At 42.1% G+C, this 144,179-nt stretch overlaps 1 protein-coding gene and 1 long non-coding RNA gene across 2 annotated transcripts; one reads left to right on the top strand and one right to left on the bottom strand.

Annotated features, from left to right (window-relative positions):
• Positions 1-6,318: 6,318 nt before the first annotated feature.
• SERINC5 (serine incorporator 5) lies at positions 6,319-109,969 on the bottom strand. Its single transcript, XM_011284262.4, has 12 exons — positions 109,762-109,969; positions 67,771-67,938; positions 40,500-40,678; positions 39,497-39,579; positions 37,716-37,809; positions 31,133-31,344; positions 28,811-28,906; positions 25,144-25,270; positions 17,918-17,984; positions 14,917-14,956; positions 14,160-14,304; positions 6,319-10,891 (listed from the first exon to the last, which is right to left on the bottom strand). The coding sequence occupies exons 1-12, from the start codon at positions 109,786-109,788 to the stop codon at positions 10,744-10,746; spliced, it is 1,386 nt and encodes a 461-aa protein (XP_011282564.1). The 5' UTR covers positions 109,789-109,969; the 3' UTR covers positions 6,319-10,743.
• LOC109502029 lies at positions 77,481-78,451 on the top strand. The gene is made up of 3 exons (XR_002160345.3): positions 77,481-77,734; positions 77,821-77,907; positions 78,315-78,451. It is a non-coding gene; the product is annotated as an uncharacterized LOC109502029 (long non-coding RNA).
• Positions 109,970-144,179: the final 34,210 nt, after the last annotated feature.

The following is a 144,179-nucleotide window of genomic DNA, read 5'->3' on the forward strand; positions in this document are numbered from 1 at the left end:
AGAAAATGAGTAACTCCCTGACATGGCTTAGAATTCAGGCTTAACTACAATCTCAATAGGAAAAGGGATGAGGCAGTGGAATGGGATGTAGGCCTCATAGGGAGAGTAAAGGATTTTTAGGAAAGATGAATGGGCCCTTAGGAGAATGGATGGGAGGTATGATAGTTTGGGATGGTTCATCTGGGTGTGGTGTCAACTTCTAGTCTCTCCTGTGATGAAAGTCAATCCTCCCTGGTTGATGAAAATCCCAGGGAGGGATTTATAATAACTGAGTTCCTTTTGGAGGATCTATCTTTACACAGACAAGGAGATTTGAGAAAAAATTTCTCCCTGCATTTGCTGTTTTTAAAGTTCATACAGCTCAAAATAATCAATATGTCCAAGTGGCATGTTTGCTACCCATCATTCTATACCCCATGTAAACATGAGAGATACCCACGATAAAATAAGTAACTCTCAGAAATGGCTTACAACTCAGGCTTAAATAACATCTTCAGCTAAGACAAAAGAGAAAAGTGGAGGGGAGGTCATTTATGGACAGGTAACCAGAAAGAGCATGGCAAACCAGAGTAAGGTTTAAAATTTAAGTCAGTGTCTCCTCCATTGTTGACTCCTGGGATTAACATTTCTCCTTCCTGGTACAGAGAGGTTGGGGGATAACTTTGTAATTTTATGCCCTGCTTTTAGGTAAATAGGGACAGAGCAGAGCTTTTCTTCTATCTGTTTCTTCTCACTTACCTTCAGCTCACAATAATCCTCATGCCAAAGTGGCCTATTCTGGTGTGACATTCAAGGTGTGACACATTCTGTCACCCTTCATCAGAGAATGAAGCTATTCCCAAATAGAAGCTGTTATATCAACCTGGCTCCCAGAGTGAAGAGAACTGAGCAGATGGCCCGCAGTTGACAAGTAACATGAGTAAGAACAGAATTTTGGTCACTGTGAATCACTGAGACTTCTGGAGTTGCTCCTTACCACAGCATAACTAAGCCTATGCTGACTGATACACCCACTGTCAACAGTTTTTATGTCTGAAGAGAGCTTTCGTGCACTGCAATAAATAAGTTGAGTTTCAACTTACATTTTATATATTTAAGTAATGTATTTTAAAACTTAATTTCTAAGCCTTTAAACTCAGGTAATTTTATTTTCAAATTGATGAATTTTGTGTTAATACTTAATTGTCCAATTTCATTTGTTTTTGACTAATAAATTTATAAGCCTAATTAGATAATTAGGCTTATAAATTTGATAAAGTACACCCCAATATTTATCAGCTTTTTAAAATTTTTACAAAGTTCAAATTACAATCTAATAAATTTGATCTTGTCAAATTTCTTCAAATTAAAAAAAAAAGTAGATTCACATTCCTATAGACTAAATCTTTCTAAATATTTAAAACACACTAAATTGGGGCACCTGGGAGGCTCAGTTAGTTAAGCACTCAACTTCGGCTCAGGTCATGATCTTGCAGTTTGTGAGTTCGAGCCCCTCATTGGGATTTCTGCTGTCAGCACAGAGCCTGTTTCGAATCCTCTGTCCACCTCACCCCCCGCTCCCACCCCCCGCCTGCCTCTCCCCTGCTCGTTCTCCCTCTCTCTTTCAAAAATAAATAACCCTAAAAAAAAACACACACTAAATGTAAAAAGTTTAACCATATAAATTTAATACATTAAAACTTAAACATTTAAACACTGACTTCAAACTTAATTACCTATATCTTCTTATGAATTATTGATAATTCTAAAATCAGTCTCTTTACTCACCTTCTCACCCTAAAAAGCAGAAAAACACTACATATTATAATGATTACAAAACTTATTTCTAGGTAAAATTCATTACTAGACATAACTTAGCTTGTCATCAGAGTCTTTGAAAGTATTCTTATTTACTGACAATAACGGAATATTCCAGACCCTTAGATTTCCTGCCCTCAAATGTGCAATGTTCTCCTCACCAGGGAGCCCTGAGCCCTGCCTTGGTCTTTTGCCTGGAACGTACAGAAGATGGATTTGCAAAGTAGCCCCTGAGGGCCACAAAGGAAAAGTCAGAAACTCACAGTAACCTTTTGCCTGACATCCCTGAGATGCTAAACCAAAATCTCCGGTGTTTAAGACCCTGAGGTCCAGTAGGTCACACAAATGCAATTTCTCACCAATATAATTGTTATACAAATAGAGAAACCAAGAGAAAGCTATACGCGCGTAAAATGGAAAAACTGATCTAAAGGGGTGATGGGGTGGGAGGCAGAGAGAGTAAAGAGGGGAAAAGGGGTGGGAGAGGGGAGATTTGGCCACCTCTGTAAAAACAAATGCATTTCGTAAGAATCTTAAGAAAATTTGCCCTTTTTCCTCATGTGTAAATGAGGGTTAGAACACTAAGGCCCATAGGATCTTTGTGAGAATTATGCCAGGCACAACATCAAGGACTCCGTAAACCTGAATTTACCGTTATGGTTTTAAAATGGAATTCCAGGGGCGCCTGGGTGGCGCAGTCGGTTAAGCGTCCGACTTCAGCCAGGTCACGATCTCACGGTCTGGGAGTTCGAGCCCCGCGTCAGGCTCTAGGCTGATGGCTCAGAGCCTGGAGCCTGTTTCCGATTCTGTGTCTCCCTCTCTCTCTGCCCCTCCCCCGTTCATGCTCTGTCTCTCTCTGTCCCAAAAATAAATAAACGTTGAAAATAAATAAATAAATAAATAAATAAATAAATAAATAAATAAAATGGAATCCCAGAGGGGCGCCTGGGTGGCTCAGTCGGTTGAGTGTCTGACTTCAGCTCAGGCCATGATCTCATGCTTTGTGAGTTCGATCACGTCAGGCTCTGTGCTGACAGCTCGGATCCTGGAGCCTGCTTCAGATTCTGAGTCTTCCTCTCTCTCTCTGCCCCTAACCCGCTCACATCCTGTCTCTGTCTCTCTCAAAAATAAATAAACATTTTTAAAAAATGAAAAAAATAAATAAAATGGAATTCCAGAATGGATTAGAGCTGGGGGGACTGGATGCCATAGGACATACAGAAGCCCGTCCTCACTCCCTCCGCCTCCCCTTTCTCTTTCACAACTATTTCTCTGCATGTCTGCTTCAATCCTGTAGCTTTCCTGTAATTTGGCTTCTTCCCTAAGTCACTAACAACATCGTTTAGTTTCCCACCTCTTTGGTTCAAGACGGCAGCCACTCTAAAGCTCTAATTTCAGTCCTAAGCCCAAATTTCCAGAGGGGTGCTGCCATGAAGACAAGAGATGAACATGTGGGTACTTTTTCTGGATGTGCATGCTTGTGCGTGTGTTCTGATAAAGACCCTCTCTTCTCGACCAAGCTGTAGTCAGGCTCCTCTGGGCCCTCTTCTTGACTAGGCCTGGGCCTTCTGTGTCCATCCTCCCGTTGCTGGGCCTGCACAGCCCCATCTTAGCAAGAATCCCCCACCCTTGATATCCGCTCATGTTCTTCATTCCTCACCTTCGATGTATAAATCCTTGGCCTGGCTTTAGTAAGTCTTGGTTATGTCAGTTGAACAAGAATCCCCCTACACTTGATGTCACCTCTCACAATCTCCATCCACTTATCCTCTCCCTCTGCTCTTGGCTACACATCCCCACTTATCCTTGTTGCGTTCAGAGTTGAGCATATTAAAAGATAAACTGAGACATATTTAAAAATTTAAGAGTTTGAGTAAAATTGGATTAAAACTGGGCAGCATCCAATCTAGCAGACAGAAAGGAGCTCTATGAGCAGCACGAAATGGAAGACAAAGACAGAAGGGAGTAGGAATGAGGTTATACCGGCAAAAAAATGGACTGGTTATTACAACCAGTAAACACAAACCAGTATTTGTGTTGTCAGCACAAAGCTGGATGTGGGGCTCGAACCCACAACTGTCAGATCATGACCAGTGCCAAAGTCTAATGCTCAACCTCAACCAATTGAACTACCCAGGTGTCCCTGTCGTCTTGTTTTTAACTGCCTGATCTCCGCCCTATTGCAAAACTCCAACTGCAATAGTCCCAAATAAAATCTTCCTTACAGTTGTAACAAGCATCAGAGTAACTTCCTTCTTTAACAGTTCACACACACACACACACACACACACACGATGTGGACTGCCCTGCAATACAGTTTTCCAAATTATTTTTCATTTACTAACACACCCGAACACATTCAATGAAATACTTCCATTTTTTAAAAATTTTTTTTAACGTTTTATTTATTTTTGAGACAGGGAGAGACAGAGCATGAACAGGGGAGGGTCAGAGAGAGGGAGACACAGAATCTGAAACAGGCTCCAGGCTCTGAGCTGTCAGCACAGAGCCCGACGCGGGGCTTGAACTCACGGACCGCAAGATCGTGACCTGAGCCTAAGTCGGCCGCTTAACCGACTGAGCCACCCAGGCGCCCCTCAATGAAATACTTTCAACAGCATTGATTTATTAGTTACTTATCATTTCTAAGATGCCACAAGCAAAATGTGGCCTCAGGGTCAAGACAAAAGCCCTCTCTGCTAAGACCTCAGAAAGACTTAAAGGAGTGATTTCCAGATCCTCAAGGCTAGACAAAAGGGCGCCTGCAAGATTAAGGGTATTGTCACACAGCACTCTGACCTGCAGTCCGAAGTAGCGGATGTGTATCTGGAAAAGATTGGCAGAGATGGTTTCTATCTGACCTAGTGAATCCCTTAAGATTCACAGAGATCACAATGTTTTTAAGAGAACTGAACAAAAGCACCACCAGCTTAAGCTACAAGACAAGAACCATTCAACCTAAAGCCACCGACTCCCAAATCATTATGGGCAGGACTCAGGATGAGCAAACTAGTTGGCTAGAAATCAGGCCTTATGGAAAAGAGAGGATGATCCAGAAGATGGTTTCTTGGCTGTGATTCTGTGAGTTGGAGACTGGGAGCTAAGAAAAGTTATCTGTCTCTTCTGATCTTACGTACGATGTCAACAGGAACAAGATAACTATAATAGACAATCCCTTTCAAACCGTGGAGATGAGTATTTGGATATGTGAAATCTCAATAAGGTAATTTAGTTAATACCGTCAAGTGCATCTGATAGGCCACGTAAGATAAGGACATTGGAGTCAGCCACACAGAGGTTACCAATGACCCGAAAAAGCAGTTTCAGGGAAAAGGTGTGTGTAAAGCCTTGTTGCAAAGGGTTCAATTCAAGTGAAAGGAAGAAACAATGGCAACAGTAGAAGCAGAGATTTTGGATATTCCTGAATTCCCACATAAAAAGAGGAATTAGCGCAACCAAAAACACACGGACAACATTTGCAACACGAGGCAGTGAACCCCAAAGTGCAAATGGGCCAGAAGACCTGAACGGTATCAGCTTCTATGTGGGAAGAAGCAGATGTGGGGAGGAAATGAAGCAAATGACAAATTCACAGAGACAGTAGAATAGTGCTGTCCAGCGGCTGGTGGGAAATTGCTGTTTCATGGGTGTAGAGCTTCACTTTGCAGGATGAGAAGAGTTCTGGAGATTTGCTGCACAACAGTACAGATGTCCTCAACACTACTGACTGTATACTTTGGAATGGTTAAGATGGTCAATTTTATATTATGTGATATGCACAATTTTAAAACTCAGGAAACTAACCTCACATTTAAAAAAGGAGTAGAGGGGCGTCTGGGTGGCTCAGTCGGTTGAGAGTCCGACTTCGGCTCAGGTCATGATCTCAAGGTTCATGAGTTTGAGCCCCATGTCAGGCTCTGTACTGACAGCTCAGGGCCTGGAGCCTGCTTTGGGTTCTGTGTCTCCCTCTCTCTCTGCTCCTCCCCTGCTCACACTCTCTCTCAAAAATAAATGAAGATTTAAAAAAAAATTTTTTTTAAAAGACTAGAAGAACCAACTTTGGCTCAGGTCACAATCCCACACTTGGTGGGTTCGAGCCCCACATTGGGCTCTCTGCTGTCAGCGCAGAGCCTGCTTCAGATCCTCTGTCTCTTTCTCTCTCTGCCCACCCCCACCCATACTCTCTCTCAAAAATAAACACTTAAAAAAAAAGGAAAAAATTTAAAAACTTACATAAGTGAAACACTATCCTAGATCAGAAGACTTACTCTAATTCTCATATTTAAGAAAGTATAACACCAGCCCAAGAATGAGAAAAAGAAAGCAAGACCACAGAAGTTTTCAGGGGTGAAGGAAACAAAAAACTTGGGTTTTTGTGTTTATTTTCGTTCTCAAGAATTGGAACAGACTCTACGAAGCTTGAGAGAAAGCTGATTAACACTTCAACACTTTGGAAAACACCACCTAGAAGACTTCAGTTACACACACACACACACACACACACACAAAACAACAACATAGTTCTGCATTTTAAGTTTTATTAAAGTACAGAGTTAACAAGTTTTGAGTTTTCTACCTAGGAAAAGACTGGTCAACTTCAGATGCTTCATAGAAAAATTAGCATTCAAAAAACAAATACAAACCCACAGTTGCCTTTGTGTCTAGAGGGTAGAAAATAACTTCTTAAAAAGTTACCAAAACTATAACCATATCCAAGACTATTATAAATTTCAAACAGTAAATTTACCACACATTATACATTTCAAATTCTAATATAGCAAAACATAACCAATAATTTGGCTACAGCTAATTATTTCACAAAAGTTTAAAAAATTAACAAAGTTATGATTATAAAACTTTCGTAGAATTTTTTTTGCAAAGTAAAAAAAGAACTTAAATCTTTAATATAGGAAAGCAAAATAATCCTCTTAAATTTCTCATAAATAACTCTCAAGACATATATTACACATCTGTTGCAAGCTTTCTTTACCTGAGAGAACTTCCCAGGATCCTTCACCCAGAGGATTACCTTAAAGAATGCTTCATCATTTTACTCACATAAATATGATCAAACCCCTACAGAAGTAGATTTGGACATAGGCATTTTTAATGTATCCTTACCCAATTAATTTTTTCTGAAGGAATTTTGCCTAAAAACAAACAAACAAAAAACCCTCTTTGGTAAAAGCCAAATATTTCCTCCTTTCAAAACGAACGCCTCTGCGAATGATCTACTGGTGAAGAAAATTTTAAAAAGAGAAAGATCTTTAGAATGACCAGCATTAGTCTGAAGGATCTGTGTGAACAGCTCTCTAGTCCTGTAAGGTAGGTCCAACAGGTCCAACATACCTCTGCCTGAAATGCAACACTAGATTAAAGTGTCTGAGGCTTTATAAGCATCCTAAAGATGGTGGGACACATGGTGGCCACCTTAAGAACAAAGCAGAGGGAACTCGTTCTATCAGAATATCCTGATAGAACTGGATATGAGCAGAATTCTATGAGCAGACTGGCTACTGCACTGTCCTTAAGGAGGACCCAGCGTTCTCTCTCTGAACATGTAGGGCCTTAGCCCAAATCACCTTCATTTCCAAGAGGAGTAGAATACAAATGTATGCCAAAACGAAATGCTATTTAGAAAGGCAGTCAGAGGAGGAAAAAGCCAAGGCAGCTTAAACACAGGCTCTCGAATTCCCTTTGCAGGGTAACATGAAGCACCAGCACCAATGGTGGTAAACTTCTGGCTAAAATTAAATAAGTACATAATCTTAAATAGAGAGAGGGGGACAATATGGGGGTGGAAGTGGGATTAGCACTGCATGAAGGTCATCCAGAACAAAGGCTCCTCTGAGGAACTGGAAATAAACAATGAGGTGTGGGGGTGCAATGGGAGGCGGTTCCCCAAATCTCCAGTAACCCCACCCTCCAACAGCTCACATGCACACAGTCCATCTATTCACAAAAGAGCCCCAAGTATCTCTGATGAACAATTCTTTCAAGCCATTTCCAAGAAACCAAGAGGACAAAAGCAAAACCAACTAACCAGTATTAAAAAACTCAACCCAGTCTGGATGAAGTCGGGTTGCCAAAAGCCTGGGACAGAAACATCTCTGGCCTTCAGTGAGGTGACACATCTAGGTACACAGCAACATTCCCAGAAGACTCCCTTCCCCCACTTAGTGTTTTTACTCATGAAAACGAGAAGGGAAAAAATCTCCACATGGAAGGAATAGCACAGGGGAAACACACACATAGTTTTTTTAAAAAACTTCTTCCACTTTCATCACTAAAGGAGTCTGACCAGCAGCTACAGGGAATGTACTTTTTTAAATCACGTACAAAAATTGTAGGAAGCAAAATTATATTAATAAAAGATCAGTGAATTTCTCAAATGAACACCATGACAGCAACTCAAAGCAATTGGCACAACTTTTCCAGTTTCTTAAATCACGGTAGCATAAAAATGTAGGTTCTTTAAACCCACAAACGTTGACTCATCACCTGAGTATTGTTTATTACAATTAATAATCATTAAAGTCAACTTATTTGTATGCCCTCAATCCTTAGAGTATATCCACATCGCGTGCACCATTCAGATAAACTTGCTTAAATACCCAGCTGAGCATAAAAATCAGTGGCTGCAACCGTTCCTCTCGCGTCAGACTAAACTTCAAGAACTTTGGGCCACAAACCAAGTTTTAAGCAGCTGGCAACCATGGGATTGGCTGGGCCAGCTAAAGAAGGAAGCTCTGAGGGCTCGGCCACTGGCAGTGGATGTCCTTTTCCTTTGTGTTTCCCTGAGCTTCTTTCTGCAGGGGAAGTCGGCCAATGAAGGACAGCCAAGTAACAGCAGCCTTGTCAGAGGGACTGTGAGCTGCCGAGGACCAGTTCTAAAGTCACACAGCTGGCTGCTCAAGCCAGCTAGACCCTACCAGGAAGAAACCCACATTGAAACTGGCATCCCAGCTCTTGAGTTCCCAAAGCCAACCTCAGCTTACCCAGAGCCCCATGGCACTACGGCACTGTGGCAGCTTCTCCCGGGGGGCTGTCACACATACCCACAGCCCTCTCCCTCGATCTGTCCCCGACCCACAGAAGTCCCAGTCCCACCGGCTTAATAGGGGCTGCACACAGCAGCTATCCATTTTGTGACTCCAGAGGACCTGTCAACTGCCAAGCTCCAAGAGATTCTGGCCTAAAAAAATCAAATGGATAAAGTTTATAAAACAAGGCCCTCACACACAAACGAGTGCCTTTAAAAATGGAACCTTAAACATTATAAACAAGGCAAGAGTCTACAGGAATTCATCCACTGAATTTGTTTCCCCTCTGATTTTCCTGGGAGGAGGGCAAAGGAGTAGAAATGAAGAATTTGACTAATTCCCCACACCAGCACTTTGGCACACTGGGACCCAATTCTGCCCAACTCGTACAGTAGGGCACACAAAATACAGGCCGAGTCTCTCCATTTTCAGACCCTCTATGGCCAGGGAGCTCGAGAGGACTCTTTCCACCCTGTGTGAGACACTAACAGAAGCACCCCCACCGTGTTTCCACTGGGGTCTCTAACGGCCTTTCCACTGAGAAAACTCTTCCGTGACTGAGGAGAGCAACACTGAACATGGAAATCTTCTTGGGCAGCTGCATAAAGTCACATCTCCTAGGAGTGTTCCAAGTATGTATTTTTGGAACTCTCCATGGACGTTGTTTATGGCTTAATTAAATACCCCTCCCCACGCCCCACCCCTCACCATTTCTTCTAGGTATATTTGGCCATTTCTACAACTTGTATAATAGGCTTTTATCTGGTCAGCCCAGTTGGAGGGGCTGCCTGGGATCCTTACCTCAGCAAATCTACTCTAAAAAACCACAGTGGATATTAATGCCATGGTCACATCACAGATCCTGGAAACAAAAGCCCTTTTGCTGTTAGGATTTCAAAGGCCTCAAGGTGGAAGACAAACTGGTTGACTTTCATAAATGAAAGAGGGGTACAGCAGGCTTCAGTCAAGAAGCAACTTTTCAGGTAAGGTCCTAGAATATTATTACTATTAATAAGTACAAACATGTGAGAACTATAAGAACTATAGCCCTCCATTGTTCAAGCGAAGAAAACAACCCGAATACTGTTCTATAATCATGTGAAAAACACCACAAATGGGAGTCACAATTATTGCAGTAACTCAGATCAGGTAGTAAGAATACAATGGGGACCACATGGTAGTGATGGCAAAATTGTGCTTTTTCACATTATTAAGCAAAGATACTCAGCCCAGAAAGAAGAGGGGACCTCTGGGAAGGGCAAGGGCAGAGAGTGAAGCTGTGATTCCCAGCATCACAGTTTCAAAGGGAAACGCTGGGGGGCCAGGAGGAAACAGCACAAGGGTGGAGTTGCAAGCAGGTGCTTCCTCTTGGACCTTATAAATACCAAGTAGCTGTGAGCAAGGGGCCTGCAGGCTGAGTTCTGTCTGCAGAGCCCACTGGGGACGAGACTCCGAGCTGAGGTGCGTGAGAGGGGTCTGCATTCTATCAGGGGCTGAGGGCTCAAGATTTTGGCATGTTTTTCTATTCCAAGGATAAGAATGACAGGCCACACAAAGGAAGTTGTATCCCTGTGATAAGATGTCGTGCCCCAAACCCTATTTTGGTAAAAACATACAGAAGCAAAATACTAGCCTATTCCAGTTTTTAGGGTTATGACACACACAAAATACGTGATCACTCGGGATCAGCCTGGCTGAAAATCTCAGTTCTTTTGGGATAAACTGGTAATTTCTTTTTGATTTTCAGAATTAAAAAGCTAATCAGGTGATTTTTTTTCTGAAGGCCTTTTCAGACCCACTTCAACCAGCCTGAAGATGCTAGCTTTTCACAAAGCACCAGTCACTACTCAGACCCTTGTTCAAAGGATGTCACTTCCAGCCTGCAGGCCTGGTCAGATGCCCCTCACACGGAGAACTGCCGAGAGGGGCAACAGAGGGGAGCAACCAGGGTCCCCAGGTATAACAGGACACACATCCAGCAGGAGGCCATCTTGACCCAGAAGATGGACCAGCTTCCGCTGAAGAAGGTTTCGATGTTGGCACTTTCATAGCTGTGGAAACAAGAGACCCAGCTGTGGTCAGAGCAGGAACAGAATGGGGGGGGGGGGGGGTAGGTATCTTCCAGCAGGTGTCTCCCCGATTCCATCCCCTCCAGTCTTTCTGTTTTTTTGTTTTATTTTCCTAACAGCTCAATTCAGATACAACTTACACCATTTCTCCACCTACTTTCTATCTTTATGTATCTGCCTACTCGGGACATTTCACAGAGATGGAATCATGTGGCCTCTTGGTTTTCACCAAGCACACTGTTTTCAAGGTTTAACCATGTATTCCTTTTTATGGCTGAGTAATATTCCATTGCACGCATATGGCACATTTTGTTCATCCATTCATTGGCCAATAGGCATTTGGGTGGTTTCTCCTTTTCCCCAGTATAAATGAGGCTGCTATAAACACGTAGGTCAAAGTTTTTGTGTGGATGTACTTTTTTTTCCCTATTGGGTAGATACTTAGGATTAGAACTGTCTGTCAGATTGTGTCATAACTCTATGTTTAACATCTCGAAGACCTGCCAAACTGTTTTCCAAAGTGGCAGCACCATTTTACAATCCTACCAGGAGTATAAGAGCTTCCAATTTTTCCCACATTCTCAACATCTGTTCCTTTCTGCCTTATTGATTAAAGCTCTCTCCTTTAAGCTTTCCACACCAAACCTTTCTAGGGATTATCAAAGCATTAGAAGCATTAGGGACATATTAGAAGCTCCCTCCTCTCATCTCCCTCAAGATGTTCTGGAAAAATCTCCCCAGTGAAGCATTCTGCTATCTCCACCATCCCCAAACTTCACCTGTTACTCCTCATTTCTCTTCCTCAGTTTTCTCCCTTATAGTTATTAGCACTACCTAGCACACTGTATTTGATTTGGATCATGGTCTGTGTCATCCATTCAATTATAAGCCCTGCCATTTGTAACAGCATGGCACATGGGAGCCACTCACACAGTTGCTGAAAGAATGGATAAAAGAAAGCACAATGAGCCTAAATGTCTGTCCCATGTTTATTCTGAGTTATAACAAATTATTATCCAACAAAAACTTTGGATCAGTGAAAAGTGATTAAAAAAGAATTAAAAAGAACTTCCATGCAGTGATAGGGAAAGTCAGACCCATCACGTACTGTTAGCTTTAAAAACAAAATGAAACAAAAAAAATCTCAAGGGGAAACATGTATAATCATACTTATATTTAAAAAAATGACACAGGCTTGAGGCACCTGGGTGGCTCAGCCAGTTAAGCATTTGACTCTCGATCTCGGCTTAGGTCATGATGTCACATTTATGAGATCGAGCCCCACGTCGGGCTCTGCATGGAGAGTGTGGAGCCTGCTGGAGATTCTCTCTTTCCCTCTCTCTCTGCCCCTTCCCAGCTTGTGGGCTCTCTCCCTCTCAACACTTAAAAATGATCAAACAGGGGCGCCTGGGTGGCTCAGTCGGTTAAGCGTCCGACTTCAGCTCAGGTCAAGATCTCGCAGTCCGTGAGTTCAAGCCCCGCGTCGGGCTCTGGGCTGATGGCTCAGAGCCTGGAGCCTGCTTCCGATTCTGTGTCTCCCTCTCTCTCTGACCCTCCCCTGTTCATGCTCTGTCTCTCTCTGTCTCAAAAATAAATAAACTTAAAAAAAAAAATTTAAAAAAAAATTATCAAACATTTAAAGACATAATAAATAAATAAATAAATAAATAGATAGATAGATAGATAGATAGATAGATAAAAATTTCAAGGTGACACAGGCTTGTAAATGCATGGAAAAGGAGTGAAAGAGTATGCACCATGTTAGCAGTAGTCGTGGGGCATAGCGGGGGGTCAGGGAGAGGACACTGTCACTTCCCATGCTTCTATGTCAGTCTTTTTAAAGAAGATGTTTAAAACTTTCATAATAAAAGTGTAAAATTTAAAAAGACAAAATACAAAGTAGAAAAAACAGGTATTTTCTCTTTCTTAAAAGCAGATGACTGAGGCACCGGGGTGGCTCAGTTGGTTAGGCGGCCGACTTTGGCTCAGGTCATGATCTCATGGTTCATGACTTTGAGCCCCGCATCGGGTTCTGTGCTGACAGCTTGGAGCATGGAGCCTGCTTCGGACTCCCCCTGTGACTCCCCCTCTCTCTCTGTCCCTTCCCTAGCTCATGTTCTGTCTCTGTCTCTCAAAAAATAAATAAATGTTAAAAAAAAAAAAAATCAGATGACTGCTGAGGTGCCTGTCTGGCTCAGTCAGAAGAGCCGTGACTCTTGATCTTGGGGTTTTTTTGTTTGTTTTTTTTTTAATTTTTTTTTCAACGTTTTATTTATTTTTTGGGACAGAGAGAGACAGAGCATGAACGGGGGAGGGGCAGAGAGAGAGGGAGACACAGAATCGGAAACAGGATCCAGGCTCTGAGCCATCAGCCCAGAGCCCGACGTGGGGCTCGAACTCCCGGATCGCGAGATCGTGACCTGGCTGAAGTCGGACGCCTAACCGACTGCGCCACCCAGGCACCCCGATCTTGGGGTTTTAAGTGCAAGCTTCACGTTGGGCGTAGAGATGACTTAAATAAATTAAAACTTAAAAAAAAAAAAAAAAAAGCAGATGACTGCTTAAGAATTCCAAGTTCTGGGGCACCTAGGTGGCTCAGTCAGTTAAGCATCGACTTTAGCTCAGGTCATGATCCCATGGTTCATGGGTTCAAGCCCTGCATCAGGCTCTGTGCTGACAGCTCAGAGCCTGGAGCCTGCTTCAGATTCTGTGTCTCCCTCTCCCTCTGCCCTTCCCCTGTTCATGCTCTGTCTCTCTCTTTCTCTCAAAAATAAACACTTAAAAATTTTTAAAAACACAGAAATAGAATTCCAAGTTCTTCCTCCATTACTATTACTGTGTTCCTCAAGACTGCCCATATGCGGTTAACATTTCCTTCTCTTTCTTTTTTTTTAAGGTTTAATTTTTAAGTAATCCCCACACCCAACATGGGGCTTGCATTTACAACCCTGAGATCAAGAGTTACATGCTCCACTGACTGAGCCAGCCAAGTGCCCCAACCTTTTATTTTCTTAAAGCTGCAAGGAGCATCGTCAATTCCAAGGGTTAATTAAGAGCATAACCACAGACTGTTGAGACCCCAGCACTGTTTCTGTGTAGGTGAGCACAGCAGGACTTGGAGAAGAGTTAAGCCAACTGTAGGAGATCAGGTCTGTGACTCAGTGGGCCTCAGCACTTAAAGAGTAAGACTTCACTTGGTTTTCTAAAGATCATCCCTTCTAAACGGTCTAAGACAAGGGGTCACACTCACTTGAACCAGCTGGTGACCGTCATCATCACATAGAGGGAAGCCAAAAAGAACACGAAGTGGAAATAGGAATAGCTATAGACGGTGCCTCTCTTCTCATCATAAATGACCCGTGGTCCCTCCTTCACGTTCTGCTGCTCTTCAGTGTCTGTGAACGACAGAGCGAGTGCAAGCTCATAGAGTGAACACATGCACGCCTGCCACTTCAGCAAAGCCACACTCACTAACTTCAATCCCAGGGGCTCTTGAGTAGGGAAGATGTCGAAAGCCATCTTTACCCACATCTACACCCTAAGCACAACCCCCGCCCCAACTCTAGAACCGTCCTCCACAGGATGAGTTACCTAACATCACATTCACTTGAACAGAGCAGAAGAGAGCCCTTCCAAATGTGAACTTATGATAAGCTCAGATTACAGTGAGGGAGCACACCAGGGGTTCTCAAGCCCCTGGGATGCTCCGATCCAAATGTTCATTCCTTTGAAAAATGTACTTCCTCCTTCTCTAAGTCTCTCTGTATAATTTAACTTACATGTGAACCAAAACATAAACTGATTTCTGCCTGCTAGAATACGAACACAAATAAAACCTAGTAACCAGGAATATGGAAAGTATATCAACAGTAAACCAGCTTTGGAGTAAGAATCTCCTCTTACCATTCAAGTAATTTTGCTTGAATCCCAAATATCTACACCTACAGCCTAGTGCCACAGGTCCGCAGCACCACAAGGCTGAAAGGAAGAGGAAGTTCTCTACTCACCCTCTCCGTCAGGGCCGAAGCAAAAACAACAGCGAGCCACCTGGAAGAACAAACCCAACAGAGTCAGGTGGCTTGCATCCCACTTTTCTACCTCCACATCAGTAAAGTACTAATGGCCATCTGTGTGACGTGCCAAGCCTTCCCGTGGGAACTGTATCCCAGGCTCTGAACTGCGCACATTCTTTCCCTTCCAAAGGATTTGATTAAGCATCTGTTCTTCCCAAGTGCTCTTGTGCTGGTGATAGGAAACACAACACACATGGGTTGAGCCACGCACACCCCCTCAAAGGTGTTCACTTAGTGATTGCTCAGCTACTTAGAATGCTGTGAGCATCCTCTGGATGGCAGCTCCCAGGCTTTGGCTCAGCCACAGAGCATTACTCTGCCCTACAGCAAGCTTTTTTGCTACATTAAATGACTGCACATGGCAGGGGTGTAAAGGCGCAGCCATTGACCCTTGGGTACAGCTCTGATGGGTCCTATCTGCTCTGGAGCACCAAAACAGTCAACAGTGGCTTTGTCCGGCCTCCGGTGCCCTTCGACTTCACCCTCTGCCCAATTCTGCTTCCTTCCTCTTCCTTCCTTCCACATGTGTTGATCACTAACAGACACACTGCACATCAACTCTGCCTTGGCAGCTGCTTCTGGAAAACTCAACCTGAATCACAAGGTGAATGAGACAGATTCTCACTCTCCTGGAGCTCACTCCTGGTGATGATTTGCTCTCCTTGCTAGGATTATTATCCCGTTTGCAGGTAAGGAAACTGAGGTCAGGCAGGGTGAATAACTGGCCTGAAGTTACAAAACTAGTTTAGTCACAGAGCTGGGATATAAATGCAGGATGGGAAATCCAAGGCCCGCAATTCACAAAAGGCAACAGGTAGCATGTGAAATGTAGGAGACGGTGGAGCTGGCAGAATCAGAAATGGTTAAGGCTATGAGGTCTGGAAGCAGGAGGCCCACCTCCATTTCCTATGAAATCAGGCTGCTCAACTGTCTGCCTCTATGGAGACAGGGGAGCCAGGGACCGGGATGGATGGGATGCTTTCCTTTGAAGACTCTTTGGCACCTTTTAAACGTGGTACCATGTTCATGACCTACTCAAAACAAGAAACTAGTAAAAAAAATTGGATTATGAAAAATTACTACATGATTGCAGAAGGACTCTGGTAAACGGGGTAAAAAACATTACATGTACCAAGACAAGGTGGGAAATGCTGGGTCTTTCGCACTTCCTGGCTGACCATGTTTTTACTAGAAAGGACAGAGAGCCAGGGATAAGGACATAGGTGCTTGAGCCTTTGTCTCTTTTATATACTTCAAGGCCAAGCCCCTGTTTCCCTACGACATCAGGGAAACTTCTAATAAAGGGATTGGCCTTGACAGAATCTTGGATCAAGTTACACAGTCTAATCATTCAGTGGGCTCAAGACACGGTGCCCTGGGGTCCTAGTTCTTCTGAAGCTTCATTTAGCATAAGAAACTACCATCTCTCTCTTTCAAAGGTGTATCCTGTGAAACGGGATAGAAGGAGAGCAAACCAACTTCCATTTTGCACGTTCTTCGGTTCAGAAGGAAACACTGGGACACTTTCCTTAGAATGAGAAGGAAAACATCCTCTTAAAGCTAACTTAGAGACTTGCTGTTCTTTGAGCTTACGCTCTACACAATCGGGACATTGAAGCCACAGCGGCACAACCGCAGCAGGTGGTCACCCAGCCAGTGGTGAGAACAAACGCCTGCCTTCTAGAGACCATTCTTTTCTGTGTAATAAGCAGTAACCTATTCAGACTCAGCACAGATTCCTCCTTTTTCAAGTGACAGAGAGAGCTGCTGAATGCTGCTGGCAGACTGACAACCCTTCATAATGTTCACTATCTCCAGGTCAGGTGCAGGAAAGACCCTCCCCAGAGACCCAGCTGCACAGAAGAGTGCCCGTATCTGGAGAGACACCAGGGCTCTTCTATCCGGAGAAAGCTATCAGGATACTGTCTGGGGCCCGTGTCAGGCAGGGCTGGCAGCAGGGCCAGGAGCCAGGAGCCAAGCTCTTGGGCAGCGGCATTCAGGAACACAGACTTTGGAGCCAGAGCGCACGGTTTACATGCCAGCCAATCAAAAGTTTAAATAACTTCTGCTTTTTCCCCTCTGTAAAACAGAGATCAAACCCTTACTGGGTTTTTATGAGGATTAAATGAAATCACAAATGTAGTGCTTAGAATAGTGCCTGGCATATAGCAAGTGCTGTAAGTCTCAGCCATCATTGGAACCTCCTGTTCCATTCCTGGGCTCAGGGTTGAGTCTTTTCCTGGCTGCCTCCATGCGATTAGAACTTTCCTGACCTTAGTGGATGTTCCAGAGGGCCCCAGCAAAAGACTTTTGCACAAATAAGGAAATAACAGGCATTCTGCTGACTGATAGGCATCTGTTCACCACCCTGATTCTCTGGACACCTACTGTTCACAATTCTTTACGCGGTGAAGGAAAGGACACAGTTAAATAAGCTCATGCACCGACACTGCTCAGCAGTGTGGCATGGAGCAGATGCTGGTTCCTTCCCTTCTCCGTCTTTTTCTCCTTCTTCAAACAGCTATTACATATAACCTCATGGTCATGCTATATACGGAGGACAAAGACAGGTATGTAACAGAGGAATGCACTAGAAGTTAAAACAAAACAAAACAAAACAAAATTCACACACATTCCATTATGACAGAGGAAAAGAGCAGAGAGCAGACGGACCAAGCTGCCCAGGCCTCTGGTGGAGGTGGGCAGCAAGGCCCAGCAGAGGCTAATTTCGTTGGAGGAAAAGCAAAGGTACATTTGAATCCCCATAGTATCTACAAGGCATTGTTTTTTCTGTACAAAAATATGGTATTCTTCTTCGAGGAGAAAAATGGGATCGTGAAAGGCCAATCAATAAAGATGCAAAAACACGTAAAGAGCCTTCCTGGAAAATAGGTCTTCTGAGATGAAGCAGAACAAGGGGAGGAAATGAACTTACTTCCAGTTCAGGGGCTGCATATCGGCCTTGAAGAGCGTCAGAACTTGACCTTGTCGTGGACGTCAAGCTAAGAAACAAACACATGTTATATCACATCAAAGGAAGGGCAGAGCCACCTCCCTGCACCCTCTTGTTGGGGCTGCTTAAGTCTATTTCATCTTTCAGTACCCCACTTTATTCCAAAATGGATGCATCGTTTTTATAGTTCATGTCTTTTTACACGGATTGCATTAGATCATTTTAAGCAAAGAGAGGTCTGCAGATGAAGAAATAAATCTTTTGGTCCTATTATCTTGGTTTTCACTTCTCTCTCTCAAGCTGCCCAAAATAATTTTCTGATTTCCCTTTTATCTTTCCCCTCTCTTTGACTACTCTCACTTAGAAGGGATCGAAATCAACAAAAGAACCCAGAGACAGCAGTAAAAAAAGCAAGGGCGTGAAAAGCAAAGGTCACAGTTACTTACTGTGATAATCAACCTTTGGCAGAACAAGGTTTTCTGTTTGCAAATTCAATAGAGTAGCTGTGAGTGTGATTTAAAAAAAAAAAAAAAAATTCTTCCTACCACTCTCCCTACACCCAGATAGGTAAAATGTTATAAAATCTGGCTTACAAGGGTAATATAGGTATATCTTCTGGGGTGAAGAAAAGGAAATACTTTAAGCAAACAGAAATGTATAAATACTTAAGTTTCCAGCTAACTCTATAAATTCCTTTAGCAAATATCTGCTGAAGGCCTGCCATGTGTTCTAAGCCCCGGGGAATTTAGTGAAAAAGACAACAATCCCTAGCCCCTTGCACGAAACCACGCACGCACGGACATATCCTATGTGCCAGCCTGGAGGCGGGTAGGGAGTGTGGCCACTGGAGAAGCAGGAATTAGCAGGTTCATTTCAACCAAATAAACCCCAAGAGGCAACACTGCTTTTCTCTGTTCATTCTCATCCTCTTTCTCAAGGAGAGAAGAGATCAATGAGATGCAAATAAACAATAAAAAGACTTCCTCATAAAAAAGTCTTCTGGGATCCAAGCGCACTCCTTTTGTGAGCCACTCAAGCCCAATAGCGTCACTTTGGTTTCTGCTCTGAACAGATGGATGCTAATGGAGGCCCACTCCATTCCCACTTCCTAACCTCGAGCCTAATCAGAGGAATTGTAGAGATACTTCCTGATGGTTGTGCACCCAAGAAACACACACACCTTGCTCCTGCATGTAAGAGCATGCTGTATTTTCTGCATGTAAATTATGATTTAATATATCATTTCTGTGGAGGAAAAGTTAGGTTTTGATTCTGACACCTCTGTTACTTTACTTCCATCGTCAGACAGCAATAAACTAAGCTTTTGTTCTTCTAAAAATACCTGCATTCAGTTCATCATTAATGACACAGAACTTCTCTAAGTAGATGCTACTATAAAATATTATTATAATTCAGTCATGGCCTTTACCCACAAAATACTCTTCTTGGAATTACCTTAGAAACGTTGTTTTTACAAACTCCTTAAAAGCCTAGGAAATTCTTATTGTCTGCATTCTATTACTCAGAGCCATCTGTTTGGTGAGCACAAGACGAGTTGCTAAACAGCAGCCCCTGGATTATGCATAACCTCCTCCTTTCCAGGGCTAAGGTACGAGCAACTTTCACCCAGTGCTTCCTGTCGGGGGGTGGAAGGAGACTGACAAGATTTGGTTGGGACAGTGTATCACCATACAGATAAGTCATAGCCTATTCACTGTCTCTAGTCTTCACTCACAAAAAGCCAGCACTGTCTGGCAGTTATTGTGACAATCAAAAAAAAAAACACCTCCCCTCCAGCCACCTACCCCCTCCCACCGCCATGCCCAGGGCCTCTTCCATATCGGCAGAATGATTCAAAATGCAGGTGGCCCTCCGCACCTGCTTCAGCTGCTTTTGGAACTGGCCAAACTCCCCCAGATCAAAGAAAATCTCTACAGAACATGTCCAGACTTTCCTGTTGGAGACCATAGATTCTGCTCCCTGACAAACTTACAGGGCCCTTGAGGGATCCCATGACTATTCCCACCCTTAAAGGGAGGAAGTTCAATTATGTTCCCGGTACACAGTATAAGTGGTGATTCACAGCTCCCAAAGGAGACCACCATCCCATGTGAACTGGGTGGGGGTGGGGGTGGGGGGAGGGGGATGCCTTTACATGCCCCCGATGCAGAACCAGGAAAAAATTCTTTTAAGTTTCTTTATTTTTCACTAATCTCTACACCCAACCTTGGGCTGGAACTCTTAACCCTTAGATCAAGAGTCGCATACTCTTCTGACTGAGCCAGCCAGGTGCCCTGAGCCAGGAAGATTTCTGATAGGTGAGGAAGTGGCAGGATTCCCAAAATAAAGGCTGTACACTGCTCTTTTTTTTTTTTTTAATAGATCCGTCTTTCTTCAACGTTTACTTATTTTTGGGAAAGAGAGAGACAGAGCATGAACGGGAGAGGGGCAGAGAGAGAGGGAGACACAGAATCGGAAACAGGCTCCAGGCTCTGAGCCATCAGCCCAGAGCCTGACGCGGGGCTCGAACTCACGGAACGTGAGATCGTGACCTGGCTGAAGTCGGACGCTTAACCAACTGCGCCACCCAGGCGCCCCAACAGATCCGCCTTTCTTAAATAAAAGTGGCAGACACAAAACACACCAAAAGAATAGACACCTTGATTTGCCAATTCTTCTCAGTTTAAGCCAACCTTCTCTTCAATTCTCTTACCAACCTTATTCTTACTTCTACATAGTCTACTCCATTGCCACGAAAGTTTCATTTTGAACTAGCAAGTTGTTTGACATTTAATAAAGATCCGTAGTTTTTCTAATTTTCTATTCAAATTTCTTAACATTTAAATAATAATTTTTTTTCTCATAGGCATAGTTGACACTGAAATAGCCAGGACCATTTTACAGCACAAATACCTCCCGATAACAAAATGAGACAAATCATACACCTTATCCTTGTACCTCAGAGAAGCATCTGACTCCAAGCAATTCCAGGGGCAAAAGTGATTATGAACATGCCTCTCCGAGTACTCTAGCAAAGGAGACTCAAGGAGAAGTTTCCTGAGATCGGGGGTAGAGAATCACAGAAATAGGCTCTATGCCCCTCAGTTTCCTTTTTATGTACAAGGGAATTGAAGCTGATTGCCCCCAGGATCCTGCCAGACTGCACAGTCTCAACTTGAAGCCAGCAAAATAGTAATTTCAATCACCTAGCAATGCCTAGGTGGCTCAGCTGGTTAAGTGTCCAACTCTTGATTGCTGCTCAGGTCATGATCTCACAGTTTGTGAGTTCAAGCCCCACATTGGGCTCTGTGCCGACAGTGTGGAACCTTTTTGGGACTCTCTGTTTGCCTTCCTTTCTCTGCCCCTCCCCTGCTCACACTCCCTCTCTCTCCAAAATAAATAAATAAAACATTTTTTAAAAATCTAGAGACCAAGAAGGGGATTAAGGAATAGTTAGTGGAGGGTGGGGCCCATTACAGCAAAGATCCAGGCCTAAGTGGGGGTAGGAGGGTGGATCTATAGAAAGAGCCATTGGGGAAACTCCTACATGGGGTCCAAGCTGTGACACTTCTTCACAGCAATGATGCCTGGGTACAGTAGAAGGGGCATCTGGAGGAAAATTGACTTCAGGTGGAAAGCTAGGGAGTAGGTTTAGGTTGAGCCCTCTTTCAAGCTAAAACAGCAAAGATAAAACATACTCATAGTGAGTCATGAGAGCTCCCTAAAGAAGCATGTATGTCTGTGTGTTGGTGGAGGGACAGTGGAGCTGGCTGGCTCCAGATAGGGAAAGAGATAGTGCAGTGAGCCTTCCAGGACCTTACAAAAAAGTTAACCCCAATCCCAAGCAATCATGTGACTTGCAGTGAAAATGTGTGATTTCTTCTTGCCATTTGCAACTACATGGATGAAACTAGAGGGTATTATGCTAAGCAAAATTAGTGAGGCAGAGAAAGACAAATATCATGTAACTTCACTCATATGAGGACTTTAAGAGGCAAAACAGATGAACACAAGGGAAGGAAAGCAAAAATATTATAAAAACAGGGAGGTGGACAAAACATAAGAGACTCTTAATTACGGAGAACAAACAGAGGGTTACTGGAGGGGTTGTGGGAGGGGAGATGGGCTAAATGGGTAAGGGGCATCAAGGAATCTACTCCTGAAATCACTGTTGCACTATATGCTAACTAACTTGGATATAATTTTTTTTAATTAAATAAAAGAAAAAACACTTATCACGATGAGCACGGAGTATAGAATTGTTCAACCACTCTATTGTACACCTGAAACTAATATAACATTGTATGTTAACTATACTGGAATTAAAATTTAAAAAGACATTTCAAAGCATAATAAAAAAAAAGAAAAGAAAATGTGTGACTTCTTCTCCTTCTAACAGTCAAACTACACAGTCTTCAGTTTTCCTACAATGTCTATCAAGAATTCTAAATATTCCTTAAAGTGGGGGGGGGGGGGAGATTCTAGATATTCCTGCAATCATCTTTTTTCTTTTCTTTTTTTGAGAGAGAGAGCACACGCGCAGCAAGAGACAAGAGAGAGGAAGAGAGAATCTACACCTTCAGCACAGAGCCTGTTGTGGGGCTCAATCCCCATGAACCGTGAGATCATGACCTGAGCTGAAATCAAGAGTTGTATGCTTAATAGACTGAGCCACCCAGGCGCCCTTTCTGCAATCATGTTTAAATGACAGTTTCCACGCAAGCAATGGAGCCTCATTTTGTAACATTTTCCAATCTCTCATTCCTCTGAGTCTGGGAAGAGACATAATCTCTAGAAAGTCAAGATCCGAAAACGTAAACTGGGCTGCCTCCCCTTCCCAGCAGCATTCCCTGACTTGAGGCTCTACTGGGCCTGATCTCACTTCCCTGGGAGCCCAAGACACTTGGCTAGAGAGTTCTCAAAGCTGACTCCTCCCGGAGCTGCACGGATCCTCACAGCGAACACTAATCACCAGCCTCCGGAGGGGTGCTTCACTGAGTCCTGGGAGAAGTAGCTGCCCATCACAGGGAGTGTGTTCGTGCCCTGCATCCCACAAACACTCCTGGTCACTCTGCACTCCGCTCATGGAGATGCTGTTAATGCCCCCCACCTCCACCCCAAGTCAGGTCTCGTTACTAGCATTCAGAGTATTTGTTACCAGCATTCAGACAGATTTTAAGTAGCAGTGGTCAGCTTTGAAAATTGTTATCTTTTGGGAATATCAACCAAAAGGGGTGAGGTTTTATTTATCACCTCTCACGCAAGGGTGGCAATGAAAATCTGACACGGTGAAAAGTCCATGCTGCAAAACAACACCATGTGGCAGTTCTATCAGCACACTAAGTAGAATTGTTGCCATCTTTCCACTGACAGATTTATAGCAAATCTAGGCCCTGTTTCATCTAAGCAGCAGACACCTTTTTTCATGTGTGATGAGGCATTCAGCAACCCACACAAACACAGAGTTTTATTCTGTCAAATATCTTTCTAGGTTTTTTTAAATAATACAAAAACAAAAGAAATGCTACCTCCCTATAAAACAAAACCAACAACAAAAATAAGTTATCTCCAATACCACTGCTATTATAGGTTTGGTGATTTTTTTCTATATAAGTAAACATAACCATATTTCATTTGTATTCAAAAAAAAATTTTAATGTTTATTTATTTTTGAAAGAGAGAAAGAGAGACAGACTGCAAAGGGGGGCAAGGCGGGGAGCAGGCTGGGGTGGGAGAGGGAAACACAGAATCCGAAGCAAGCTCCAGGCTCCGAACTATCAGCACAGAGCCCAACATGGGGCTCAAACCCATGGACCGCGAGATCAGTACTTGAGCCTAAGTCAGACGCTTAACCTACTGAGCCACCCAGACACCCCAACTATATTTTATTTTTGAAATGGAACCGTCTATCATTACATTTTAGTAATCTACTTCCTCCCACATAATTTGCCAATATTTTTTTACATACTAATACAGAAAAAACTGAGTGATAAATGATGAAATTAGTCACGCTACTGTCATTTCCCCCAAAGCTCAATAAGGACTCAGGAAGGAAAAGCTTACTCAGAAAAAGGAGAGCTGAGAATTGGCAGTCAGCATTTGGCTGGCTTTATGGTTTTCCTGAAAACATTCACGAACTTGAGCCTGAATCCCATCCACTACTTTGGACGTAGTAGGTACTCAGTGAACAACTATGGAATTAATAAGAATGAAAGGTCGAAATGGTGACCGTGGTCCTTTCTGCTGCAAGAAGGAGAATGTGTCACTATGTCACGGGCAGGATAAGAACCAGTATCACACAACTGTCCCTGGAACAACCACCTGCAACACAAGCAAGCATTTCATGGCTTGATGCGTGACTGAACAAGTACTCAAGACCCAGTTCCCGCATCTTCAAAACGTCTGTCGGTCCCTTTCTAAAAGTAGGGAGTGTTAGAAGCTGTAAGAGAACGTGCCAACGTTCTCAGAAAGACATTTTATTTCTATTAGCCAAGGGAAGATCATAATGTACCTATGCCAAGTTGAAATTTTTATACACTGAAAGGTAATAAACAAAGCGGAAAACCTAAACATGAAAAAGTCACTGTCAAAAGGAAGCTTAGTGATCAGCGAAATACCTATCAGAATCAGTAACTAAGCATTTCTACCCGTTACTTTTCTCCCTTGGGCAAACTCTTAAACATTCTAAATAAAGGTGGAACACACCCCACGACTAGCATGTGAACTACAGTCTGCTTTAACAGCACTGTGGGTTTTAGCATAAAAGAAAAGGGACGTTTCCTGTCTTTCTCGGGCCAAACACAAAATGACTGTGTAAGTACTGCTCTGTATTCTTTCCATCAGCAGCAGAACAAATGATACTTCCCTTGGATTAGAAAGCTGCCAAAACATTCTGGCACATACTATCTCTTCCCTGCTTTGTATTCCCTTGCCCTCCAATAATGCTTTAGCAACTAATATCCAACCGTCCCCTGAATGGCTACAATGTACTATGTATCTAATTTATTTATGCATATAAATGCAAGTAAGGAAAGTGAAGTCCAAACACTGTGCTTCCATGCTGTAATACAAACTTTTAACTTCAAGCTATTTTCCTCTTCCTCAGATGGGATTTGTTTTGCTATCTCATACTTGCTGCAACTTACTTAAATTTTTCTCTGCACTTTTAAGTCTGCAAGGATGGTCTCAAGTTATCTCCTAAGACTTACCATGAATATAAGATGCACACGAACAAGAGAGTGGTACCTAGTCCAGTAACCAAGTTTTCGTCTCTGTACAGGTCTTGGCCGAACTCTGGCACACAGATCGTAACGTTCTTCCCATGCTCATCTAGAACTTACGAGGAAAAGACAAAATAATCACAGTTAATCAGAAAAGCTTTTTGTAACTCACAGACGCATTCGTTTTGGGAAAATCTGCGTATCTTTAGAAGAGTGAAGACTTATCATTGGAAACTTCTAGTCCACAGCCCAACTTGACTCAGACTAGACTAGATTGTTGCTATGTCAAAGCACTCCCTCCCACCTAAGCACCCTCTTAGCACAAGACCCTCAGATTCCAGCTCCAGCGCCAAAGGGTTCTTCTGTTCCATGATGTAATAAGAGTCTTGCTCTTCTCAGTACTATTCAAACAGTAGCAAAAAGTAACATTAGATCCATTTATCAGCTGACTCAGCAGGCTCTGAACAGAGGTAGGATGCAGACATTAGCGTGTTTCCACTGTTGTCTATCCTCTGTGGAAGAGTGGTGAGGCTACTCAACAACCAGACATGACTAGCTGGTCAACAGCCACCTGACCAACAGCCTCTACCCAGATGTGAAGTCCCTTAATTGCCAGTAACAGGATGGTCATGACTCTAGTATCCTTTGCTTGCTTGTTACCCACTTTCCCAGGAAAGTTCTCCCATAGCGGTTCATTTCTTTAAATTCTTTACACTTTTGTTAAAAAAATTTTTATATATGTCGTGTTTCTTTTTATTGATCAGGTATCTAAATTTATGGTGCTAAAAAAATCAGTTTATTTATAAACAGAATAGCTTATTTAAAGAAAAGGTCTTTCCTCAACAATACTGCGGTGTGCATTAATTCCATTTGTTACTATTATGCACAAAAACCTTGCTTACAAGGGGATGGTATAAACATATCATTTTGTTCACTGTATTTAATAGGCATAACTGGCTAATAGTTACTAAATCATAATGTAAAGAAATGTGAGAGGTGCCTGGGTGCCTCAGTTGATTAAGCATCCGACTTCTGCTTAGGTCACCATCTTGCAGTTCATGAGTTCGAGCCCCACGTCAGGCTCTGTGCTGACAGCTCAGAGCCTGGAGCCTGCTTCAGATTCTGTGTCTCCCCCTCTCTCTCTCTCTCTCTCTCTCTCTCCCCTCCCCCATTCGTGTTCGTTCTCTCTCTCTCAAAAGTAAATAAAAACATTAAAAAAAAAAGAAATGTGACAATATTCAGGTACATGCTTTCTGAATGTTTCAAATTACAATCTATGAGTGCTGCCGATACCCATGGGAGAGAAGAAAATTACCTGTGCAAAAATGGAGGAAAAAATAGTGTCTAATCTGGGAATATTCTGAGATTTTCAGGATTTCTTAAAAATTTTGAAAGCCTACATCATAATAAAGATTTCTATCATATTACCATCAGTGGTACTTTTTACTTAACACGGAATCTCCTATCTGTCTGTCTGTCTATCTATCTATCTATCTACTTTAAGTAAATTCTACGCTCAACATGGGACTTGAACTGATGGCCCTGAGATAGAGAATTGCAGGCTCTACTGACTGAGCCAGCCAGGCACGCCCAGAACTTCAATTTTAAATATCCAAGTTAGATCTGATTGCCAATAAGAAACATAAACATAAATTAACAGTCTAAAAATCATCTTACACACATGTACATTCTAATTATTTGAAGTCAGACTAGAATTATTACTGGTACCCACATTTGAAACAGTAAAAATAACTGTGTATGCTGTGGTTTAAGGAATCTTTATTCTTAGGCCAACAAAAAATAAAATTTCCCAGGCACCCCAATAAAATGTTTTTAATTGACCAAAATACTAACTTTTCTATTTAAGTAGTACCACCTGAAATTAAAAATAAGTTTTTTTCTGTTTTTAAGTGATACTTGCCATTTAAAAGAAAAATTCTGTAACCAAAAACCTCATTAAATTAAAACCAAAAACTAATAGTCATAAAAGAAAGTGTTGGGGCACCTGGGTGGCTCAGCTGAGTGAGCATCCAATTCTTGATTTCGGCTCAGGTCACGATCTCACAGTTCCTGGGAAAAGCCCCTGGGCTTTGCGCTGAAAACACTAAACCAGCTTGGGATTCTCTCTCTCCCTCTCTCTCTGCCCCTCCCCTGCTGAAGTGTAATACACACATACATATATAAGAAAGTCTTAAAGAAACTAGATTTAGGGGCGCCTGGGTGGCTCAGTCAGTTGGGAGGCCGACTTCAGCCGAGTTCATGATCTCATGGTTCACGGATTCGAGCCCCGTGTCTGTGCTGACAGCTCAGAGCCTGGAGCCTCCTCTGGATTCTGCGTCTCCTTCTCTCTCTACCCCTCCCCTCTCTCTCAAAAATCAATAAACATTAAAAAAAATTTTTTTAAGTAGAGTCAAGATAGAGCTATTAAAAAAACTGAAGCCAGGATAGACTACAATTAATATAAGACCTACGACTGTATCATTTTGCACCAAAAGTAGCCATAAAGACAAGACTCACACAGTATGTGTATATAAAACTTTCAAAATTATCTTTGCATTTTTTCTACATTTAAAAAAGGAAAACAACTTCAATTTCCTAAAGACAGTATATTTATTTAACCTTATTTATACAAGACAAAATGTACCCTCCCACACATTTATATATAATTATGTGTATATATGTGTGTATATATTTATATCCACATTTATATACCACAAAAGTGAAACAGATGATGAAATAAAATGAGCTCAGAAATCAAAAGATGGAATGGTCTTTTGGTCTTTTACTGGCAAGTTTCAGGTGCTCATTATTATAACAATTTATAATATAATAGGACTCTTATAGTTCTTCAGTAATCATTTCAACTACTCTGTAATAACAGCTAACCCTTATGGAGCACCTATTACATGCCAGGAACACACACACACACACACACACACACACACACACATACACACACACTCTCTCTCTCTCTCTCTCTCTCTCTCTCTCTCTCTTTGAATTCTTTAAAAACAATCCTATAAAATAAGAATCTTATTTAATTACCTTGTTAAAATAATAATTAAAATCCTTATTTTAAAGACAAGGTATCTAGGCAGAGAGAGGTAAATAACTTTCTACAAGTTACTGAAGGGGCAGAACCAGGCTATAAAGCCAGGCGGTCCGACTCCAAAGTTCACACATGTTTTGTTGTCTCTAAAAATAAACATTATTTAAGATGAGCGATTCGAAGTCACACAGCCAGCATATGATAGAGGCAAGTCAAATCCTGTCTCCTGCTTCCCATTCCCATGTTCTTCCCAGTCTCTCTGACAGAGAGATGACCACCACTTAAAGAAAATTAATTAATAACCAATTAAAAAAAAAATAAGCAAAACACAAAAGTTCTTCGAAAACACAGATTAGGCCCAAAAGCAAACTCAACAGCCCATCTTTGTTTCCGTCTTTCCTACACAGCAGAAGACTCAGAAGAAGGAATTTTCATTTTCACATCCCATATTAAGGACTTTATTTAGAGAAAAATCTAGATATCTCTATTTCGATTTATTGCATCTTTGACATTCTAAACAACAGCTCAGTAGAGACATATTCCTTCCTCCGCAATGAAAATATTAATATCACACACACCTGCTCCCTAAGAGGCCAGCTGGCTTACCTACTTCTACAGGTTTGCTGGAGAGAGCTGAGAAAGTGAGATAGGTCACATAGCAGCTTATGAGCCCCGACTGCAGTAGCCCGGAATGCGGCTGTCCTAGAAAGTGAAAGTGATAGATTTCAATGCGCATTTTACATTTCAACAATAAATAAGCCAAAAAAAAAAAAAAAAAAAAAAAGCTGCCCACTGCTAAATGATATTCTTCAAACTGAGACCCCCCATCGTTAAAGGAAAGAAGAGGTATAACATGTTTTCCAAATAACATTAAAAAGATTGATTAGGCCAAACCTAACTCCCACGTTCTGCCGAGTTCTCTACCTACCATCACGTTATTTTAATAATAACTACAACTGTACTTAAACGCTCTGCCTAGTCTTCCTGAGGTTCATTAACACTAGCTCTTAAATCTTAAGATCTCAGAAGAAAATTCACCATCATTATTTGTGAGACCACATAGCTTAGTGAGGTAAATGATAGAGATAGCACAGTGGAAAAAAGCTCAATCTGTTAACAGACAAAAAAAAACTTGTGGGGACAGCAGTTCAGGTCAGAGAGGAAGGCACTGCGGCTCGGCATTCATTGAGGAAGGGCTTTAATATGTTATAATATTTAAACTAATCTAAGTGTTTTTATCATTCAGAATAACCAAGGTATGATAAAAGGAATTTATCAAATTTTGGTGAAATTTTCTATCACCTGTCTACATGAAAAAATTTATTTCATCCAGCCTTCCCTCTGATTAAATGTGTTTTGAGTTGTAGTTATTAAGAGTTATAGACTCTTTTATAATGTTGCTCTTTGGCACGAGAGTAAGACTCACCTTAGCAACTAATGACATTAAACCAAATATTTCAAAATATTACAACTACTTTAAAAGGTAGGATTTAACCCAAACAGTATTTTAATCTGAACGCTAATATGTTTTAGGGAATTCTTAACTGATCAGTTAAAGGGACTGGGAGATTAGTACTCTCAATTTCAATAATGTACTTGAAATTGTCAGTGCCAGAAAACCTTTAAATTATCCAATGCTAGTTCATTTTTTTTTTTTCCCTTAAAGTTTATTTATTTAAGTTATCTCTATACCCAATGTGGGATTTGAACTTGCGACCTGGAGATCATTCTTCCAGTAGGGACTAAACCATCCAGGTACATCAGTACTAGTTAACTTATTAAATCACCATTTTAGAAATGATTTGAAGAGCTATAAATTATTGGCCACATTGCCCTTTTCCTATCTAGAAACCTGAATGTCATTTGGTTTTCTACAAGGAAATTAGGCCATGGACACTTCTTTCTATAACCAAAGATGGCAGTCTGGCTCAGGACATCAGAAGTTGTTTATAAAAGACAACTCGAGTCTGTACTTTCTAAAGCACTTCCAAAATCCCATTATTTCTTCCCTTTGCCTTTGTGGATTGTTTGTTTGTTCGTTTTTAAGTAAGCTCTATGCTCAACATGGGGCTTGAACTCATCAACAGGAGATTAAGAGTTACATGCTCAACTGACTGACCCAGCCAGGCACCCCTCTTCCATTTGCCTTTGAAACAACCTTAGGTCACGTCAGGTTTACAGATTTCTGTTGGCTTTACTGAGAAAGGACTTGGATCTGAGGAAGGTTAGCTCGTGGGCCAGCTGCTGGCTCAGCCAGATCAAATTTCCTGCTTCTTGACTCCTAGACCACATGGTCCCTGATTTTTGGTCCATCGGCCTTGAGTGAAAGATGAGCCCAGAAAGCACTCCTTCCTCAGCCTTCTCATTCAAGTTTTACACAGGGATTATAGGGAAGAACCTAATATACAATCAGGGCATCTTCCATTTAAATGCTCCTTGTGGTACATTCATTAATAATGGTTAATAGCTGGGGCGCCTGGGTGGCTCAGTTGGTTGGGCGTCTGACTTCAACTCAAGTCATGATCTCACGGTTTGTGGGTTCGAGCCCCACATCGGGCTCTATGCTGACAGCTCAGAGCCTGGAGCCTGCTTCGGATCGTGTGCCTCCCTCTCTCTCTGCCCCTCCCCTGCTCACGCTCTCTGTCTCTCTCAAAAATAAACAAACATTAAAAAAAATAATAATGGTAATAGCTATCTTATTTATTGCCTTTACTACATTGAGATCTTTCTTGACAAGAAGCATGCCAACTATCCCATTCAGCCCAAGTGAAGACTTCAATCCCACCCTTCCTACTGCTGACCCATCCATGATAAATTATGGACTGGCCAGAATTTAAAAACAAAACAAAACAAACAAAAACACCGGGTTTGGTCGAAGACACACAAAAAATATATAAATCAGGAGGGATGGAAAAAACTTGTGCTTACGATTTTGGACACAAGGCGAGATGGCTACCACTGAAATAAGCAGACACAGGCCTCCGTTCAGCCCCAGGAGAATTTTGTTTTCCAGGCAGCCGTCCTTCTGGGTGTAAAACACTGCCATCAAAATCAAGCCTCCGGTGGCGATGGAGTACATGACGAGTGTCACCAGGGCCAGAGCGGCATACCACAGCTTGTTGGTAGCTGTGCCGGCAGTCCTGTTTCTCCAGAAGTGGTAAGAGGGAGGGGAGAGAAGACAAGGTGATGAGGCCCCTGTTCTCTGACCGTCTCTCAGGCGGTAACTAATGCTATCAGCCCCCAGGCCGCTATCACCCCAGTTGTCCGGAAGACTATCATTTTATCAACAGTTAGTCTCAATCAAAGCTAGAAGGTACAGGTAAACATCTCAAAACAATTTTGGTTCAGGCTTAGAATTTTTCCTAAACACTACAACATTCCGTTTTTAAATATGTATTCATCAACTAAAATGTACTTGCACAGACTTGACTCTAACCTCCCCATTCTTTTTTTTTTTAATTTACTGTGAGAGAGAGAGGAGGGAGAGAGTGCACACACACACATACACATGCGTGCAAGCAGGGAAGGGGCTGAGAGAGGGAGAGAATTCCAAGTGTGGAGCCTAATGCAGGGCTTAAACACACAAACCATGAGATCACAGCCTGAGCTGAAGTTGGAAACTTAACCAACTGAGCCACCCAGGTGCTCCGTAACCTCCCCATTCTGAAAAGGAATCGCCCTGGGATAGGTTTCGGCAGTATTAAAAAGTAGCTCTTGGGGCGCCTGGGTGGCTCAGTCGGTTGAGCATCCGACTTCGGCTCAGGTCATGAACTCACAGTCCATGAGTTCCAGCCCCGCGTCAGGCTCTGTGCTGATGGCTCTGAGCCTGGAGCCTGTTTCAGATTCTGTGTCTCCCTCTCTCTCTGACCCTCCCCCATTCATGCTCTGTCTCTCTCTGTCTCAAAAATAAATAAACGTTAAAAAAAATTTTTTTTTAAATAAAAAAAAAGTAGCTCTTAGTTAAGTTCTCTTTGTGGTTTCCCTCTCAACACAGAGCCTGGAGGGGCTGCTGTAGCAGCTTCTGCTAATGTCCATCTTCTCTTTAGGGAGAGACAAACTCCACTCAAAGACTGGATGACCTCGGCCCTTTCATCCCTCTGCTGCAAAGGTGGGTCTGTAGTGGTACTGCTTCTCCAAAGCGATGCCACATAGGATTAAAAGAGAGCTGAGGCGCCTGGGTGGCGCAGTCGGTTAAGCGTCCGACTTCAGCCAGGTCACGATCTCGCGGTCCGTGAGTTCGAGCCCCGTGTCAGGCTCTGGGCTGATGGCTCAGAGCCTGGAAGCTTGTTTCCAATTCTGTGTCTCCCTCTCTCTCTGCCCCTCCCCCGTTCATGCTCTGTCTCTCTCTGTCCCAAAAATAAATAAATGTTGAAAAAAAAATTTTTTTTTAAATAAAAAAATAAAAGAGAGTTGGTTTTTTTTTTTTTTTTTTTAAAGTTTACTTATTTTGAGAGGGGGTTTATTTATTTTGGGAGGGGCAGAGAGAGGGAGAGGGAGAATCCCAGGCAGGTTCTGCACTGTCAGCATAGAGCCTGACGAGGGGCTCATATTCATGAGATCATGAGAGCATGACCTGAGCTGAAGTCGGACGCTCAACTGACTGAGCCACCCAGATGCTCCAAGGGAGAGTCTGAAAAGAATGAAATCAGATAGGAAAGGAGTAAAAAACTGTAATGGGATTTACAATAAAAACCCTTAAAGAAGAGATTAATTTTCTCTCTAGTTTATGTAAATATTAATAAAGGGATAAGAGAAATGAGCGGTGGTTTAACAATCTATAGACATCGTTGAGGACAATAACAAAACAAGAGTTCAAAACCGCTCAATCAAGACGATAGAACCATAGGGAGCACGGGTGAATCACTGTCATTTGCCTTATGATTAAACTGCCACACTGTAACCACATTCTCACAAACCTTCACAGAGAAAGCAACTTGCTTAATGTTTTCACAGAACTGGAAAGTATTCAGGCAACTCAGCTAAAATGTTTTAATGATGAAAAAGTTACTGCAGCCAGAGACAAATAGGGAGGGAAGACCAAAATCATAATGACCATCATATTCCTGAAACCACGCCAGTGACCACAGAATTAGTCTAACATAAAAGGCACACGAAGGAAATAATAGAGTAAGACTCAAGAAGGGGTGGGGGGGAGTGGATGTAGAAGCCAAATGGTAATCGATGACAGGAACAGAATGCAATGTATAGAGAAAGGCAAACACTGCTGACCAGTGGGTGGGTGGGGTGCAACTGTGCCTTTGCTGGTCTTTTGGGCTGTCGCTAGCATATGAAGACTTTCTTATAGTCAATATAGGTCTACATTCCCAAAGTTAAATTCCCAACCCTAACCTCTCCCTTCAATTTTAGACTCACATTATCCAACTGTTCAGCGCAGGGGGCGGGGGAAGGGGCCTGGTCCAAACTGACTTCCCAAATGCGCATCTCTACCCCCTAATCCTGCTTTTCTTCATCTTCCCAAACTCAGAAGATGGCAGTTCCATTCCTTCCTTTTGGGAAGGGAAACTTTTTTTAAAAAAGAAAAGAACTCGTGACTACAGTCTTTTCCCCTCCCCCCACCCAACCCCACCTCCTCATCACCATCAGCAAAGTCCATGAGTTCCAATTTTGGAATAGACTAGAATCTGACTGCTGCTACCATCATCTGAGCTACAGCCATCTCTCACCTGGATTATCTTCCACGGGCCTCCTTACTTGCACCTCTGACACCCCCTAACCTTTCCTGGAATTAAAATACACTTTGTATCACGTTCCTCTGGTTTCAAACCCCACTAATGCCCTTCCTACCTCACACAAATGCCCCAGAAGCCCGACAGCATCTGGCCAAATGGCATCTCCTACCTCACCTCTGGTGCCCATCCCTCACCACAGGGGTGCAGCACAGTGGGCCCCCATTTGCCCCCAAACAAGCCGGGCATGGGCCCGGCACAGTCCTGCCTCAGCCTCCACACTTCCTTCTGTTTGCAGTGGTCTCCCTCACACCTGATCATGAAGCCTTTCCCTGCCCTGCTCTCCTCAACCCCCACACCCGGCTTTCTTTTTCTCCGGTCTTTTCCCATTGAACCTGTTACTTATTTACTTGATCATAAATTGGTTATCTGTCCATGCCTCCTGCCCTCCCCAACAGGAGAAGGTAAGCTTCATAGAGCAGGACATCACTGTGTTCACTGCTCTTCTCCTGCTATTGAGTGCCTGGCAAACAGGTGCCTACTGAATACTAGTGTAAGAAATGTCAGCTGTTAAAAAATAACTTTGTGGGGGTGCCTGGGTGGCTCAGTTGGTTGAGCGTCCGACTTCAGCTCAGGTCATGATCTCAAGGTTTGTGAGTTTGAGCCCTGTGTCTGACTCTGTGCTAACAGCTCAGAGCCTGGAGCCTGCTTCAGATTCTGTGTCTCCCTCCCTCTCTGCCCCCCCCCCCCCCCCCCCCACTTGTACTCTCTTTCTCTGTCTCTCTCTGCCTCTCTCTCAGGAACAAACAAGCATTAAAAAAATAATAACTTTGTGCAGCAGTGTTTTAGGAGAATGGCTGCTATTCCTGCTGCTCCAGATTCATGACATCCTCCTTGATGACCTTTTGTTTTGCAGATAACCCAAGTGCCATGACTTACTTATCTTTATACTCTCAGTGCCTACCACATTGTCTGGGACACAGTTAGTACTCCCCAAAACTGTGAATAAATGCTAAATGAGAAGAAGTGCTTCAAAGGAGATTAGAAAAAGACTAGACAACGGGGCAGAGTGCACCAACCCAGCAGTACGCTGGCACCAGGCTGGGCTCGGGTTCTGGAGTAACTAACACCTAGCCACAGCAGAAATGACAAATCTAGCACGTTTAGAAAATGGGTCTTTGTTAGAAACACCTAAATGTACCTTCTACTTTTTGCTATTTCAATTTTGATATAGAAGTGTCACTTCAAATCACAATATCTGAGGTCGAAAGGAAAAAGAAAATTAAACATCTAGCGTGACCATGTTATTTTGCAGGTGTGAAAACAGCGGTCAGAGAGGCCAAGTAATATGCCCAAAGGGAAACAGCGATCTAGAGGAGCAGAGGGACAGACACCTGCAGTCTCCTGGTTTCCGGACCCATGGCCTCCGTCCTACTGCCTTTGGGATCTTCTTCTCAAGATATTTCTTGAAAAGAGGAAACAGGGGCACTTGGGTGGTTCAGTCGGTTAAGTGGCCAACTCTCAATTTCAGCTCAGGTCATGATCTCCTAGTTTGTGAGATCAAGCCCCACATGGGGCTCTGCACTGACAGTCGGGAGGGAGCCTACTTGGGATTGTCTCTCTCCTCTCACTCTCCCTCTCTCTCTCTAAAATAAATAAGTAAACTTAAAAAGAGAGAGAGAGAGAGAGAGAGAGAGAAAACAGAGAGGAAAAGGGAAGAAAAAGCAGTTTGGTTGTTCCATGAAAAGTGATGTATTATATTTTCTAGACTATCCTTGTAAGCAATAGTGTCTGTTAAAAAACAAACCTAGTAAATTAGATTAATTTATCTGAAAATACATTATTAGTGAGCTGCCTAGCTTAATCCTAATTTTAGGCAGACAAATCAACTATGAATATGCTGACATTAAGGGATTTTGTTGGGATACTGGCCTCAATGTGTAGACAATAGCAACATCATCGGTTGCAAAGCGCATAAGTTGTTCTTACTGAGTGGTTTCTGGAAGGTTTTTACGGCAGCCAAACTCTTCCAAAATGCCTGTTAAAACTTAGCATGAATAATTAGTCCCAGAAAATGGCTTCAGAACTGAGCAAAACATTCAAGTCAGAGTAAAGAAGCTCAAATATTGTCAAGAGAACATACTGCTTACTGGGTAAATCAGGCACCCAGTATCAAAAACGGTATTCTTGGGGCGCCTGGGTGGCGCAGTCGGTTAAGCATCCGACTTCAGCCAGGTCACGATCTCGTGGTCCGTGAGTTTGAGCCCCGCGTCAGGCTCTGGGCTGATGGCTCGGAGCCTGGAGCCTGTTTCCGATTCTGTGTCTCCCTCTCTCTCTGCCCCTCCCCCGTTCATGCTCTGTCTCTCTCTGTCCCAAAAATAAATAAACGTTGAAAAAAAAAAAACTAAAAAAAAAAAAACAAAAAACGGTATTCTTCCACCATGAAGTTCCCTATTTTGACCTATATGTGTAAGAATTTTAGGAAACATTTAGAATGATTTTATATTAGACAAAATAAATTTCTGTAGTATCACTTATGTGACTCCTCTATGTGCTGTAAATATTTTAGAAACTGACTATTAAGTATTTGGGTATTTAGTATTCACTAAATTATAAAATGATAACACTAGCCTTTCACTCAGGCATCTCTTGATTTGATCTCTAAAGAAACAAAACCAAACCCAATGAAACACTAACTACCACCAAGCTGAGGAATATAATCAGAATGAAAAGTTATTTTGAGGGAATCTGGACCGTATATTTTGTTTTGTCCATGAGAAAAAATAAATTTCATGTTCATACATTATTTTCTGATTTCTTTTTTCCAAAACAGTTTAAAATAACATGATGCGAATAAAAATGACAGAACAACAAGAAGTCTTCCTAGGCACAATAGATAGTTATTCTCATTTGTTATTTTATAAGGAAGCTAAGCAAACAAGAGCAGCAAAGTGCCCTGCCTGGGGGCACAAAGGGAGTCAGCCTGGCCTTTAGCACTCAAGGGGCTGACACTTACCTAGTTGCCATTTCCTGAACTGTGTGGCTCAGCGAGAAATAAAACTAGCTATTAATAATTTGGCATTTCCTACTTATCCTAGGATGTGAATTCCATGCTCAAGGTGCTTAGAAAGAATCTACATTTTTAAATTCAGGATGGCTTTCTAAGGTAGCACAACAGATCTTTATAATCTTAGGCAGATTGAGAAAGAACCAAAAAAAAATTTTTTTTAAGTGTATTTATTTACTTTGAGAGAGACAGAGACAGCACGAGTGGGGGAGAGGGAGGGGGAGAAGGAGTCAATCCCAAGCAGGCTCCGCACTGTTGGTGCAGAGCCTGATGGGGTTCAAACTCATGAAAGATCATGACCTGAGCTGAAACCAAGAGTCAGACTGACTGACCCACCCAGGTGCCCCCAAAGTACTTTTTTCTAAATCTCCTGAGGATGGAGGCATAAGATAAAACCTGCCCAAGTTTTCAGGCACCTAGCGTCACAACCGGGGAGCCAGGGCCAAGAGGTGCCAGCAATGGATGTGAGTGTGGCTAAGTCACAACAGCAGCTGACTCAGAGCCCAAATGAGAGAACAGAGGGAAAAGCCAACAAGTGAAAAAGAAATAACATGGAAGAAGGAAAGGAAGAAAGGAGAGGAAAACCGGTAGAGGAGAGGAATGAAGGGAAAGTGCGCCAACCTGTTTCTCGCACGAGCAGGCTGCCCCCACCCCTGCCAACACAGCTCGGGGTAGACCCTCTATCAACACCGTACTGCAGGCAGTTTCCCCGAGCAACGACTGAGTTCACTTGGAAACCTTCCCAAAATGCACATACCAGTTCTTGTTCCATTTATGTGCAAACTCCACGAGCAGGATGAGCTGGATGCCTATAAAGATGAAGCCCCCGACGGCTCCCACGTAGCGCCAGGCTGCAAAAGAAGACCATCCAAAAGGAGGTGAGGGGATCACTCCAAGTGCTGAGCTTAAAGGAGAATAATGACTACAGTTTATCTTTACTACATTCTTACTGTACCTGCAACACATTTAATTTCCACGCAACCGTATAAGATGGGTGCTATCGTTACACGCGCTTTACAGATGAGAAAAATTGAGAGTCTATGCAAATCGACAAAGTCCCACAACCACAGGGCTCAGTCAGTTAAGTGTCCGACTTCGGCTCAGGTCATGATCTCACAGTTTGTGGGTGTAAGCCCCGCATGGGGCTCTGTGCTGACAGCTCAGAGCCTGGAGGCTGCTTCGGATTCTGTGTCTCCCTCTCTCTCTCTGCCCCTCCCTAGCTCACACTCTGTCTCTTTCTGTCTCTCAAAAGAGAAATAAAACGTTTAAAAAAAAAAAAAAATGTCCCAAGGCCAGTAAAGGACGTAGCTGGGATGTGAACACAAAGCAGTGTCTGTGGCTCTTGAGCATCTAAGCTGAACCTACACACTGTAACTGACAGCTACCCTAAAAGACGCAGCTATTCACAAAATCAACAACGACCCACGATTTGTAAGTAAAAACACATCTTAAGAAGAAAAAAGGCAGTGAGCCACCAGAGATTAGTAGGGAAATGAGGGTCAGACTGGGGGCCATGGACTCAGATCCACTCCTCACTCTGCTACAAGGAAGCTCTAACCTTCCGTGCCATGTCTCTAGGTTACAGGTTGTCTATGAAAATGGCTGAACTGCAGTTGTCTATAAAAAGAACTGTTGGCCCCATCCCATTCTAAATCTATCTTTCTAACACATAAAAGTACATCTGTGGGGAACAGAAAACTAGTTAACAGCATTTTAGGGAAAAATAAGACTTGGAGAGGACCTCCTTCAGGAGTGCATGCAGCTAGTTATGCCCCTAAAAACTAGCCAGACCCTAGTGACCATTTGAGGGGCCATAGGCTGTTCCTTAGGGACTGACAGACACAGTGTGAATGTTTTTACTACCTTAATTAGGAAAATGAATTCGTCTGGGTTAAACAATGTTTTGAATCTCCCTAGTTTTCATGTAGAAGGGCCCCTGTTTCAGCTATGATTAACGGTTCCAAATTAAATTAAGTTTGGGAAATTCTAGGAATAAGAAATGTAATCCAATATTATATACAGTTTCACATAGGTAAGTTTAGAAATAAGGCTGGATGATGCCTTTCTTATCTCATTATAGCTGCAGCTGATTTAAAACTCAGTAGCCTCGTGTTCCGCGTAGGCAGATTTCCGGGCAGTGCTCAGAAAGAACAAGGCGTCCCAGAACCCCTTCAGTGATGGTGTCATGCTGACATGCTAAACTGGTTTTCAGACAGACTTGCAGGGCCCCATTTTCCCTTCAGGCCAATCACGTTAAAATTATCAATTGAATTCTCCAGGCTGTAGAGTAACACCTGGCCAGAAAGGGAGGGAATAGGGGAAAGATCTAGATGGAGAAAGAGGAGTGAACAGGAAGGGATAGGGAGTGGGGAAGGTGGATACAGTGTGAGCAGGTAAGGCAGGAATTTTTTTTTTTTATTAAACCACAAGAAAATCACTAATTCGAAATATCAAAGGCACCCCGGACTACACTTTTGAACAATTTTACAAAATGGGTAAGAACAAAATAAATAGGTACCCCAAATACCCCATTTGTACCATTCAGAAAGGTCTCCTGATCTGGAATGAAGAAAGCTCCTGAGCACATGGCCCCCAACAGCAGAAGTTTAAAGAACCAAAAGCTGGAAAGAAAAAAAAAAAAAAAAGAGGAAATGTATTTAAATGATATTCATGGAAGGACAAAAGACCTTTTATAAGGTAAGCATGTCAGGGGGCACCTGGGTGGCTCAGTCGGTTAGGCGTCCGACTTCGGCTCAGGTCATGATCTCATGGTTCATGGGTTCGAGCCCCGCATCGGGCTCTGTGCTGACAGCTCAGGCCTGGAGCCTGCTTCGGATTCTGTGTCCCTCACTCTCTGCCCCTCCCCCAGTCATGCTCTGTCTCTCTCTCTCAAAAAAAAAAAAAAAAGAGAGAGAGAGAAGGTAAGCATGTCAGTCCATGTTTCTACCATTGGTACTGTTCCTTCCAAATCGAGAGGAAGTAATTAAGTGACTGGAGACTGCCTTGTCCCATAATTAAGACCAATTCAGCAGAGCCGCTGATTGCGCAAAACACCACTTTGTTGCAGGGGGGTGGAAATGACCTAGGGGTAGGTCTTAGTACTAGAAATAAAAACGCCTATCTCTGCTGCATCTCTCACTGTGATACTGGCGTGACCAATAGGATTCTAATTCTTGGGCCACTGAGGGGTGACAAATCCCCCCTTCCCGAAAACGAGTGTCAACAATTTCAACTACAGGAAGAGCAGTCAGATGGTCGGATTAGAAGAGGTCAAGGAACACTATTCTGAATATCAGGAAAGGGGAAACTAGGGGCGCCTGGGTGGCTCAGTCGGTTAAGCGTCTGATTCCTCATTTTGGCTCAGGTCGTGATCGGATTGATGCTTTGTGAGTTAGAGCCCCGCACACTGACAGTGCCAAGCCTGCTTGGGATTCACTCCCTCTCTCTCTACCCCTCCCCTGCTCACACTCCCTCTCTCTCAAAATAAATAACTATTCAAAATAAAAAGGGAGAAACCAACCCCCCAAGACTGAAGACTCACCCGTTGTGAATATGCGCTCTACAACCTTTGCTGCTGTTGATTTTCAAGGTCAGAAGGCAGAAGATGAAGAAGAAACAGGCCATTCCAAAACAGACTCTATACACGGCAGAATACCCCACTAGTTTCTCACAGGTGTCACCAGCTTTAATGCCTTTACAAATATCTTCGTAAAAAGGAATCTGAGGAAAAAACAGAAAAAAGTCATCTGTTAAAACTGGGTAAAGAGAGGGGTCCCTGGCTGGCTCAGGTGGAAGAGATTTGACTCTTGATCTTGGGACTGTGGGTTTGAGCCCCATGTTGAATGCAGAGATTACTTTATAAACAAACTTCTAAAAAATAATAATAATAAAGTTGGGTAAAGAGGGGCTGTCATGAAGTGTTCCCTGAGCCTGCAAATCAAAGTCCAATGTGGAAATGTACTTTGGGCATAGAGAAACAAACAATTTTCTCTGAATCATTTTTTTTTAATTTTTTAATGTTTTTATTTATTTTTAAAAAAAGTTTTTTTTTCAACGTTTATTTATTTTTTTGGGGACAGACAGAGACAGAGCATGAACAGGGGAGGGGCAGAGAGAGAGGGAGACACAGAATCGGAAACAGGCTCCAGGCTCCGAGCCATCAGCCCAGAGCCCGACGCAGGGCTCGAACTCCCGGACCGCAAGATCGTGACCTGGCTGAAGTCGGACGCTTAACCGACTGCGCCACCCAGGCGCCCCTTTTTATTTATTTTTGAGACAGAGACAGCATGAGCAGGGCAGGGGCAGACAGAGAGGGAGACACAGAATCCGAAGCAGGCTCCAGGCTCTGAGCTGTCAGTACAGAGCCCGACTCAGGGCTCGAACCCACGGACTGTGAGATCATGGACTGAGCTGAAGCTGGATGCTGAACCGACTGAGCCACCCAGGCACCCCTCTCTGAATCATTTTTAAAGACACAATGCTCATAGCATACCACTTCACCTTTACTTATCCTAATGAATTTTGAAATCTAGCATCAGAATTTTTAAAAATTATACTTGTCATTTTTCTTGAAAAGCATAAACATACAGAATAAAAGTGAGAAACTTCCTTCACTCCTGACCCAGAATGTCACTCCTCTCCTCAAGAGAGTTAACAATTTGGTGGGTATTTTTATTAGTTCAGGTGTGTGTGTCCTCATCCCCATACTTAGTCACAATACACACACACACACACACACACACACACACACACACACACACACACATATGGTACCATGTATATAGTATATACAAAAAAACAGCTTTATTAAATAAAAGATTATATGTATTGTTCTGTGATGTTTCTTTCCAACTAACAGTAAGCCGTGGAGATCTTTCCCTATTAATTATACATAAAATCCCAACCCACTTCTTAACCACTATTTAATATTTTATAGTAAGAATTCTAGATCAAAATTGGTAAGCTTCCCACACTGAACTTGTTAGGGACAATTTTTTGTTTCCTGCTATATGTTTTCTTGCTATTACAAATGCTGACTCAATAAACATTGCTATGCCTCCTCATTGCACACATGCCATTATTTATACAGGAAAGACTCCTGACCTAGAAATGGAATCAAGTTTTAGTTTCAAGAGTTAGAGTCAAACCACACTTCAAAGACTGTAGCAATTCATGTCTCATCAGTAATACCTGAGACTGCTCACATTTCCAACCTGAACCTGCAATTTAAAGATAAAGTAAAGGTTCATAACAAATGGCCCCAAGATATGCCACTTTGGTGTGAGAATTACACTGATCTGAAAACAATCAAGTTCCAGAAGACTCAAAAAACTTTGGCCTTCCTTGCTAATTGCCTAAAAAAAAATTAGATGGGGGCAGGGGAGAATTTAATAGAGGACTTGTTCCAGGAAGAGAGCTACCACCATAGACCAGTACAGCATAGTGCACCTGGGTGGCTCAGTCAGTTAAGCATCTGACTTCACGTCATGATCTCACCCACCATTCGTTGAGTTTGAGCCTTGCTTCAGGTGTGCCCTGCTTCTCTCCTTGAAAGAAAGAAAGAAAGAAAGAAAGAAAGAAAGAAAGAAAGAAAGAAAGAAAGAAAGAAAGAAAGAAAGAAAGAAAGAAAGAAATGGAAGAAAGAAAGAAATGGAAGAAAGAGAGAGAGAGAGAGAGAGAGAGAGAGAGAGAGAGAGGAAGGAAGGAAGGAAGGAAGGAAGGAAGGAAGGAAGGAAGGAAGGAAGGAAGGAAGGAAGGAAACGAACAAACTACAGCATACTATGAACTAGGTAGTAGACAAGGAGGAATTCAGCAAGGTCTGTTTATGAAAATTCCTCTGTCCCTTGCTTCCATATGGCCCAGCAAATTTGTTTACCAAACATTTACCCTTTATTTTCCAGTAAATTGCCTTCCTTCCCATCGGAGTCTCGAACTCTCAAGCCCCTTCCCCCTTCTCCTAAGTTCAGGATGACATATATACCTCATTTTGTCTATCTTTGGAATCTCATGTTTATGAGATTATGTGGATTCTGTGAAAGTATGAAATTAAGTTTGATTTCCCCTATTAATCTGTCTTGTATCAATTTAATTTTTAGACCAGCCAGGAAATTCTTGAAGGGTGAGGAAAAATTTTCCTCCCCCAAAATAAAAAATACTATCTTGTTTCAATGTCCTCATTATGAGTAGTGTTCACATCTTTTGCTAAAGTTATGGCTATCTGCATTTTTCTCTCTGAATTGGCTATTAATTGAGCTTTTTTTTTTTGATCTGTTGACACTGTTATTTACGAGTCTTAATCTTCTGATAAATGTTGGCAATGGTTTCTTCTAGTCCAACTAGAAGGTTTCAATGTAAAACCTATATGCATTACCAGAATGATTAAAATCTTCCATAATAGGGGCGGGCGCCTGGGTGGCTCAGTTGGTTGAGCGCCCAACTTCAGCTCAGGTCATGATCTCATGATTTGTGAGTTAGAGCCCCACATCAGGCTCTGTGCTGACAGCTCAGAGCCTAGAGCCTGCTTCGGATTCTATCTCCTTCCCTCTCTGCCCCTTCCCACTTGTGCTCTGTCTCTCTGTCTCTCAAAAATAAACAAAATAAAAAAAAAATTTTAATCTTCCATAATAAAAACAAGCAGTATATTTCTAACTAATGTTGGAAAATAAAGATTTAGTCAATGGTTATTAAAAAAAAAAAAAAAAGAAAAGAAACTTTGCTTCTTATTAACATCAAAGTGGAACATTCTTCAGAACAAAACAATAAGCTGAAAATCACATTGTAACTGTTATTCACAAGACAAAAAAATATCGCAGAGGGAAAAAAAATGACAAAGCTGGAAGTAAAATTGAAGCATGACAAGCTAGTTTTTTCTTCAGAAAAGATTTTTTTAAGCTTATTTATTTTGAGAGAGAGAGAGAGAGAGAGAGAGAGAGAGAGAGAGAGAGGAGTAGCAAAGCGAGAGATAGAGAGCAAGAATTCCAAACGCGGGGCTTGAACTCACAAACTGCAAGATCATGACCTGAGCCGAAACCAAGAGCTGGATGCTCAACCAACTGAGCCACCCAGATGCCCCTCTCCAGAAATTATCTTAAAGGCTACTCAGATTTCCATCAGCAAAAGGAAAACTAAATTTAATTGGAGTTCATTTTCCTGAACGAAGATTCCCTCCACTCAGAAAATGTCTGCAGTCATTATAATACCTGAATCTGAAACATGTTTTTCCAAAATAGCATGTTTTTTCAAGTAAATGCCTTGGGCAAAAATGCATTGTTGCTGAGAACCAATTAGTATATAGGTCCTTGTCTCTGAAGAGACAGATACACAAGATTTCATAAAGAAATGTCAAATATTTTGTAGTCAGAAAGTTTCTACAACCGCAATTTTCTTTTTTTTAGATCAGTTCAAGATGTAAAAAAATAGAGACACTACTGTATTTTTTAACAGGCTACAAAACAAAGAAGCATGTGTAGGATTACCAGATAAAATACAAAGTGTATAGTTAAATTTAAATTTTGCACAATGACAGATTTTTTTAGTCTCAGTACATCTGCAGGAGTGCTGACAGTACGGACTCCATCTTTGGCCCTCCTGCTAGTTTGTGTTCACTTGATGACCTCTCTTGGGGCTGGGTGTTCAGGGTGCCCTGGAGATTAATATACTTAGAAATGCCTGCCAAGCCCAGATGGAGGCTGGGGGAGGCTTGTTTGGGCCCCATGAATCAGTTAGATAGAACATGGTCTTCCCTCTTCCTGAGGCACAGGTGGTGCCAAAATATCTAATTAAAGGTTAGCTGTCAATTAGGTACGTGTGAACCCTCTGACCTCATTACAGTGCTCTCACGCATGTCCCCTCCCTCTGTAAAATCCAAACTAAGGCCCAGACTTTGCAGAGAATAACTGCACTTGCCGCGGATCCTTCTCTGCCAGATCCACCCCCCACATCCCTCACCCCCACACTCAGTAAGTTACCCTAAATAAAACTCTGTATAAATTGTAGCGAGTTGCCTGCTTCGTTTTCCAGTCTCAAAGTTGCTTTCTCAGTTTGGGAGAAATAATTTACTTTCTCCTCTACCTTCTAACAATGCTCCATACAATATTTGGGACATACTTATGCTAAAAAAAAAAGCATTGCTTGTCATAAAATAAAGCTCAAAAGAAGTCAGGCTCTCTCTGGAAAGGGCCAGGTGTACTCCATGCTAGAAAGATGAAAAGATGACTGGTTTCAGTAGGTGGGTAAGGTGGAAGGCCCTGGTTCAAAAGTCCAGGTAACAGATGAAGAAGGTAAGCCACTGGTAGGGAGACTAGAAATTCTGTAGGTAAAAGTCCTAACTGGTAGGACTATATGAATGACAAGAATGAAGTGAAGGAGGGGGTGGTGGGTACTGTTTGGGGTGGTGGGGGAATGAGGTTGGCATAGGACAAACAAGGGAACTAGAACAGATCAGGCGTTTGTTTTAACATACAGGGTTGGAGGCACCCTGGGGCATCCCAGTGAAAATGTCTAGTCTGGAAATTGCTTTAGGACAGGAATTCGGACTAGGCCCAAGGGCACAGGAAGCACTCCCATGCAGGTAATAAGAGAAGTCAGCAAGTGCTTTCCGAAGGAGTCTCAATTTTTAGCTTGTGTTTTACCATAAGTGAGCAAACTCACAGGGTTAAAAATCGTCAAATAGTCAACATCCAAAAACCAAATGATCCAATTAAAAAATGGGCAGAAGACATGAACAGACATTTGTCCAAAGTTGACATCCAGATGGCCAACAGACACATAAAAAGATGCTCATCATGACTTACCATCAGGGAAATACAAATCAAAACTACAATAAGATATCACCTCACACCTGTCAGAATGGCTACAGTCAACAACACAAGACACAAAAGGGGTTGGTGAGGATGTGGACAAAGGGGAACCTCACTCACTGTTGGTGGGAATGCAAACTGGTGCACCGCTTTGCAAAACAGTGTGGAGGTTCCTCAAAAACTTAAAAATAAAACTACCCTATGGTCCAGCAAATGCACTACTGGGTATTTACCTAAAGAACAGAAGAACACCAATTCAAAGGGATACATGTACCTCTATGTTTATAGCAGCATTATTTACAACAGCCAAATTATGGAAGCAGCCCAAGTGTCCATCGAAAGATGAATGGAAAGGGGCGCCTGGGTGGCTCAGTCGGTTAAGCGGCCGACTTCGGCTCAGGTCATGATCTCACGGTCCGTGAGTTCGAGCCCCGCGTCGGGCTCTGTGCTGACAGCTCAGAGCCTGGAGCCTGTTTCAGATTCTGTGTCTCCCTCTCTCTGACCCTCCCCCGTTCATGCTCTGTCTCTCTCTGTTTCAAAAATAAATAAACGTTAAAAAAAATTTTTTTTTTAAAGAAAGATGAATGGAAAAAGAAGATGTGGTGTTCATACACACATACAGTAGAATATTATTCATGCGTTAAAAAGAATGAAATCCTGCTATTTGCAATGACATGGATAGAGCTATACAGTACAATGCTAAGCAAAATAAGTCAGAGAAAGACAAATACCATATCATTTCACTCCTATGTGGAATTTCAGAAACAAAACAATGAGCAAAGGGGGGAAAAGGAGAGAGACAAACCAAGAAACAGACTCTTAATTATAGGGAACAAATTGATGGTTACCAGAGGGGAGGGGGGTGGGGGGATAGGTGATAGGGATTAAGAAGTGCACTTGTCTTAAAATGAGCACCGGGTGATGTATGGAATTGATTCATTATATTGTACACCTGAAACTAATATATTAACACTGCACCTTAACTAACCGGAATTAAGATAAAAGCTTAATTTAAAGAATGTTTTTAATTTATTTATTTTGAGAGAGCGAGAGAGACTGAGCACGCACACAAGTGGGAAAGGGGCAGAGACAGAGACAGAGAATCCCAAGCAGGCTCTGCACTGTCAGCACAGAGTCCAACGCAGTACTCGGTCTCACAAACTGTGAGATCATGACCTGAGCTGAGAACAAGAGTCCAATGCTTAACCAACTGAGCCACCCAGACACCCCGTTAGGCTGTTTTGCTTATACAGAACTTATTGCTCTACAATACTCATCCACGTCTCCCTCCTTCCCTTCTCTCTTCCACTCAGTCAGCAAAACTAATTTCTGACATTCCCCCCTCAACTATGACACAAGCATGTCAGTACCCCTTTCATCTACACCAGCCCATCTTTTAACTTCAGGCGCTTCTCTGCCTAACTCCCCACAAATCCACTTCTCTCCTCTCCTCCCCAAACCCATTTCAAGGAGAACACTAATGCCAGGAGGCCTAAACTTCCACTCTAACCACCCCACCCCCCCCACCCCCCCACCCCCCGCTTATTTACTCCCAGAGGCTCTCAGGCTCATCAAAAGGTGGGTATGTGTTTCATCCAAAATAAAAGTAGCCAAACTACCCACTGCTCCAAGTACTAAGACCTGCTTTATGCTCTGTGGGTGACTTAGTCAGTTAGTCCTCAGTAAGTGGTGAATATTTTTAGGCAAAGAACCTCTACGTTGAACAAGCTGGCAGGATTCACGAAGGGGGAATTTGCTCTGGTTCAATATTTGCTCTTCCAAGTTCCATCCCAGTTTTAAAAAAAGAAAACACACATCATCCACAGGCTCCACACTGTGGGGTGAAGGCAATGGGCTGGCTCAGGGTGTTGCCTCCTTAAGTCGGGCCCTGGGCATCCAAGGACACTACATCTATGTTGGTTCTGCAGGGACCTGTGGGCAAAGGGTTTCCTTTCAATCCTCAAGGCAGCCAAACTCAAAGCCATAAAATTATCAGAAAAAATAAACAAGGACTCAGTGGACTTCCAACCCCAACTCCCCTACTAACTTGAGCAAATTACACACCCTCTCTGAGCTTCAATTTCCGTATCTGTACAATGAAATAAAATTGCCATCTACCTTATGAAGTTGTCCTGAGAATTAAATCAGTCAGTCCTTGTAAAGTGATTGCCACAGTTCCTAATCCATAATAGCTATTAACTAAACTTCCTGGGGTGCCTGGCTGGCTCAGTCTCAGAGCATGAGCCTCTTAATCTCAGGGTCAAGAGTTCAAGCCCCACACTGGCCACGGAGCCTACTTAAAAAATTAAATAAATAAACTGCCTTAAATTCTAAAGTACTATCTACTTTATAAAAAGAACTTTTGGAGGAGGGGTGCCTGGGTAGCTCAGTCAGTTGAGTGTCCAACTCTTGATTTTGACTCAGGTCATGATCTCACAGTTCCTGGGATCGAGCCCACGTCGGGCTCTGTGCCGACAGCTTGGAGCCTGACTGGGATTTTCTCTTTCTCTGCCCTTCTTCTGCTCGCGCCCTTTCTCACACACACGAAATAAATAAACATTAAAAAGGGGGAGGGTGCCTGGGTGCCTCAGTCAGTTAAGCATCCAACTCTTGATTTCAGCTCAGGTCATGATCTCACAGTTCATGAGATAGAGTCCCACATTGGGCTCTGCACTTACAGTGTGGAGCCTGCTTGGGATTCTCCCTCTCTCTCTCTCTGCCCCTCCCCTTACCCTGCACACATGCTTTCTTGATCTTTCTCCCAAAATAATTAAATTAACATTTTAAAGAGAGAGAGAGAGAGAGAGAGAGAGAGAGAGAGAGAGAGAGAAAGAAAGAAAGAAAGGGAGGGAGGGAGGGAGGGAGGGAGGAGGGAGGAGGAAGGGAGGGAGGGAGGAAGAAAGATCTTTCCAGAGAGGGAATCAGCACATTACATGAACAACTGACGGGTTGCTGCATTCTGACTTAAACACAGTGGGGAATAAGCATCTTAGAAATCAGGAGATGCTCTACTCACTTTACCAAAGGATTGGTGTTGCAAGATACAGGCTAACTTCCAATAAGATGACTCCTGCCCTGGTATATTTATATAAGAACTGAGTTCTCTGTTTTTCAGAGACCTAGCCACTGGTCAAAGAAAATATATCTGAACTCCCAAATCAGGGAAGATATTTTCAAAACACCAACACAAGTATGAAGCTCAAAGACATGGAAGCTAGAAGGAAATCCACACAATTTTTCCTATACAGGAGAGATGCCAGCTACGCCCCTCAAACAACTTCAGTCTCAGAGGAGTAAGTATCAAGAACCCACAGAAGAGCCATGGAAAGGCCTACACACAGGTCTGGTTGGCCCAAGGCCCAGATGCTACAAACTTAGAAAAAGAGTATGGACTTTGGGAGGGTTCTTACAGAAGCAGAGAGGAGGAAGATGAGAGGTGTGTCCTCCTAATATGAAAGTGTTGTTTGGGAGAGAGGAGAAAATGGCATATTAGTAAAGCTAAAGATTCTTACATTATATAAAATTTCCAGGGCATTTCCATTTAAAATTCCCATATAAAAGCTGCAAGGAAAGCTTTGGGCGGGTTGGCATGAGTAACAGCACGAAAGCCAGAAGAACCGGCTCTGCAAGTTCTGTTTAGTATCTCTTGACGATGAATTTCATAACCAGAGCCTCTTTCTGTCTGCCTCTCCTCTTCCTGGTATTCCACTTATCTTCAAACTTTCTAAGGCAATTTGTTTTTCTCTGTGGAATAATGTCAGGTCCGTATCAGTGATGTCTATCTGTCACCCGCCAACAGACAGGAGCTGTGAAATGGGGAACACTGAAGTCAGCTTCCATCCTCCCGTAGACCACCTCTGGGCTCATTCCTTGATAAGTGATTATCTCTGAGGCCATTTTCGTGACGGGGTACAGGTTTTTATTTTCATTTTTTTTATTTTAGAAAGAGCGCACACGCATGAGAAGGGGAGAGTGGCAGAGTGAGGGAGAGAAAGAATCCCAAGCAGGCTCCACGATCAGCACAGAGCCCAATGCAGGGCTCAATCCCACGAACGGAACCGTGAGATCATGACCTAAGTAAGCCCAAACCAAGAGTCAGGTGCTCAATGGACTGAGCCACCCAAGCGCCCCCTGGGGGTAGGGGTGGGACTATTTAAAATCAGTACCAACAACCAACACTCACTTCTCTTTGGGGTGGGTTTCTAAATATTTTTAAGATGCAAGTCTCCATTTGTCATTGTTAAAAACCACAGGAGGAACGAAACTTCCACAGTCTAGTTTTATCTGACCCTGCCACCTCTGAAATCAGGAACTCAATGCCTCCAACAGTAACTCTGCAGAATCACAGAGGCATGATACAGAGCTGGCACTAGCACTCACAGCTCCTCCACCTCAAGCATTTCATCAGGATCGGCACAGCCCCAAATATGATTAGACAGAAAACAACTCTGTTCAAACTGTCAACAAAAAGCTTTCAACAGAAACAAAACAACTCCCCGAGGACTGACTAATTATGATGGAATGAAAGGATCTTCCACGGGAGAACAGGGATCAACTAATGCCAGTGTCTAGAAGAGAATTAGGTAACATCGAAGGTAGAACGTACAAACTACACCACACCAGTAACAGAAGTAAGAGTTAATCCCAGTGAAAGCTTTTATAGCTCTGCATTCAGAAGGCAACAGCATCGGGGAATGGGGGCCATGGAATGGATAGGTCCCATTTGCTGATTTGATGTAAGCCTACAGATTAAGGCAGAGGAACTCAGGTACAGGAATCCTGGTTTCTAGCTTGAGAGCTGATCTGATGGCAGACCAGTGGTGGGGCAATAATTCACTTAAAAAACAGATTGCATTGGAGGTGTCTGTATCAATGGGAAGCATAAGCCGGTGACTAAGCAAGGTGCGGTGCTCCAGGAAGATAGCTGGACTAGAGATAAAGATTTGGTAGACCAGCAGAAGTGGTAAAAGAGGCAATCATAGGTAAACTCACAGGGAGAGGAATGCGGTGAAGGAGGGGAGGGGGGACAGGGGTGGACACAGCCCCAAATGCTGGGGAATGCAAATATTCAGGGGCTGGGAAGAAGGAAAAAACTGAAAAACTACAAACTGAAGAAGAGAAGTGGAAGGAGAGGCATTCAAGAAGCAGAATGTGGACCGTCTGGGTGGCTCATTCTCTTTGGCATCTGACTTCAGCTCAGGTCAGCACAGAGTCCATTCAGATCCCTCTGTCCCTCCCCAACTCACTCTCTCAAAAATGAAAACAAACATTTAAAAAAAAAAAAAAAAAAGGAAGCAGAGTGTGGTCAGCAGTGTCAAATAATGCCAATGTGAGGGGACTGAGAAGTAACATTGGGTCTGGCAGCCAAGAGTCATTTGGGACATTGAATCAAAATATTCTCTAGAGCCAGTGGGAGCAGAAGCCGAACTACAGATGGTTGAGGAGATAGCCCAGGTCTGGGTATGGGTCAGGAAGCGAACCCAGCAGGTCTTTTGCCCATACTTCCAAGAAGTCAAGCGGCAAAGGCAAAGGATCATTCCTAAATTTTATTGATTTGTGATTACTCACGCAATACTTAATAATTACATTCTTGTTGCCAAGGAAAATGTAAATTACAATAAAGGTAGAGAAAATACAACCCTCTTGACCATTATCACCCCACCTCCAACTTGATTGCTCCCCAGAGGTAAGCACTGTTGCAGCTGTGTGCATACCCTTATGGACACTTTGCTGTGTTATTCTACACTCACTACGTCTTGGGGATGGTTGCATGTCCGTACCAACCCTAATTTAGTTTCTGTTACCCAACTGCCAGACATTTAGGTTGTTTCTGATTTTTCACTCTTATAAAAATAATGCATGGGAATGCAAGATGGTGCAGCCACTCTGGAAAACAGTATGGAGGTTCCTCAAAAAACTAAAACTAGAGGTTCCTCAAAAAACTAAAAACTAAAAATAGAGCTCCCCTACAACCCAGCAATTGCACTACTAGGCATTTATCCACAGGATACAGGTGTGCTCTTTCAAAGGGGCACAGGCACCCCCATGTTTATAATAGCACTATCAATTATAGCCAAAGTATGGAAAGAGCCCAAATGCTCATCGATGGATGAATGGATAAAGAAGATGTGGTATATCTATACAATGGAGTATTACTCAGCCATCAAAAAGAATGAAATCTTGCCATTTGCAACTACACAGATGGAACTGAAGGATATTATGCTAAGTGAAATTAGTCAGTCTGTTGCATCCACACGACTCCTGAAACAGAATGCTACGGGCACCAGTGACAGTCACAACAAAGTTTATTACAATGAGAGGCAAGGCCGACCGATCGGGACCAACACTCTTGATAAGAGAGCGCCCTGAACAGCCGGGGTACAGAGTTTTTATAGCCAATCACATCGTTTTATCATCACCTGGGAACAGAACAAAGAAATAGTTTCCAGATGAGTTAGAACCAGTTGCCAGATGAGTTAGAAACAGTTGCCTAATGAGGTGCTTATTTTAGACTTTCTGCCTCTAAGTTGCAACCAGTGGATCTCCTTGACCCTGCCTCTGATGCTCTTTTCTTTGAACTTTTGTTTCCTTAATTGGTGAAGCCTAATTTACAAGGGTATGAGGCTTAGTTTACAAGAGTAAAGCAAGGCTGTTATCTCTTAACCTTCAGTGTCAACACAAAGCTGTTATTTTTCAAGCTAAGCATTAGCCCTACACTACAATTTAACCCTTACAAGTCAGAGAAAGACAAATATCATATGACTTCACACACATGAGGACTTTAAGATAAGGGAAGGGAAACAAAAATAATATAAAAACAGGGAGGGGGACAAAACAGAAGAGACTCTTAAATATGGAGAACAAACAGAGGGTTATTGGAGGGGTTGTGGGAGGGCGGATGGGCTAAATGGGTACCGGGGCACTAAGGAATCTACTCCTGAAATCATTGTTGCACTATATGCTAACTAATTTGGATGTAAATTTAAAAAAAAAACAAAAAATCAAATTTAAAAAAAAACTTGAAAAAAATGCATGATGGGTATTTTCCCCACTGTACATATCTCTCTACACGCGTGTAAAACATTAAGGAGGGCAGACACCAAGAAGGTAACTTTGGGTCATAAATTTAGTATGTTTTAAATTTTAACAGATATTGCCAAACTCTCCCCAGGGAGGGTTTTTGTGAACTCTAGGGTTAGAGTAAGAGGGTGAGTAGAAGAAAGGAAAGAAAATGTCAGGAGAGCCACATATATACTCCTGGGAGCCAGGAAATCCTCCACTGGCCCCCTGGGGGTCAGCATCTCAATCCTCTTTCCTGAGTGTCTTCACCCATTACACACTGCCCTGATAATCAAGGCAAGTGGGGTGGGAATGGGACCCTCTGAGATCAAGGAAAAAAATCTACACTTCACCCCAGAAACAACTTAAAACTCACTACAGAGGTTTGCACTTTGTTTTAGTGGTTACTGCCCCCCTACTCCTCCCACAGAACACAGGGTCTGGATGCAGGACTTTCTGCTGCCCTGGGAGGAAAAAGGTCAATAAAGAATCACTCGTGAACACAGAGATGCTGGGGGTTCTATAACAAGAAGACTAAACATCTCAACAGGAAAACTTTTCTATTCGGATAACTTACCAGACAAAAGACATGCTTATAGCCTAAGTGAGCCCCAAACAGGCTTTCTTTGTGAATATGTGGACTTGCAATACAGCGATGACATGTTATACACAAATTCAACTGTGTGTGACCATCTTCTATAACCAAGAGCTTGCATGTGAAATCTTTCTTCCATACTACACATTACATTGTACAATTCAATATACAATATAGCACAGAGATCATCGTTCATTCACTCATTCACATCTACTATGTGCAGGTATTGTGCTAGGTTATAGGGATACAAGCAGTGAATAAAATGGGTTTAAAAAATCCATGCTGGGGTGCCTGGGCAGCTCGGTGAGTTAAGCATCCAACTCGTGGTTTCGGCTCAGGTCATGATCTCACAGCTTCATGGGCTCAAGCCCGGCATTGGGCTCTGCAATAACAGTGCAGAGCACACTTGGGATTCTCTCTCTGTTCCTCTCACACTTGTGCTGGCTCTGTCCTCTCAAAATAAATAAACTTAATAATAATAATAATAATAATAATAATAATAATAATAAAATCCATGCTGACAAGAAGCTAACTTTCTAGTGAAATGTTGTACACACAGAACCACGTGTGCTCTCCTTTATGGGTATTTCAAGCATTTTCATGGTTAATTTTCACTGCTCATGCATGATTTTTGCCTTAAGTGGGATATGAGAATCTAAAATCCCCAAAAGATCGGACTCTACCATACACAGAACCTCAAGTTTCTGAGAGATCCTAGTCCCCAGTCCTCGTACTGAGGACCAGGACATGGCAGACACTCAGGTTTCTGACCCAGCATCTTTCCCATTTTGCCATTTATTGGACCTGGAATGGGGTGTCCCCAGCAACAGGGGACCCACAATCTCATTTTCTCCATCCCCACTTCTTGCTGACCACCAAAATGCTTGGTTTGGCTATATATAAAAAAAAAAAAAATGTAAGTTTTCTTTTCTTTTTAATCATTTACCATTTATTTCAAAAGGCCACATAGAATAAGGCAGACTGTTAAACGTGTCACACTAAATTTATTGGTACATTATTCTTGTCTCGTTGACACAACATGTGGTTGACCCATCCCAGTTATCTGCAACTTCAGGACTCTGGTGTCTTCAACACAAAGTTTAAGCCACTGAAGTTCTCCCCCCAGAGAGGAGAGAACTAACTGCATGTGACAAGCATAGAGCCACAAACACAAGAATCAAACACTCACAGCCTATGGGTCAAATTCAGCTAGCTTCTGTTTGTGCAAATAAAGTTTTATTGGAACACAGCCATGCTCCTTTGTTGGCACATTGTTTGGGTGCTTTTGCCCCACAATGGCAGGGTTTGAGCAGTTGCTACAGGCCACAAAGCCCTCAGAGCAGAGAATGTTTTCTTGCTGACTCTCCACAGGAAAAGTTAACAGCCTAGACTACCAGAAATAACAGCTGAGGAGTTGTGTAGCAAGGGTGAATAAAATTAACATCTCAAAGGCAAATGACAAGTGGTGATGACTTACTCTACAGATCAAAAGCCAAAGGACCAGCACAGAACAGAGAGGTCCATTTGGAGGATTTTCTGAGTGTCCAGGACTCCGCCCTGCCTTCTCACCTCCACTGAGATTCTTTCCCTCCTCCAGAGCACTGCTGTCCCAAAATGGAGCTTGTGCTTTAAATGAATTCAACTGTACATCTCCTATATGCCATTTTTAGAGGAGTACATTAAGTGTTTTAATTTATCTGCCGGGTGGTGGAGGAGATGGGGGGAGGACATGCCTGGGAGTTCCAATGCTCCTCTCTGCAGGCCAGAAGCCCTCAATAGCTCTAACAGAAAAAAGTCCTCACATCTGTTATGCAAACACGCCATGTGCAACCAAAAATAAAACCCACACTGATGAAAGCCGACATTTCGGAAGATAATTTTAGACTTATTTTAAAACTGTAGAAACAGTCTTACTGAAATGTAAAAACCACAGCCCCAAAATGCCTGACCCCCTAGTGATTAAGCTCAAGGCTGCTTTAGAGGTCAACACGCTCCATTCCATTACAAACCTCCCACCTCACCTTAGCTTCGCTGTGTCCAAAGACGCAGAGAAAACATTCCTGAGTGCTAATGTGACCCCAAAGGTCAATAGAAATGATGGCTAAGCTGACAGCAGGGTCTCCAAGTCGCTAATGGAGTTCTCGTACTTGGAGCTTTCAAACACACCCACGTGCATACGGCCTCTCTCACATCAAGGGGTTCCTTCTGCATACACTCACCAAACTGGTCTCTTTCTCCCCGACCTGAGGTCTGGTTCTCTAAGGACAACAACCCTATTACTCATACTTACATCCCCTGCACTTTGCACAGTGCTTGGCATCTACATAGTAAAGAAGGAAAGACAGGAGGAAAGAAGGAATTATAGGACTTAAAAGACTTTTTCAAGCATGAACTCAGATTACAGTGTAACCAAGTAACACGATCACCCTGTTAAATTCTGAAGAGCATCAAGACTCAACTATTCACAATATTTATGTAGTGTTTTGAGGCTACCCACTCCTAGTTCCCTCTGTGTTGTGCCATTTGTCTGCTCCCTCGGGCCCATTTTTATAATGACAGAACTGTTCATTTCCAACCGTAAGCTCTTGTCTGCCCTATTTATCTGCGGAGCGCTCCAAGGTCCCGTCGGCAGACAGCTGCTGAAGAGATGCTTTTGAGGATGACAGAGAAAGGGGGCAGGAAAACTTGAGTTCTCACATCCTATCATTCTTCACTTCCCATAGCCAGATCCACCCTGAAACAGAGATCCTCTTAACACCTGATGCCCCTCCCCCAAAGTTTCTAGGTAACAGACCCGCAGGTCTAAGGACAATAACTATTGTTTCTTTTTCTCTGGCTCCGGGCAAGCTCATTATTACTGGACAAGGATCAAACCTCTCTGCCCTTGGTTCAGACTGGGGGAAAAAAAAAAAAAAAAAAAAAAAAAAAAGACTCTCAGCAGGGTATCCATTAGTTCAAATGACTGCTTGTAGTACAGAACTATTTCCCACCATCATTTTCCCCCTGGAATTCGGAATTCACTTGTGTGCAGAAGGGTGAGGCCTGAGGGAGGGGAGGGGTGAGGGATGGGAGGGTTGCAGGGACTCTGTTTTCTCCCACATGTTGTTAGGTCTGGATGGAATTTACACCAAAGATAAAACTGTTTGGAAACATGTGTCCCCAAAGTCCCTCGCCCTTGGAAGGGAGGGGACCCAGAGCATTTAAGAGGTGGAACCTCACTACCAGCTCCCCACAGGAAAATTTTCATTAGGGCACAGTGAGAATTTTCCCACGGTGTCCTCACAAAGGACTTGGGGTTTGATGGCCCAAATCCACCTTTAACCTGAGAAACATACTCATTGATAAACTTGGCACATGCAAGGCACAACAGTACCATGAACTCAGCTGCTGTTAAGAAAGACAACTTCTGAGAAGCATTCTATGCCAGCTGAATTTAAAAACAAAAACAAACACAAAACAAAAAGAACAAACTCCAGAATCAAAGAACTGGGTCAGGTCAGCAATTATGATTATTTTTCTGCTAATGTGACTCTTGTTCTAACACAAAAACATAAAATGCCAGCTAAGAATGGGGAGTTCTACTCTACAGAGCTCTAACGCTCCATAATAACACCTGCCAGGTCTCAGGTACACAGTTTTCTTAACATTCAGCCGGTAAACATCAAAATCAAAATAAGAGCCAGATTTTCCAGCTTCGGTGTGAATACCTGCCATTCTATGCTGGGACAAACCACTCAATGTTTTGGATCAAACTGGAATATTTTTCATTGCTGTTTGCTTACTTCTAAAATATAATTACAGCACACACAACTTGAAGGCAGTTTCTATTTTACATGCAAAGCCACTGGATAAATAAATACTAGATTTGTGACTGCTCCTATTTTCTACTTCAGACCAACAAGTCGTCCCTTGAGCCCAGCTTTTGGCCCTCACAACAGGAAGGAAGCAGGTGGGGGAGATAAGCTAAGAAAGCTGCTAAAGATGGTAGTTTCCAGAAGGAATCCTCCTCCTCCACTGGCTACAGAAAAAAGATTGGCAGTCAGGAGGAAGAAGTTTGCGAAGGCCTTCCCTGTTACACTTCTGTCACCATCTAAGCGACAACCAGACCCAGCGGTGCAGAAAAAGGCACTGGCCAGGCAGCCGGGAGACCAGCACTCCTGGGTTCTAGTCTCAGCTCTACCTGGGGTCACAGCTTTGGACAAGCCACTTCCCGGGGCCCCACCCACTCACCTGGCAAAAGAGGGGTCTGGTTAGGATTAAGATGTTAAGATTCTCCCATTTTAAAACTTCTAACCTTTGGGGCACCTCGCTGGCTTTGTTGGTGGAGCATGTGACTCTGGATCTTGGGTTTGGGGGGTTGGAGCTTCACACTGGGTGTAGAGAGAGATTACTCAAAAATAAAAACCTTTAAAAGCAACAACAACAACAACAAAAACTCCAAAATACCTTCTAACTTATCATTTAAATCATATTCTAAAAGAGGTAATAATTTTCTCTGCATAACCCTTATCATATCATAACCATAGGATACTTGCTGTCTCTTCACAAAGTAGAACACATCATAAATGTAAGCTGGATCTTTTTTCCATTTATCTGTTTAACTAGAGCCTTTGCCTAGAAACTGTGTTTCAGTGTTTCTTTTTCTTTCTTTCTTTCTTTCTTTCTTTCTTTCTTTCTTTCTTTCTTTCTTTCTTTCTTTCTTTCTTTCTTTCTTTCTTTCTTTCTTTTTAAATCGCCTGTGACTACCACAGGGAGGGCTTTCCCACCAACAATACCAACTCTAATGCCTTCACATTCCTCTTCATACTACGGGTTAAAAATAAAAGTAAAGTGCTCATCTACCAAATTTCAGAGCCTCAAACATATTGCATCAGAACTCTGTCAACACTAGGAACTACCGAAGTATTGTTAAATGTCAATGGACTAAAACATGTACTTGTAAAGAGCCTTCTGAATTCAAAATTGTTTCTAAAGAAAGTAGTTTTCCTTAGAAAGCTCATCTGTACACTGTGGTGAGAACAGAATTTAGAAACGGGGTATCATCTGGGAGAAATACAAATGGCAAGCAGTCATTCATGGGATTTAGCCACTTGGAGAAAGATGTCAAAAGGAAGTGAACGTGTGAAGCTGGGGACATTCAGGAACAATCCAAATCCAAATAACACAACTGGAATGTGACATCAAGGAGCACGGTAGAGGTGAATCAGAACTGACTGGAACGCACAGTGGAAACCCAATACTTTTATGACCTGTCTGTGGTTAAGTACGTGGTCAGCACTAGATCTGGAAAAAAGAAGGGGAAGGCAACTCCCAGGGTCCCCAGCACAGCCCTGAGAAGAGCATGCCCTAACTAGCAGATAATCCATACAGGTACAACCAAAGCTAGAAATGAATGAGCTGCCCCAGGGAAAGGGGAAAGGCAGCAGATGAGAAGGGCAGAGGACCGTGTCTCAGGCTTAGGCAAGGAGGAGTTGACCGCTTTGTTCTGGATGATGGATACTACAAGATTTGGATGTGGCCTTGGCACTAAACTGGCTACAAATAATTCTTTCTTTTTTTTAAGTTCATTTATTTTGAGAGAAAAACAGCACACATGTATGTTGTGCACCTGAGCGGGGGCAGGGCAGACAAAGGGGGAGAGAGAGAATCCCAAGCAGGCTCCATGCTGTCAGCCTAGAGCCCAATGCAAGGCTCACACTTATGAACCCTAAGATCATGACCTGAGCCAAGATCAAGAGTCAGACGCTTAATCGACTGAGCCACCCAGGCGCCCCTGGCTTAAAATAATTCTTTAACTATTTTGCTTTCATCTACTTCCACATAATTTTATATTAATGTTGGTAATATACATGAATTTCCTGCTACCACATCTCCTTCTCCTTTCTCCTTCTAAGATAATAATGAACAGCGAAAATTACTGAAAAATACAGATCAAAAAAAATTATATAGCATACACTAGGGAATGTGTCGTGAGACAGAATTTTCTGAATAAACAGAGAAAAATTCTTTAAGCCTATCTTGTTACCTTTGTTCAAAGAGCCTAAATCCACAGTTAGCAGCCTTAACATTCACCTCCTTTCCTGTTACCTGGTACATTTTGGACTTCACAATAAATGTAGAAATTGTAATTACAGTATGTAGTTAAGATTTTAAAAGTGGTGGTGGGGTGTGGGGGGTGTGGTGTAGTGATGATTATTAGTTGGGAAAGAAAGGGCCTGGTTTAGATCCAACTCAGTGTCCCACCTCCACCACACATTAGTCCGGAAATGGAATGGTCCATTGAGCCCAGTGGACCAAAGGGATCAAGAAAAATTCTAAATAGTTACTTGGATAAAAATGCCTGATTGCAGTAAGCAAGGGGTAGACTAGTTCCGGTGGAGAAGGGTTCCTTGGATCTCAGGCTGGGGCTACGGGTGTAGACGTGCACAGACCGCTCGAGCACACCCCACTCAGCAACTTCCCTATTGCTCACCGAAACAGAGGTGGGTGAAGAGAAGCCTGGTGTCCACTCTCATACTTACAGCTCTTTCTCAAGAGTTTAAGCTGTTTCAGGAGCGGCAAATCCAAATGCCTTTCTTCGGGGCAAGGGGTAAAGGTAAATGTATGAGACACTGTAAGCAAACAACCTGTGTTGGGACCTATGATGAGCTATGGCATGCTCGCCCTCTCTGAAGGAGCCAAATATAAATTTTAAAATAACAACACCAACAACGATAATAACCACTGGCCAGACTCACTTGCAGTCTCTGGGAGTGGCACTGGCTGATGGCGAGGGCAGGGTTCTAACGTCAGACTGGCTAACTTTCACCAAGTTCAGGGAGAGAATGGAGTTTCGGAAATGCTTTTAAGACACTGAGGAAACTGCAGCCAAGAGTCCTGCTCACGATCCTATTAGACCTGGTCCACAGTTCTTTTAAAGCCCACTCTACCCTGTAGCATTATTACCCTGTGTTGAATAGACAAAAAGCTCTTTTCATCCAGGGCAAGAATAACCAATGACAGGAGGACTGCAGTTTTCTGCATTATTACTCCCTTAAAGGAAAATGGACCTAAACCCATGAGGAGAAAATACCGCAAAAAGTAAAACACGTTTCCAAAAGTAAGATTACAAACAAAGCAGAATGTCTTCTAAAACAAATGAAGGGGGGCGCCTGGCTGTCTCGGTTGGAAGAGGACACGATTCTTGAACTTGGGGTCATGAATTCGAGCCCCATGTTAAACACGGAGTTTACTTTAATTAATTATTTAATTAACAAAAAAAAAAATGAAGGAACAAAAAAAGGCTGCTATCAAAAACAAAAGATCTTAGTAGCCTTTCCTCTCGATACACAAACTAATTCTTCAAAATTTAAATTTAAAACAAACATACAGTAGGGGCGCCTGGGTGGCGCAGTTGGTTAAGCGTCCGACTTCAGCCAGGTCACGATCTCGCGGTCCGTGAGTTCGAGCCCCGCGTCAGGCTCTGGGCTGATGGCTCAGAGCCTGGAGCCTGTTTCCGATTCTGTGTCTCCCTCTCTCTCTGCCCCTCCCCCGTTCATGCTCTGTCTCTCTCTGTCCCAAAAAATAAATAAACGTTGAAAAAAAAAATTAAAAAAAAAATAAAACAAACATACAGCACAAAAACCAGTCTTCCACAATGTGGAAGATGTGTTTTGGTTCTGAAGAAAATAAAATGCAAAGGTCCAGCCATCTCAGGTACTGACCTACCACCCATCTCAAGGATTAGAGCAGTGTGGTGATCACATAGGATGGGAGTGAAGGAAAGGACCTAAGAAGTTTCTGGTCAGGTGCATTTAGGGCTCTTCCTACTTGGCCTGGCTCACTGAGCTCAGAGGGAAGAAGGCTCGAGGGCCATATCAATCACCTGTCCTTCCTTCTCCAATGTACGTTTGGTTTCAGAGGCCCCTCCTCCACAGGAAACAAGAACCTCTCTTTCTTGTCCCTCTCAAAATGCCAGTGCAGAGGCGCCTGGGTGGCTTAGCAGACTGAGCATCTCTTGATTTCAGCTCATGTCATGATCCCAGGGTCATGGAATCTAGCCCCACATTGGTCCCCACACTGAGTGTAGAGCCTGCTTGAGATTCTCTCTCTCCCTCTGCCTCTGCCCCATCCCCTGCTTGCATGCGCTCTCTCTCTTTCTCTCTTTCAAATTAAGGGGAAAAAAAGAACTTTTAAAAATTAAAAAAAAAAAAAAAAAAAAGAAAGAAAGAAAAAAACCAGCAGAGGCACCTGGGAGGCTGGCTCAGTTAGTTGAGCGTACAACTTCGGCTCAGGTGATGATCACAGAGCCTGCTTCAGATCCTCTGTCCCCCATTCACTGCCCCTCCTCTGCTCACACTTTCTCAAAAGTGAATAAACATTTATTGAAGGTGGGGGGAGGGGCACCTGGGTGGCTTAGTGGGTTAAGCGTCCGACTTCGGCTCAGGTCATGATCTCATGGTTCATGGGTTTGAGCCCCACATCGGGCTCTATGCTGACAGCTCAGAGCCTTGAGCCTGCTTTGGATTCTGTGTCTCCCTCTCTCTCTGCCCCTCCCCTGCTTGTGCTCTGTCTGTCTCTGTCTCTCAAAAATAAATAAATGTAAAAAAAAAAAAATGGGGGGGGGGAGCCAGTGCAGATTACAGGGGGGTCAAAACCTCAAAGTGTCATCATTTGCTTCCAGAGAAGTTCCATCTTGATTTAGTGGTGCAGGTCAGTAGACTTATATCTCTCTCAAAATACCTACCCTCCCCATTTGGGAGTTGTTGTTTTGTGGGGGTTTTTTTGGTCACCCTACATTCTGAAATGGATTTTTAATCCCCTAGGCATCAAGTATCTCAAGACCATACCTGCTTGAATTACATGCCTAATGACATGAATGTCCTGCAGTAAAATCGCTCCTCCATTTAAGATGGGAACCATGCTCCAGGAGAAGACAGAAGTCTCGCCCCACTCCACCAGCACAGCAATTTCCTCTGAGCCCAAGTTCTCACGGGAAAGAGGAGTTTGCCTAGTGACACAAGGCAGCATGAAGTGCGGCCCCGCGGCTCCCTGCAGTTCCCTCTCGCTCAATTTTAAACACAGGCCACCTTTTGAAACCAAGGCAAACACTGAAAACAACTGAATAGGAGGGCTGCCCTCATGTTCTTAACCCCAGCAGCCCCCGTCCCTTGCACATAAAGGTGAGAATGCCGGGTGGGAGGCAATTATACACTCCCATCTGGGCAGTTACAAGCACACACGCTTTCTCCTCTTCCAGTCACATCCTCAAACGTTACCACAGCCCAACAAAGCGGGGGAAGGACTGCAGCAGAAGCCCAGTGTGTGTCCCCACAAGGGGACCTTTCAACGCCCGCCCTCAAGCATCGCCTGAGGATGAGGTCAGCCTCTACTCTATAGGCTGCAAACAAGCTGACTTTGTGACCAGCTGGCCTGCCCACTATGAAGCCCTAAAGATGGAAAAGGATTGGTTTCGCCCACAGGGACCTCATTCCTTATGCAGAAAGCCCAGCCAAACCATTTTTAAAGAAGTACATTCAGGAGACAGGCATAGAAACATTTACAAGAGCCAGTGTGAGGTGTCCGGGCAGCCCCTTCTCCCTCTCGCTCTCTCCCTTCCTCCGTCCCTCCCTCTGCAATGACCCCAAATCACACTGTACATACACAGGACTGCTGGGCTCACCTCCCTAAATATCCATCTGTTTTGACAAGGACATACTCTTACTCAAGAATTGATAATAGCTTCCAAGTGGCCATCAGACCACGGTCAAATGCCTAACTTTGGCAATAAAATTCCCGCAAGGTCATTTTACCTCCCCATGTCTCATCTCTGTCCTTCTACACGTGCCTCGTCCTTGTTCTCTTCCCTCCCTGTCAACCTACACAGCCAATCACTAAGAATGCATTCAGCCTGGGTTCAAATCCCAACTGTACCCCTTAGAGCGGGAGACCTCGGATAAGGTACTTAAAGGATGCAATGCCTCAGTTTCTTCATATGTAAGGCAGGAATAATGCTTAGCTGAGTGCAGCAGTGATGAACCGAGATAATTCAGGTAAAATGCTCAGAATAAAACCTGGTGCGTGGTATTACCCAGTAAATATTAGCAATTAAAGTACTCATTATTCTCACACAAGTCACTTCCATGAAGCCTCCCTTAGTGATACCACTCCCTTAGTGAAACGCTTTCTGTTTCTTAAATGTTCTACCGACACTTAGAAACCATACATGCTAGCTGGAGTTGTCAGGGACAATTTCATGGGGCAGGTTAGTTGGATGGCAATAAAATATTAAAATTAGTATTATGAAAGTTATATCCTAGGGGGGCCTCAGTGACTCCCTTGGTGGAGCATCTGACTCTGGATTTCAGCTGAGGTCATGATCTCATGAGCATGGAGCTGCTTAAGATATTCTCTCTCTCTCTCTCTCTCTCTCTCTCTCTCTCTCTCTCTCTCTCTCCCCCTCTCACCCACTTGTACCCTCTCTCTCTAAAATAAAATTAAATTTAAAAAAAGAAAGTCATGTCCTAAAATGTATACCAGTGGCTCCCAAATGAACCCTACCTGTAGTAATGTTGCTCATGGGTTCACCACTACACATTTGTATACTTTCAGGTTTTGTTTCTTGGATCCAAAGCTAAATTCTACCAAGACTGAAAACTTCTTAAGGGCTGGAAATGTACCACAGACAACTGACACACACTGAGAATTCCTATCACAACCACAATAGATCCTCAAACCGATGCTTGCTGAATTGACAAAGAGAATATGATGTTACCTGAAAAACAAAGGTAATAAAAGGGAGATGAAATGCCCTTTCAGTTTTCCTCCTCTCAAACGTCCTGCCACAAACATACAAGATTAAACCATGGTATGCGGAAGACAATTGGTGGTAACTACCACCAAGGTGCAGTACAGCCTGATGTAGCCTAACGAGGCAGTCTTAGCTCTGGGTCTCCCCACCTCCAAATTTCCAAAGCGCTTCATGCATCCTCTCATACGGCACTGACTAATTTCCCCCTTGTTCTATGCCTGAGATGACTGATGGATGATAAGCTCCATTTCTCACAAGTTTGAATGCCCCAGAGCTCCCACTGCAGTGCCTTACTGAGGAGACATCCAATGTTTAAAGCACGGAGTAGCTGGGTGGCTCAGGGGTTAAGCATCTGACTTTGGCTCAGGTCATGATCTCATGGTTCATGAGTTCGAGCCCCGCATCAGGCTCTGTGCTGACATCTCGAGCCTGGAACCTGCTATGGATTCTGTGTTTCCCTCTCTCCTGACCCTCCCTTGCTCTCTTTCTCTCTCTCTCTCAAAAATAAACATTAAAAAAAAAAAATTAAAGTAATCAGGGGAGAAGTGCAGTGTCACAGGTTTTGACAGTAGTTTCCCCAAATTCCAGATCATACATTCGCAATTATAAAAGCAATGCCCAATGGGAATGCAAGCTGGTGCAGCCACTCTGGAACACAGTATGGAGGTTCCTCAAAAAACTAAAAATAGAACGATCCTATGACCCAGCAATTGCACTACTAGGCATTTATCCAAGGGATACAGGTGTGCTGTTTCAAAGGGACACATGCACCCCCATGTTTATAGCAGCACTATCAACAATAGCCAAAGTATGGAAAGAGCCCAAATGTCCATCGATGGATGAATGGATAAAGAAGACATGGTGTGTATATATATACAATGGAGTATTACTTGGCAATCAAAAAGAATGAAATCTTGCCATTTACAACTAATGGAATTAGAGGGTATTATGCTAAGTGAAATTAGTCAGAGAAAGACAAAAATCATATGATTTCATTCATATGAGGGCTTTAAGAGACAAAACAGATGAACATAAGGGAAGGGAAACAAAAATAATATAAAAACAGGGAGGGGGACAAAACAGAAGAGACTCATAAATATGGAGAACAAACAGAGGGTTACTGGAGGGGTTGTGGGAGGAAGGATGGGCTAAATGGCCAAGGGGCATTAAGGAATCTACTCCTGAAATCATTGTTGCACTATATGCTAACTAATTTGGATATAAATTTTAAAAAATAAAAAATTAAAATTAAAAAAAAAAGTAATGCACAACAGAAAACTTCAGAGAGCCTAATGGATAAGAATATGTCAAGTGTTTCTAAGGAAATGGTTGTTCTGAATCCCCTGATGTGGGACCCAAGGAATTTAACAAAAATCCCCTACCCCTGGACAAGCAGAGCAAGACTAACTCCATTTTGTACTACACCCACCATCTCATGTATAACCCCCACATGACCTACTTATTGCTGAAGACACTCCCCCACCCTAGTCAAGCCGCTGAGCACACCCTTACTGGAAACCGGCTCATATAGGAATGCGGAACCCCTAACCGCCAAAGAATGTAAACCCCACCTTTTGCCTGCAAAACTTGCACGCCAATTCTTAAACCCCACCTTTTGCCAATTCCGACCAGAGTGATAGGCTAGTTCAAACTATAGGGTAAATTGTAATTCAATTGGCCACCTGCATGTGGACCGACATGACTATGCAACTTTCTGTGTGTGTTACAATCTCACTGGCCACTGGCCCCTATAAAACTGCTACGCCTCTTAACCTAGGGGTCCAAGTCCCTGCTCCGCTGTGTCGGGTATACTTGGGCCCAAGCTCGAGCTTGCAAATAAACCCTTGTGCGTTTGCATCGGTATCGGCTTCTTGGTGGTCTCTCGGATTTGAAATCGGGGGCATTACACTGAGAGTATATTTAAGATAGCCTGTAGCTTCAGCATGAGGGTGGGGAAAAGAGACACTTGCTCGGGAGTTGTTCCTGGTGATGGCGTCTCCACGGTGGTGGGGTTCCATCAGAGTGCTGGCCCTAGCCTTCTCCCCCTCCTCATTCTGCTGGGCCCCAGGAAAATGGGGTTTGGATAGCTAGCCTTTGCTCTCCTCCTTTCCCTTAGACAAGAGCTGCCCCTGGCAAAGAGTGCTCCTGCCACTCTTCTCGGGAAACTGTATCTCTGCAGGGGAAGTATGGCCCAGCCTAGGGGGACTGGTGCCTGGGTAGGCTCCCTCAGTGGAAAAGTCTAACTTGTTTTGGGGTTCAGTACTAGGAGGCCCACTTCTCTGCAGATCCAAGCCATACTCTCTCATATGAGCTTTATGAGGGACAGAGGGTGATGTCTGGCATCCATCTACTGACACTTCGGTCTTTTTTGCCCATTTGTTTAGAGACTAAGAGGGGAAATGTTATTTACTGGGCTCCCTCAAAAACCCCAACACGTGCCCCTGTCATCTGGCTGATTAAAATGCCTTCTATGGGGAAAGTCCAGGAAAACGCCCTGCTTCATCAGCATCACAAACCAGGCCTACTTCTGCATACATTGCCCAAGAAATGTCTAAAAATCCACTCCTCACCCTTGGAGACACCCGAACCACAAATGACATGTCAGCAAAGTAAAAATCGCCCTACTGCCCACTCCTCATCATCTGTGGAATTTTCTAAACTTTATCAGGCTTCCCAAGTAGGCCAAAGAGAGTTTATTATAACAGCTGCTACTTGAGACACTGGAAGCCATCCTTACAACAAGGGAAAAGTACCAAGTCTACAAGAAAAGACTGTACATCTAGGAGGAACAGTTATAAACAAGGCATAGACCGAACACACAATACACCAAAGAACAGACTGTATCTGTTCTACTGCTAAAGTTCAAGACTTTGAATGGTTCCCCTGCTTGGCAGGAAAGCAATGAAGAGGCTTCAGGAAGGTCTGGAGATAATGAGTATACCCCTACCCACACCAGCGTGGCTGGGCCCTATCCTTTACAGGGAAAGTTTTCCCACACACCCTCACCAATCATCATCAAATGAGAAGAGTTAAAAAGAGGCCACGGAGCCTGAGTGGCTCAGTCGGTTAAGCGTCCGACTCTTGATTTCGGTTCAGGTCATGATCTCACAGCTTGTGGGTTTGAGCCTGGCATCGGGCTCTGTGCTGGCAGCATGAAGCCTGCTTGGGATTCTCTCTCTCTCCCTCTCTCTCTGCCCCTCCCCTGCTTATGCTCTAAATCTCTCTGTCAAAATAAATAAATCCAAAGCATTAAAAAAAGAAAGAAAAGAGGGGCGCCTGGGTGGCGCAGTCGGTTAAGCGTCTGACTTCAGCCAGGTCACGATCTCGCGGTCTGTGAGTTCGAGCCCCGCGTCAGGCTCTGGGCTGATGGCTCAGAGCCTGGAGCCTGTTTCCGATTCTGTGTCTCCCTCTCTCTCTGCCCCTCCCCCGTTCATGCTCTGTCTCTCTCTGTCCCAAAAATAAATAAACGTTGAAAAAAAAAAATTAAAAAAAAAATTAAAAAAAAAAGAAAGAAAAGAAAAAGAAAAAGAAAAGAAAAGAAAAGAAGGGAGGGAGGATGAGGCAGACTTACATGCTCCTTCATTTCATTAGCTACGGTTTTTGACATCATGATGCAGCAAAGAAGAACGACCAGAATGAAGTACAATGCATACATGAAGCGGGTGCTCCGGGACTGTCGGATCTTGGGGCAGCAGTCACAGCACAGGGAGCAGCCAGCGGACCCACAGCAGCAGGCCAACTAGGAAAGGAACACAAAACATCCTCTTAGAGCCATTGATTTACGGACCCATTAACCCCAGACCGCTGCAGGTCGACCTCCCAGGCTATCAGTCTTCTGAGCCATCTTGCCTACAGAACGTGCAGGAACAGTTTAGTGTGCAAATGAAGCTTTCACCAGAATTGGTCTGATATTGTCTTTAATAAAAAGAAGGGACTGTGGCTTGGGAGAGGCCCAATCATTAAAAAGGAAAAGTCACAGTTCACCTGAAGCACTATAATCATTACTCTGAGGGGAAACAAAGATTTCAGGGATCAGCTAAGGAGTAAGAGAAGAAGTCTAAAACCTAAAAATTCAATCTCTTGGTGATGATTTGGAAGGCACTTCAGGACCCTGCAATGGTTTGAAAACAAGCGTCACACTGTAAACATCACTGCCAATGAGAAGAGATCATAGGTATCAGACAAGAGGCTATAATCACATCTTACTTCATTTACTGCAGGAAACTGCCTTCATAACACCACTCCAATAGGTCTTAGGGCTTAACCAGCATTAAGCTTATGCACTCCCTTGGTCTGAGTGAGCCAAACTCACTTACCTTCCTTGAGATCTGCAGACCACTGGCCTGGAGGAGAGAAGGACCAGTCTTGACCAGAAGAGAAGTCCTGACGACATTTGAAAATAGCTGCTGCTGGCGCCCGCAAGCCTGTTGAAGGTTATGTCGGCATATGCAGACTAAATGCCTGGGCACCACCTTCTCCTCCAGGTCGCCCACCCCCAACCCCAGTGTCCCACACTTTCCTCTTTAAAACCCTCCAGCTTCGCCTGGACGAGAAGATGATCTTTGGGACCTTAGTCCACCATCTTCCGAAGCTGCTGGCTTCCTCAGTAATACCAACCTCTCCTTTCCCACCATCACCTGTCTCTCAAGTATTGATTTTTGAGAGGCGAGCAGCCAAACCAGAGTTCAGAACAGGTTCTCTGTCCAGTAACGCCACTGTTTGAGCACTTTGTGTAGTATTTCATCATTTCACATGCTTATAATGGGCTCTCTCCATCTTACATTGTTTTCCAAACCATCTTCCTCACAAGACTCTTCTGGAATCCTAAGGCCAGGCTGCTTTGTAAGATAAGCTACTCTACTCGGGCGGGGCTAACAGATCACACGGGTGGGATCTAACACTACTGCTTGTATGGGGTCCTGACAGGCCACCTTCCTTCACAATTCACTCACATTCCCTATCCCTATGTCACAGACCTCTGTCAACCCGTCTGTTCAAATTTCCCCCTCTCCTCCCACTGACAGGGCTGGCTTTTCTCTGGGCCTTGCCTTCCTCCTCCTCGCCTCCCAAATTCTTTCCCAATTGTCTCCTTTGTTGCCTGCTAACTTTTTTTAGTTCTATGGTCTTAAATAACCAGTCTTACTGACTGCATTTCAAATTCAAACGCAGTAAGATACTTATTCTATTTGGGAAAGGAAATACTTTTATTTTTTTAATTTTTTAATGTTTGTTCCGTTTTTGAGAGAGAGACAGAGCACGAGTAGGGGAGGAGCAGAAAGAGGGAGACACAGAATCCAAAGCAGGCTCCAGGCTCTGAGCTGTAGCACAGAACCCGACACAAGGCTCGAACCCACAGATCGCGAGATCATGACCTGAGCTGAAGTCAGACGCTTAACCAACTGAGCCACCCAGGTGCCCCAAAAGAAATATTTTTAAAGCAGTTAATCCTTCCCATGATAGAACATTCCCATAGTACAATCAACATTTAAACTATCTCCACAGAAGGGGGAAAATAAATTGATTTTATGTGTATATAATATATATATATACATATATATTCTATTTATATCATGTTTATTATATATATTTATATAAATTATTTTATATATTTGTTATTAGTCAAAGGCAAATAGTAACAAAAGAAATGTGATCATGCAAAGTGTGAAATAAAAATCACACTGCTTACTTAGAATAATCCTATCCTATCATTAAAGTCATGTATCATTGTATGGATTTGACTTTTCAAACTTTTCTCATTTCACTCTCACTCTATATAGTGCTATGATGTTTTTTAAAACATACTTTTACATGTGTGAGTGTATCTGTGTGTATATATACAGGTAGGTGTGTGTACATGTACATGTGAGTGTATCTGTGTACATATATACACACACCTAACATTTCAACTGGAGCCCTCCCACTAGATCAGGAGAGCAGCACTTGCTTGGGGCCTGTGCATTCAGGGTATAGCTCACAGGGCACTGTGAGAACTCATTCACCACGTCCCCTTCATTCCTCTTGGGAAGGCAAAGAAGGATACTTCTGCCGCAAGAACCATTCCAAAGAGGGTCACATGTTTTACTCCCACTGCTTTAGTTTAGGAGCATGTAAATCCCTAAGCAATGTGGAAAACCTTCATTCAGAAAGACTTACTCCTTGAGAGTTCTGGATAGCCCAGTTGGCTTTGGTTTGTCTAAACTAAGTCCCAACTGGAAAAAGAAAGAAATCTTGACCTGACACTGTCATTCAGTTGGTTTTCCCAACTCAGAAATATGGGAGCCCTAGCAGAATAGAGGAAAGATATCAGAGACTTCTGTTAACTACAATAATTCTCATACTGTCCCTTAATAAATGGTGGAGAGAGAGGGGGCAGCAGTAAGGAAGTTCCCCAAATACTGAAGCTGTTGAAGCTGTGAAAAGCAGAACCCAGGTGTTCCTAAGCATGCTGCAGGGTTTATAACATCAAAGAAACAGAAGAAAAACATTAAAGCATAAAACTGGATTTTATTATGTTTATTTATTTTTGAGAGAGAGACAGAACGTGAGCAGGGAAGGGGCAGAGAGAGAGGGAGACACAGAATCGGAAGCGGGCTCCAGGCTCTGAGTTGTCAGCACAGAGCCCGATGCGGGGCTCGAACTCATGAACTGTGAGATCATGACCTGAGCCGAAGTTGGACGCGTAACCGACGGAGCCACCCAGGCGCCCCTTTTTTTTTTTTTTAATTCAGGTAAAAAGCGTTCTCTATCCTTTAACTAAATTTGGATTTCCACATCTTTCGGTAATATACAATACTTCACATACAATGTCACAGCCTGTTTTCCTTCCTTCTCTTTTGAGGTTTTAGGCTTACCTATGAATCACCGGGGATTAGCAAAGAGATAATCAACTGATTCCACTTGGACAAGCAATATTTATTTAAGTTTTAGAGCCCCCAACCAACATTTTGCAGCTCATTCTCCAGGCTCCAAGTGCAAAGACAGCTTCCCATCAAACTTGTACACATCTCTCACTACTACTAGAAGGCAGAGGTAGTGGTAAATTTCAATTCCTGCCAGCATGGGGCCACGTGCTGTCCTTTAGTGGTAGCTGTGCAAGGGAATGGTAAAACTTGAAAACTAGGAGGTCAAGAACACACAGCTCCCTCTGCTCAATAAAGGAGGAGCTCCCCAAAGAACAAATACACTTGGCAGGTAGTCCCTAACACACAAAATGATCATGCTGTCGGAAACTCAACCATGCTACAATTGCGTTAGTAAATTGGGTTGGGGCTTACAGTGGATTTCTCCCATACAAAAGAACATAGGGCAATTTACTAAAGCTTATTTAGTTTATCATATTAGCTAACACTAGCTAACACTTATTGATCTCTTACTCACTGCAAGGCACAAATAGTATTATTAGCTGTTTTGTCACCCCAAAGTTACAGAGCCGAGACAGGGGCTCAGAGGGGTTAGGCAACCTAAGGTCAGAAGGCTGATGAGTGGGGGAGCCTGAATTTGAATCTGGTTGTCTCTCCTTGCTGCTGGCACAGAGAGGGTGAGCAGGACAGACAACGCTGGCCTGAAACTTTGGTTCCCTACAAAAGGGAAGCTGGCTGCGTGGGAAGGAGGCAGCAAGACAGGAAGCGCTTTTTCTTGCCTGCCCTTGGGTGTGCAGTAAGCATTCAACAAATATCTGAAGAAGGCATCTCCTTCTCTGTGCCCCTTTCACTCTCGCAGGCAATCTCTGGCCTCAGTGGACCTGAATGATCCCGCTTAAATACAGCCCTGCCCCAAGCAGCTCAACAGCCCCAATCACCAAGCTCCCTGAACCACCGCGTCCTACCCCACGTTAAAAGCCCTATTCCCAATCCTATGGAAATAACTAAGCCATTCATTCACTCAACTAATATTTATTATACTACAAACCTACTATGCACAGCATTAATTCCTGGGAATGAAGCAATTAAAACAAAAGACCTTTTTCTTCCCTCGCTAAGCAAGAATACAAAGATATGTGTTAAGAACGACCATCTACGTGCCATTTTGGAGAGATAAAGGAAACCTGGATGTTCAATGAAAGAGTACTAACCACTGAAATTACGGTACATTCACATCACTGAATTCAATGCACCCACCACAATGATTATATAGTGGATACAGAAAAATTTATTGCCATGGAAAGATATACACAATGTATTAACTGAAAGTAAATAACACACAACAATACAGAGTATGAAAGCATTTGAGGTAACAACATACCCAGACCTAGAGCAGTAACAATAACAAAAAAAAGAATCTGAAAGGATATACCAATATGGCAACAGTCACTAATAGACCTGTAGGATTAAGTTAACTATGTTTTTCTGTATTTTCTAAGCTCTTTGCAACAAGCACATAGCTTCTAATCTGAAAAACATGACAACACGTTTCTATTTTGGAAGAAAACAAAACAAAGTTTCTGTTCTCACAGGTGGTAAACATTCAAATACTTATTAATTTAATCAGCCAATAAGTAAAAGAAAACTACTAATTTAGCTATATGAGAGAGAAAAGCCAGAGTGAACCATCTCTGTAACTGGGGGGATAAAAGCAGAAAATTCCTACTGTACTGTATCTTTAAAATTGGTTAAGATGGTACATTTTCTATTTTTTACCACAATAGAAAAGTGATAATTCCTTAACCCTTGTAATATTTGTTAGTATTTAATACATATAAGGAAACCTCTACTTGGTGGAGTTTGAAGCAAATAAAAATGAAACGACAAAAATTAAACAACTACCTAAAAGTTCAAGGAGTTGAACAAGAAGCTATACATTTGCCTAACCCAAAAATCTCCTCTTATATTTCCTTCATCTAAAATTCTTAAGTTCTTCGGGGTGCCTGGGTGGTTTGGTTGGTTGGGCATAGGACTTCAGCTAAGACCATGATCTCACAGTTCGTGAGTTCGGGCCCCATGTCGGGCTCTGTGCTAACAGCTCAGAGCCTGAAGCTTGCTTTGAGTTCTGTGTCTCCCTCTCTCTCTGGCCCTCCCCTGCTCACTCTCTCTCTCTCTCAAAAATAAATAAACATTAAAAAAATTAATAACAATAATCAAAAATAAATAAAATTAAGTTTTTCTCTTTTGAGTTCAAGAATCCCTTAAAACTCTGAGGTTTTTACAATCCTGGCCATGACCGTGGGAACCAGATTCTGGGGGTTTGCCAGAAAGGAGTTTCTGACAGGTAGTTTCTCACGCAGGTTTCGACATACCAGAATATACTGGTTTCTACCCTTAACATCATTTCAGTGAAAAGCACTGTCAAGGGTCAGTGTCCTTCCTTAAATGGCACTGGGTACCCAGGGACTGAGTCTGAAACAGGCACGCTATGAACACACACGATGCCAGCGCTGGCTTCTGGGGATCAGTGGTACCTGGACAAAAATGTTCTCCCTGAGAGTCTCTTTTCTCACAAGGTTAGGGTTACATTCAGCACCCAAAAAACAAAGTGGGAGGGGCCTGGTGGCTCAGTTGGTTGCGCTCCAACTTTGGCTCAGGTCATAATCTCGTGATCCGTGGGTTCGAACCCCACATCGGGCTCTGTGCTGACCACTTAGAGCCTGGGGCCTGCTTCAGATTCTGTATGTCTCTCTCTCCACTCCTCCCCCACTCACGCTCTGTCTCTCTCACTCTCTCAAAAATAAACAAACATTTAAAAATTTTTTTAAAAAAGTTGATCAAGTTCTCGGTCCTCAGATAGCAGCTGGATTCTTTGACTCGTTCCATCATGCCACCCTCCACTTATATCTCTTCTAAAAAACACCACATTTGATATAGGTCTGTAGGTCAGAGGACAAAATCTATTATGTTTAAGGTTAAAAGGTGAACTAACTCCACTTCCTGGCAGTTCAACAGAAAACAAACATTCCCGGGAGGCAGGTCAAACTCGGCACTAGGGCATTTTGGGGCCCTGTAAGTCTTTGTTGGGATGCTGTCCTGTGCACGGTAGGATGTTAAGCAGCCTCCTGGGCCTCTACCCACTAGATGCCAGGAGCACCCTCCCTGTCTCCTTCACAAGTGGTGACAATCAGAAATGTCTCGAACAATTGCCTCCCCCCTTCTGCTGCAAACCAAGCTTTCAGGGTTAAAATCAAGAGCTATGAGGTCAGGCCATCTGGGTTCACACCCAAGCTTGAATACTGCCTGCTTATGTGGCCGTTGCACCAATTCTTTACCACCCCCTAAGTATTAATGACCTCATTTGTAAAATGGGAATAAAAACATCTACTTCAAAGGACTGTTAGTAGGATTAAATGAGACAATTCAGATAAAGTTAACACAAAGCCTGGCACAAGGTGATAGGAAAAAAAAAAAAAAAAAAAAGAGCCAGGTATACACATCATCAGTCCATCTGTCATGTCCCTCCTCCCTAGATCCCCATTCTCCTTGGTCCTTGAGGTTCTAAAGAAAGAGGTAAGGATGAGAGGGGGGTGGGACCAAATGATTAATACCTCTTTTATAGCAATGTTTTCATTTCCTGCTCTGACATGGCTGATAAATCCATCTGTTGGAAGGAAACTACTTTTGGGAATAAAGCTCCTGAGATCCAAACCCAGGAGAGCATCCTAGCAACCTGGGAACAAGCTGGACCACTTACATAGAAGCACTTCCCACCCGCCAAAAGCTACAGCCGTCTTTGTACTTTGCTTCCAGTAAGGAACAAACAAGGCAGGCAGAACATTCATTTGCACCCACTGAAGCCACAAATACCGGCAGCAGAACAGACCTAAGAAGGAGGAGTTAAGCAAGTTCTGGAGGGAGAAGAAAAAAAAGTGTAAGAAAATGAAACCTTGAAATTCAAAATGGTAAGTGTAGGATGGGAAGAGAGGTGTTCATTTTTAAAAACTTTTTCAATCTTCTCATCAAAATAAGAGAGGAAAAATCCTGCTTGTTCTACTTATCAACAAGCAATTATTGAAACACAAACCCCCAAATTCGCCTAATTCTGTCATGGGGGTTATGCTGCAACGGGAAAAATCTGCCAAACCCCTTCCAAGAGGTGCCTCCTGCCAGCCTGATCCCCAAACCCCGCCGAGTCACGGAGCACTTCCCAGGCTGGGGATGGAGGCCACAGAGCCAACCTGATGCAAGGATGTTCTGGGATGGAGAACAGAAACGAGCCTGTCTCAGCGGATCAGACAGTTGGGGCGGGGGTGACCTCAGAGCTCAGGTGGGTTGGCGGGGCACTCCTCTCCCCAACAAATGGAAGCCTTTGTGCAACTCCAATGTATAAAACGTACGGATGCACTGTAATACTACAAATGTGTTTACGTGTTCATACACCAAATTTACCTAATGCTTACTGGCGACCAGGCACTACCAGGGGCGGGTGGTACAGTTCCTCATGAAGCTTGCATTCTAGTCGATTTAGGTCAAATTCAGCATTCCCCAGATTCTACCCAGCACTTAGGGTGCAAGCCTCTGGTCCAGTCCAGTCCTCTCATGTTGCTGATGTGAAATCTGAGGCCCAGAAATGTTAGGTGATTTGGCTCAAGGACAAATTCAGTGATGAGCATCAGTGGACCAGGAAACACACGCCACTTGAGACAACTGAGTACATCTGGAGGAGGGACAAGCCTTTGGATCCCACACCTCTGTATCTATAGTGCCAAAGACTAACGGATATTCAAAACAACTAAATGAAGTCCCCATAAATTGGTTTAAAAAATTTTTTTAATGTTTTTATTTATTTTTGAGACAGAGAGAGACAGAGTATGAGCAAGGGAGGGACAGAGAGAGAGGGAGACACAGAATCTGAAGCGGGCTCCAGGCTCTGAGCTGTCAGCACAGAGCCCGATGCAGGGCTCGAACTCACGGACTGTGAGATCATGACCTGAGCTAAAGTCAGATGGTCGCTCAACCGACTGAGCCACCCAGGTGCCCCTCCACAAATTGGTTTAAATGACACTGTTGACCACAGTAAGAAGGCGGTAAGGGTCTAAGCGTCTAGTACAGTTTGAAAAGTTTCCATCACAAAACAATTAAAATGAAAGGCTGGCACACGATGAGTTAACCCTGGGGTGGCCACAAAACTGAATGCTGTTGAACAGCCACAGGCTGTGGCTGGTAAGTGCCCAGTACCCTGTTGCACCTCCCTTCCCCTCCCCTCCCCCCATTCTGAGAAGACAGAGAGCAGGAAGTCCCTCCCCCACCCCCAATCTCACACACAACCTAAGTGCAGGGTCAAGTGCTGGCCAGTCCTCTTCCAGGCCATAGAAAGGAGCCACTACTCAAGAGACACCTCTGACCCTCCGCACGCTGGCAAGATGCCTCTCTGTGAAGGTTAGTCTAGCTGTGCAAGGAAAAACCTGTGTGCACCATCTACCTCGGGTTTTCCAGCAGTCAGGATTTCATTCGATCCTATTTTTTAAGATTCACAAAAGAGCCCAATAGAAGGTGACATCTAGAATCTCTTTGCAAGTAAATGAATACATAAATTGGAAACAAAAATGTCAGGCGTGGGGCCTCTGGTTTGGAAAACCCGTGGGCGGACCCGGAAGGCTCCAGCACTTGGGGGCAGGAGCGAGGAGGGGGACAGAGGAAAGGCCCACGCTGGCCTGGACTCCTCATTTCTCATGGGTAAACTCACGTCCCTCCCACTGGCCGCCCTCCACCCTCTAACTGCCTCTATCTTTCAGGATGAAAGCCTCCTGGTTTAACAGCTTTTTCTTGGAGCTGAAGTAACAGCTGTACTGCTTTCCTACAGCTGAGAAAAAACTTTCTCGCCATTAATTCCACCCTTCCTCAGTCCTTCAAAACTTCAGGAAGCCTTATCAACTCTCCTCTCCTTTCATCTTCAAAATCTATCTCTGTCTCCCACTTCTAGCTTAAAGAGGAAGGAATGAATGGGTGTATGCCTTTCCCCCCCTAGCAAATATCTGCAGTTAATTGCCTTTTTCATTTGAAGTGCTGTGCAGATGCCCAGCGAATTTCATCACCACCCCCTCTTGTGAGCCTGGTCCTCGTGACAAAGCCAGCTGGCACAAAGTCCGAGGCAGCATTTATGATGATGCTTTTCTTCAAGTAGAGCTGCCTCGATGGTACCAACCAGCAGAGAAGTGTCATACACGTGCAACTCCTCCCCTGCAACCAACCCCCAATTTGAGACGCGTCCTGTTGCTGTTCCTAAAATTTGCAGAAGGAACCAGGGCCAAATGAAGGAACCTATGAGTCGCATTTTTTCTATCAAAATACCAACAGAAATGTAAATATTCTCATAGAGGGGACCCTACCCCAGCTTTTGCCTTCTTATTTTCTACTCATCCGAGCACTGGTTATGTGACCAAGTGCAAGGTGGAGCAGAGGAGCCTAAGAGAGAGGATTCCCCTGGGGCATTCTTTTTAATACAGGAAGTTACTTACTCATATTGGGAGTGGTGTTCCCTCTGCTTTTTAAAACTATAAAGACAGAGCTCTTCCATCAGCTCTAGACTGAAGTTACCCAGCATCAAATGGAACACAATGGCCCACAAGACTAGGCTGACACACACCAAACGAATGGTTATCCGGCTACAAGGTAAACAGGCCCCAGGGGTGGGCAGTTCAGAAAATGGACCTTAATTACTGTTATTTGTTCAATCAAACCTAGCATTTCTCATCTAGGCAAAGTGGGTGATGGACCAAATAGAGGGCTCTTTTGAAGATTCTGGATCTGTCTCGCCCCTCCTTCCTTCACCAGAGAAATCCAAGGTCTTGTTGTTCAGGGAGCCCCAGGGGGTGGGACAGGTTGGGGCGGGGCTGCCAGTGAAGTGGGTACCCCCACCCTCCATGGAGACCAAGGAATCAGCACTGTGCCTGAGTTCCCAGGTGGGAAGCTGAGGGGTGAGGGAGGATGGCAATAAAGTAGGAAATAACTGAGAAACCTTTCTGGACCCAGACTTGCTGGTGATGGTGGGAGTGTAAGCGTTAAATTGTAGTGTAGGGCTAACCTGTAGCCTTGAAAAATAACAGCTTTGGTTGACACTGTAGGCTAAGAGATAACAGCCTTGTTTTAAAAGGGGCGCCAGAGGCAGCGTCAAGGAGGTCAACTGGTTGCGGCTTTAGGGCAGAACTGTTTCCACCCCCATCTGGGAACTATTTCTTTTTTCTGTTCCCAGGTGATGATAAGACGATGTGGTCGACTATAAAAACTGTACCCCAGCTGTTCGAGGCTGCACTCTGACCAAGATCAAGAGTGTCAGTCCTGATCCGTCAGCCTTGCCACTCGTTGCAATAAACTTTGCTGTGACAGTCACTGGTGCCCGTAGCATTCTGTTTCAGGAGTCATGTGGATGCAACAGGAGGAGGCCTGGGGAAACTTCACCTACTCTCAATTAATTAGGTATACAGGCAGAGGGCAAGCAGAAAGAACACATCACAACCATTCATGGAATGGAATACCAGGAATCAGAAGGTGATATTTAGCTTGCTTTTTCATGTACAAACATGTTGGGATTTTATAGGCCATATATAATCATGTTCTGCTGTAAAAACTTATCTAGTTTTTCAGAATACTCCGTAAGGGACACCAGACTTTACAGAGGATGCCCACTCCGAGAACAAGTCTGAGAGTCAATGCTCTGATCAAATTAAAACTCATTTTGCAGACTAAATTCCAGGTTACCCTTAGGCATCCAGGAGACCTTGAAATGAAGCAATCCAAAGCAGGAAAAACAAAACAAAACAAAAAGTAGTTGTCAGACATACATGGAGAAACCCGGAAGATTTAAACCTTTGATGATACAACTGCCCATTCAACAACTAGAAAGGAAGAAGGCATGATGCAGAAATTCTAGCCAATGTCCAGTCTTCCCAAAGAAGGCAAGGAAGAAACTGGGGAAATACTGAGAAAACTTAGAACAAAATGGGTAACAGAAACAATGCTAACATAAGCAACTGACAAGTTTGTTACGAACACAATTTAGTGAGTACCTATTCTGTGCATCATATACTTTACTCAACTCTTTACATGTTATAGAATTTAATGTTCACCATAACCCTATGGTGTTATCCAGCTCTATTATGCATGAGAAAGTTGATCAAATAACAAAGACACACCCAGTAAATGAAAGAACTGGGGTTTCTGCTTCAGTTGGGTGCCTTCTAAGTCAATTTCTTCCCACTGCTTTATAATGTTTAATTATCAGTGTAATACCTTTGCGAGGGGCTGGGAGGGTGGGGAAAGATGGGGGGGCTCGGTTAACAGGAACTGCCCCTTGGTATTCTACACGATGCATTTCTGGAAATTAGAAAAAGGCACAGCATGAGCAAGCCAGCAGGCATAGCATCTCAGCTCCCACCTTCCCTCTCAGCTGGTTACCTTTGCGTAGTACTACGCAACCTTATATGGTGGCCCTAGGGCTAATGCTTCCCCAAGCTGCTGCCTGACCGGCTTAATCCTACTGGCTGGATTAAGTTCCTTTTATAAACTGTCTTAACTTCATAAAACTAATCACACTGGAATTAGGTCTCTTGGGAATGATTTAGTTAAAATCTGTCCCCCTCACTAGACTCTATATTTCATCAAAGCAAAGACTGTCCATCTCATTCTAGGCAATGTCTGCAGTGCCTCGCCTGAGGCCTGCAACAAAGCAGGTGCTCTGTAAATATCTGTTGAATATTTCAAAAGCTCATTGTCTACCAGGAGAGACAGAACTCTTATTGAAGTAACTGGTATGAGATGGACCGGCAGAGAGCTAAATGAATGGTGCAGCCCCCCAAGAGGGAGATGCTACTTCGAACTGAGGTCATCAAGGATGCTCGCGAGACAGGTCGTGTTTTATTTTGCCTGCTTATTTGTTTTTTTATTAGCGCCAAATGTCTGACATAGACCAAAGTCAAATATAAAAATATTTCTACCACCTAAGAGAAGGCATTTGCCTCTTAATTTTTTTTTTTTTGTTTCATTTCATTTTATTTTTTTCAAGTAAGCTCTATGCCCAACATGGTCAGCTTGAACTCATGGCCCCAAGATCAAGAGTCACAAGCTCTACCTACCGAGCCAGGCAGGTGCTCCTCTCTTTTCATTTTAAAGATTATAATGGCAGGTAGGCCTATTATGGAATCAGAACTGTGTGAATTCTATGTTCCAGGGGCCTGTACCCTGACTTCATTCACTCGCAAGGGCTGAACTCTTTGCTGAGGCCTGTACTTACTTCCCGCATGAGGCTAAACGCTCCATTCTTACACTCCCATCAAAGGGTTACACTTGGGGATGTCTGGGTGACTCAGTTGGTTGAGCGTCCCGACTCTTGGTTTTGGCTCAGGTCATGATCTCACCATTCATGAGTTCAAGCCCTGTGTTGGGCTCTGAGCTGACAGTGCAAGCCTGCTTGGGATATTCTCTCTCTCTCTCTCTGCCTTCTCCCTCCCTCTTGCTCAAAAAGAAACATTTAAATATATACATATGTATGTATACATATAAATTTTTTTTCAAGGGTAACACTTGGATCATGCCTTCACAAACTTCCTCTTGTTCTATCCTGTTAACCACCCTACATAATGGGCAGGCAGAGTAGCATTATTCCCATTATAGACTTGAATTCAAAGCCTAGGTAAGTTACATCCCTTTCAGAATTCATTCTTATTCTAACATAGCACAGTGCAAGGATAAGGGTAATGAGCAGCAAAACCTTGACGGCACCAAGGAGAGAGTGGAGATCGCTAACACTAGAAAAGGCAGTTGAGATAACTTCAATACTGCCTTGAGAGCATAGGTTTATTTCCTGTGCAGGTATAATATGCAGTTGCATATGTAAGCATGTTTGTGCACGGAGCACGTGAATTCAAGAAGGGCAAACAAACTTTGCAGCAAGTTCCACAATTTAAGCAGAGAATTCCATAACTTAAGGCAGAGAATTATATGCTGCGCTGCTACTAAACACTGATAATTAAAGATGAGACTGTCTCAGGCAACCGGATCCTTCTACCCTGTACTCATTATAAATAATACTTACCTACCATTTCTTAAACACTTCCTCTGTATCAAGGCACTGCAGTAAGGTGCTTCCGTGACATTCCTCCATTTAATCTTCAAAAGAGCCCTATGTTGTAAGTGTCACAATCCTCATCTTACACATGAGGAAACCTGACTTTGATTTCAACGACCAGGAGGATTCCAAAAACAGTTCTGCTACATCATCACATCTCCAGGAGACCTGGAGTGCAGGGTTTTGAAGCCTCCTGCACCTGACCCCACAGAGGTACATAAAATCAAGAGACGGTAAAGCAGAGTGATACATGCACGTAAGGCCAGAGGCAGAGCCCGCTGGACCCGCATCTTCCTGATCTGCGCCCACCACTCCAATGGCTTGCTGTAAGAACACAGACAGACACAGCCTCTGGCATCCCCGTGTTTCTGGAAGGCATTCTTCACTCTTCTTATAAATTCTGGCATAATACTAATACTTTAAATAACAAAAAACTGTGTTATGTATTTTCCAGGTGCCAGGCAGGGTCCTAAGTTCTTGGCATAGATTCATATTTTTTTTTTCCTAAAGATGTTTTTATTTTTAAGTGATCTCTACACCCAATGTGGGGCTCGAACTTACAACCCTGAGACCCAGAATCATATTCTCCACCAACTGAGCCAGCCAGGTGCCCCAGCATAGACTCAATTCATCCTCACAACCTCACAAGATAGATACTCATTTAACCATTTTTTCATTGGCATTTTTGCCATTTTTCACAAATGAGAAAGTATCACTTAATTTTTTGGCATGAAAACTTATATAAGCTATAGGGACTCTAAAAAGGTATTGGAAAGACAGAATAGTACAGTAGCCATGTGGTAAAAATAAAACCACAGGCCCAAAATGGTGTCACTTAGATTAAGACCCCAGGTTAGTAAACCAAGACTTAATAATACCTAACCCAACTGCAGTGTTAACTCCCCGGAAATGTAACCTTTAACCAATCAACATAGAATTTCCTGACCAGCACCAGGAAGTTTACTGACAGATCCCTTCCACTCCCCTTAGGAAGGGGACTTTGCCTAAATCAATGGATTCTCTGCTAGTAATTTCCTTTTTTCCACTCCTTGTCTACCTTTAAAAACCTTTCCTTTTCTCTAGCCATTTGAGCTTCCCTCTATTTGCTTGATCAGATGTCACCCTTCATGAATGGATGAATAAAGCCAAATCTTTAAAATGGACTTGGTTGAATTTCTGTTATTTAACAAAAGACACAGAAAAAGAAGGTAGATTCCACTTTGTCACACATGAGAAAGCTGAGGCAGATAGAAGTGAAGGAAATTTCCTACAGTCCTGAGGTATGAACTCAGTCAGCAATGCCCTAAAACTTACCCAGACTTCTCCAGTGCCATCTCTAAAATGGAGCAGCCATCAAGATCTGCAGACATACACGCTCGTGATAAAATTATGTTCTACAGGGAGAGGTGATGTTCAAAAAGTTTCTAGCAATTATTTGGGGCCCCAGTTAAAAATGCCGACACTGGGGCACCTGGAGTGATTCAGATCGGTGTCTGACCCTTGACTTTGTGATCTCACGGTTCTTGAGTTTGAGCCCAGCATCAGCCTCTGGGCAGTCAGCACAGAGCCCACTTTGGATTCTCTGTCCTCCTCTCTCTACCCCTCTTCTGCTCATGCACTCTCTCTCTCAAAAATAAACAAACATTTAAAAAAAAAAAACAACTTTTTTTTTAATGCAGACACTAAGCATAAAATAGAGTGAAACCAAGCTTGGCACTTGTAGTGAGTCTAGAATCCAACCCATAATCCAAGTCTCCTGTACCATCAGCCGCCTTCTTTCAACTCGTAAGTACAGAATTTTACAGGTGCTTCCGTTTTCATTCATTATGATTCTGTACAAAACGTCCATTTCTAAAATGTCCCATGATTCACTTTTCCCATTGCTAATACTAGAATACCTTCCACTCCTTCTAAGATACATAGGAAATTAACTATTACAACTTGATTCAAAAGCAAAAGACAGAAAACAAAAATTATACGTAGGCTTAAAGCAAATTTAGTGATAAGTTCAGAAAATTCCCTTTCCCTCAAAACACCACCTTCCAAGATCATGGATCGTATAAAAATTACCATACATATATATATTTTTTTTATTTATACATATCACCTGAAGACTTTACATACATAGAAACAAATTTTTGCCAATTTAACATCTTGGAATCATCTCTTTTCAGACTGCATGAAATAAAATAGTTTTGCGACCAACCTTGAAGTTGGCAAATAACTGAAAAATGATTAATAGGGGCGCCTAGGTGGCTCAGTCAGCTAAGCATCCAACTTTGGCTCAGGTTAAGATCTCATGGTTCATGGGACTGAGCCCCATGTCCAGCTCTGTGCTGACCGCTCAGAGCCTGGAGCCTGCTTTGGATTCTGTGTCTCCCTCTTCTCTCTGCCCTTCCCCAGTTCACACCCTGTCTCTGTCTCTCTCTGTCTCTCAAAAATAAAGTTAAAAAAGAGACTGAAAAATGATCAAAAGAAACAAATAAGAATTTGAACTCCCCTGCATTAAACATTTGTAGTTTAAGTCAACACTATAAAAGAGTAAAAGTGAACAACAGAAACTTGCTCCCTAACGTAAGGCAGAATCTCTTAGCCAGCGAGGCAATACGAAACACAGTTCCCCCATGATCAAAGTTATGATGATGAACATCTGTAAGGATTACAGGAGATCAGCCCTCTAAAGTGCTTATTTATCAGCCTATGTGCCTGGCACATAAATCAGTGTTCTACAGCAGCTTATATTAAATGCTCCAGGGGTGCCTGGGTGGTTCAATCGGTTAAGCGACTGACTCTTGATTTTGGCTCAGGTCATGAGTTCATGGTTTGTGGGTTCAAGCCCCAAGCTGGGCTCCACACTAACAGTGCGGATTCTCTCTCTCCATCTCTCTCTGCCCTTCTCCCGCTTGCAAGCTCGCACACACTCTCTCTCAAAATAAATAAACTTAAAAAAAATAATAAACGCTCATTCCATTCACTATAAGGTTATTTAACTACTCTGTGCCTTGGTCGCCTCATGTACAAAATAGAAATAATAGTATTTCCCACATCACGGGATTATTGGGATAGAAAAGGTATTCAAAGCCCTTACAACAATGTTAGTGACCGGTATTATTCTTAGTGTTCTTAAAAAGGAAGAAGCTTGGAGATTTACAGGACTAGGATGTGAACCTAGCTACTCCAAAGCAGCTATCATCTCATTTCCTCTCACTCAACATGAAGCTGACGCTTAGGAAGACTTCCCTGGTTGCCAGCTTGCTTGCCAACACTCAAGGAAACTCCCAGTGGTTCCCTTCCTCCCAGCAGCTCAACCTGCTCCAGGAACATGCAGCTCAAGCACTCTTAGCCCCGTCACCCAAAGGTCACATCTGACCAAAAAGCGAAACCCCTCAGTGTTCCTGTTTGTCAATGTTTTCCAGAGAGGGCTTGGGGGATGGTGGGAGCATAGGGAGCGGTAGGTTAGAGCTATCTAAAAAATTACAACAAAGGCAACCACACCCATTTGTGCAGCACTCAGTTCCAAGTGCTCTGATGGCTCTGTTATATGTGGACAATCTCTCCCAACTCAGGAGGCAGTTACTTTTATTATTATCTCCACTGTAGCAATGACATACTTGGGCTTGAGAAAATAAGTCACCCAAGGTCACAGCTCATTAGGGGTGAGGACAAGGGCCAGACCCAGACGTGACTTCAAAGCCAGCCCTCTTCAACTAAAAAAGAAAGTCAGCATTCTTAACCACCTAACCAGGTGAATATAGAAAATATAAAAGGGGGGCACCTGGCTGGCGCAGTCAGTAGAGCATGCAACTCTTGATCTGAGTCATGAGCCTGAAACCCATGTCTGGGGGTCGAGATTACTTAAAAAAAAAAAAAAAAAAAAAAAAAGCTAAGGAAAAAGGTAATAGCACTTTAAGAAATTATTATTTTGGAAAACTGAATGAAAATTCATTTTCCAATTAACTTATTTTTTTAATGTTTTATTTGTTTTAGAGAGAGAGAGACAGAGCACGAGCGGGGGAGGGGCAGAGAGAGAGGGAGACACAGAGTCCGAAGCAGGCTCCAGGCTCTGAGCTGTCAGCACAGAGCCCGACTCGGGGCTCAAACTCAGGAACGGTGCGATCAGGACCTGAGCTGAAGTTGGACGCTCAACCGACTGAGCCACCCAGGCACCCCAACTTATTTTTTGATAAGTGAAAATATCAAATAAAGAACCAGCTACTGTTCCATATGGCAAGGAAGTGCACTTTAATCCTGACAACTCCATTACCCAGGAGCAGTTTAACTGTGATGTATGAATGGCCCCAGTTTCTACTGCTGCAGTATTTATATTCTGTGATTTGCACAAAGAAAATCATTTCTCACGCCTCTAACAACAGCCTTGTGTTACTTATAATTAAAGCACTGTAATATTTAACCTCATGATCACACAGAGATGAGTCAACCATCTAAGAGTGACTAGTCACCAGTCACCAAACTGCAATTTCCAGCCCACTGATTGACGGTCCCACTGTGTCTAAATCCCAGATGAATAATTCCTCCAATGTATAGTCAATTTTTAGAAATTAATTGAATTGAGAGGCCAGAAATAAATCCTAACATTTATGGTCCAATGAATTTTTGACAAGTGGGCCAAGATGATTCAATGGAGAAAAAAAGAGTATTTTCAAAAAATGATGTTGGAACTGGGCTGCAAATGCAAAAGAATGAAGTTGGACCCCTTTCTTATGCCATACGCTAAAATTAACTCAAAATGTACCCAAGACCTAAATGTATTAGTGAAAACTATGAACCTGTTAGAACAAAACACAGCACTAAATCTTCATGACCTTGAGTTAGGTAAAAATTTCTTAGGTACAAAACCAAAAGCATAAGCAATGAGAGAAAAAATAGATAAACTGAACTACATTGATTAAAATATTTTATACTACAAATGATATCATCAAGAAAGTGAAAAGAAACTCCCAGAGTAACAGAAAATATCTTAAATTACCTACCTTATAAGGAGTTGGTATCTAGAATATATGAAGAACTTATAAAATTCAGTAATAAAATGGGCACCTGGGTGGCTCAGTCGGTTAAGTGTCCAACTTTGGCTCAGGTATTGTGGGTTTAAGCCCTATGTTGGGCTTTGTGCTGACAACTCAGAACCTGAAGCCTGCTTTGGATTCTGCATTTGTCTCTCCTCTATCTACCCTTCCCTGCACTCTGTCTCTTTCTCAAAAAGAAATGAACACTTAAAAAAAATTGTTTTTTAATTCAGTAATTTAAAAAAAAAGCCCAGTTTAGAAATGGGCAAAGGATCTGAACAGACATTTCTCCAAAGATATACAAATGGTTAGTAAGCACCTGAAAAGATGTTCTACATCATCGCTCATCAGGAAAATGCAAACCAAAATCAAAATGAGATGCCACTTCATACCCACTAGGGTGACTCTAGTTTTAAAAAAACTTTTTTTAGGGGCGCCTGGGTGGCTCAGTTGGTTAAGCGTCCGACTTTGGCTCAGGTCATGATCTCACAGTCCGTGAGTTCAAGCCCCGCGTCGGGCTCTGTGCTGACAGCTCAGAGCCTGGAGCCTGCTTCAGATTCTGTGTCTCCCTGTCTCTCTGACCCTCCCCCATTCATGCTCTGTCTCTCTCTGTCTCAAAAATAAATAAACATTAAAAAAATTTTTTTTTGTTTTTAAAAAAACTTTTTTTAATTTAAAAAAAAAAAGGACAATAATGACAGTTGGTGAGAATGTGAGGGGACACACAGGGACACCTGGGTGGCTTAGTAAGTTGAGCATCTGACTTTTGATTTTGGCTCAGGTCATGATCCCAGGGTGGTGTGATCAATCTCAGTACAAAGCCTGTTTAAGATTCTCTCTCTCTCTTGGGGCGCCTGGGTGGCGCAGTCGGTTAAGCGTCCGACTTCAGCCAGGTCACGATCTCGCGGTCCGTGAGTTCGAGCCTCGCGTCAGGCTCTGGGCTGATGGCTCAGAGCCTGGAGCCTGTTTCTGATTCTGTGTCTCCCTCTCTCTCTGCCCCTCCCCCGTTCATGCTCTGTCTCTCTCTGTCCCAAAAATAAATAAACGTTGAAAAAAAAAAATTAAAAAAAAAAAAAAAGATTCTCTCTCTCTCCCTCCCTCTCCCTCTGCACCTCTCCCCAACTCACACACATGCTCTTTCTCTCTCTCTCAAAATTAATAAACATTATGGGGTGCGTGGGTGGTTCAGTCAGTTAAGTGTCTGACTCTGACTCTTGATTTCCACTCAGGTCATGATCTCAAAGTTCATGGGTTCAAGTCTCACATCGGGCTCTGGGTGTTCTCTCTCTCTCTCTTTCTCTCTCTCTCTCTGCCGCTTCCCTGCTCTCTCTCAAAATAAATAAACTTAAAAAAAATAATAAATAAATGTTAAAAAAAACAATTAAGTATTATTTTTAAAAAGAAACAGGGAAGTGGGGGGGGGGACAACCTCAAATCATGACTTTTTTCAATTTTTTTTAATGTTTATTTTATTTTTGAGAGAGAGAGAGAAAGAGAGGCAAAGCATGAGCAGGGGAGGGGCAGAGAGAGGAAGACACAGAATTCGAAGCAGGCTCCAGGCTCTGAGCTGTCAGCACAGGGGCCAACGAGAGGCTTGAACTCACAGACCCCAAGATCATGACCCGGGCTGAAGTCGGATGCTTAACCGACTGAGCCACCCAGATAGTATCCCCATGATTTTTTTTTTAAAGTTGGATATTTCACACCAGAAAAGTAAAAGCTTAGGCATTTCTCCAACTCCACTTTAAGAATAAAAATGAAACTATGAGATTTTTTTTGAACACCTGTTAATTTAAACAGGAATATAGTGTCCCCAAGGACAAATTCCTAGTGCTTGGAAAAGCTGAAATTGTTTCATGTGCTTAACTTATTGGTCAGCTATAAAATGCTTTGTAAAGTTTACATAAAGTATTTCATGGACCTTTCAACATTTAGTTTTCTTAAGAGACTGTACAATGGCAATGGATGATATTGGAGCTCCCATTTCTCCAACAATTTTCTTGTCATATCAAAGCAGCCCTCTCAATGCATCCTAATAATCCACAGCCAGCTGGAGACACTTACAAAAACTGATTTGACAGTTTAACTATAATCTTCTTTTTTTTCTAGCTCTATTCACTTTAGTATACTTTAGTTATGAAAAATCTATATTTACATATGCAACTTATGGATAATGCAGATACACTACATATCTGTACCAACTGTGCAGCCAAATTAATCATCTCAGTTTCCTGTCTTAATGTAAAAATGAGTTAAATCTATTATGTCTAAACCCATTTCATATATATAACATATATACTACCACCACCATCTCCTTGAGGGGTAGAGGTAGTATCAAGAATGAAAACAGTGCCAGAAAACGCAATTATACAACATGTTGAAATTCACACATTTGTTTCAGTTTGCTACAATCTAAGACTGAAAATTTTGAAAGTAACCAACACATGCTCACAATAAATTCAAACAGCACATCAAGATATCAAATGAAAAACAAATGCTCCCTACATTATCCCCTACCGCCCAACCTCCTGTTCTTACTCCAAAGCAATAACCACGGTTGACAGTTTCTATATATATCTTGTATATATAACAGTACATAGTCCTCCATATGTAACAGTTTCTACACATGACAACAGGTCTTTAAAACGCTCAGAAATTTTTATGCATATACAAATGCTGACATACTTACATACATATGTGCCTATTCCTTTTGAACCCCTGTACATTGGTTTCATTATATACACACTTTTCTTTAATCCCTATTAAACACCACATCTTAGACATCTCTCCCTGTCTGCATACACACATTTACCTCATTTTTTTAGTGGCGACCTAATATTCCATTGATGGAAGACTAATAAATTTTTTTAAATCAGTTTTCATGATTAATGATGAATTAAGATGTTCCACGTTTACTTCCAATACAAAAAAACAGTAGAATTACTAGATCCACGAACACAGACCAATTTAATGATGATTCAAAATGATTATGCTAATTTAAATATTCCTTCAGAAATGAATGAGCCATGAACCCACAAAGGTTGGTTTCTCTATCACCTTGTCAACTCTGGGTATTATACTTCTTTTTTTTTATGTTTATTTATTTATTAGAGAGGGAGAATCCCAAGCAGGCTCTGCACTGTACGGGGCTTAATCCCAGGAGCAGTGAGATCATGACCTGAGCCAAAATCAAGAGTCAGATGCTTAACCAACTGGGCCACCCATGTACCCCAAGGGTATTATACTTTTTAACTACCAATCTGATTAGTGAAAAAATATCTCCATTTTTAATTGAATTTTTAAATTATGAGTAAGACTGTTGGGGCACCTGGGTGGCTCAGTCGGTTAAGCATCCAACTTCAATTCAGGTCATGATCTCACAGTTCGTGGGTTCAAGCCCCGTGTCGGGCTCTGTGGTAACAGCTCAGAGCCTGGAGCCTGCTTCAAATTCAGTGTCTTCCTCTCTCTCTGCCCCTTTCCCGTCATGCTCTGTCTCTCAAAAATAAATAAACATTAAAAAAACTTTTTTCTTTTAGTTATGAGTAAGACTGAGCACCTTCTCACATACTTACCAGCTATTCCCATTTTTTTTTCCCTAAGGTATCTATCCCTACCCTTTGTCCATTTTTCCACTGTGTGTCTTTTCCACTGATTTATAAAAACTCTTTTGGCACACTAAGGAAAACAGACCTTTTTCCTATAAATCACTTCGTTCAACTTTATTTATCTTTTACTCAGGACAAGTTCCTAAACTTTTGTATAGTCAAATTCATCAATTTGTTTTATGTATCTTCCATCACAACTAGAAAAACCTTACGCATTCCAAGATCATTATTTTAGAAGATCACTAATCTTTTCTTTTAAGACTTTTTTGGATCCCTTTAACCTACTTTAATATGGTTAAATATTAGAGCTATACATTATCTATTCTGATGTACAGGGCATGGATCAAACCTCAAAAGAGGCTTATTCACAACTTAGAATTTGGGTACTGTTATCCCAACAAAGAGTGCCAGCCCACCCCTAACAGGGAACATTTATGAACCCACATTCTGAATCTGTTCCAAGTGCAAAATCCTATGAAGATATCAGTGACTACATTTCACAGGTAAGTAAACTAAAGGACCAATGAAAGGCACACCAATGGTAAGGGGCAGAGACTACATCTAAACTCAAGCTGCCCATCACAGCTACTCAACTATACTGCCTCTGGACTATCAACAACAACAACAAAAAAGCCTTTTTAAAATGCACACCAGGGCGCCTGGGTGGCGCAGTCGGTTAAGCGTCCGACTTCAGCCAGGTCACGATCTCGCGGTCTGTGAATTCGAGCCCCACGTCAGGCTCTGGGCTGATGGCTCAGAGCCTGGAGCCTGTTTCCGATTCTGTGTCTCCCTCTCTCTCTGCCCCTCCCCCGTTCATGCGCTGTGTCTCTCTGTCCCAAAAATAAATAAACGTTGAAAAAAAAAATTAAAAAAAAAAAAATAATAAAATGCACACCAGAAAGGGGCACCTGGGTGGCCTCAGTCCATTGAGCTTCTGACTTTGGCTCAGGTCACGATCTCACAGTCTGTGAGTTCGAGCCCCATGTTGGGCTCTGTGCTGACAGCCTGCTTCAGATTCTGTCTCCCAGTCTCTCTGACCCTCCCCCATTCATGCTCTGTCTCTCTCTGTCTCAAAAATAAATAAACATTAAAAAAATTTTTTTTAATGCACGCCAGAAATAGGTCTAAATGAATTCTCTCTCCCACGATAAAGCATGTTTTTTCCTTCTCCTATCAAACATAAGCTCATTTAACTGGCATATCTAAAGCACTAAATCTTAATATAATACTTCTGAGTAACATTTAAAGCAAACCACATCCGGGTGCCTGGGTGGTTCAGTCAGTTAAGCGCCCTGCTCTTGATTGCAGCTCAAGTCATGATCTCCCGGTTCGTGGGTTCCAGCCTGCTTAGGATTCTCTCTCTTCGCCCCTCTCCCTCCCACTGTCTCCCCCTCCCCCCAAATAAATAAATAAACTTTATTTTTTTATGTTTATTTATTTTTGAGACAGAGAGAGACAGAGCATGAATGGGGGAGGGTCAGAGAGACAGGGAGACACAGAATCTGAAGCAGGCTCCAGGCTCTGAGCTGTCAGCACAGAACCCAACGCAGGGCTTGAACTCACGGACCGTGAGATCATGACCTGAGCCGAAGTTGGACGCTTAACCGACTGAGCCACCCAGGCGCCCCATAAACTTTAAAAAATAAAACAATTAAGTAAACCACATCCAGGGGTGCCCAGCTGGCTCAGTGGGTAGAACATGCGACTCGATCTCAGGGTCATGAGTTCGAGCCCCACATTGGGTGTAGAGATTACTCAAAAATAAAATCTTTAAAAAGTTTTTTTAAATAAAAAATAATAATAATAAAGTAAACCACATCCAAAGTACAACCTGCCATCATTGTGTCAAATTTTTACTGTATTTCCTTTATGTCAAGGTGGTGCTGTGGGAGAGAATAATCTACTTTGCTTGTGTCCTTTTTCATCTCTATAGCTGTACCACACTGGGGAGGATTTTCAGTCTGTTTTGCAAGAACTCTAACCTGTATGAAAAAGAAAAAAAAAATCAAGCCCAGAGCATTCAGTAGTTCTTATCTAGGCAGCACCAGGCCATCCTCCTGGGGCTTTGTGGGTCACAGGTCATAAAGGTGGGGACAGTATTTTCACAAAGGCTGGTGAGTGCTACTGACATCTGAGGGTTATTAATAAGAATGCTATATATCAGCTCTTCATAAGAGTCCCTCACAAGAAAGAACTGACGTACCCAACATACCAATAGCACTGCCCTGGGACACACTAGCTCACATCCGTCCTTCCAAATGCTATAGCTCATTTAACCAGTCTACAGCTTTCTCTTTATTTCTTCTAATGACAGCCTTATAGAATAGATAATATGTGATCAGGAGCTCCAGACTTTATTAACAGTACTAATAGTTACTATTCTCAAAGTCTTACAAACATCACGAAGAGGTAATGGATGGATAATCCTACTTGGAAGAGAGGAGGGGCATCTCCCAAGTAATTTGGGAATACCCTCAGACTCTCCATAATGAGAGGCAAGTGGAATGAGCATTAATTAGCCTTCTTCTCCAGCACTCCAAGCCCTGCTTTCTTTCTGCCACACCACAGCAGGTAAAAGAAGTCAGAGACTCAGCTCTGCTGGACCTCTTGCTCCTAAGAAAATGTAATCCCATGACAACCCTCATTGCTCTCTTCCCCCCATCATAAGGAAATAATTTACTACTTCATGCTTTTCAAAGCCTGCAACCAGAAGCTACTGCTGAGCACGATAATTTGCATAGAGTGGCTCATTGGTTAACCAGCTCTTTCTAAATGGCCTAATATCCCGTATTCAGCAACCTGCAACTTTCACAAACTACATCACTGGGTAAGAAAGCACATTCTTAAAAACTGCTTTCTGTTAAATCCCATGACTCACAGACAGAGTAGAATTTTCTAGGGAAAAAAATTTTTAAAACATTTACTTATTTTTGAGAGAGAGAGCAAGCATGAGCAGGGGAGGGTCAGAGAGAGAAGGAGACATAATTCCAAGCAGGATCCAGGCTCTTAGCTGTCAGCACAGAGCCCGACATGGGACTCGAACCCACAAACCACAACGAGATCATGACCTGAGCCGAAGTTGGATGTCCAACTGAATGAGCCACCCAGGTGCCTCGCTGGGAAAAAAATTTAAACAATTACGTGGGAGTTTAAGAGAAGAGAGGGGATGGGACACCTGGGTGTTTTGTTTGTGAAAACCATAACCCACGACAAGGAGTGACAGCTATTGCTCCCATCAGAAAGTCAGCAGTGAGACTTTAGGTGGCTTGCCACCAACCAAAGATTTCCCAAGATGGTTCTAATTTCAAACTGCCTGACCATTATCCTTAAAAACTATTTAAGTCTACTAAAAGTTCCAAATATTTTGGCTTCCAACTGAAATTTCTCATACCCAGAGGCCCAATTCCCCTTTGTCAGCATGTCCCAATTTTCAGTATATGGTTTGGATGGACACTGTGGATTCCCATAAGCAACAGCATCAACACAACTGTGGTCCTCTTTTTTTTTTTTTTATAAATTTTTTTAAAGTTTATTTATTATTGAGAGACAGAGAGACACAGAATGTGAGCAGGGAAGGGGACAGAGAGAGGGGGAGACACAGAATCCAAAGCAGGCTCCAGGCTCTGAGCTGTCAGCACAGAGCCCGACGTGGGGCTCGAACTCACAAACTGTGAGATCATAACCCGAGCCGAAGTCGGTCGCCTAACCAACTGAGCCACCCAGGTGCCCCCAACTGTGGTCCTCTTATGGCCTGTGCCCACCTTCAACACTGCCTGCCTCTTCTTACTACTATGCAAAATGACTGCCTCCCCCTCCAAGATCCCAGCCACTGGGTCATTTCAGCTTTGGGAGGCCCACAGGAAGAATTAAACCAGAGCTCCCTAAAATGAAGGAGAGCTGCTTCCAAAGATAGGAAGTTCCGGTCTCTGGAGTTATTTGCTTATTATAGTACAAGAAATCTGAGCACAATTGTGGAGGAGGAGCAGAAGACCCTTCCAGGCACTTCCCGCACCAACTTTCTGGGAGTTAGTCCAAAGGGAGGCAGGGGGGCCAACTCCTCCCTCATACGGCTAACAGGAGCATGAATTGGTCGCTCAGCCTTAGTGAGTAACGTCTCCAATGCCCGGGGCTTCTGAGCTATATTTGTTCCAAGAGGATTGATTCTAAAGGACTTTAGAGCATGTCACCCCAGAATACAACACTTTGCTATATTGATTATTTTGAGTTAAAGGCACCCGAGAAACAGCAGGTACAAGAAGGGCACTCTGGCCTTCCTTTTTCTCCTTGAAAGCAGGGGATATTTCCCATAAGGTGTCCTCCCTTTACCAGGAAGAAGGAAGACATTCTTATGAAGGACCCATGAAGGACCAGAAGTTGAGATGGAGCAAATCCTAAACAAACATTCCTTGTGAAAATAATTCTTGGAGCACCTGGGTGGCTCAGTTGGTTAAGCATCCAGCTCTTGATTTCGGCTCAGGTCATGATCTCACAGTTTGTGGGTTCCGAGCCCCACTGCACCAGTGCAGGGCCTCCTTGGGATTCTCTCTCTTTCAAAATAAATATAAAAACTTTAAAATAATTCTTTTCTTTCTAGATCTGCCCACACAGTTAAGTCACTTTTCCACACCTGCCTCTCTTTGTTCAACCTAATATAAAAGCAAGCAGGTTATGCCATTTTTTTAGGTCTTTATTTCATTCAGAGGGCTCCCAAATCACATAAAACTTATATTAAATAAACGTGTACGGCTTTCTCCTGTTAATCTGTCTGTGTCAGCCAGACATACTAGGAAAGTCAAAGAAAACTTCTTCCTCCCCTGCCATGTTAGAGAACAATTTGAACACAGCAGGATGAGTAATTATGTCTGTGGGAGACACTCACTGAAGGCAGAAAACTGCACTCAGCTGAATGGAGCTACACAGGAATACTTGAAATGCATGCCTCAGTTCAAACAGCACTTAGGAACTTCCAAAGCACATGTGGTGTTACACACATCCAATTTCAGATAACCCCCCTTCCACAACTTCACAGTAACTCATAAGCTACAACTCTTTCAACACCCACTTCCACAACCAAATTTCCATCTTTTTGAGATCAAGTACCAAACTTTTCATAGTATTTATGTATTTCTTCTTAACCACTTAACATTTGTAAAACCGTAATACCATTTTAAACAGTTTGGCTTTTGTTTTGTTGTGTTTTGTTTTGTTTTTAGAAAGAGAAAGAGTACAAGGTGGGGTGAGATGAGGATAGAGGGGAGAGAGAGAGAGGAAGAGAGAATCCCAAGCAGGCTCCACACTCAGTGCAGAGCTCCACAAAGGACTTGATCCTGTAACTCTGAAATCATGACCTGAGCCCAAATCAAGAGTCAAAGAGGGTCAATGGACTAAGCCACCCAGGCGTCCCCATTTTCCCTTAAGGCCTGTGGTTTTTATTACGCAATTTTGCATAGTGTGACTTTTTAGGAATGCATGTTCACATTGTGTGACAACAGGAATGTTTCCAGAGCTCTAACCTAAAGAGGCAGGGCATAGAGAAAGAGTACATAAGACTTATTTATAATAATTGTGTGTGTGTGTGTGTGTGTGTGTGTGTGTGTGTGTGTGGTGTTGTTTTTGTTTTTGTTTTTGTTTGTAAGAAATACAGTAGGGGTGCCTGGCAGGCTCAGTTGGTGGAACATGTGACTCTTGATCTCACCTTGTAAGTTTATGCCCCGTGTTGGGGGCAGAGATTACTTTTAACGTCTTAAAAAACTAAAAAAAAAAAAAACTAAAAATAAAAAGAAATACGCTGTCTAATAAAAGGAAAATACGAAATAAAGTTGATATGATAGATTAAATGCGATACACCAATTACAATGTTTACTTTTAAGAATTTTCAGTTAACTGTTGATCTTCGGCTAAGGTCATGGTCTAGTGGTTTGTGGGGTCGAGCCCCACATCGGGCTCTCTGCTGTCAGTGCAAAGCTGGCTTGTGATCCTCTGTCTGTCTGTCTGTCTGTCTCTCTCTCTCTCTCAAAAATATATGTAAACAGAAGTCTTATGTAAAAATGCTCACAATGTCATGTGATAACAAGTTAGGATATAAAATAGTACACACCATGGCACATGGGTGGCTCCATCGGTTGAGCATCTGACATCTGATTTCAGCTCAAGAAGTGATCCCAGGGTCATGAGATCAAGCCCCACATCAAGCTCTGAGCTGGGCCTGGAGGCTGCTTGAGATTTTCTCTCTCTCCTTCCCTTTGCCCCCACTCATGCACAATACATACATGCATACATACATACATACATAGAGTGCATACAGTATGGCCTAATTAATTGCATTTTTTTTAAGTTTACTTACTTACTTACTTATTTATTTATTTATTTATTTATTTATTTAAAGAGAGAGCACATGCTGGGTAGGGGCAGAGAGAGAGAGGGAGAGAGGGAGAGAGAGAATCCCAAACAGACTCCACACTGTCAGCATGGAGCCTGACACAGCTCAATCTCATGAACTGTGAGTTCATGACCTGAGCCAAGATCAAGAGTTGGACACTTAACTGACAGAGCCACCCAAGCACCCCTAATTTACTGTACTTTAATACTAGGATGAAATAAAACAAAATACTAACAGGGTTTGTTCTCTCTGGGATTACAAATGATATTTACTTTCTTCTTTATACTTTTCTGTTATTTCCCAGATTTCCTCTGATAACTATGTATTATTTTTTTATAAGGCAGAAATACAGTTCTAAAATATCATGAATGTTACTTAATTCATCATTTGCTATAAAGATTTGGTCAGTATCTAGTACTGACGCACCTATAATGGATTCCATTACTAATGGTGAATTTCTGACTTATATCCCTTCTTCAAGATGCTACAATACCATAATGCTTACAACATTTTAAGAAATAAAAAGGCAATAGAGGAGGACTACTTAAAAACATTCAATGAATGCTCCCCTCCTCAAAAAAAAGATAAAAAATTAAGAACCTAAGGGAAAATGAAAATGGCCAATAATACATAGTCTCAGGTTCAAACATGAATAATTACATTAAATGTAAATGATCTAAACATCCAGTGAAAAGGCAAAGATTGTCAGACTGGATCAAAAAGCAAGTCCTAACTACATGTTGCTTATAAGAGACACACTTTTGAATATAGTAAAACCTTGGATTGCGAGTAACTTGTTCTGCGAGTGTTCTGCAAGACTACCAAACATTTCTAATAAATTTTAACTTGAGAAACAAGCCATGTCTTGCAATACGATTAGTATGTGATGTCAAATATCACATGATCACAACTGAGCCAATGGTTCTTGAAATGAGCTTTGATATACAAGTGCTTTGGATTATAAGCATGCTTCCAGAATGAATTATGCTCACAAACCAAGGTTTTATGGTATAAGACACAAATTGGTTGATGGGGCTCCTGGCTGGCTCGATCAGTAGAGCATGCAACTCTTGATCTCTGAGTTCAAGCGCTACATTGGACATAGAGCTTACTTTAAAAAAAAAAGGCTAAAATGGGATGAAAGTTAAAAGGATGGCATAACCATCAGACAAACATTTGAAGATAAAGAATATTACCAGAGATAAAATGGATCATTTTATAGGAGGATCAATTCATTAAGGAAACAACAATCATAAATGTGTGTACACTTAATAGAACTTCAAAATACATTAAATAAAAAATGACAGAATGGGACAGACAAAAACCACAATCATGTTTGGAAAACACCCTTCTCCCAGTAACTGAGAGAATTAGATGATTTCCACCACCACCACCAAAAAATCAGTAATGGAGAAGATTTGAGCAATACCAGCAATCAACTTGACCCCTGTACCCAAAAACTGTAGAATATATGTTCTTTTTAAGGGCACATGGAACATTCACATAAAACAATAGCTTTAAAAGGAATTAATATGTACAGAATATGTTCTTTGATTACCACAAAAGTAAATTAGAGGGGTGCCTGGGTGATTCAAGTCGGTTGAGCAACTACTTCACCTCAATTCATGATCTCACAGTTCGTGAGATCAAGCCCTGCAGCGGGCTCTGCACTCACAACAGAGCCTGCTTGGGATTCTTTCTCTCCACACCTACCCCTCTTCTAAATAACTAAATAAGCAAACTTTAAAAAGATAAAAAAATCTTCTAAAAATTAAAAAAACTAAAAATTAAAAAAATTAGAAGGGGCATTTTAAAAAGACATCTAGGGGGCGCCTGGGTGGCTCAGTCAGTTAAGCACCTGACTCTTAATTTTGGCTCAGGTCATGATCTCATGGTTTGTGAGTTTGGGCCCCACATTGGGCTCTGCGCTGACAGTGTGGAGCCTGCTTCGGATTCTGTTTCCCTCTCTCTCTAACCTCCCGTGACTTGCTCTCAACATCTCTCTCAAGATAAATAACAATAAACTTAAAAAAATAAATAAATAAAATAAAAAGACATCTAAGCTTCAGATGGGGAATTAAAAGGGATGCCTTTTAATGTCTTCCAAGGGAGACTGGGTGGTTCAGTTGAGCATCCAACTCTTGAGTTCAGCTCGGGGCATGATCTCAGTTTGTGGGTTTGAGCCCTGCGTTGGGCTCCACACTGAACAGGATTTTCCTAAGAATAAAATCCAAAAAGGGGCGCCTGGGTGGTTCAGTCAGTTGAGCAGCCAACTTTGGCTCAGGTCATGACCTCCTGGTTCATGGGTTCGAGCCCTGTGTCAGGTTCTGTGCCGACAGCTCAGAGCCTGGAGCCTGCTTTGGATTCTGTGTCTCCCTCTCTCTCTGCCCCTCCCCTGCTTGTGCTCTGTCTCTAAGATAAATAAAGCATTAAAAAAAATTTTTTTAAAGAATAAAATCCAAATGGATCAAAGAAATTTAAACAGAAAAATAAGGGGAAGGAAGTTAGAGGGGGAGAGAAAAATCGAGGGGATGGAGGCTACCTCCAGACTAAATTTTGACAGGTTACAGAACTTAAGAGTACATGAACTTCAGCATCCTGCAATCTGGAGACAGGAAGTATCCAAACCTGTTCACTACTCATACCAAGGGCCAGCCCCAACTCTACTCAGGTTGTAACCTGCTCCTCTTTCACAATGGCAATCTGTTCACATCCCTCTCTAAAATCAACCACAGGCCCATGACAGAGTCACTGACACCAAGGCAAGTAACCAAACTAGGGCTTAATACCTAACCTAATTGCAGTTTCAACCCCTCTGTAAAATGTAGTCTTCCCTCCCCCCCACCCCCCTCAAGAAATATAGTCTTAGCCAGTTAGTCAGGAATTTTGCAGTCAGCACCAATGAGGTCATTTGCTGCATGGCCCTCTCTATCCCCCACCCAAAGGATATGAGGAAATCTACAAGTTAAGACCCCATGTTATTCCTAAGGGAAAGTGACAGTGCCTAAAACAATTCTTTCTTTTCTTTTGCTAGTAACTTCCTTGCTCCACTCTCCTTTCCATAAAAATCTTCCATTTTATAAAACTTGAAGTTCCTTTCTATTTGCTAGATGGGATGTTGCCTGATTCATGAATTGTTAGGGTTTTTTTTTTTTCAAATTATTTTATTTTTAAGTAATCTCTATGCCCAATGTGGGGCTCGAACCCACAACCCGGAGATCAAGAGTTGCATGCTCCACTGACTGAGCCAGCCAGGCTTTCCCAATTCATGAAGTGTTTAGTAAGGCCAATTACATCTTCATATTTACTCAGGTGATATACGTTTTTTAACACCCCAAACCACATTCCACTGAAACGCCACATCCCCCACTAGTTACTCATCTCCCCTCCATTGCCAAAGGTCTTAAAAGATCATAACCTCCCCTCCCTGGCTTCAATTCCTTAGTTCCCCAGTACTCTCCAACCCCCAGTGCCATAGCTTCTGCTCTCTGGAAACCAAAGATGCCAAAAACCCCAGGAATCCTGGTCTCCCCCCTACTAACTTCTAGAGTATAGGGTGCTGTCTGACAAAACCCAAGCTTCTCCCACCCCAAACCCCCAGATTCTTTCCTCTTCAGGCAGGTTGTAACCTCCATCACTTTATTTTCTTTCTATGTTTGCTACAGGAATGTCTGCCTTTTAACTTTTGGGTTTCTTTTTTTTTTTTTTTTTTTTTTTTTTAAGATTTTCTTTTTTTTAAGTAATCTCTACACCCAACATGGAGCTAGAACTCACACCCTGGAGATCAAGAGTCGCTTGATGCACTGACCGAGCTAGCCAGGTGCCTCAGAATGCCTGCCTGCCTTTTAAATGGAGAGGTCTCCACTGCTGGTCTTTCCCTTCTCATTCTACATTAGGTTTTCCCAAGGTTGTAAGATTCCTTTGAGAAGCTGAGAGATACTAAGAACTCTCTTCTAGGAAAAGTATTCAGAAAAACTGTGTAACTGCAGGAAACCACTAGAACACATTCTTGAGGACCCCAGTTCCCCCACATGTCCCCATGGATTGGTTCATTTACTCCTAGGGAAGCGTCTCCCCCAGTGGACCCTTTCACAGGCAAAAAAGGTCCAAAACTGAGATACACAAACCTCAAATAAGTCTTTGAAGATGTTCTGCCCCAGGAGAGATCTTATACTAAGAAAAGCCAGCATCAATTCACTAGTTGTTCCCAAGCATGAAAGTAGGCTTAGTATTATGCTAGGTACCCAATGAATATTATGCTAGGTACTAATATTATGCTAGGTACCCAATGAATATTTATCAACTGACATATTGCTTTAAGAGTTGTAAGCTTTTTTTTTTTTAACAGTAAAAAAGTTGACAGTGTCCTTAGGAATGTTAAAAAGAAAACCACAGGCCCAAAATGGTGTCACTTAGGTTAACCTAAATGCAGTTTCAATCCTTGAAAATGTAACTGTTAACCAGTCAACATGGAATTTCCTGGTCAGCACTAGAAATTTACTGATAGAACCCTCCCCCTTCTGCTCCCCTTAGGAAGGCAACCTTGCCTAAAACAATGGATTCTATACCAATAATTTCCTTTTTCCCTCTCCCTCCAACCTTTGAAAAAGGCTTCCTTTTCTGTAGACTTCTGGAGCTGGAGCTCCCCTCTACTTACTAGATGGAATGCTGCCCAATTCGTGAATCGATTAGTAAAGCCAATTAGGTCTTTAAAATTTCGTCAGTTGAATCTTTTGTTATTTAACAGGAATAATGCTACCAAAGCCGAAGAAAATTCGTGCTGATAAAGAATCCTATTACAGAGAACATTTTCATTACTATGGTTACAAAATACTGCCATTGTTTCTGAGAACACCACTGGAGGAGTTCAATGAGCGTGGAGTGAACCCCAAAAGACTGAATTCTTTCCTAGTTTTGGTGAACTACACACACCAAGGATCCCAGCGTTAGGAGACACAGTCCTCTGTGAAATCACGGAGATACAAGGCAAGAACAAAAAACTGGAAAATAAATCCTATGAAGACCTTGTGGGCTTTATTTCAAAGTGTAGCTGACCAGTTTATAAAAATGATAAACAAACCGAAGTCTGATTTTCCAGCTCTCCTAGTTATCTTTGCATAAATAAGATTTAAGGGGTTGTGTGTACGTGTTTTTCTCACTTTTGTTTCAACTGGACAGTGTTCATGAGGGGGAAAAAATGTTGTTTAATCACTGTCTACTGCAACCTTACTCCAAACCCGCAAGTGGTTTCAAAATCTATTCTGTGATAAAAACCTCCTCTAACTTTTTCCATAACAGCTGCTTTCCTTAAACAATCAGCTCAACTTTAATCTTACAAGGCAAACTACAGCAGAAAAGCCAAAGTAAAATCCTGTTTCCTTTAAAATTCAAACAGATGTTTTATGTAACCAAACCAACCCACTGTTTGAATTTCCTTACACACACACTACACTGATTCCCACATTATGTTCTAAAATCTTGCAACGGCTCACTTTAGACTACTTGGAAAACCTGATCATTTAAGACAATCACAGTAGTTTAGATTAGTAACTGGATTAATATTGCTCTGAAGATCCAATCTCAACCCAAATTCAACTGACAACCTCAACATGTAACGAAATTTCACTAGACACATAGAACACAGGATCTTTAGAGTGTTAAAAAGAAAGACCCCCAAGTCAGTAAACCAAGACCTCGTATCTAATCTAAGTGCAGTTTCAACCCTCCGAATATGTAATCTTAACCACTTAGCATGAGAATTTCCTGGTCAGCACTAGGAAATTTACTGATACATCCATTCCCCTCCCCTTAAGAGGGCGACCTTGCCTAACACAATGGATTCTTTGCTAATAGTTTCCTTTTTTCCACCCCTCTCTTCTTTAAAAAAACCTTCCTTTCTTGTATTTCTGTGATGCTCCCCTCTACTTGCTAGATGGGGTAAGCTTGATTAGTGAAACAATTAATAAAGCCAATTAGATCTTTAGAATTTACTCAACTGAATTTTTTAAATGATTTTTCTTATTTATTTTTTGAGAGAGGGAGGAGGGACAAGGGTGGAGGGGACAGAGGATCCGAATCAGGATCCACACTATCAGCACAGAGCCCGATGTGGGGGTCCAACCAACTCTCGAACCGTTGAGATCATGACCCAAGCCTAAGTTGGACGCTTAACCAACTGAGCCGCCCAGGTGCCCCAAATTTTTTTAATTTAACGACAGTTATAATTACAGGTACTGAAAACAACTCAAAAGATAAAATGTAATTGTATCCAATGGCTAGCTCTGCAGACATCCCATCTTATATAAGGACTTCCTTTTTAATGTCAAACTATCTATCATGGATGAACTGGCCACAATGTACTCTGAATTGTAAGCAGACGATGCCATCCTTCTTGTTCTACCCTCGCAGTTCACATTAAAACACCCGGGACATGGAAAGGTAAGATTCCAAGGATCACAGCTGACTCACTCCCAGGTCTTGAATAGCTGTGGCAAATCTACAGGTGACATTTATACAGAAAACCAGGCAGAAGCAAACAATGGAGAAGAGATTATCTCATTACAGTCAGAGGCTGCCTTCCACTCCCTACAGGTCGGCCCTCTTCAGGCCTCCCAGCCAAGGCATCCCACTCAGACTCCCAGCCAAGCATCCCACACAGCCGAAAGCTATTTGTCAGCTTGCCCAGGTCAGCTATAAAGCAGCCCAAGAAAACAAATCTGAGTGATCAACCCTCAAGCTAACTCTCCAACCAACATGGCCACCTTCACTCTCTACGGCTTAAAGTAAGTGACAGACTGGTGTTCATAACAACCTGAACTTGGCTAACTACACATCTCTGAACGTTCTTTCTCTCTCAGCTCACCAGTGAGCTGTATTAGTCAAGAGTTCAACATCAGCCAGTCCCCTTGTCCCACCCTTTGTCAGTGTGGGAGAGCAACTATGTGGGCACTTTACTGCATTCTGCCTGTGTTTTTCAAAAATGAACAGAAAAATAAAAGTGCTGATACTAGTGATACGACAAGACTCAAACTTAATGTAACTGAAACAGAGAAGGGCACCTTCGTACAGCAGGAAAAAAATGACTCAAACACCATCTAGGTAGATAGTATCTATATAAATCTATACATATAAAGAAGATCAAATTTAAAGAAATTGTTAAAAATGACTGAAATAAATCTTCAATGATGATACTGAAAGAGGGTAATTCAGATTTCCTTCATTATTTTTGGTATTTGAGGAATAGAAAAACACACAAACCTATTAACACATATGCTTATGAATTAACTTCCACTCATCCAACTTTATTTAACACTTCTGGAGAATTCATCATGTTTGAAGGCAAAAGACTACCTACACCTGACTGTCAGCCCAGAAAACATGAATGGCTGCAAAGCAGTACTCAGTGCCTGTTAAAAACTTCCCCGACCAGAGGGCATCTCGCTAGCTCAGTCTGCAGAGCATGCGGTTTTTAATATCAGGGTTGTGAGTTTGAGCCCACGTTGGGAGTAGAGATTACTCTAAAAAAATAAACAAGGGATGCCTGGGTGGTTCAGTTGGGTAAGCATCTGACTTGATTTCAGCTCAGTTCATGATCTCACAGTTCATGAGCCCTGTGTAGGGCTCTGCACCAACAACAAGGAGCCTGCTTTGGGATTCCCTCTATCCGCCCCTTCCCAGCTCAGGCATGCTCTCTCTCAAAATAAATAAGTATTTTTCAAAAATAAATAAATAAACAAACAGAAACAAAACTTCCTCAATCACCCAATATTTCACAAAAAGAGTAGGACCAAATACAGCACAGCACCTACAGTATAACCTTAATTTTGCTAAGTAAAATCACATATACTAAATAAGGGTGACTGGACTATAAAATATCAGAATATGGTTCTCTGGGTGGTAAGTGTGATATTTTCCCTTTGAGTCTCACAAATACCCCCAATTCATTCAAAAGCACATCAGTCATGAACAGAATGTGTGCCTGAATGTCTTCCAAAGGGTGGAATCATCATGTGATGTAATGAGGACCTAATATTTCCAATCACTATTAACAAAGAGCTATAAGGAGAGTTTTCCATCCAAAAGCACTCAACAGGGGGATCACCTAGTTCATGATAGGTACTCCGTCTAGAGGGAGAGAGGAAACTCATACATGCAGTAACCAGGAAACAAGTCCTGTGCATCAGATGACCAAGTACTAGGTGGTGTGGACAAATCTAAGTGCACATTCAGAGAGAACTCTCAAAGCTCAGGGAAGATCATTACTAAGGAAATGCTTCTTGAGCTTATTTACTTTTTGTGGAAGTCTTCATGGACTCTGTGTGTGTGTGTGTGTGTGTGTGTGTGTGTGTGTGTGTGTGTTTTCAGCTACAATCTGGAGGTGATCAGATGCCCTGATGAGGAAGACCCGTTCCAGTTCCCACTTCCTCAGAGGCCACAGTCTAAGAGTCTCCTGTGTGGGCTTTGGTTACCTCTAACTCTGAGGAACCCAGGTTTTGTTAACCACTGTTAATAGTGAGAAACGGTGGAAATTAGAAGAAATCTCAACACAAAGCCACTCTTCACAAACCCTTGCATGAAGGAACTTGACCAAACTCTAACATGGCCTCTGGCAGCCTAAGGCTGCATCCCTGGGATGACCCAGCTGTCTTTTGCCTTTCAGTTCTAGTCTGGAAAAGCTCTGAGCTGTAGGGAATACTTATACATCTCAAAGGGACAGGAAGAATGCACAACTGTAAGCCCTCTTTGGTAAATGTTCTAAGAAAAGGAGGTTGGGGCCTGTTTCAGGTGCTGGCTGGAACAGCAAAATCTGGTCTGTAAGAAGCTAGACCTTATCTAACCACGACTGGCAGCTAGCAATAGCTATCAAAACAGCCCAATAGCTGTGTATTCAACTGCCTTTGGTCCTTTATAGGCAACCATAATAAGCAACAGTTACTCATTATTTATACAGAGCAAGAATAATGAGGAATGGCAGTCTTGCAGTTAAGAGCCCCAACTTGAGTCAGGTGGGCCAGTGTTCAAGGCCTGGCTCCACTACCAGGTAACATCAGTCAAGTTAATTATTTATTTCTCTGTACTTCAGCTCCCTCCCCTGCAAAAGAAGGCCAATTAGAACATTAATTGCACCTGAAGGTTGCTGTGAAAAATGTATGACATAATGTAGGTAAAAACAGGTAGCACATTGTAGACATGAAATTAAAACTTCAGCTATTGCTTTTACTATCATTAATGTTTATACTTGCCTGGCATCAACCCTGCCAAGCTTTATTCTCAAATTGCCTTGAAAGCATTGTCTGGACTTTTTTTTTCTTTTTTTTTAATTTTTTAAAAATTAAAAAAAACTTGCTGGGGCGCCTGGGTGGCGCAGTCGGTTAAGCGTCCGACTTCAGCCAGGTCACGATCTCGCGGTCCGTGAGTTCGAGCCCTGCTTCGGGCTCTGGGCTGATGGCTCAGAGCCTGGAGCCTGTTTCTGATTCTGTGTCTCCCTCTCTCTCTGCCCCTCCCCCGTTCATGCTCTGTCTCTCTCTGTCCCAAAAATAAATAAACGTTGAAAAAAAAATTAAAAAAAATTTGTTAATGTTTTATTTTTATCTTTGAGAGCGTCGCGCGTGTGGGGGAAGGGGAGACATAGGATGTGAAGCAGGCTCTGCACTGACAGCAGAGAGCCCGATGTGGGGCTCAGACTCACGAACTGTGAGATCATGACCTGAGCCAAAGTCGGATGCTTAACTGACTGAGGCATCCACACACCCCTGGATTTTTCACTTACACATCTCATTTCACCTGACGGTGTATAGTGTCATTTTCTGTAGCAAGTTTCCCCCACACTTCCACCCCTAACTAGCCCTTAAGTTCCAGGAGAGCAAGGAATTTCTTTGTTCATCATCCAGTCCTCAGGGACCTACCACCACAGTGCTGAGTGACCGAAAGTGTTGAGTGACCACTCTATCTTGTAATCTCTCCTTACATTAGCATCCATTAGCAACAGCATGAGCAAAATCTAAGTGTATAGCAGAGTTAGGGCAAAAATAAGATGAACTAGAGATGAGGTACAGGTGGGTACGGGCCACTAACAAACTAAGAGTTTTGGGATTCCTTACTGTGTGCTAAATCATGTACTTTGAGACTTTATGTCTAGATCACATATAATCCTCACACCCATTCTACAGTTGAGGAAAACTGAGGTTAATAGAGGGTAGGTTACACGTGCACATTCACACCAGCCCTTGTTGTCCAGATTTCCCAATTCAAACCCAGACATGAGTCCATAGCCCAGGGTCTTTTCTGAGTTACACATTGTTCCTGATGGTCCTCAAAGCCCACAAAATTTCTATCTCCAGCCTCACACTCCTCCCAACTTAAACATTCAACTGGCGACTTACCCTTTCCATTTAATTCATAATAGGCTTCTCAGGGCGCCTGGGTGGCTCAGTCATATAAGTGTCCAACCTCGGCTGGCGTCGTGATCTCATGGTTCACAAGATCGAGCCCCACATCAGGCTCTGTGCTGATGTCTGTCTGTCTCTCTCTGCCCTTCCCCTGCACATGTGCACATGCTTGCCCTCTCTCTCTCTCTCAAAATAAATAAATAAATACATAAATAAATAATAAATAAACAAACAAATATCTATAATAGGCATCTCAAATGTAACAAAGCCAAAAGAAAACTATGGCTCTTCCTTCCCTAATGTCCTCCTCCTCCCTTTAAGCCTCCCATCTCACCTCATAAATGGCACCATCATCAATCCAGTTGCTGGAGCCAAATACAGAATAGTTCTTATTCCCACACCCTACTTCTAATCCACACAAAAGTGCAGCTCTACCTCTAAAATTTGCCCAGAAGCCAGCAACATCCCACTGTAAGCACAACAGCCTACATTAAGGTACCGCACTCTCTCCTCCTCGGGCTGTAGCAACAGCAGATCGCCAAGATTTAAGCTCCATCAGGAGGCATTTTTGTTCACTGCTGCAGCCTGCTTGCACACAGAACAGGCAGTTAAAAAATACTCACTGAAGGAACAGCTCTGACTGCTCTCCCTACCTCCACTCCAGTCCCTAATATGGCTGAGTCTTCACAGCTCCCGAAGTGATCAAAGTGTAAATCAAACCACAGTTCCCACTGAAACAAGAACAAAGCCCAAACTCCAAAGGCAGCTGACAGTCCCTGGCCGCATCGGGACCTGCCTGCCTCTCTACCTCACCGGCCTCACCGATGATACTCCAGCCCCCCTGGACTCCCTTCAGTCCCACCCAAAGGCACTCTGCCACCAGGTCTTGCTCCAGTACTAGCACTTACTGTTTCATTGTTTACGTGGTTTGCGGAATACCCCCACCCACAAATAAATGGACCCCTGAGGGCAGAGATGATTTTGTCTGGCTCACTGCCCTATCTCTAGCTCCTGGAACAAAACAGATGTTACAATATCGTGAGATAGCCAGAAAATATGATTATTTCTTCCTCCCTGGTATGGGAGGCCAAGGAGACCTGTGACTGGCTTCTGAAATTCAGGGCTAGGGGCAGTCTTACCCAACTAAGCCCTTAACTTGTGGGACACTAAATCCAGGTGGTGTCATAACTGAATTGAATTGTTGTATGTCCAATTGGTGTCCAGGGAGTTGGGAAACTGGTTGGTATGAGGGGGGAAAAACCCCACACATTTGGTATCAGAAATGCTGTGAGTAAAAAGTTTGTGGGTGCTCAGATTAAAGAAAAGCTTGGTAGAATAAAAGATAAACTAAATAACACAGTTAATTAATTAATTTAAATAAATAGGTAGGTAGACTTAATTACGATATGCCGAGTCCTTTTAATGTACACCTAACAGCCTCATTCGTAGGAAATCATAGTGTCATCACCCCCTCACTGTGTTGAGACCCACCACAGTGTTGCCTCAAGCAGTCCAGAGAAAGCAGAAGTTAACTTTCCTGTGATGAATGGCCAGGATTTGGTTCTTTCCAAAGCCCTGAGAGGGGGATTTTAGAAACGAGTCCTTCAATCCTGCCAAAATATCAACCATACCAATAATTCTTTTACAAGACCCACTTCAGTACTGGTAATCATTTTCAAAGCCCTAAATTAGCTGTTTGGAGTCACAGAAGGCCTCAAGGGCCTTTCAAGGGAATAGGGGAGGACAGATGCTCCTAAATATCTATAATTACTAAATAATGGAAAGTGTGGCATCAAATTGGAAAGCAACTGGAAACAATGAAAGATGTGCAAAGTTTTGAGATTGGGAACATTCAGAAAATAGCTTTTCCAGTCCACGTTGGTCTCAGAAGCCCTGGTAAGGGGGTAAGCATCCTCTCTCTCCTTGCCGGACTCAAGGCAAGGCATTACACCTCGAGTTAAAAATAGTTTCCTCATCTCCAAGAAGAACAACGCGAATGCATGTCAGGTACAGTATTAGACCTCTCAGCGTCACACGGCCACTCGAAAGAGGGCGTATTATCTGCCAGAATAATCGGCCAGTAACGAAAACTCACAGTTTAACCCCTGCATCACTTACCGGCCGGCTTTGACTGCCGTGAGGTTGACTGGATTCGGAAGCAAGAATATCCCCGTACCTGAATGCCCCCCGGAGTTACATTCATTTGAAAACAAACAAACAAAAACACCCCACTAAAATTATGTGCAGAAATGCTGTACAGAATAGGGAGGATAGGCAAGAGGGAGTTCGACATCCGGAAGGCTTTGCTTACTTCGTCTTTTCTTACTCGGCAGGAAGGCGTGAAATTAGCATTAAAGAGTTAAAACCTACTAATTCTGCCCAGATGCGCTACTAACCAGTAGGAGTCGCCTATCCAAAGTAGACAAATATATTTTAAGATATTATATGAGGGTAACTGGCAAGTTCAGTTGAAAGAAGGGACGGGAAGGCTCGAGCTCTGCCCAGGCAGCAGGTAGCGTGCAGCGAGGGTTGCGTCGGGAAACTCAGGAAGCAGGGCTGGGTTAGTCTTCCCTGCGCGCGGCCCTGAGAACCATACTTTGGAAACAAGGTTTCGAGACGTTCTGGAAGGCACAGAGCCAATGCTCTAGGCTTGCAAGATGCCAAGGGCAAACTGCCTGCGCCATATGACCCGAGTTTTGTTCACCGCATGAGAAAGAAGACGTTGCCCAAACGTACGTCTTTTTCCGGACTCATCAGGTAAGCCGAACCTGGTGGGCTACGGGGCTCAACCCCACACACCCTTGCCTTGAGGGGTCGGCGACACTCTCCAGGAGCAGTCGGGATCCTTCGCCCGAGCCCTGCCTGCCCCGCCCTAAGCGAAGTCCCTAAGACCGGACGGGAAGACCTCAGGGTCTCCTCTTGGGCTTCCCCGAGTGCCTTCCAGCTCGCGCGCGGCACAGGGCTTCCCCGACGGCTGAGCGCCGCGCTCGGGCCCGAGGCACTCACTCACTTAGACTGCGCAGTGTCAGCCCCGGGCGACCCACCACCCGCCTCACTTTCAGCCGAAGATCTGGATCTGGGACTTGCATCCAGGGAAGCCGTAGGTGCCTGGGCTCCCCACCCCGTAGCCCGACCCACCTCCCCCCACCCCCCACCCAGCCGCACGCTTCCCCAGCTCACCTGGCCCGCACAGCACTGCGCTGACATCCTGGCGGCTGACGACCACGGGCTTGCTCGCCCGCTCCCCGCGTCCCTCCGGCCCTCCTGGCTCCCTCCAGCCGCGATCACCCCTTTCTGGACCAGCTCACGCCTCCACGCCGATCTGCCCCAGCCAAGCGCCAGGCACCGCCGCCAGGGTGAAAACAACCGCCGCCAAACCCCGCCCCGCCGCTGCAGACCCCGCCCGCCCCCTCGAGCCACGACAGCCCTTGCTCCGCCCCGTGCCCGCCCCCTCCCAGGCGGTCCGCCGCGGAGCAGGCTCGCCCGGGGCTCGCACTTCCGCTGGCGTCAGGCGGCGGGGCGGCTGCCATCACTTCCCGGTGCAGTGAGAGCTCCGAAGTCCGCCCACCGTCGGGCGGGCCCGGCGCTCCCGTGCTCCCGCGCCGGCCTGACTGCGCTCGGTCCTGAGGAGAGCGCAGCGCCCCTTTGACCCCCAGCTCCAGTCAAGGAGCTGGTTGCTAGCTCCAGTAAAGCTTAAATCCTTAACTGAACGATTGCTGAGTGACCTGCACCGAACCGAACCGAACCAACGCAGTAGGGACCACCGAGTGCGGGTTGACTGTCTGCCTCGAGCCAACGAAGACATGCCCTGGATTCCTGTTTCTGAAATCCCTTACCTCCCTCCTTTGTCAAGAAAACTGAACTACTTTAGGGAAAAGCCCCTCTGCCCAAGTTTCCTTGAATCTGTGGGCACCTGGCTGTTCTGCCAGGCACCCTGGGGGATTCAGTGAGAGCCCTTTCCTCCCTTCCCTGGATATTGATCTATTTTCCAGCCTCCATCCCCGCCCAGGGACTTGGTTTGCATCCCTGCCTCCTTTCACCCGACCTGCTTTAAAAACGGGTCCCAAATAATCGCTTTTTACATGCAGAAGACAGAGCACTCCTAGTTTTTCTCCGTACCGAAATCTGCTCTCCTCGCAGCCACTTCAAGAAGAGGAGTTTGTTAGTATGAACTTTGCCCCGTGCCCTTTTACTTTAAAATAAACATTACTGTACCCATTTTACAAATGAGGAAACTAAAGCCCAGACACGTTAAACAACTTGCCCAAAGTTTCACAGCAAAGCTGAAGAAGCAAAATTGGGACTGGAATCCACTTGTCTGACCCCCTAGCACTTGATGCAAAGCCTGCCCTTAAATGGACTCGCTTTCAAGACAGAGCCTTTGGCCAAGTATTGTCTTCTCTCGAAGAATAGAAGCTGGAGCATAGAAAGTCGAATGGGAACTGAGTTTTTAATGAGCTGCACAGGATCTCCTAGAATCTCAAATACCTGAGTTTAGAGGAAGAGAAATAATGGAGCAGGCCCTACTCAGAGCCATGGAAAGTAACAACAAGTGGCTCTAACTAAAATTTGGAAATAATAATAAAGCAGAGAAAAAAATTAAAACAGCATAAATAGAAGCAGACTAGTGCAGCAACCTGCTCCATGGTGGCCTGTAACTCATCCCAAACAGAGGTCACCTTGGCCCCATTTCTCACCTGGGGAGATTAGTTGGACATCTAGAGTTTTTGTCCATCTGGGAAGAGCCAAACAGCTTCTGGGAAAGGGGAGGTGTGACATCTATGTACGTTTGAGCTGTCTGGGATCCAAGCCTCCTATCCAGTTAGGGTAGCTGAGGCTCAAGAAGGCAGAGGATCCTCACCAGGGACCGCTGGGATAGATAGAGGCGGAGCTGGTAGCAGGATGAGGCCTCCTGACCCTGAATCCTGTGCCCTTTCTGCCAAATCAATTCCAATGTGGGAGGGTTCCGTGACTGTTATCATTGCCAGCCTGCTGGGGAGTTAATGAAAGAATAACTCAGGGATTTGTCAATCCTGCCACAAGGTACAGAAAAGCATAGTGGAAGCCCAACCTTCCAGAGGCAGGAAGTTGCAAATTTTAACTCTACCCAGAACTGGCTGGACCACCTGTGAGTCTCAGTTTTATCATCTGCAAAACAAGGCTAATAATGCCCCCTCCAAGGGGTGCCTGGGTGGCTCAATTTGTTGAGTGTCTGTCTCTTGATTTTTGCTCAGGTATCCCAGGGTCATGGGATGGAGCCCTGAACCCCGTGGCAGGTTCTGAGTTGAGCATGGAGACTGCTTAAGATTCTCTCTCTCCTCTCTCTCTGCCTTTCCCCAACTCACGCTCACCCTCGAGATCACTCTGCTCTCTCACTCTCTCGCTCTCATGAAGGAAGGAAGGGAGGGAGGGAGGAAGGAAGGAAGGAAGGAAGGAAGGAAGGAAGGAATGACATACACTCTCCAAGGATTAGATAAACTCACCCCTATAGACCATGCCAAACAGGGCCTGGCCTTCTTAAGCAGACTGAATAGCAGCCCTGACTGATATTAATAAAGAAGTTTAAAGGATATTGAGAAATAATCTGTGCAAGCTGATTCCCCCATCCCTGCTGGAAGATTTCAAAGGCATGTGGCCTTGTGTAAAGGTTTACCACCTTCCTTGCTCTGAGGGCTGTACTGTTACTATTTAAGGGCTGGTTGGTAGCATCCTTTGCATCTGTGGTTAGTTAACAAGAAGAGAAGTAATGTCAGCAGACATAACATAAAACAGTGGCACCTTAATTTTATTTTAAGTACTCTGAAGACTTTTTTCAAGGAAGACAGTTGTATATGGTGTTCTTCACATGTAGATACTTTTACAGTCCATCTCTTTTGATTTGGGTTTTTCAGGAATACGCAGTAATAGACCTCCTTTAATAAGACTAGCTCTTGGCACACCATGTGAAATATTTCCCCCACAAAAATTTTCTTAAATTAACTGAATTAGCTCCTTTTATGCAATATAATTATATCTGTATATATGAAATATTATAAATAACCAGCTTATAATTTGCTTTTTTCTCCTCCCTAATTTGAAGGGCTTTTTTTGGTTTTTCCTTTTTAGGAAGTAGAAGTCAATGTTGAGTTTGAAACACCACTCACTAAGGATGCCTGGGTGGCTCAGTCAGTTAAGTGTCTTGACTTTGGCTCTGGTCATGATATCAAAGTTCTGAGGCTCTGTGCTGACAGCTCAGAGCCTGGAGCCTGCTTCGGATTCTGTGTCTCCCTCTCTCTCCCTGCCCCTCCCCTGCTCTCTCTCTCTCTGTTTTGCAAAAATAAATAGACATTAAAAAAAAAAAAACTCACTGAACTAAAAACAACAGTGGTATATACTCATATTATTAAAGAAAAAAGCTAGTCATAAACACCCACGAACCTTCATTATAATTTAGTGTCCAGTTCAATAATGGCTTAAAAGCAAATAAAATTAATTACTCTAACTCCCTAAAATTTTCTCACCTTTAAAAAAAAAACAACCTAGTGATGCATTTGGTTAGTTTTTATTTTATTTTTTTAAGTTTATTTATTTATTGTGAGAGAGACAGAGAGAGAGAAAGAACATGAGCAGGGGAGGGGCAAAGAGAGATGGAGAAAGAATCCCATGCAGACCCCCAAGCTGTCAGCAAGGAGCCCAATGTAGGGTTCAAACCCAGGAACTGTGAGATCATGACCTGAGCCAAAACCAAGAGTGGGACACTCTGAGCCACCCAGGAACCCTTCTGTTAGTTTTTAAATAAAAAAGAAGAAATTTATCTAATCTTCATTATAAACTCTCTAGGGACCTCAATCTACTAGCGGAAATTGTATTAATTTCAATTACAATAAACAACAAAGTCTTCATTTAGAAAGAAAGAGCTATAGATTTGGGACCCCAAGCAAAAAATAATGAGAGCTCTGTATTGCCCTTACCCCACTCTTTCTGGTAATTGCATTCTCCTTTATTTCTGCTAAATTCACATACGCACAATGGTTTTTTTTTTTTTGATGTCAAAAACAGGACAAAACATAAAATAAAAAACAGCATCTCCCTTCTCCACACCCTACTTTTCAATCCCCTCTCCAGAGCCAAACACTTTCAATTATTTTAGCAGTTTTCCCTTATTACCTCCATATTTTCAAATAATATTCTTATGCTGTTATTTCCCGATCTGTTGGCTGTATTTATTGTACATTATCTTTTGTTTCATGTAGTCTGAAATCTTAACCCACTGAACATTCCATCTGACATCTTGCCGACCTAATCATATCACAGTGTTCATAAAATTAAAGTCAACGTTTATGTAATAATAAATGGTAAAGATATTCTTTGCATAACCACAAAATTGTATAATGATAACATTTTTTCTCGTCAATTTTTTTTTCAATCCCATCCACCTTACCTGGAGAGACAGTATATTCTCATGGTTGAGAGTAGAGACACTAGGGTCTCCTGGGTGGCTCAGTCGGTCAAGCGTCCAACTTCGGCTCAGGTCATGATCTCACAGTTGGTGGATTCAAGCCCCGAGTCGGGCTCTGTGCTGACAGCCTGGAGCCTGCTTCGGATTCTGTGTCTCCTCTCTCTGTTCCTCCCCTGCTCACGCTCTCTCTCTCTCTCAAAAATAAATAAGATTAAAAAAAAATTTTTTTTTTAAAGAGTAGAGACTCTGGAGGGGCACCCGGCTGCATCAGTTATAGAACATGTGACTTGTTCTTGGGGTTGTAAGTTCAAGCCCCACGTTGGGTGTAGAAATTACTTAAAAATAAAATCTAAACAAAAAAATATTAAAATCTATACACATTAAACCACTTACAACAGCACCTTGCATGGATTAAGTATTCAGTGTCATGTTTTACTTGCGTGAATTTGTATGTACCTAATCTTGATTTTTCTCCATTTGTCCATGTGAACTATCATAATTCTTTTTCCCAGATATCCACCATATCAGATAACCTATTGATTCCATTTTCCACAAGAGTTTTCTCTTTCTCCCACAGCTTTCCAGAGGACCCCAATCTGGATCCCTCCAGGCTGCTGCCCCACTGTCCTTCTGGCACCCCCCCCCCTCCTCCTTGCCACTCTCCTCTGTTGGATATCTGGCTTTCTGGAGTGTTCTTTCTTAGTTAACTCTCATTTTGGTGAGCACAGCAGCTTTGGGACACCAAACTCCTGCTTTTAACCCTATATGGACCTTCCTTGAGTTTCCCAACTTAAAATAAAAATCACTCACCTTCCTTTTTAACACTAATTCGGGGCGCCTGGGTGGCTCAGTCGGTTGGGCGTCCGACTTGGGCTCAGGTCATGATCCCGGTGCGTGAGTTCGAGCCCCGCGTCAGGCACTGTGCTGACAGCTCAGAGCCTGGAGCCTGCTTCAGATTCTGTGTCTCCCTCTCTCTCTGACCCTCCCCCGTTCAGTTCATGCTCTGTCTCTCTCTGTCTCAAAAATAAAAATAAACATTAAAAAAAAATTAACACTAATTCTTATGTGTTAAGTCACATCCTACCTTAGTGTCCGTTACCTCTTGTCTCCTCATTTGCTCTTTTCCAAGAGTTTTTTTTTTTTAAGTTTATTTATTTATTTTGAGAGCGAAAGAGCACACACTCATGCAAGTGGGAGGGGGGGAGAGAGAATCCCAAGCAGGCTCCTCACTGTCTGCATAAAGTCTGAAGTGAGGCTCAATCTCTGAAATCAACAGTTGGACACTTAACTGGCTAAGTCACCCAGATGCCCCTCTTCCAAGTATTTTCAGTCCTTCCTTTCTATTGAATAATTCTCAAGCTATACACATGGTCAAATTTCTCCCAAATTAAACAACAAATGAAAACCTTTTTTTTCAATGTTTTGTTTTGTTTTCATTTTTGTTTTTGTTTTTCCTTAAGAGAGCAAGAGCTGGGCAGGGGCAGAGGGAGAAGGGGACAGAGGATCTGAAACGGGCACTGCACGGACAGCAGACAGCCCAATGGGGGGGCTGAAATTCACAAACCATGAGATCATGACCTGAGCCACCCAGGTGCCCCAAATGAAAACCTTTTTTGATGCAGCTACTACCCTTTCCTCTTTTTGCCTTAAGACTTCTAGGAAACAAAGATTGGTGCTTCATCTTTCTGAACCTTCTCTGGCCTGGCTTCCGGCCCTCCAGGCCACCCACGCTGCTCCTTCTGAGGTCCCTGGTGCCCACTGTTCCTGCTCTTCAGCCTCCTGCTTGTTTTGGGCAGGAAAAATAATACCTGCTTAAGATATTTTTCTTTTTATCTCTTTACCCTGTTAAACAAAAACAAACAAAAAAACACAGGCCCCAAAAGGTATCATTTACACCAAGTTCCCAAACTGGGACTTAATACATAATCATATTGCGGTTTCAACCTCTCCAAGAAATACGGTCTTAACCCGTCAGTCAGGAATTTTTCAATAGGTACGAAAGAGTCAGCCACCTGGGTCCCCTTCACCTGCCAAAGAAAGATGCAGTAATCTGCAAGGTAAGGAACCTTACTTTTCTCTCACAAAAAGCACCCTCATCTGAAACAATCCTTTTCTTTTGCTAATAACTCTCTTGCCCCACCCTCCTTCTAGAAAAACCTTCCGTTTTGTACATTCAGTGCACCTCTCTGTTGAATTTCATTAAACAATCCAAAGGCAGAAAGAAAGTCGAATGTAAGTCCATTAATTCCTATTGAGAGGAGGGTTTTCTCTTTAGTTTAGTTTTTTATGTTAATTCAAATATGGTAAACGTAAGTGTTCTGTTAAAGTGTTCAATGCAGTGATTCAACCCTCATAGAACACCCAGTGCCCTTCACTGGTGCACTCCTTAATCCCCATCACCTACTCACACATGCCCCACACACTTCCCCTCTGGGAGGATTTTTTTTATACTTTTATTTTTTACAAATTAAAGTAATGAATGTAAATAAGGTAGCAATTTCTAAGGGTAGATGCTTTAGAGAACTGGAGAAATCTTTTGTAATGGTCAGTTATTTTGTCAGTATGGAACGCTAAGGATTTTTCAGCACTTAGATCATTAAAGTGTTTTGCCTCAGTATTTTAAAGATTCTCCTTTTATCCTATCTTATTATTAATTTGCTTGACAAGTCCTTTGAGTATAGATAAGGCAAAGGAAAATATTTCTTGTAATACCCCAGGGCCCAAATTTCAAATTAATGAAGAAGGGAGAGTGTTTTTCAATGGGTTTTTCAGCATTGCTCAACCATTCTGGGAACAAATCATTTTCTTCTAAATCCTCAGGTTAATAGCCTAGACTTAATATCAATGGAAAGGAAACATATATATGTATAATGTGAATATATATTCCTCCACCCATCTCTGAGTTGTATCGTGAGAAGGGGCCAAGGACAGACTGCCCCAAGATGGACTGTTTGACATGAAGATTATTTTGAGTTAAAAGCAATTAAAACCCAGGAGATTCAGGAAAAGCGCTTTACCTCCCACTCAACTGCCTAAATTTACATTGGAAAGGAGAGCCTCCGCCAGGGAGAGAGCTATTAACAGAGATCTCTTTATCTGAGGAACTGTCTCCATAACAGGGCAACCTTTGTTTCTCAAACATCTCCTCTCACCTTCTGGTTAGAAATCGCCCCCACTCCCCCCCCCTTCCTATCTTCAGACCCTTCCCCCTCTCCTTAGCTCTGGAAGTCAAATAAGCCTCAAGTTGCACGTTAAGGGAATGTCACGTCTGTGGATTCCCCATAGGAAACTACATAGTACGTAGGAAACTAAATTTGATTTTCTTCTGTTAATCTGTCTCACATCATTTTGATTTTTAGTCCAGCTCGAAGGAACTTGAAGGGCAGAAGAAACTTTTTTAAGTCTCCATTTTCCTCTCTTAAAAACAAATATTTATGTAAATCAGGCAAATCAACATTACAGTCACTATTCAACTTTATTATGAACTTTAAAAACCATTTCTGAAAACAGCTCATTTCTGTTCTTCTGCATACCGAGGAAAATTATTCTGACTTTGGTTTTTAAACTCAACCCAAAAAACTTTCCATATTCTGATTTCAAGTAAACACTTTCAGAGAGGCTTGAGGTTGAGGGGGGAGGGGAAGACAAAAGAGAAATCAGGCAACCTTTTCAGTTTTCCATGTTAATCCGTTGTAATTAATTTCCTGAGGGGAAGAACAAGAGGTCAGCCCACTTCTTCAAATAAGAACACTTGGGCAGCTCCTGGCTGGCTCATTCAATCAAGCCTGGGACTCTTGATCTTGGGGTTGTAAATTCGAGCCCCAAGTTGGGTGTAAAGATTACTTAAAAATTAAATTAAAAAAAAACACTTTATGCAGTATTATCTTTTTAATGTGTATCTAAAGACACTACTGCTGATTTCTTTTTTTTTCTGTTGGTTTCGTTTACATCCCCTTTATATGATACTTCCTTTGAAGGTAGCCTCTTAGGAGGTAACTGGTTTTAAAAGACCCACAGAGAGTTAAATGCCTGTGAAACCACCTCGTTTCTTGAAAATCAATAAAAGGCTTTCATTGAGGGTTTCAGTTGAAAGATGTTTACATTGTTCTGTGAAGGATGGAAAAGTGGAAGGTGATTCCTGAGGTTTCACAGAAAGAGAATCCAGTTTATTTATTGGTAATTGTATTTCGGTTACAGAAACATGTTTTTGATTCGACAATAGAATTTTAAATGGCTAAGAAAAGATGGTAAGAAAATATTCAAAACGACTTCATTTTTGTTTCCCGCTTTAAAGCAAAAGAGGAAAACACCCAATGAAGAAAATCGGTGACTCTGAAACTCATGACAAGTTTAGGAACGATTGCTTGAAGGTTTTTTTAAGAATGCATTTTTAAAAGTACACTTTTATTGAACTGACATCAATCATTTTGAATTTTTTTGTGTTTTTTCCCATGCCATTTGTACAAATCGGAGACAAAATTAAACATTCTTATTTTTTTTGTTTTATTTTTAAAAAGAAGTGGCTTCTATTCCATAACCCGACTGCATTTTCTGAAGAAGCAAATTGAGTCTTAGGAATATTCATTTCTCATCCACCAGTCAAAGTATGATATCTGAAATGGGGATGTTTGATTTGAGCTGCGGTAAACTGAGGTAGGAAAAAGACAACAATTTTTTTTTTTCTGAGAAATGGGATCAATTAATAGAAAACTCAGAGTTAAAGCAATGTTATAGACTTGAGGGTGGAGGGAGAGTGACAAGGCAAGTAGCAGGGAAGCAAAAGATTGGCCATTTATTTAGTGGAGAAAATGCTTAACTGAAATCTCTCCCCAGGAAAACCTTAGATACCAATTTATGAAAGGCTCATGCTGTTGTCAACCTCCAGATTTACCATCTAGTTCCTAAAAGGCTAATGGTGATACTTCGTACCCTCATCAAGGAGATAACTTTGGGAGGTTTCTCTTCTAGAAATATAGGTTTTCCTGGTGCCCTTACTTTTTAATTCCTTTTAAACACAGAGGCTTTGGAAAAGTAGGAGACAGAGTAAAATGTCTTAGCTTCTACCTTAAAAGTAAGTGAGGCTTAGTGCTTAGATGGAAGAAATACCAACAGGTGTAAAGCCTTCTTAGTTTTGGGGGCCCCTGGGTGGCTCAGTCAGTTAAGTGTTCATCTTCATTTCAGTCAGGTCATGATCTCAGGGTTCGTGGGATCCTGCCCCTCATTCTGCTAATAGGAGAGATTCTTGGGATTCTTGTTTGAGATTCTACTTCTCTCTCTCTCTCTCCCCCTCCCGTGCTCTCTCTTTCTCTCAAAATAAATAAACATTAAAAAAAAAAAAAGCCTTCTTTGCTTTTATGTTTTAAGAATGCCAAACGATGCCTCTAACTATATGCCCACTGCAGCCAGATGCAGGCAGAGAACAGTTTGGGCCCTCATCTTCTGTACAAAGCCTGCCACTTCCCTCCCTCAAGCCTTGCTCCATGGGAATCCCGAGAGGAAACAATACCTTAATCTAATTGGAGTTCTCTAACTCTGGGAATCTTTCACATAGGGAGTGCTTGGAGTCAAACAGTTCTTTGAACATTTATTAGTTCAGATAAGATGAAAATTTTAGGATGTGAACCCCTGTGGCTTCTGTTTAACCACAGTCAATATTGAGGACCCTGGATTTCAGGGAAAAGACTGAGTCAAAAACTACCACCTTTTGTAGAACAGGAGGCTGGAAGAAAGGAACCAACCACTTTGCGTCCCACTGATTTCCAAATTTATATATATATTGCCTTATTTCAGCTGAATCCCAAAGCAGGACAAGGGTTCGTAAGAGTACTTCAAAATGGAGACAGCTCACACAGTGAAGGTTGCCTTATATTTTTGTTCTGATGAAAAACTTAAAAAAAAATTTTTTTTTTAATGTTTATTTATTTTTGAGAGAGCAGGAGGGGCAGAGAGAGAGAGGCGGACAGAAGATCCCAAATGGGCTCTGTGCTGACACCACATTGCCTGATGTGGGGATCAAGTTCACAAACCTCAAGATCATGACCTGAGCCAAAGTCAGACACTTAACTGAGCAACCCAGGTACCCCCTGATGAAATAATTTTAAAACAAGGGGAGGAGATTAGGGGTTCAAAATGGCAGACTGAGTGACTACATTTATCTCCTCTCTTTCTCAATATCTACATTTTTTCTCTGAGTTTAGCTTTTTTTTTTTTAAGTTTATTCATTTATTTTGAAAGAGAATGAGAGAGAATGAGCAGGGGAGGGGCACAGGAGAGGGTGAGAGAATACCAAGCAGGCTCCACACTCAACACAGAGCCTGACTCAGGTCTGGATCTCAAGATCTGGAGATCACCACCTGAGCTAATATGAAGAGTTGGATGCTTAACCAACTGAGCTACTCAGGTGCCCTTCTATGACTTTAGTTTTACTTGATTTCATATATAAGTGAGATCATACAATATTTGTCTTTCTCTGTCTGACTTATTTCACTTAGCATAATGACTTCAAGGTCCAGTGGCATTGTCACAAATTGTAGGATCTCCTTCTTTTTATGGCTGAATAATATTTCATTTTTTATGCATACCATGTCTTCTTTATTCTCCCATCAATAGACACTTAGTTTGTTTCCATGTCTTGGCTATTGTAAATAATGGTGCAATGAATATGGGGGTGCAAATATCTCTTCTAGGTAGTGGTTTTTCCATTCTGAGGAACTTCCATATTGTTTTCCATTTTGACTGCACCAATTTATATTTCTACCAAAAGTGCACAAGGGCACTCTTTTCTTTGCATCCTTGCCAACACTTGTTATCTCTTGTCTTTTTCACAATAGACATACTAACTCATTATGGTTTTGGCTTGCATTTCCCTCATGATTAGTGATGCTGAATACCTTTTCATGTACCTTTTATCCATTTGAGGATCTTCTCTGGAAAAATGTCTACTCAGGTCCTTCACCCAAGTGTCGTTCCACTTGTTTATTTTTGCTTGTGTTGCTTATGGTTTTGGTGTCATATCCTAAAAATCAACAACAAAACCAATGTCAAGGAGAATTTTTCCCTGTTTTCTTCTAGAAGTTTTACAGCTTTTGGTATTATTATGTTTAAGCCTATAATCTGATTTAATATTTGTGGGGGATATAAGGGAGAGATCTTATTTCATATTTCTGAATGTGATTATCCAGTTTTCCCAGCACCATTGATTGAAGAGACTATCCATTCCCCATCAAGAATCCTTGGCTCCCTTGTCAAATATTAGTCAATCGCATATGTGAGGGTTTATTTCAAGGCTCTTGAGTTTGTTCCATTGGTCTACGTTTTTGTTTTTGTTTTTTTTTTTATGCCAATACCATACTATTTTGAATACTATAGACTTGCAATATAGTTTGAAAAGAAATGTGGTCTCTTCAGTCTTATTTTTCTTACTCAGGATTGCTTTGACTATTTGAGGTCTTTCAAAATTCCATATGAAATTTAGGATTATTTTTTCTATTACTGTGAAAAATACCATTAGAAATTTGATAGAGTTTGCACTGACTCTATAGATGGCTTTGGGTAATATGGACATTTTAACAGCATTAACGATTCCAGTCCTTGAACATGGATTATCTTTTCATTTATTTTGTCTTCAACTTTCTTCATCAAAGCTTTATAACTTTCAGTGTACAAATCTTTTTACCTCCTTCGTTAAATTTACTCCTAAGTATTTTGTTGTTTCTGATGCTATTATAAATGGGGTTGTTTTCTTTATTTCTTTTTCAGATATTTTGTTGTTAGTGAATTTTCTTTCCTCATCTTCAATACCAAGTCATGAATCAAGTTTCTATATATGCCTGGATCTGTTTCCTGGGCTCTTTGTTACATTCCATTTATCTAATTATCTATTCCTGCACTATATTCACTCTTTTAAATTTTATAGCATAAATCTGAATGAGTCTTGATATCTGAAAAATTAAGTCCTACCACCATAAGTTAAGGAGTATCTTAACTATCTGTGCCCTTTTGCTCTTCCATGTAAATTTGAGAATCGTTTTGTAAAGTTTCACAAACTGCCTGTTGGAATTTTTACTAGAATTTCATTGAATCTATAGATGATTATGAAGAATTGACATCTTTACATGAGTGACTTTTCTATCCAAGGACACCATATATATTTCTCTATTTATTTGAATCTCTTTTATTAACTTTCATTAAAATTATATCATTTTTTGCTCAACATCACTCATCATCAGGGAAATACAAATCAAAACCACAAAGAGATACCACCTCACACCTGTCAGAATAGCTAAAAGGAACAACTCAGGCAACAAAAGATGTTGGCGAGGATGCGGAGAAAGAGGAACCCTTTTGCACTGCTGGTAGGAATGCAGTATGAAGGTTCTTCAACAAATCAAAAATAGAACTACCTTATGACCCAGGAATTGCACTACTAGGTATTTATCCACAGGATACAGGTGTGCTGTTTCAAAGGGGCACATACACCCCAGTGTTTAAATTTTTTTTTTTTAACATTTATTTATTTTTGAGACAGAGAGAGACAGAGCATGAACAGGGGAGGGGCAGAGAGAGAGGGAGACACAGAATCTGAAACAGGCTCCAGGCTCTGAGCTGTCAGCACAGAGCCCGACGCGGGGCTCGAACTCACGGACCGTGAGATCATGACCTGAGCCGGGGTCGGATGCTTAACCGACCGAGCCACCCAGGCGCCCCCACCCCAGTGTTTAGAACAACACTATCAACAATAGCCAAAGTATGGAAAAAGCCCAATTGTCCATCGACAGACGAATGGATAAAGATGTGGTATCTACATACAATGCAGTATTACTCGGCAATCAAAAAAAAAAAAAGATGAAATCTTGCCATTTGCAATAACATGAATGGAACTAGAGTGTATCATCCTAAGTGAAACTAGTCAATCAGAGAAAGACAAATATCATATGACTTCACTCATATGCGAAATTTAAGATACAAAACAGATGAACATAAGGGAAAGGAAGCAAAAATAACATGAAAACAGGGAGGGGGCCAAACATAAGAGACTCTTAAAAAAATTTTTTTTTTAATGTTTATTTATTTTTGAGAGAGACAGAGACAGAGAGCAAGCAGGGGAGGGGCAGAAAGAGAGAGAGAGAGAGAGAGAGAGAGAGAGAGAGAGAGATGAATCCAAAGCAGGCTCCAGGCTCTGAGCTGTTAGCACAGAGCCTTACGCGGGTCTTGAACTCAAGAACTGCAAGGTCATGACCTGAGCCGAAGTGGGACGCTTAAGTGACTGAGCCACCCAGGTGGCTGGAGGGGTTAAGAGTGGAGGGAAGGGCTAAACAGACAAAGGGCATTGAGGAAGACATTTATTGAGATGAGCACTGGCTGATATATGTAGGGGATTAATCACTGGATTCTATCCCTGAAATCATTATTGCCCTACATGCTAACCTACTTGAATATAAATTTTAAAAACTAAATGAAATTTCAAAAAATTAATTAAAAAACTAAAAGATATCATTTTTACATAGGTTTTACACAGTTTTTTAAAACATATTCTTAAAAATAATATCATTTTTACATAGGTTTTGCAGTTTTTTAAAAAATATTCTTGCACAGTTTTTGTTAAACATATTTTACATTTTTGTTAAACATTAATATAAACATATTAAACATGTATTTGTTAGTGTTATTGCAAGCAATGTATTTTTATGTTTTTTATAATATATATTTTAAAGTTTATTTACTTATTTTGAGAGAGAGAGAGAACACACAAGCAGGGGGCGGGCAGAGACAGGGAGAGAGAGAATCCCAAGCAGGCTCTGCACTTTCAGGGCAGAGTCCAATGTGGGACTCAAACTCATGAACCACGAAAACATGACCTGAGTGGAAATGAAGAGTAGGATGCTCAACCGAGCCACTCAGACACCCCTATATTTTTATTTTTAATTATGAGATACAAAATAGCTACAACAAATAAATGAACATATATGTATACTGTAAAGAATAGGACACCCGGGTGGCTCAGTCAGTTAAACATCCGACTCTTGATTGAGGATGAGGTTGTGATCTCACCATCGATCAAACCCACCTTGGCTCTTCACTGACAGCATGGAGCCTACTTGGGATTCTCTTTCTTTCCCTCTGCCCCTCCTCTGCTTTCTCTCTCTCTCTCTCTCTCTCTCTCTCTCTCTCTCTCTCTCAAAATAAATAAACATTAAAAAAATTATTTTAAAAAGGAATAATTAAAAGCCATCACTCATGCACTCATGTAAATTCCATCTGGATGAATAAATATAACCCTGCTTGTAGTATAAAAGCCTCCGTTGTGTCCCCTCTCTATCACATCCTTCTTTCTCCACCCTGAAGATAATTATATTCTGTCTTTGTATAGTTTTACTACCAATGTACATACATCCAACTAGTTTAGTTTTGCCTATTTTTGAAGCTTGTGCAAATGGTATCATATTGTTCGTGTTATAGACTTATCTTAGTCATTGCCATTTTATAAGATTCATCCATTTTTTTTTAATGTTTATTTATTTTTGGGAAAGAAAGAGCACAAGTAGGGGAGGGGCAGAGACAGAGGGAGACACAGAATCTGAAGTAGGCTCCAGGTTCTGAGCTGTCAGCACAGAGCCTGATGCAGGGCTCAAACTCATGAACTGTGAGATCATGACCCGAGCTGAAGTTTGATGCTCAACTAACTGAGCAACCCAGGAGCCCCAGATTCATCCACTTTATTGCAGCTGGCTGTTTTCATTCCTTTTCATCAATGTGTATTACATTATTTGAATATACTACAATTTGCTTATCTATATTCCACTTATCTTGTAACTGAACTAATGTAAGTTCACTCTTTGGTGAGTTAGAGATAGAGAGATTACAGGCAGAGTTGTCACACAAAGAAAACTTAATTTGCAGCAAACAAGGAGACCATAGGGAACAATTTCCAAAGCCATGACTCCCCAGATGGGGTAAGTGGGTTTCTTTCATTTAGGGTTGGAGTGAATCTTCAGAAAGGGAACTTTTAACAACTCAAAGATAAAAAGAGAGCCTGACTTAAAAATGGCTGAAGGATTGGTAATGGGACAGATGGTAGCTATATTTGTGAGCATAGTATATTATGTAAACTTGTCAATCACTAAGTTGTACTTTTGAAACTAACGGAACATTGTGTGTCAACTATCCGCAAATAAAAAATAAATATATACATATAAAAACAAAAAACGAAAAAAAAAGGAAGGGGAGTTTTATCATCACATATAAAGGCAAGTGTAGGGTTCTGCAGGCTTACTTGGATAACATGCCTATCCATGTATCCTATGTTATATTAATGAAGTTTGTGCTGCTCCTGGGGCAGAGATTTTAACATTGTAATGAGGTAGCAGTAATTATTGAACATTCCAAGGTTCCATCTGTGCAGGTGTGTGTCACTGGTTCAGCTCAAACTGGTTCAGGCCAGCAGGAGCTGTTGTCTGCTTCTAAAAGATAAGGTTAACATTCCTGTGAAGAAAAGGGGGCTGGAAGCAGAGGGGGGGGGTGGGGAGGTAGGGGGGTCAGTGGAGGTTTTCCTGGTGATAGTTTTGACCTCATTAACCCTGGGGCATGGTTTCAGTATTTCAGTATGTATCTTGCTTCTAGCTTTTGGTTATTTAAATTTTTTTTTTTAACATTTTTATTTATTTTTGAGACAGAGAGAGACAGAGCATGAACGGGGGAGGGGCAGAGAGAGAGGGAGACACAGAATCGGAAGCAGGCTCCAGGCTCTGAGCCATCAGCCCAGAGCCCGACTCAGGGCTCGAACCCACGGACGGTGAGATCGTGACCTGAGCCCAAGCCGGACGCTTAACCGACTGAGCCACCCAGGCGCCCCAACTTTTGGTTATTTAAAACAATGTTGCGATAAAAATGCATGCTCATAAGATATGTATATATATATATATATATATATATATATATTTTTTTTTTTTTTGGATTCAATTGTCTTTATTAACCTATCAATGTTACATTTTATACATAATACCTAGTTGTCTTCTCAAAGGGATCTACTTTAGTACATCATGTTAAAAATAAAAAGCCAAGTAAGATGGCTAAACTTCAACCTAGCGTTTTAATATCCTCCGGACAAGGCAAGCTAGAAAGTCAATCACTTTACACACGTCAGAGTAGTGTTCCAAAATAACTATTTCATATAGTTATATATATTTATATAGTATATAATATATATATAGTATGTATACTATATATACTATATATACTACTATATATACTACTATATATAGTATATATATATAGTGTATATATATAGTGTATATATATACTATATATATACACTATATATATATAGTATATATAGTATATATAGTATATATAGTATATATATATAGTATATACTATATATACTGTATATATAGTATATATAGTAGTATATATAGTATATATAGTATATATAGTATATATGCTATATATAGTATATATAGTATATATAGTATAGTATAGTAGTATATATATATAGTATATATAGTATATATAGTATATATAGTATATATAGTATATATAGTATATATAGTATATATAGTATAGTATAGTATATATATAGTATACTATATATACTATATATACTATAGTATAGTATACTATATATACTACTATATATACTATATATACTACTATACTACTAGTATATATACTACTAGTATATATACTATATATACTATATACTATATACTATATATATACTATATACTATACTATACTATATACTATACTATACTATTTACTATATATATACTATATACTATATACTATATGTATATATAGTATATATATATACTATATATATAGTATATATAGTATATATTATATATATATTATATATATATTATAGTAATAATATAATATAGTATAATATAATATATATTATAGTATATATTATAGTATATAGTATACTATATACTATATATACTATACAGTATAGTATAGTATAGTATAGTATAGAAAATATAGTATATATTTCTGGTACACGTGTACAAATATTTTTCTAGGTCAACAGTTTTAAAATGTGGTCTGAGGGCCCCTGGGAGTCCTCTTGGGAGATCATCCCTTTTCCAAACACACATCTGTGTGAGTCCAAATTTCCTTCATATCCTTCAACCAAAAGAGTGTATCACAACATATTGGAAGCAGGAGTTATGAGGATCTAGCTGTCTTCTATTTTTTTCTTAATGTTGATTTATTTATTTTGAGAGAGAGAGAGCACCCATGGGAGGGGTAGAGAGAGAAGGAGAGAATCCCAAGCAAGCTCGGTACCATCAGCACAGAGCCCAACATGGGGCTTGATCTCACAATCAGTGAGATGATGACCTGAGCTGAAATCAAGAGTCAGACATTTAACCGATTGAGCCACCCAGGTGTCCCAATAAGAATATGTCTTTTTAAACAATAGCCAAGATATGGCAGTAACCTGTCTATTGATAGATGAATGGATAAGGAAGATGTGGTATATAAGTATGGTAGAATATTACACAACCCTAGAAATGGATGAGATTATGCCATTACAACACAGATGGACCTAGAGGATATTACACTAAGTGCAACAAGTCAGACTGAGAAAGACAAGTACCATATAATTTCATTCATATGTTAATTCTAAGAAAACAAATGAAAAAACAAACAAAAAAACAGAATTAGACATCATAATTACAGAGAGCAAACCAATGGTTGCCAGAGGAGAGAGGGGTGGGGATATGGGCAAAATGGGTGAAGGCAAGTGGGAGATACAGGATTCAAATCATGGAATGAAGAAGTCACAGGAACAAAAGTTACAGCATAAAGAAAATAGTCAATGGTACTATAATAGCACCGTATTATAGCATTGTAGCTGTGACTAACAGCTACACTTATGGTGAGCATAGCATAACATATGAAGAAGTTGAGTCACTATGTGTATTCCTGAAGCTAATGTAACACTGTGTATCAACTATACTCAAGTAAAAAAAAAATAATGCATCATTTTTGGTAATACGCAATAGGTTTGTTGTTATTTATTTATTTATTTATTTATGTTAGAAAGAGAGAGCACATGAGTGGGGGAGAGGGGCAGAGGGAGAGAGAGCATCTTAATCAGGTTCCATGCTCAGTGCAGAGCCTGACACAGGCAGGGCTCAATCCCATGACCCTAGGATCATGACCTGAGTCATAATCAAGAGTGGGATGCTCAACTGACTGAGCCAACCAGGAGCCCCAGGTTTATTGTTTTAAAAATTGGATTACCTGGATATTTAAATTTTTTCTTTTTCTTTTTTTTTCAATTTTGTTACTTTTAAGTAAACTGTGCACCCACATGAGGCTTGAACTCATGACCTCCAGATTAAGTCACATGCTCCATCGACTGAGACAGCCAGGCACCCCTAATTTTTTTCTGTTTTAATTACTGATACTATTTTGGGGACCAAGAGTTCCTCTCCCCTCAAAAGTCCTTCTAGCTGGACTAAGAATCAAGTTGACATGAGACAGATTAACAGGAGAAAATATGGGGGAATCCACATAGACACGGAAATTCCAAAGACAGGCAAAATGAGGCATAAATGTCATTCTGACCTAAAGAAAAGGGTGTATAGGTCTGGGACTTCAGAAGAAAGGAATGCACTTCACAGGACAGTAAGAAGAGCAAAAATTTGGTAATTAGATGTTTGCTCTGCCATACGGATGGGCCACTCAGAAGAAATTTATCTGTTAATAATCCTTATTCTGGGAAAGTCCCCCCAGTTCAGATTCTTCTGTGTGGTTAAGGGAGGACAAAATTTTCTCTTGAGCCCACAAGGTTTCAAGTGCCTTCAGCTCAAAATAATGCATGTGCTAAAGTGGCACATTCCGTGGTGGTGGTGGTCGGGGTGGTACCCCTCACTGAAAATAGATTTAACCCACAGGGGCGCCTGGGTGGCTCAGTCGGTTAAGCGTCCGACTTCGGCTCAGGTCATTATCTCACGGTCTGTGAGTTCGAGCCCCGTGTTGGGCTCTGTGCTGACAGCTCGGAGCCTGGAGCCTGCTTCAGATTCTGTGTCTCCCTCTCTCTCTGACCCTCCCCTGTTCATGCTCTGTCTCTCTCTGTCTCAAAAATAAATAAACATTAAAAAAAAATGCTATGTGGTGCCCTCGATTATTTGTAAGAGTGCAAAAGGGTCCTGAGACCAAAAAGTTTGAGAATTGATGCTTTTGGGCATGATCTTCAAACTGTGTGCACTGTCCAGGGAGAAAAAGGTACAGATAGATTTAAAGGAGTCTATTTCCTATGTTCTAGCTTCCTATAGTTCTCCTTTCCTGCCTTCCCATTCACAATACTATACCTCACTGGTTCTAAGATACTCTTTCTGCCCCCTCCACAACTTAATACTATTTTTGGAATTGTTGCATGTTACCATCTGTATGGCGGTCTTGCCATAGTGGTCTTTGCCTGGTACCTTCTGTTCAAAACAAGAAAGTGTCAGCATCAAAACTTAAATAGATGTCAGCAGCTTACAGGAAAACCCTCCTGAGAACAGAATGAAGCAGGTTTTTAGGAAATGACGCTTCACCGATGTTCATGATGCCCCTGAGACAATGTATAGAAAAACAAAGAAACAAACAAACAAACAAAAGACATTGACTCTGAGTGAAACAGTGATTCATATGAGCCACCCTGATATGAAGACAGTTTAAAAAATACTTAACCTATTTATTTTAGAAGGCTAAAAAAAAAAACTCGTGCCAATAAGTTTTTTAAACCTCCTTTAATAATTAAACATTTCAATTTTGTATTACTCATAATTGTAATTTATAAGACTTAGAGCCTTAGGTTCAGAGGAAATTAAATAAAATGAAAATTTCAAGTTATACACATTTTTGTTGCAAAGAATTATGACAAGTGATATAAAAAACTTTCAAGAATAAATATGTATTTCATTCGGCTAAAACTCTGGGTGTGGGGGGAAATGTATTGAAAACATCAGTTCAAGGAAAAGAAGGAGTGATACAAATGTGTATTTTTTAAATGGAGGTTGATGCATATCAAAATCACTGCAGTATTTAAATACCATTGGAGACATTTTTAAAAAATGATGTAACAGATTTATGTCAACATGCCAACATGCAGGAATTATAATCTATGTACCTAAATGAAATTTGCTGAGGAAGCTTGTCAAAGTAGAAATGTGTAAGGTAGTACATACTTTTAAAAAACTTTAAAAAAATTTTTTTTTAACATTTTAATTTATTTTTGAGAGACGGAGAGAGACATAGCACGAGTAGGGGAGGAACAGAGAGAGAGACACACACACAGAATCTGAAGCAGGCTCCAGGCTCCGAACTGTCAACACAGAGCCCCACGCGGGGCTTGGACTCATCAACCGTGAGATCATGACTTGAGCCAAAGTCCGACTCCTAACCGACTGAGCCACCCAGGTGCCCCCATACTTTTAAAAAACTTTTATGAGTATACTAGCAAAAAGTTTTGAAGATTGCTAATCCAGAACATGGACAAACATGGGAATGTTCATAGGATTCAACCCAGTGATAGGAAAGAAGGGCATACATCTGAAACTGTGGAATTCAGCAGGTTTGGAAGGGCTCCAAGAACATTTTTTAATTTTTACTGGGACCAGAATAGAGTCCGTAAACCAGCAGTTACATCCCAGATAAAGTAACTCTTTAAACCACTCCAACTCAGACCAGCCCTGTGCCCTTGAGCCCAGGGTGATTGCAAATCTGGAAGGCAGAAAGGCCAGCTTGCTCAAGGGCAAGGCCCTGAGTCACAGATAATAGCAAGTAATATGAGACTGCTTTTAGGATAAATGAGAAGAGGAATTGAGGAATGCTGAAGGCTGGATTGAGGTTGAATTGAGGCCTATTTGAAATAAGAGCTCTGACTGGCATACCCAGGAAAAGAGATAATTCAAGAAATATTTAAATTTTATCAGGCTTCTCTCATAAACACATACACAAACACACAATTTTTTTCTCCTTTCTTTTTTATTTATTTATTTTGAGAGAGACAGAGAGAGAGAGAGCGCGCACGCACATGCATGCACGACCCTGGGATCATGACCTGAGCCAAAGTCAAGAGTCGGACATACGCTCAACTGACTAAGCCACCCAGGCATCCCATCTGGATTACTTTGGCATGAAGACAAAAGTAATTCACTTCATCTCCTTCCACTACTTCCGTCATTAATTATGGCTTCCTTTTCAAGGCACTTAATCTTGGCTGAAGCTTAGAAGATCCTAGGGCTGGGATCTTCTTCTTTTAAGAGTAATAATCCCTCTTGGGGTTCCTGGCTGACTCAGTCAGTGGAGCATTCAGCTCTTGATCTCAGGGTTGTGAGTTCGAGTCCCATATTGGATGCAGGATTACTTAAAAATAATATCCTTTTTTTAAATGTTTAATTATTTGAGTGTGTGTGTGTGTGTGCGTGTGTGTGTGTGAGCAGGGGAGAGGCAGAGAGAGAGGGAGACAGAATCCAAAGCAGGCTCTAGGCTTTGAGCTGTCAGCATAGAGCCCAATGTGGGGATAGAACCCACCAACCATGAGATCATGACCTGAGCTTAAGTCAGATGCCCAACTGACTGAGTCACCCAGGTCCCCCTTAAAAAATATCTTAAAAAAAAGAAAGAATAAGGGGAGCCTGGGTGGCTCAGTCAGTTAGGCGTCCGACTTCAGCTCAGGTCATGATGTCACAGCTCGTAGGTTTGAACCCCGCATCAGGCTCTTTGCTGACAGCTCAGAGCCTGGAGCCTGCTTCAGATTCTGTGTGTCCCTCTCTCTGCCCCTCCCCTGCTCATGCTCTGTCTCCCTCTATCTCTCTCAAAATAAATAAACATTAAAAAATTATTAAACAACAAAAAAAGAAAGAATAAGAAGCCCTCTTGTTCATGTGAACCTTCTGTTTCTGCCACACCTGTTTCATTTCTTGCACCAGGACAGCAGAGACTGCCAGTTGTCTATCCCAATACCTTTCATCCTCTCTAAGAACTCTCAAATCAGACAAAATCAACACAAGAAAAGAACTTTAACATTCTATCTCCTTTATGCACATACATGGAGAATTCCATAATGAAATACAAGCATCACTTCCACTTAAATTCCATTGGCCAGAACATATAGTCACATGACCACATCTAGAAGCAGAGATCACTGGGAAATACAATCTTTACTCCAGGAAGTCTTGTGCCCAAATAAAAAATCGTCTCCTTTCCTTCCAGACAGCAACAAGATCAAGGTAAGCAAGTTCCTCACTGTGCCCATCTGTGATGTGCATTTACTTCTGGTTTACCCTTATATAAAGATCTTACCATTTCGCAGACCTGGCTTTATAGAGAAGTCTTCTATTAGACTCTGAGAGGGTTTTGTCACTTATCCTCCTGTATTCTACCCAACAGCCAAAGCTGAAGTTCAAATTTACCTGGATTTGGAGATGCCCTGAGAGAAAAATCTGGTTTCCTGCTTCCTTTGAGTGTTCACTTTCCTTTCTGTCTTTTTTCTCTTTTTTAAGATTTTATTTTTGGGGGCCCTGGGTGGCTCAGTCGGCTAAGTGTCCAACTCTTAATTTTGGCTCAGGTCATAATCTCACAGTTCATGAGATCCAGCCCCGTGTCGGGCCCTGCAGTGATGGTGCCGAGCCTGCTTGGGATTCTCTCTTTCCCTCTCTCTCTGTCCCTCTCCTACTCTCTCTTTCTCAATAAATAAATAAAAATTAAAAAAAATTAAATAGAGGCACCTGAGTGGCTCAGTCAGTTAAGCATCTGACTTTGGCTCGAACTCACAAACTGTGAGATCATGACCTGAGCCGAAGTTGGATGCTCAACCGACTGAACCACCCAGGTGCCCCTAAAAAAATTTTTTAATGATAAAAAAAGATTTTATTTTTAAGTAATCTCTATACCCAACTTGGGGCTCAAATTTACAACCCTGAGATTAAGAGTTTCATGCTCCATCAAATGAGTCAGCCAGGTACCCCTTTCCTTTCTCTTTTGAATTAATTTTAGTTTTACCAGTTCAGCAATACAGTTACATAATTTTTTAAATGTTTACTCCAGCATGCATAATTGTTTTACTGGGAAGTTTGTCCAGGGTGTCTGGACAGCATCCTAATCAAGTGGAAGTTATTTTTAGAAGTTTATTAAATATAACTTCAAAGGACAGCTAATCTTCATTCTATACAAATTACTTCAAAAAATAGGAAAGAAAGAAAGTTACACAACTCATTTTCAAAACTTGTGTAACCCTGATACCCAAACCAGGCAAGGTCAGCACAGAAAAAAAGAAAATTAAAAATCACTGTCACTCGTAAACAATGATGGAATTGCCTCTGGAATTTTCAGTCAAATGAGCCAATAAATTCTCTTTTGTGCTTAAAACATTGTTTATAGGGGTGCCTGGCTGGCATAGTTGGTGGAGCATGAAACTCTTGAACTCACAATGTGGGTTCAAGCCCCATGCTGGCTGTAGAGATTACTCAAAAATAAAATATTTAAAATATAAAAAAATAAAAATAAATAAAACAGTGTTTATAAACATAGATGGAAAAGTCCTGAATAAAATACAAGCAAATCCAATTCAATGGTGTATTAAAAAAAAACATGATTTCAAAATAATTCAAGGATGGTTTAATATTAGAAAATCTATCTATATAATTTACCAGATTAACAACTTTAAGGAGAAAACCACATGATCCTTCCCTTGATGCAGAAAACACATTTGATGAAAGTCAACGCTCATGACAGATTAGAAATAGAAGAAAACTTCCTTAACCAACAAAAGCACTCTACCTGGGGCTCATTTGTAATGTGTTAAAATCTGCATAATCAGGGGTGCCTGGGTGGCTCAGTTGACTAAGTCTCCAACTCTTGATTTCAGCTCAGGCCACAATCTCATGGTTACTGAGTTTGAGCCCCACATCTCGCTCTGCACTGATGATGTGAAGCCTGCTTGGGATTCTCTCTACCTCTCTCTCTCTGTCCCTTCCCTGCTTGAGTATGCACAAACTCTCTCTCTTTTTTTTTTTAAATCAGCATAATTAGACACCCTAGAATTGGCTCTGACTTTGGCATGAAAGAAGCACCAGGAAAGTGTCAGGCTGCCTGTCCAGATCTAGGTACCATGGCATGATTCATTCCTCTCAAGTGAACAATTTCTCCCAAGTCATGTCATCCCAGAAAAGCAGTGAAACTATTTTCAGGTTTCTCCCTGTTCCTTCAGTCTGGACACTAACCCCTGATCACTGAATGGCCCCAGAATGCCAAATGTGGAGGCAGCCCTTATGATCATCTAGCTCAGTCTACTTACCCTACAGTGATCTCTCTGAAGCTCAGGGTAGAATGCCCAAAGTAAAATGCCAGAGATCAGCTTGCTCAGCTATTGGCATGTGAAGAGGTGGGACCAGGCCTGACACCTCATCCCATTCTCTTCACACTTCCCTCTCATTAGCAAAAATAAACTCTTCTCAATTTCTTATGTACCTTATCCATCATCTCTTTTAAATATTTTGGGCCTCTAGGGGCACCTGGTTGGCTTAGTCATAGAGCATGTGACTCTTGATCTCAGGATCTTGAGTTCAAGCCCCATGTTGGGCTTGGAGCCTGCTTAAAATAAAAGTATATTTATTTTGGGATTCTCTGGATACTCATGGTGTTGGGGGTTTACCTTTTATCTTGAACAGTAATATGGGACAGGCTGGAGGAAGGGGAAGGCCAATGGGATTGGGATTAAACTAAAAAATTTCCCAGGAGGAAGGCAATTTCTATTTTTTGGGTCATTCTAGGAAGGGGAGTTCACACTGCAGGGGGCAGGAGGTATAGGCCACTATGTTTGATTGTACACGTTGTAAATGGTGTATCTTTAGGAAACACCAGTGACATCATATTTACCATAGATTTGAGCACGTGTTATAACCAACTTGGGTCGGAGGGCAGGAAAGCATCGTGGAAGGAGACAACTGCATCGTTTTAAATGTTTTTAATTTATTTTTAAGTAAGCTCTACACCCAACATGGGCTTGAACTCACACCCCAGGATCAAGAGTCATATGCTCTAATGGCTGAGCCAGCCATGCACCCCAGGAGTGCTTGTTTCTAATTCCCACACAGGTGCTACTGAGTAACCTGTACTGCTGAGGAGAGGGTCTGACTGTAGCAGGGCTAGAATAAGATCTGGGGAAGGACTAGCCATGCCTGATTCTGGAATAAAGATCTGGGTGCCAGTCCCAGATGCAATACTACAGGAAGTTCTGGGACACCAACAGATCCTGAGTTCTAGCTCTTTCTTCTCCTGGACTTTTCTTCTCACCTGGCTCTGGTAGGAATTAACTTCAACAAGTATATCCCCTGCCTGGTCCCACCTAGGCTCCTTTTTCTGGAGCCTGCTAGCTTCAGCCTTCTGTTCTCTCTGACACATCGCTGTCCCACACTATAGTCTCCATAGCCTGAATTTCTTTTTTCTTTTCAAAAAATTTTTAATGTTTATTTATTTCTGAGACAGAGAGACACAGATCATGAGTGGGGGCGGGGCAGAGAGAGAGGGAGACAGAATCAGAAGCAGGCTCCAGGCTCTGAGCTGTCAGCACAGAGCTCAACACAGGGCTCAAACTCACAAACCGTGAGATCATGACCTGAGCCGAAGTTGGTCACTCAACCAACTGAGCCACCCAGGTGCCCCTCAATTTTTTAAAAGTAAACTCTACCTCCAGCATGGGGCTTGAACTCATGACCCTGAGATCAAGAGTTGCATACTCAACCAACTGAGCCAGCCAGGAGTGCTTCTCTACCCTGTTTTTCTTTCTCATCTTTCTTTCTTTTTTTCTTTCTTTCTTTCTTTTTCTTTCTTTCTTTCTTTCTTTCTTTCTTTCTTTTTAATTTTTTTTTAACGTTTATTTATTTTTGAGACAGAGAAAGAGAGCGTGAAAAGGGGAGGGTCAGGGAAAGAGAGAGACACAGAATCTGAAACAGGCTCCAGGCTCCGAGCTGTCAGCACAGAGCCCCACACGGGGCTTGAACTCACAGACCACGAGATCATGACCTGAGCCGAAGTCGGACGCTTAACCGACTGAGCCACCCAGGCGCCCCTCTTTTCTTCTTTCTTTCTTTCTTTCTTTCTTTCTTTCTTTCTTTCTTTCTTTCTCTCTTTCTTTCTCTCTTTCTTTCTCTCTTTCTTTCTTTCTTTCTTTCTTTCTTTCTTTTCCATAGCCTGGTTTTTGTTTTAATTTTATGTTAATGTTTATTTATTTTTGAGAGAGACAGTGTGAGTGGCGAAGGGCAGAGAGAGAGGGAGACACACAGATTCTGCAACAGGCTCCAGGCTCCAGGCTCTGAGCTGTCAGCACAGAACCTGATGCGGGGCTCAAACTCACAAACCGTGAGATCATGACCTAAGTTGAAGTCGGATGCTTAACCAACTGAGCCATTCAGGCACCCCCATACCCTGGTTTTTAATAAGTGTCTTGGGAATCTAGAACTGCCTTACTAGGAAGTAATTACTTGGCATTTTCTTTAGGAGGAATGTTTCTGTACATAATGAGGAAAAGATATGAAGTGATTAGCAGCACACTGTGCAGAAATTTAAAAACCTCTTGGGGGAAAAAAGAAATTCTCAAATAATTGTCAGATTATCAATAGATCATCAGAGCTACAAAGAAGGTTTTTAAGGAACCCAAGATACAAATAAGAATCACTTTGAAGAAGTGGGTTTAAAGATGCAATCAAAGTGGGGAGCCTGGGTGGCTCAGTCTGTTGAGTGTCTGACTTCAGCTCAGGTCATGGTCTCACAGTCTGTGAGTTTGAGCACCACATCGAGTTCTGTGTGTACAGCTCAGAGCCTGGAGCCTGCATTGGATTCTGTGTCTCCCTCTCTCTCTGCCCCTCCCCTGCTCATGCTCTGTCTCTCTGTCTCAAAAATAAATAAAAACATTAAAAAAAATTTTAAAACAAGATGCAATCAAAGGGATTGATGGAACAAATCAGATGTCAGTGGTAAATCCACTTGTTATTTTAGGCCTCCCCAAACAGGAATGTAAATAGCCAGGATAAAATATAACAATGCCAAATCTTAGTGAAAATATTACTGGTTTTTACAAGGGCTTTTGCAAACTTTCGGAGATACAAAGAACCTTTAATGAAGTTAGTCTAAGTAAAGGGACAAAACCTGAATTCTGAGGGTTAAAAAGAATACACTGGACTTCAGAGACTTAGACACTTGCAACTGGAAACAGAAAACTGAAATGAGCTCCGTGATCTCATGAAACACTGTCAGAAACTTCCAAAAGACATAGCAAGTGCCCTTGCTCACAAAGAAAATGAATTTCAAGTTTTGAGTAATGGCATTGCGCAGCTGAAATAGCTGGCAGGTAACCAGACTGAGAAGTTAAAAAACAGATGATAGATGGCTCACAAAAGGAACTTTTGTTAACGTTGGTTGAAAAAGATAAAGGCCATTTCCAGTCCAAACTGAGCACTGAATTGCTAGCTCGGCAAGGGCTGGAAAACAGAGAAGTTGGAACACAAATCTTATTCACTGCTTTAAGCCAAAACTCTGCTGGAAAATGAATACAAAACTTTGCATCAGAAAGCTGATATACTTAATAAACTCTGAGCAGAAAGGCAGCATTCTTCCAAAGACGGTTTTTCAAGAGGATTAAGAATGGGAAGAGACAAAACAGAAATATCAGCTAGAAAGTAAGTAAAATTCTACAAGCAGAAAATTCAAGAGATGGAGAGTAAAGCACAGAAAACAAAGATCTTATGAAACCCAGATTTCTCTTCATGATAACAACGGTCATGACAGTTGACTGATTGCCTGCACTGCAGAATGAGCTCTAGGGAGAAGATACAAGCACCTAGTCCAAAACACATATTAATATGTGTGTATCAAAAGATTATAATTTTTCAACAGCCAGGGAATGTCCAACCAACAACAGGAAGACCATAATAATAGAAACCTTCAAAGAGAGATTTAGTGTTCCTAGATAGGTCTTTTGGTCCATCCTTGAAACTAGTGAAAGCCTCTATTTTGACTGATACCATATCCACCTGGAATCTCTTACTCCTGTCTCAACGGAATAGGTGTGTTAAAGTGAATCTGGGTCTGTCAGTGGTCCTATATCTGGTCCTCGGAGGTCATTTTGAGTATCTCAAATAAGATCTATTTCTTATCTGCATCTCTGTATAGTGTCAACAAAATATCTTATCATGGAAACTCACCAAGATCTCACATTTACTCATATATTCCACAAACAATTGTGTCTTTCATGAGTTAGGGATTTACGAGTGTCAGAGATAGACAAGGAACAAGACAAAATTCTTGCCTTTGTAGACCTTACCTTCTAACAAAGAAAACAGGTAAGTAATAAAGTGATAATATAATGCCAGGCAGGGATAAGGGCTGCAAAAGACAACGACACAGTGTAAAGGGGTAATCCTAGGAGCACCACTTTATATATGGTGATCAGAGAAGGCTGCACTAAGGAGATAAAATTTGGGCAGAGAGACATGAGTAGAGAAAGAGAGTGAAGGTCCTAGAAAGATCCTCCCAGGCAGAGGGAATAGCCAGTGCAAAGGCCTTGAGCCAGAATCATGTTTGATATATTGGAGAAACAGCAGATGTTTCAGGCAGAGAATGGTATGTTTGAAGGGTGAGAGCTGAGAGGTGAGAACTGAGAATGAACATACTGCGTTCTCATATGTATGAGGGAATAAAATTTGTTTTTTTTTTTTCAACGTTTATTTATTTTTGGGACAGAGAGAGACAGAGCATGAACGGGGGAGGGTCAGAGAGAGAGGGAGACACAGAATCTGAAACAGGATCCAGGCTCTGAGCCATCAGCCCAGAGCCCGACGCGGGGCTCAAACTCACGGACCGCGAGATCGTGACCTGGCTGAAGTCGGACGCTTAACCGACTGCGCCACCCAGGCGCCCCTACAATTTCTTTTTTTTTTTAATTTTTTAAAGTTTATTTATTTTTTAGAGAGAGAGAGCACAAGCAGGGGAGGGGCAGAGGCAGAAGGAGACAGAGAATCTAAAGCAGGCTCCGGGCTCTGACCATCAGCACAGAGCCGGACCCAGAGCTCAAACCCACAAGCCATGAGATCATGACCTGAGCCGAAGTTGGATGCCCAACCAATGGAGCCATCCAGACGCCCCGAGGGAATCAAATTTCTAATGGCTCCAAGATCAGGAGAAGCTATTGGAAGGCTAAACCCCTGGTTGATGTTATTGTGTGTTCTAAGTCATGTTAAAGAATTGGAACTTTAGTCTTATATTATTATCATATGTTGAGTCCTCACTACATGTCAGACAACGTAATAAAATCTTTACTAGGATTTTCTCACTTCATCCTCCTGAATATCCTATGAGCTAAGAACCAATGTTATTTCAGTTTTATAGATGAGAAAATTGAGTCACAAAGTGAATAAGTAATTTGACCAAGGACCCAGAGCTAATAAATAGTAAAGATCCCATGTCAACTTGAGTCTCAAGGCTGAACTCTTATCCTCCACTATTCTGCATATTTTAATGATCTCTGTGACTGAGTATAATGGAGGATATAGAGGGGGAAAAATCCCATTAGAGGCAGAGGTTAAAGGGAGAGATGATAGTAATGGGGCCTTGGTAAATCAGAGTTGAATTGAGAAGAAAGAGTTGGAAGATTGAGAGAGATTTTGTAAGTGGAATGGTTGGGATTTGGTATTTTATTGAATCCAAAGAGGGAGGGAGGAGTCAAAGATTATTTCCAGATTTCTGCTTTATGAAGCTCTGTGGGTACAATTTAAGAAGAAACCAAACAGGAAGAGCAGCTTGGAGCTTGAGGAGAAGATGGTGAGTGCTCATGGATTAAGAATGGCAGAATAAGGACTTCTGAAAATCCACTCCTTTATGTAAGCAAAAATATTTCTTGAAAAAAATTGCCAAACTCTGGAAACTAACCAGAATTAGTTTTTTTTTAAGTTTTTATTTTAATTCCAGTTAGTTAACATACAGTGTTATATTAGTTTCAGGTGTATGATATAGTGATTCAATAATTCCGTATATTATCCAGTGCTCATTATGACAAGTGCACTCCTCAGTCCCCATCATGTATTTAATTCATCCCTCCACCTTCCTCACCATCAGTTTCTCTATAATTAAGAGTCTGTTTCTTTGTCTCTCTTTCTCTCTTTCTTTTTCACCCTTTGCTCATTTGTTTCTTAAATTCCACATGTGAGTAAAATCATATGGTATTTATCTTTCTCTGACTCATTTTGCTTATCATTATAATCTCTAGCTCCGCCTATATTGTTGCAAATGGCAGGATTTGATTTTTATGTATATATACACCATACCTTCTTTATCCATTCATTAATCAGTGGACACTTCGGCTGCTTCCATATCTTGGCTATTGTAAATAATGCTGCTATAAACTTAGGGGTGCAGGTATCCCTTTGAATTAGTGTTTTTTCATTCTTTCGGTAAATGCTGAAAAGTGCAATTACTGGATTGTAGGATAGCTTTATTTTTAACTTTTTGAGGGAACTCCATACTATTTTCCAGAGTGGCTGCACCATTTTGCATTCCCACCAATAGTGCATGAGGTCTCCCCTTTCTCCACATCCTCACTAACCCCTGTTGTTTCTCGTGTTGTTGATTTTAGCCATTCTAACAAGTGTGCAGTGATATCTCATTATGGTTTTGATTTACATTTCCCTGATGTTAAGTGATGATGAACATCTTTTCATGTGTCTGTTGGCTATCTGTATGTCTTCTTTGGATAAATGTCTGCTCGTGTCTTCTATCCATTTTTATTATTTATTTATTTATTTTAACGTTTTTATTTTATTTTTGACAGAGACACAGAGTGAGAGTGGGGGAGGGGCAGAGAGAGACGAGACATAATCTGAAGCAGGCTCCAGGCTCTGAGGTGTCAGCACAGACCCTGATGCGGGGCTCAAACCCTCAAGCCATGAGATCATGACCTGAGCTGAAGTCGGACGCTTAACCGACTGAACCACATAGGTGCCCCTCTTCTGTCCATTTTTAAATTGGATTATTTGTTTTTTGGGTGTTGAGTGTGATAAGTTCTTTATAGATTTTATCTAATATGTCAATTGCAAATATCTTCTCCCATTCTGTAGGTTGTCTTTTAACTTTTGTTAATTGTTTCCTTCACTGCACAAGATTATTATTTTGATGTAGTCCCTATAGTTTCTTTTTGCTTTTGTTTTCCTTGCCTTGGGAGACATATCTAGAAAGAAGTTGCTATGGCTTTGTCAAAAAAGTTATTGCCTGTGTTCTTTTCTAGGATTTTTTTTTGATGTGAGAAATATTACTTTTAATGGAATATTATTTTTTAATGGAATACAATTTTTTACCCAAAAGTTGGTTTCAAACAATATAATTGTGACATTGTGTTCTTAATTATGCCCTCATTTTAGAATTCTTATATTGCAAAATTGCTGTATATATCTTTTTTAATTTAATTTTTTTTATTTTTTTATTTTTTTGGTTTTTTTTAAGAATTTTTTTAACGTTTTTATTTATTTTTGAGACAGAGAGACACAGAGCGTGAATGGGGGAGGGGCAGAGAGAGAGGGAGACACAGAATCGGAAGCAGGCTCCAGGCTCTGAGCCATCAGCCCAGAGCCCCACGCGGGGCTCAAACTTACGGAGTGCGAGATCGTGACCTGAGCTGAAGTCGGACGCTTAACTGACTGAGCCACCCAGGCGCCCCTTTAATTTAATTTTTTTTTAATTTACATCCAAATTAGTTAGCATATAGTGCAACAATGATTTCAGGAGTAGATTCCTAGTGCCCCTTACCCATTTAGCCCATCCCCCCTCCTACAACCCCTCCCATAACCCTGTTTGTTCTCCATATTTAAGAGTCTCTTCTGTTTTGTCCCCCTCCCTGTTTTTATATTATTTTTGTTTCCCTTCCCTTATGTTCATCTGTTTTGTTTCTTAAAGTCCTCATATGAGTGAACTCATATGATATTTATCTTTCTCTGACTGACTAATTTCACTTAGCATAATACCCTTCAGTTCCATCCATGTTGTTCCAAATGACAAGATTTCATTCTTTTTGATTGCTGAGTAATACTCCATTGTATATATACACTACAACTTCTTTATCCATTGATCCATCGATGGACATTGGGCTCTTTCCATACTTTGGCTATTGTTGATAGTGCTGCTATAAACATTGGGGTGCATATGTCCCTTTGAAACAGCACACCTGTATCCCTTAGATAGATACCTAGTAGTGCAATTGCTGGGTCATAGGGTAGTTCTATTTTTAATTTTTTGAGGAACCTCCATACTGTTTTCCAGAGTTGCTGCACCAGCTTGCATTCCCATCTTCTAGGATTTTTATGGTTATAGGTATCACATTTAGGTTTTAAACCATTTGGAATTTATTTTTGTGTATTGTGTAAGAATGGGGTCCGGGGGTGCCTGACTGGCTCAGTTGGTGGAACAGGGATTCTTGATCTTAGGGTTGTGAATTTGAGCCCCATGTTGGGCATAGAGATTATTAAAAAAAAAAAAAAAAAAAGGAAGTGGTCCAGTTTCTTTCTTTTGCATGTTGCTGTCCAGTTTTCCTGATACTTTTGTTAAGGAAGCATTCTTTTCCCCATTGGATATTCTTTCCTTCTTTGTCAAATATTAATTAACCATACAGCGGTTGGTTTATTTTCTGGGTTTCCAAGAAAAACAATTGAATCTTAGTAAGAAAAATGAGATTTGTGGTGTTTTAAGTTGCCCTACTCCCATCCTCATCTCCCTAGCTCTGGAGTAGCCTTACAGCTTGAGTAGCTATGAAAGCCAGCAACCTAGCAGGCACCATAGTAGGCAGAATAGGTTTGGAGTTCCCAAAACAGAACTGTTTCCCAATAGAATTGTCACTATTTGATTTATCTAGAAGTTCCTTGAAAAGCTCCATTCTTAATACCTGTCTCTGCTTAACCTAAGAGCTCACACTGCAAGAACAGCTCTACTCCCAAGGCATTTATCATAAAACTATTAGCAGCAATTGTTTAATATTGTGACTGCCTGAGGTGGCTATACCAGCTGAATCTAATGAGAAGCTGACCAAAAAACTTAAATGGAGATGGTTCAGTTGGATAAGCATCCAACTCTTGGTCTCAGGTCAGGTCTTGATCTTAGGGTCATGAGTTCAGGCCCTGTGTTGGGCTCCATGCTGTGTAAGAAGCCTACTTAAACAAAAGAAAAAGAAATTTTAATGGAAAAACTGGATAATGAGATATGTAAAGGGGGCTTTGAAAAGATAAGGCATATTCCTGGGAATCTAGAAAGCTATGCACAAAGAAAGGGCTGAGTAAGAACAAGAATGAGACAGAAAATCAGAAAAGTTGGGGCCATGGAAAAACAAAAGGGAAAATAAAGTCACAATTCATTGAATGCTTATTCAGTGCTGGCTAGATGCTGTGCTCAGTGCTTACGATATCCTGTCTCACGGACACATATAATCACATTTCCCATGTAGCAGTTGAGGAAACTCGGGCTTTATGAGATTAGGTAAATAGCCAAGGTTGCAGGGCTGGTAAGTGGCTAAGCCAGGCTTTGAACTCAGGCTCTCTGATTTCAAAGTCTGATTTCAAAGTCTGGGTCTGGATGTCTGGAATGGGTAAGAGTGTAAAATGTTGCTGAGGGGACAAGTCAGTAAAGATGTAAACTTGTCTTTCAGATTTCTCAGCAAGGAGGTCTTCAAGGAACTTCTTGAAGTTCTGGGGCAAGAAGACAGATCGATTCTAGTGGTTTGAAGAGTGAGCAAAAGTAAGGAAATGGACATGGCATTTAGCTGTTTGCTTGGAAAGAGAAGAGAGGTAGGGCCTTAGGTGGAAGATTGGTGAGGATGTAATGTTCTTTTTTTATTTTTAGAGATTCCAGCATATGGAAGTAGTACTATGTAGTCAGTAAAAATCCTGATCTTTCAGAAGGTAAAAGTCTTGGCATCCTGGGCCCAGAAGAGATAAGGAAGAAAAGAGAGTGGGGATGCTAGGCCTGATAGGCAAGAGAACTGAAACCCGACACCTAGTGACAAGCTATTTGGATTCTTCTTAACCTTATTCTCCAATCAATTTTATTGCTTGCCCTTTTTACTTTAGAGATGGAAGCTTGTCTTCAGAAATTAAGAAACAAGGCAGAATTGATAACTTAAAAACATCAT

The sequence above is a fragment of the Felis catus genome, chromosome A1, assembly GCF_018350175.1.
Source record: "Felis catus isolate Fca126 chromosome A1, F.catus_Fca126_mat1.0, whole genome shotgun sequence".
Classification (NCBI taxonomy): Eukaryota; Metazoa; Chordata; class Mammalia; order Carnivora; family Felidae; genus Felis; species Felis catus.

Bases quoted from the DNA above. Each gene is read 5' to 3' on its own strand.
- SERINC5 (XM_011284262.4), bottom strand. From the start codon at position 109,788: ATGTCAGCGCAGTGCTGTGCGGGCCAG. The intron at 39,580-40,499 runs GTGAGTCTTCAG...TTTTCTTTCCAG, and splicing joins AGAGCGCATATTCACAACGG to CTTTTGGTTCTTTAAACTTC. The intron at 17,985-25,143 runs GTAAGTCTTAGG...TTTGTTTCTTAG, and splicing joins GTGTGCATCTTATATTCATG to CTTGACGTCCACGACAAGGT.